General features: G+C 41.3%; 4 protein-coding genes, 4 long non-coding RNA genes and 2 pseudogenes across 18 annotated transcripts in view; 6 read left to right on the forward strand and 4 right to left on the reverse strand.

The window, feature by feature from the left end:
- Positions 1-8,211, reverse strand: part of LOC306648651 — a 74,733-nt gene extending 66,522 nt beyond the window's left edge. The window contains exons 1-2 of one of the 2 annotated variants that reach the window (XR_013760442.1): positions 6,886-8,211; positions 1-49 (exon numbers count right to left, since the gene is read on the reverse strand). The exon at positions 1-49 is cut by the window's left edge and continues 188 nt beyond it. This is a non-coding gene — a long non-coding RNA (uncharacterized lncRNA). The remainder of the gene's footprint in view (positions 50-6,885) is intronic. The other variant, XR_013760441.1, reaches the window with a different exon arrangement.
- The window catches only part of LOC306648647, a 392,598-nt gene extending 374,187 nt beyond the window's left edge, over positions 1-18,411 (forward strand). Inside the window, exon 11 of the long non-coding RNA XR_013760427.1 lies at positions 17,855-18,411. This is a non-coding gene — a long non-coding RNA (uncharacterized lncRNA). The remainder of the gene's footprint in view (positions 1-17,854) is intronic.
- LOC306648653 lies at positions 5,000-5,717 on the forward strand. Its single transcript, XR_013760446.1, has 2 exons — positions 5,000-5,113; positions 5,369-5,717. It is a non-coding gene; the product is annotated as an uncharacterized lncRNA (long non-coding RNA).
- Positions 18,412-42,507: 24,096 nt separating the features above from the next.
- ZNF875 (zinc finger protein 875) lies at positions 42,508-83,967 on the reverse strand. Of its 5 annotated transcripts, none has more exons than XM_079118820.1 (4): positions 83,766-83,899; positions 57,908-58,034; positions 57,422-57,517; positions 42,508-45,143 (listed from the first exon to the last, which is right to left on the reverse strand). In XM_079118820.1, exons 1-4 carry the CDS (start codon positions 83,823-83,825, stop codon positions 43,759-43,761), a joined length of 1,668 nt encoding a protein of 555 aa, XP_078974946.1. In that variant the 5' UTR covers positions 83,826-83,899; the 3' UTR covers positions 42,508-43,758. The 5 variants fall into 5 exon arrangements, with proteins under 5 accessions (XP_078974946.1, XP_078974945.1, XP_078974948.1 ...); XM_079118819.1 differs by having other exon boundaries at positions 42,508-45,146; XM_079118822.1 differs by having other exon boundaries at positions 42,509-45,146; positions 83,823-83,967.
- Positions 49,570-53,873, reverse strand: LOC306648062 (malignant fibrous histiocytoma-amplified sequence 1 homolog; annotated as a pseudogene). Its single transcript has one exon. The product of its transcript is annotated as a malignant fibrous histiocytoma-amplified sequence 1 homolog (transcript).
- On the forward strand, positions 71,554-73,485 carry LOC306647676 (transport and Golgi organization protein 6 homolog; the record flags this gene model as incomplete). Its single annotated transcript, XM_079117193.1, has 1 exon — positions 71,554-73,485. Exon 1 carries the CDS (start codon positions 71,743-71,745, stop codon positions 73,483-73,485), a length of 1,743 nt encoding a protein of 580 aa, XP_078973319.1. The 5' UTR covers positions 71,554-71,742.
- A 158-nt stretch (positions 83,968-84,125) lies between the features above and the next one.
- On the forward strand, positions 84,126-92,898 carry LOC306648654. Its single transcript, XR_013760447.1, has 3 exons — positions 84,126-84,298; positions 90,427-90,582; positions 92,442-92,898. It is a non-coding gene; the product is annotated as an uncharacterized lncRNA (long non-coding RNA).
- A 2,612-nt stretch (positions 92,899-95,510) lies between these two features.
- ZNF383 (zinc finger protein 383) lies at positions 95,511-111,324 on the reverse strand. 2 transcript variants are annotated; one of them, XM_079118831.1, is made up of 5 exons: positions 109,816-111,324; positions 106,247-106,303; positions 100,978-101,104; positions 100,585-100,680; positions 95,511-97,689 (listed from the first exon to the last, which is right to left on the reverse strand). In XM_079118831.1, exons 2-5 carry the CDS (start codon positions 106,253-106,255, stop codon positions 96,494-96,496), a joined length of 1,428 nt encoding a protein of 475 aa, XP_078974957.1. In that variant the 5' UTR covers positions 106,256-106,303; positions 109,816-111,324; the 3' UTR covers positions 95,511-96,493. The 2 variants fall into 2 exon arrangements, with proteins under 2 accessions (XP_078974957.1, XP_078974958.1); XM_079118832.1 differs by lacking the exon at positions 100,978-101,104 and having other exon boundaries at positions 109,816-111,322.
- Positions 111,325-122,113: 10,789 nt separating this feature from the next.
- On the forward strand, positions 122,114-122,967 carry LOC306647948 (D-aminoacyl-tRNA deacylase 1-like; annotated as a pseudogene). Its single transcript has one exon. The product of its transcript is annotated as a D-aminoacyl-tRNA deacylase 1-like (transcript).
- A 5,483-nt stretch (positions 122,968-128,450) lies between these two features.
- The window catches only part of LOC306647614 (uncharacterized protein), a 16,391-nt gene continuing 662 nt past the window's right edge, over positions 128,451-144,179 (forward strand). The window contains exons 1-5 of one of the 3 annotated variants that reach the window (XM_079117112.1): positions 128,451-128,921; positions 132,523-132,785; positions 133,010-133,136; positions 133,454-133,549; positions 143,446-144,179. The exon at positions 143,446-144,179 is cut by the window's right edge and continues 662 nt beyond it. In XM_079117112.1, coding sequence (XP_078973238.1) covers positions 133,019-133,136; positions 133,454-133,549; positions 143,446-144,179 — 948 coding nt within the window. In that variant the 5' untranslated portion in view covers positions 128,451-128,921; positions 132,523-132,785; positions 133,010-133,018. The remainder of the gene's footprint in view (positions 128,922-132,522; positions 132,786-133,009; positions 133,137-133,453; positions 133,550-143,445) is intronic. The other 2 variants (XM_079117111.1, XM_079117113.1) reach the window with 2 other exon arrangements.

The following is a 144,179-nucleotide window of genomic DNA, read 5'->3' on the forward strand; positions in this document are numbered from 1 at the left end:
GCACTCCAGGGAAGTGGTCATCAGGGAACGAGAAAGCTGAGCTGGCAGCCTGAGGGATGGGAGGAAATGTGTTAGGAAGTGTGACTGAAGCCGAGTGCTTTCAGGCTCTCCACACTCCTCGGGCTCAGTCACCACATCCTGTGACCTTCCTGTAACACAAGGCACTAGGATGGCAGCCCAGAGTGTTTCACATCACAGCAGTCCTTTGTGAGGTCACTGAGAGGCTGCAGCAGGCTGCAGTGACTCCCTCCAGATTTATAACATGGAAAAGTTGGGGTTTTTGTGGGCTGTTCATTTTCCTTGTGTTTTGTGTAAGCTACTTTCAGTTAATTCCATCAGTTTGAATGGAAAGAATGCTTCGTGGGCGTGCTCCCTGGCTGCTATTTTCTTGGACAAAGTGTAGGTCCTTCAGCCATGGAACAGCTAACAATCGGCACCTTTTGTTGATATTAATGTCTCTCTGATTTCCTGGCAAGATCTCAGATCTCTTTGAATTCTGTGTCCCACCATACCTCTGACTAAGAGCATCAGAAAGTGTCACATACTGACATGAATACCAACCAATGCTTTAGATGATATGGGGCTGGAGTTGTGGCTCGGTGGTAGAGCGCTTGCCTGGCATGTGTGAGGCCCTGGGTTCGATACTCAGCATCACATATAAATAAGTGAAATAAAAGACAACTAAAAAAAATTTTTTTTAAAGAGGAGCGGATGTGGCTCAGTGGTTAAGCACCTCTGTGTTCAATTCCAATACCCAAAAAAAAAAAATCTTGTTGAAATTTTGTCAAATTTTGCAACTCTATGCATACACATTTGTGATTTTATTTTCCTGATATGTTTACTCTTTTATTACTATGAAATGCCCCTTGTATCTAATAATATTCTTCAACTCAACATCTATTTTGTCTTTTGATTACCATAATCAATTCATCTTTCCCCATTGTATTTCCCATATATGTATTTGTGTATTATATCTTTTTTCATCCTTTTACCTTTCGTCTGTTTGCATCTTTGGTATTTAAAATATTCATTCTGAGTGGAGAAAAAGGAATACTTTTACAATGTTGATGGCACTGGAAATTAGTACAACCAGCAGGGAAATCATAGTCTTTTGAATCTCCAAAAGACTAGGCATGGAACCACCATATGACCCAGCTCTACCACTCCTTAGTATTTATCCTAAAGAGTGAAAGTCACCATACTATAGTGACACATGCACACACCTGTTTATACCAGCAGAGTTCTCACTAGTCAAACTATGGAACCAGTCTGGGTATTTGTCAGTGAATGAATGGATAAAGAAAATTAGTATATACACATAGTGGAGTTTTATTCAGTCATAAGGAAAAATGAAATCATGTCATTTTTTAGGAACATGGATGGAACTAAAGATTATTATGTTAAATGAAATAAGACAAACTCAGAAGGCCAAGCGTTGCATGTTTTCGCTCATGTGGAAGCTAGGGAGGAAAGAGGAAAAGAAAGTGGGGGGCTGGGATCTCAAGAAAATCAAACGGAGATCATTGGAGGAAAGGGATGGCAGGTGGCCGGGAGTGCTGGGGAGTTACATTGGCCAAATTATATTCTTATATTGTGTGCATGTACGAATATACAACAACAAATCCCATCATTGTATGCAACTCTAATGCACCAATAAAAAAGTGTGGAATGAAAAAATATTGGGCTTAACTTTCCTTAACATTGAACTTTGGAAGAAAATTGACTTTGTGTGTGCACACTGTATCAATCGTTAAGGAATTATACATTGATTCCTATTTATTTTCATTATTACTGTTGTATTGTAGAGTTAGTATACAATATTGTCAAATGCCTTTTGAGGACTCAGGAAGTTCATTGTAATGTTTAGTTAAAATATATGTTAATTTTCTCAAATAAAATATTCATCTTGGGCTGGGGGTGTAGCTGCTATATATGAGGCCTGGGTTCAATCCCCAGCACTGCACAAAAGGTAAAAAATAAAAAAATATTTATCCTTTTTCCTCTGACCCCTGGCAACCACTCCAAAATTTTGCCTTTTCTGGAATGTCATATCATTGGAATCATCCAGTAGGTAGCCTTTCCAGATTGGCTTCTTCCACTTAGTAATGTGTATTTAGTTCCTTCTAACCAGCTTTTGATGATCTATTCCTATATCCTGTTGTATTTTGTGTTAACTCCATTGCTAAAATTAATTTTAATTCCTTTATTGACATTTTAGTTATATCTGCATTTTGGCAGGGGTACTATGGATTGAACTCAGGGTCACTCGACCACTGAGCCACATCCCCAGCCCTATTTTGTATTGTATTTAGAGAAAAAGTCTCACTGAGTTGCTTAGGACCTCACTTTTGTTGAGGCTGGCTTTGAACTCTCGATCCTCCTGCCTCAGCCTCCCAAGCTGCTGGGATTACAGGTATGCTACACTGCACCCAGCTTTATCTTCATTTTTAATGGTTACTTGAACATTGAAGTATGCAGTCTTTAACTTACCAAGGTTTACTTAAGGTTAATATTAAGTTATTTAAGATAAAATGCACCAATCTTGCAACATTTTAGTTTTCTTTATGATTCTCCCCCCCCTCCCCCAATCTTTGGTCTAGATGCCATGTATGAGATAAATGAAATTCAAACAGTTTCCTGGTTTTTTTTTTTTAATGTATATCTTTTTAGTTGTCCATGGACCTTTATTTAATTTAGTTATTTATATGTGGTACTGAGAATTGAACCCAGGGCCTCATACATGCCAGTCAAGTGCTCTGTCACTGAGCCACAACCCCAGCCCAGCTTCCTGTTTTTGTAGAGTATGAGCTAAGATTTTTTTAGATTGCTTGTTTTTTGTTTGTTTTGTTTTGTTTGGCTGTACTGGTACTGAACCAAGGCCACACATGATTAGCAAGTACTCTTATCACTGAGCTGCATGCCCAGACCTTAAGAATAGTTTTTATGTTTAAAATGTTTGGAAAAATTCAAAAAACTATTCACACATATGAAAATTCCATAAAATTCTAATTTCAGCATCTATAAGTAAGTTTTACTGAAACAAAAATATTTTCAAAATGGAGTGTGGTGGCACATGCCTGTAATCTCAGCTACTCTGCGGGCTGAAACTGAAGGATTCCAAGTTCAAGGTCAGCCTCAACAACTTAGCAAAACCCTGTCTCAAAATCAAAAAATAAATAAGTAAATAAAAAGGGCTAGGTATATAATTCAGTAGAATGTTCCTGGGTTTAATCCCCAGTACAAGAAAGGAAGGAAGGGAGGGAGGGAGGGAGGGGAGGAAGGAAGGGAGGGAGGGAGGAAGGAAGGAAGGAAGGAAGGAAGGAAGGAAGGAAGGAAGGAAGGAAGGAAGGAAGGAAGGGAGGAAAGGGAAGAAGGAAAGGCAAGAAAGGGAAGAAGGGAAAGAAGGGAAGAAGGGGGATGAGGAGGGAGGGAAAGGAAACACAATATTGTATGTGGCTGTTTTCATGCCAAAATAGTAGAAAAGGGTCACCAAGCACCACTTGAAGCAGTCATGCCAATTCTATCTGTGTTGGATTACTTTGAAATTGACCTCCAGATCTTTGGGATTCTGTTTTCCATATCCCTAATACTACCTCTTGCTTTGTTAACCCTAAGCCCACTTCAATCCAATAAAGCTTCAGTTTTCTTTTGCTTGATTTGTGAGCAGATTGTGGAATACCACCAGTCACAAAAGCAGAAATCTTAAACTATCACTAGGTACACTTCTGATTTTCAAGATTCTTTTGGTTTTGGTTTTGGTTTTCTGTCTGCTTTTTGCTAAGCCCTCTGTGATGTCTCCAACACATCCATCATATAACTGTTAGCCAGGGAATTTAGCAGAGTTTACACTCAGTTATTGAGTCTCATCCTTTCTATAGTTCTCTCACTTTCAGAATTAAGTTTCCACCTCATTCACCAGCCCTGAATTCTGATCTGTCATGATTGGGGAAGTGATGCTTTTCTGCCTGGAGGGCTACAGGGTCTTAGGCATTCTCAAAAAAGTCATAAAATTAATTTCCAGTACTTTGTTTTAGTTGTTTATTACATATTTTGAACAGATTTTATAACTACTGTCTGAGAAAATGTTCCTGAGCAGTTTACTCTTTTATTGCTGGATATTGAAAATCCGACTATGCACCTTAGAACCATTTTCTTCCTGCATAAAACATTCATTTAAAAACAAATTTTTAAGTTGTCAATGGACCTTTGTTTTATGTATTTATATGTGGTGCTGAGAATCGAACACAGTGCCTCAACACATGCAAGGCAAATGCTGTACCACTGAGCCGTAACTCCAGGCCCAAAACATTCATTTAAAAAAAGTTTTTTATTTGTCGATGGACACAATACCTTTATTTTGCTAACTTAGTTTCTCATGTGGTGCTGGGGATCAAACCCAGTGCCTCATGTGAGCTAGGCAAGCACTCTACCACTGCGCCACAACCCCAGCCCAAAACATTCATTGTTAAGGTGAAGAAGTTTACCTTAGTGAAACCTGAGAAATTAGTTCTGCCTTTGTGATATACTTCTATGCTGTACTTGGAACACATTGGAGATTTGTGTTCACAAATACTTTCTTTTTAAAAAAATATTTTGTTAGCGCATTATACTTTAACATAATAGGGTTCATTTTGACATATTCATAAATCCATATGAGTATATGCATTTATAGTTTGTGAAGTTCAGTTACTTTCTTGTCTGAGGCTCTACTTTCTCTTCAGCAGCAACAATGTTTTCTTTGTTTTGGTCTCCTAATAAACCAATACAGGTTTGGGATATAAACCGCCTTCACAGTAATTGTTTTTACAAGGTTTTTACAAGGCATTTAGAAGTTCAGAGGGTTTTGTTTCCCTAGAAGGAAAATCACAAAACAGGAAAAATTACACTCTTTTTAACAAGTTTTCCTGTGAATAACACAAAAAAGCAGGACCGAGTAGGCCTCAATATTTCGTTAATCTGTTGTGATCACAATTTCAATGCAGTACAGGAATCGGTGTCATTCAAAGATGTGACTGTGGACTTCTGTAGGAGGAGTGGCAGCACCTAGATTCTGCTCAGAAGACTCTATACACGGACATGATGTTAGAAAACTATTGCCACCTCATCTCCGTGGGTAGAAAAACTCTTTGAAAATGTTATGAGCATATATTTCACCTCAAAGTACGTAAAGTGTATAATTTTGAATTTCAAGAGAAAGAGGTGATGAATTTGGTTCATTGAAAGGGTGACTGTGTCTCCCTTGCCTGTTGCAAGGTTCTCAGTTTACTGTTACATGAATGAGAACCTTAATTTGCAATATTGAACATACATCTTTATCTATCAAAGGCACTGAAGCCCAACCAACCTAAGTCTTCTTTTCCCTTATCAGGACGTGACATGACCAAACCTGATGTGATCCTCAAATTAGAACGAGGAGAAGAGCCCTGGACCTCATTTGCAGGACATGCCTGCTTAGGTAAGTCATTGTTATAAGCAGATGAAAAGTGGAAAGTAAATTTTAAAGGAATCAGGTGTTGGGTGTACTTTTGGAATGTCTTAGGAGTATCTTTCTAAAGACTCCTAACTTTCAAAATGACCTTTGTGTCCATAAAACTTAAAACCAGATTTCTGAGCTGGGCCCAGCACTGCATTCCTATGATCCCAGCTGTGTGGGAGCCTGAGGCAGGAGAATCACTTGAGCCCAGGAGTTTGAGGCTGGCCCAGGCAACATAGTAAGACTGACCTCAGAAAAAACAATCAACGGGGCTCGGGTTGTGGTTCAGTGATAGCGCACTCTCCGACTTCACGCCTAAGACCCTGGGTTTGATCCTCAGCATCACATAAAAATAAAATAAAGGTATTCTGTCCACCCACAGCTAAGAATATATACATATAAAACCCTGAAGACTACAAATATATTTTTAAGAAAACCAAAGAAACAACCAAAACCAAAAAACAAACTTCTATCATTCTTTCAAAATAGTTTTTTTCTAGTATGTTTGATAATACTCCTTAAAGTGTACTGTGAGTTTTTTCTTTTTGCTTTTTTCATTTCTGTCTCTCCAGCATTTTGTCCTTTCCATTGTGATAGATCTCTTTCAGGCATTCTTAAATCTGTTGTTTAAGAGGGGTATGGTGGTGCACACCTGTAATCCCAGTGAGTTTGGGAGGCTGAGGCAAGAGGATTGCAAGTTCAAGGCCAGCCTCAGAAACTTAGCAAGGCCCCAAGCAACTTAGCAAGACTCTCTTAAAATAAAAAGGGCTGGACATGTGGCTCACTGATTAAGGACCCCTAGGTTCAATCTCCAGTACCTAAATAAATAAGTAAATCTATCCTTTAAGAAGAGAAAATTCTCAGCAAGTAGTCTTACTTGACTGTTGTTTTTTTCCTTCATAATACGTCAGGGTTGTTTCCTGCACTAAGCTTTAGTTCCCATTCTCACTACAAATCTGTTACCTTTAAAACTCACTTGGCTTCTGCTTAGACTTTCCTTACTTACAGTTGTTCTCCATTAAATCTCTGTGGTTCATTTTATGTGGCTGATCATCATTCCTAAAATCAACCCTTGGTTTGGGTAAACAACACTAACTCATTCTTATCCTGATTTCTTGAGTGATTATTTTAGAACTTAGTCTCTTTTCTTCACCAGTATGTCCATACTTCCTAACAGTGCCTAACGCATAAAAGTCACACATGTTTAAAAGAATAAATATATACTGTTTCACTGTACTCTTAGTTTTCATTCTCTAACTTATCTTCAAGGGATCTGCCTTTAAATCATGCCAACTCCTCCATTCTCAGAACTTCAGCTGTTCATTTTCTGTAGCTGGCTCTGGCGTCAGCTACTCAAATGTTCTCCCACCTCCACTCCAGTCCCTCTAAAGTACTGTAGTCTGTCCTCTCACCTGTTTTGTTACAGCATGTCAGAAATGAAAATTATCGACTTCTCAGCTCTGAAATTCTTTTCTATTATTTCTTAGTTATTTTACTCTTGCCATCATATCAGCCTGAGTCTTCTCTCTGTCATTTCTTCTGGATCTGTTCACAATTGTTATCAGCCTGTGAAATACATTAACTTTCTGTTATACTCTTCGTTTCTCACTGATATGCAAAATGAAAATTCATATGTCATCTCTTCATTACTTTCAAGTACAGTTTGCCTTTGTTATAACTTTTGTCCCACTTCAATTTATGTTATTACTTTCCTAACAAGATATGCCATTGCTTATTGAAATAGGAAGTTCTCTTCTTTGACTACCTCAATAAGCCTTCATCTAGTCTTTTCAACTTTTCTCTCATACAGAATTTTTTTTTTTTTTTTTTTTTTTTTTTTTTGGTGGTGCAAGGGATTGAACCCAGGGCCTTGTGCATGCAAGGCAAGCACTCTACCAACTGAGCTATGTCCCCAGCCAGAATTCTTACTCATCTTTATAAAGTGCATGGATAAAAAATCAGTTTCCAGCCAGGCACACTGCTGCTGCCTGTAATCCCAGCAACTCAGGAGGCTGAGGCAGAAGGATTGCAAGTTCAAAGCCAGCCTCAGTAACTTAGTGAGGCCCTAAGCAACTTAGACCCTGCCTCAAAATAAAAAATAAAAAGGGCTGTGGATGTGGCTCAGGGATTGAGTGCCCCTGGGTTCAAACCCTGGCAAAGACACACACGCGCGTGCGGGCGCGCGCACACACACACACACACACACACACACACACAAATGTTTCCATTTGACTTAGGCTCTAAGGTTTTTCCATAAATGGAGAATTTATCATCACATGGGTACTTTTATTGATGTTTTTATTGATGTATTCCCTTCCATATGCTATATTCCTTTTCCATGAACTATTCCTTCATTACTTCACATCAGATCTACCTTCCTCTCATCTGAATTCCTGTGCTGCCTACTCTTTAGAACACACACACACAATTCCTGAATACAATCATATAATTTGAAGTCTGAATGTATATAATTTATGCTTAGGGATTCTTTTCTTCCAAATAAAAGACCTTCTGTTTAATCTTTGCTGAATTATATAACATGTTAGGTGTTCAGTAGTTATTTCATTAATTGCCTATATTAAAGTATAGGTGATCTGTCTCCTGCAAAAATAATCCTCTTAATATTTTTCCTGAATAAATATTTCTACAAATACTTTCTTATCCATTTTGCTTAACGTATAATGCCCTTTATACACTTACTTCATTGTCTGTGAATCTATTTTTCTATCAATCCCTTTTTCCACTATTCTCTCTTTTTCTTGTCACTGAAATTTTCTTTCTGTTCAAAGACTAGAACTCAGCAAAAGTCTTTCAGTTACTTTAACAAGGCCTGCTAAAGAATGTTCTGGATGGAGGGATCAAAGAACTTAGAGACAATGGAGAGGGAACACAGGGTCTTCTAAGCAGGAAGGACCCTGCGTTTCTCAGCTCCTCTTGAACGAGAGAATTTGGAGATTTTTAAAAAGCTTTTATTTATTGAGTGCTTTCCAACTACTGGACATTACTCTAAGCCTTATATGTGCAAGTTTAGATCATATGAAACTTGTAAAGCAAAACACCACAAGTCGACGTAATCTTGTAGAGTCAAACCGAGACATCTCTTCATTTCCTGCAAGTCCGTGAGATAGTTGGTAATGTCCCCATTTTACAGAGAAAAAAACGAAATTTGAAGAGATTGAGTGACTGTGCCTCAGCCATGTAGAGAGAGAGGCAGGAAAGGATTCAGATCCAAGTCTCTCTGGCTTCACAATTTGTGCGTGAAGTTGGCGTGACGTGGTGCTCATACTAAGCAAGTTGATTTTTGACAGGCGCTCAGGATGATTCCTTACACCCAGTGACAGTTATGTAAACAAGGTTATGTGAAAATGACCTAGAAAAGCTCATCATTCCGTCGCTGACTATGCACTCTATCTTGCTCATTTATTCAACATAAATCCTCCGTGTTGGACGACATTTAGGATTTGCCAGCAAGTCTGCCCATGTCCCGCGTCTCCATAGACCACCCAGGGACCCAGAAGCCCTCTGAGCATCCTCCAAAGCTCACAGTCCATGGCTTCCTGTGCAAGGAACTGCCCTCAAGGCTGGTCAGCTCTGGGTCTATGTAAGATGTGGACACCTTCACACTGCAGGACTACAGAAAGGTGAAGACGGAATGTTCCAGGAGAACCCATGGTCCCATGTGCTCTCAGGGCAGAGCCAGCTGGTGGCCTTGGCCCACTCAGAAGGCCCTGGGCCTTGGCTGGTGTGTCGTGAGGTGGGCACTGGTCCTGGGCCACACTGGCGCTGGGCCACCCCCTTTCCTTCCTGCTCTTCCAGCCCAGTTCCTCTCTGGCTCTGAGTTTCCAAGTTGACTGGCTGGGTCACTCACTTGTTCTTTCACGGTGACTCCAGAGGCTTCCCCTTGCAACCAGGGGCCACTGCCCATGTACCACCACCTTGGGGATGCCATCCTGCTGCCAGTGTTGTCTTGTAGCAATGGCACGGCCCAGGTGTATCACGCCATCTCTCTGTATCTGCTTCTACTTTGCTTCACCACCTCATGTCCATTCATACTCTCTGTCTCTTACCAGGGGCCTCAAGATTCTTGCTCCCCACTCTATCCCCATGGCATAGAAAAGCCCCAAAGTAGGAGCTCAGTGCCCGTTTGCTGACAGAAAAGTGCAAAGTGTGCTTGTCCATCTCCCGGAAGATCTGGGAAGGGGTGGAGTGAGCAGAGCCCCTTCCTGAAGCCATGCGATGCCCTTTTGTGAGTCACTGCCTGGGAAGAGGCCCAGAGAGGGCAGAGACGAGGCAGGACCTTAAGTCTCAAACACAGCACAGTTCTGTGGGGATGGCCCGGGAGACACACAGCTCCTCCCAAGCCACCTGTCCCCAGCAGGGGAGCCCACCACCTGGCAGCCTTCTGTCACCATACATCTGGCACACTCTACTGTGCTGCTGGGCACAGGGGACACCCTTGAAACATAGCTAGTGCAGACAGGAACCAAATTTAATTGGTTGAAGTTTAAATTATTTAAATTTAAGTATCCCCATGAGGCTAGGGGCCACCATGTTGGACAGTGTGGCCATGACCAGCCTGTTAAAGCAAATCAGAACCAGGGCACAGTGGTCCAAAACCCAGACCTGAAGCCAGGCCACCGGTCTCCAGTTCCAACTGTGGATCTAAGTGGATTCCCTTGCTGCTCTGTGCCTCAGTTTCCTCATCTGCTGAATGGGGGCATGGCAGTCCTCAGCCAATGGAGTCAGGGAGGACATACCTAGCTGGTATATACAGAGCATGTAGGAGGGCACACTGGACACGGCAGATGTGAGCTCCATTCTGAACTGAGTTGTAGGGATGGTGACGATGGCTCCCCTGTTGACTTTTCATGAAGTTTCCAAACCTGTGAGCCCAGGAGTCTGGGCATGAGGGAGCATCTATGGAGAAGGCCCCAAGGGGTTTGTGACCACAGACCAGCTGCTGATGTGGGATCCATTTACCTGGCAGATCTGTTCCCACTAGCTCCCCAGGGGTCACCTCACCTTGGGCACCTGGAGCAGGAGAGCCTGAGCAGGGCCTGGCTGTGTGTCCACCAGTTCCCGTCCAGGGCTGGCTTGAAGCACAGGTGGGGGGTGGGGGGTACTCCAGCCTCCCCCATCATCAAATGGCTGTAGGTGCTCTGAGGTGCTGTGTTTGATTTTGTAAGCCAGGCCCTGGGGACTTGGAGTCCAAGGGCAGGTGCTTCCTCTCCTTGACACCTCCCCCTGCTGCTCCTCACCTGGTGGCCCTTCTTCCTGGGAGCAGACAAGGGCAGTGAGTAGGAATCAGGTCCCCTGCCTGGCATGGGGCCGCCCTGCATCTGCCTCTAGCCTGGGCCTCCTTCTCTGGAAGGGGCCACTCCTCAGGTGCTGATCCAGCTCCGATGTCAGGGCAGCCCCCAGGGGCTGACTTGCCCTAGGATGCCCTGGTTGTGGTGTCAGAGGTCAGAGGGCACAGCATGGGACTTAAACCTGTTCTAGGCTCTCAGGTCTGCGACATCTGCAGTGTGAGTTAAAAGGCCAGCAGGGCAGTGTCCAGTCACAGATCACATCAGAAGCCCCCCTCCCAACTGCACAGTTCTGAGTTTGTCACTGAAGTGACGTAGTGACTGTGGTTTCTGAGGGTTTCAATGTACCTTCACCATTTTAAATAAAAGCAGCTGGCTTGGGGGAAGGAAAAGAGTTGTTTTACTACCGAAAACCCCAAAGTTCTTGTCCCAGAAAATCAGTGACCCCTGTAGTGGGGCATTTGGGATGCAGGGTCACACTGGGTGGGAAAATGAGATCAGCATCTGTTACCAAGAAAGCCTGGGGGAGGGACACCAATTGGTAGCAACTAGAGGTGGACCAGATAGGTAGGAGCCCGGATCCCCCGGGCGTATGTACATGTCCTCGCTGGAGGCAAGCCTGTCACCCCGCGGCTGGCTATCAGCCACACCCATCATGACCTGGCCCGCAGTCTGGAGGTGTTCCAGCCACAGACAACTCCGCTGACCCTCAGCTGTGAGTGGGTTGGGGAGCGCATGCTTCTTCCAGCTGTCTGGAGCACTGCAAACCCACGGCCTGCGGGGACTAGGGGAGCCCAGGGTGGCCGGCCCTAAGGAGCGCCTTCACCCAAGGGCCAGAGGGGATCCTGGCTCACGGGGCCAGATCTTCTGGGTTTATCAAGAGCAGTGGGCTATCTGGGTTTATGGGGTCATTTCTTCGTAAACACTGTGGGCCACCACAAGCCCGTGGCAGTTGAGGACTCCCAGAAGCAAGATGCCCATGGCTTCTCTCTACTCATGGACCACACCCCTCTCCTCCTGTGAAGGGACGGCCTTGGTGCTGGGCAAATGCAGACCTGGGGTCCCTCACTGGCTGTGAGGTGGGCCCCTGGATTGACGGCCTCGCACCTCACACGGCTCGTGCTCCTGCCCGGAACACCCCATCAAGGCAAGCAGCATGTCAGGTCAGGAGACTCGTTTGCTGGCAAGTGGTGAATGTGTGTTCAAGACGAGTCGCCCCATGTGACCACGGCGTGACCCTCAGTGGCCGATTCCCACAGACCTGGCTCCCCAGCAGGTCCCTCTCAGCAGGAGGGTCCTGGGTTGACTTGCCAGGAGGTACCACCCGTTCATGCTCTGGGTACAGTGTCTATCCAACCCTAAGGGGTGATGACTGTGACCCCAAACCAGTTCTCACCTGGGGTGCTGGTGCAGGCTCACCTGGGGCGGGGGCTCCCTGGGGCGGGGCCTCGAAGCCGGGCCTCTGCTCTTCGCGATGCTCAGTCTTGTGAGACCTGGTCCTTCCAGAAGAGCACTTCCATGAAGCCCCTGACCGGACAGGCCTCTCCCCTCTCACTCTCTCAGCCTGGCTACCACTCATTTCATGCTTAGGCCTGGGAAAAACAGAAGCAAGTTAGAGATGGTCCCTGTGGTCACGACCCCATTCAAGCATTTTCTTGTACAGGGTTTGTCATGGCTGCCTGTCGGAAGATGACCAGGTTGATCAGCACACAGGTCTCCTCAGGAGAAAGCAGCCAGTTGCCCGTTTTTATAACCTGACAGTTTTCTTCTAGAAAGCTTGTAACCTGAAACTTCAGAAGCTGGGAGATGCAGCCCTGGAAGGGTCCACTTGCCCTGGAACAAGTCGCTGAGCTCCCTGGGCAGTCACCTCTGCAGAGCTGGATCGGGCTCCAGAACCAGGCTCAGGGAGTGCTTGGTGAGCAGGTAAGCCTGGTGCCCATTTCCACAGCACAGGCCAAGCCCAGTCCAGATGCAAATCCCAGCCGGTGCTGCCAGAGCCGCCGCAGCTGGGGTCAGACCCAGGGCATCCCTGGGGTTGGGAGCAGTGCCATGATCACCGAGGGGTGACCTACTCTCCGCCCTGAGCCCCTGGGCCAGGGTCACTTTCTAGCAAGTAGATTCCCACCTGCTCAGAAAGCACCCTGGCTTGTGTTTTGCTGTTGATTCTTTGGGTTTCCCAGGTGGTTAAGAGCAGCTGGTGTTTTAAGCCCCGGCTCAGCGAGGCTGACTGTTAACACTCTTAACGGAAGCTGGTGACACTGTGCTCTTCATGGAGGGTGGACCAGCTCCCACCTGCGACATCATCATCTCACTCTCTCACCACCCCAGACTGAACTCTTCTGACGGCATCTCCCATGGAGGGGTCATCTGGACCTGGAACAAGTACAGGCTGCAGAGTCTGGCTCTCCAGTCAGGCAGTCCTTTCAACGGCTCCTGGTGTGACAAGGGCACAGGGAGCAAGATTCCCAGGAACCTGGCCCTCCATGCTGTGTGCTTTTCACAGGACAAACAAATGATTGCTCTAGGTCGGCAGAGACCTCCCTGGTGGGCCTGCCTGCCCCCATGACCAAAGCAGCCCCCTGCAGGGAGCGTGGGCAAGCTGTGTGGCTTAACTCTACCTAATCATTTTTTCTTTTGACATCCTCTTCCTTGAAGTCCCCATTCCTACCTATTAGTAGCCTTTACAGACAGTGGGAAATGGTGACAGAGGGAGCGTCTTTTACCATTTAGTGGGAGGATTCTATAAGGAACATGGAATTCTTTCTTTTTCTCCTTTTCACTGTAGGATTTATTGGTACATATTTGTATATGAACTCAATAGAAGAGTATAATTTGGTCACTTTCATTCCCCAGTATCTCCCTTGCCCTCCCCTCCCGCCTTGCCCTGGTGCCTGTCCTCTCCTCTACTGACTCCCTTTCATTTTCATAAGACCCACCTGGCCGCCTTTTGTTCCCCTATTTTTCTCTTTCGTTTCCACATATAAGAGAAAACTTATGACCCTTGACTTTCTGAGTCTGGCTTGTTTCACTTTGTTCTCCAGTTAGATCCATTTACCAACAAACATTCATTTTTTCTTTATGGCTGAGTAAAATTATATTGTTTTGATTTGCATTTCCTTAATTGCTAAGATGCTGAACACTTTTTCACACATTTTTGACCATTTGTATTTCTTCTTTTGAGAAGTGTCTGTTTAATTCTTTTGCTCGCTTATCGATGGTGTGATTTTTGGATGGTGTTAAATTTTTTGAGTTTTTTAAATATATATTCTAGACATTAATCTTCTCTCAGAAGAGTAGATAGCAAAGATTTTCTCCCATTATATAGGTTTTCTCTTTACATTCTTCATTGTTTCCCTTGCTGTTCAGAAGCTTTGTAATTCAATGCTATCCAATTTATTAATCTTGGCATCATTCCCTGAGTTTTAGGGGTCCTATTGAGAAAGTCATTGCCTGCATCTAAAAGCTGGAGTGTTGACCTACATTTTCTTCTAGGAGTTGCATAGCTTCTGGTCCCATTCCTAGGTCTTTGATCCCTTTTGTGTTGACCTGTCTGCAGGGTGAGAGATAGGGATGTAATGTCATCCTTCTACATATGCATATCCAATTCCCCCGTACCATTTGTTAGAAGGCTGTCGTTTCTACAGGATATGTTTTGGGCAACTTTGTCAAGGATCAGATGATTGTTTCCATGTGGGTTTTTCTGTGTCGTGTATTGGGTTCCATTGGGCTGACTCTGTTTTTATGTCAGTACCATGCAGTTTTTGTTACTTAGTTCTGTAGCACAATTTAAAGTCAGATAAAAGATAAGCATTGTTGTTTTGGCTTAGAATTACTTTGGCTATTCTGGGTCTTTTATTCCTCCAAGCAAATTTTAAGACTATTTTTACCAGTTTTGTGAAAAATGTCATGGGTGTTTTGATGGGCATTGCATCGATTCTGTATGTTGTTTTTGGTAGACTGTCTATTTCAACAATATTAATTCTGCCTATCCATGATCATGGGAGGTCTTTCCATATTCCAGTGTCTTCTTCAATGTCTTTCTTCTGTGCTCTGTAGTTTCCTTTGTAGAGGTCTTTTGCCTCCCGATTAAATTTATTCCTACAAATTTCTTTTTTTTTAATACTTTCCTTCCTCTGTTTTTTAAATTTTTGCCACGTCCCTGTGTGCTGTGGTGAGATGTCAGCTGTCCAGTTCATTCTTTGCACACCAACAGGCAGGGGGGTGAGTCAGAATTCTCCATTTTTAAGAATCAACACCCTCCAGTGCCGCAGAATCACGCACACACCATTCTACCCTCCTCTTCCTGCTCATCACAGGCAGGCATTTTGGACAATTGTGTGGAGGAGGAGGAAGAAGGAGAGGAGAAGTGGAGGATGAGGCAACGGGGACCAAGGCTTCTCAGGGCCCTGTTCCCACTCCCTTCTACTGAGGCCTGGACTGAAGCTCTGGCAAGCACGTGGAGAGTGTTTCCACAGGCCACACTGGAGTCCATGTTTGGGCTCTGTCTGCACCAGAAGTCCCCAGTTCTTATTTACACATGTCACCTCTTGTCCAAATGGGGACCAATTGAGAGTGAAAGGAGACAATAAAAATAATTATTAGATATTTGCTGATGAACAACTGGCCTCGGCCTCACCGTCCAGCCCAGCTGGGATGTGTGGTCCTCCTACAGATACCCAATGGAGGGCGCAGCTGACCTCTACCAATTTTTCACCAAAGGGTAAATGAGAAAAATAAGGAAAATGTAAATATGTTGTCAGATTGTCAGTGGTTCTTCCCTGGGATAGTCAGTCGTCCATCTGATTATGTTCTTCCCTCTGGGTGGGTTAAAATGTTCTTTGAAAAACAAAGAGAGTGGTCATGGGGGTAGAGGATAGGGTTGTGTTGTTTCTGTTTATTTGCTTGTTATTTTTCTAAGTACTTAGTGGACACAATTGAGGTTGACAAGCTTCTGTCGAACCCACTCACCCACCCACCCCTTTTTTAAAGGCCCTGACCCCTGAGTCCCTCAAATCTGGGATTACTTATCTGGACCTTGTCAGTGGACTGGGAAGGGGTCACCTGCCCCTCACTAGAGACCCCACGCTGCTCCCTTCCTTCAGCCCTTCTTCTGGAAGAGTCGCCCCCTCTTCCAGTTGCACTGGATTTTTGTTTGTTAAGCATTAGGGGCAAATGGATGAAATTGGGTTTTCATTCATCTTTAGCTGCACCAGCCTAGACTGAATCTCTGAAAAGTGGCCCCTCCCCCTCAGCCCTTCTGCCCTCCCCCTCCCCAGCAGGGGCAGCTCCTCCAGGGCACAGACACTGGATTTGTCCTGAGCCACCTAGTCTGCGGCCCCAGGGAGCCCCAGGGAGATGCTACCTCAGACCCCTGCGGGTGGTTGCTCCTGGTCACTGCAGGGAGCTCATTTCCAACACCACTGAGCCCCCCTGCCTCTGCTCTGTCTCTGCAGCACCCTTCTGAAGTCAGGGAGCCAGAGTGGTGAGGTGGCGGCGGGGTCAACGTGACAGCACTTTTTCGAGGATCAAAGTCCTTTATGACCCAAAAGATCTAGGGCTCTCAGATTATAATTAGGGTTTAATTAGGGACTTGTCAATCAACATATCCTTGCCTGGGTTTGGGCAGATGGCTCTTGCTTTGGCGCTTTCCCACCTCAGACAGTCTCTTCCTCTCCTCTGGAGGGCCGAGCTGCATTCCGTCTGCTCCAGCAGGGTAAAAGGATGTGCCTTTCCAGGCAGGTGGGGGCAGCGCGATGCACCCAGACCCGGTTCAGCCTTTAGGGTGACCAGTCAGAGGGCAAAGGGCATTTCTGGAGGAAATGCTGCCACACAAAGATCAGGTGGCAGGAATGGCCAGGCTGTGTGCATGGCACCTACGAGACCACAGTGTGCTCCGTGGCGCACAGTACTGGCAGGGGTCACGGTCCCCTCAGTGCAGCTATGTTCCAGAACAGTCTGATTCTCTTTGCATTTGAGTCACGGTCATTTCCTTCCTGTATCTGAATGAGTCGGCATGGGGCAACGAGGCTTCCTTTAGTGTTTTCCACAACTTAGGTGAGGTTGCACTATGGAAAAGAAATGGCCTAACTGCCAGAAGCATTCGGAAATCTTTGTAGCTGTCAATTGTTTTGTTACATTGGTTATGATCACAAAAAAATGTTATATTGGTCATGACAAAAAAATGAAATCATCACCACCACCTCCACCATCCCAACCTTTACTATCACCAGCACCACCACTATCACCACCACCACCATCACCACCACTTCCACTATCACCACTACCATCACCATCAGCATTGCTGCACCATAACAATCAGGAAATCATCTGACTTTCCCAGCATCTCAGGTTAAGGCCTATTATTACTCCAATTTTGCAGACAGGGAAGAAACTGAGGCACAAGAGAGTAAGTTGTCCCAGGTCCCACATCTTGTATACACTAAGTCTTTAACCTAAACTCCATGGCCCATGCCCTTAGCCACAGAAGTTCCTGTACCAGTCTCTGCACATGGGGTGGCTCAATTTGGGCTAGGCCATCACATGCTGTCCATCAGCCCCCAGGATAATGTGGAGAGAGGAGCGGTGATGGGTGTGGAAGTAGGTTGTTGCCCGGGGATTAGAAGCCAGAGTCTCAGTGGCCATGTCGCCCCTCTGCCTGCAATCTGGGAAGAAGAAGAGGAGGTGGATGGTTGTCAGGACACGTTTTGATGTTCAGACAATGACCCTGCCCTGAAGAGTATAACATCTCCTCAGCCCAGCCTTCTTCACAGGGCGTCCACCAGACAGATCAAGTCCCACAATCCCTTGGGAACTATATCTAGAAGGACATGTAGAGAGGACCAGAAAGAACGAGAAGCCAGCCAAGAATGAGGAGCACCAAAGACCTGGAAGCACTTGGTCTGGAATCCGTGTCCCCACCATGTGCCCAGGCCTGAGCTGTGTGCTGGTGGCCGCTGGGAGGAGCGGGGCTGGGAGGTCAGAGGACACTGAGCTTTGCTGGACAGAAGACCTTGAAGATTTGGGAACTCACCTTTCTCTACCTCTTGTAACTTTGCACATTTTTGCTGACATTCAGGAAGGAAGAAGAAGTTGGAACAAATATTCCCTACTTGTCACTTTTCAAGGAAGACAATGAGCAGAGGAAATGTCTAGTCGCTTCCTTTTCCAGAGGGCCATCTCAGCGGCGTGAACCCCTAGATCTTGTCTGATGGCACTGAGGCCAATTTTCAGTAGGTGAATGGAGATAAGCTGGGCCTTCCCATTAAGCCAACCACCCAAACAGGGCATTTAAGGTGGGTTGAAAAAAATTCTTGGAAAAACAAGCAGGCACTTATTATTATTAATTAGAAATAACTGCACTGGCTCTAAAAAACTCCTTCCTGTCTGCAGCCCGGAACTGCAGCCTCTTTATCACGTCTAGAGTCCCCTTCAGTGGGGGCTGTGAACTGCTCCTGTCTACAGTGGGAAACTAAGTCTGCCCCTGCCTACAGTCAGCTGCAGGTTTCCAGTTTCCATTTGCTGGTTGCTAGTCTGGCTACTGGCTGCATCAGGTTCTCAGGTCCTCGCACGTAGTGATGGTGTTGACGGTGATGTCATCCTAGTGATGGTAAAGGTGACAATGATCAGGCTAATGATAGTGGCGATGATGATGACAGGGGTTTTGATGGTGGTTATGGTTGTGTTCATGGTGATGATGGTGGTGATGGTCATAACAGTCATGGTGGTGATGTGGATGGTGATGGTTATGGTGATGGTGATGATGGTGATGATGGCTAATGAATGAAATTCACCATGTGCCATGTGAGCCCTGGTTCATGTCCTTTGCATATATTAATTAATTTAACTCTCATAATTATCCTGTGAGAATCATCATTATCTCCATCTTATAGATGAGGAAACTGAAGCCCAAAGAGTTGAACTCCTCTGTTCAATCTCAAGAGCAACCATTTGGAAATACTCATTCTGGGATCTGTGGCTCAGAAGATTTGGAGATAAAAGGTTTTGTTTCCTCGGCAGCAGCAACCATAACTATAAAAACTTGTTTTTCACTCATTTGAATCTAAAGGTCAGCAAGGTCTCTGTGCTTGTCTGTCCTTTCTTTCTTCCTTCACTATGTATTTATTTTTAAACATTCAGACCTCCATTTCACTTATGATCTGTGAAAAATGTTTGTCCCCTTTGAGGCGCTTGCTCACCCTGGAAACCTGGTGGCCATCCAGAGCCCGTGCGCTGGGGTGTCTGTGTGAACCAGGATCCACACCCTCAAAACGGCCGCGTTGGGTGTCGCCGACTCAAAACCCTTAAGCCCTCACAGCTTCTTGGTTGCTTTTTCCTTGTTTGTGGCACAGACACAAAGTGAAAAGCAGAGCCGCCAGGCGGAGAGTGTCCTGGACTTTCTGCAGGTGCTCAGTGATATCTGATGGATGCAGTGACTTGGCTCCCAGCGCAGAAGCACTGCGCACCATGGAGTTGGGTGGATCAGGCAGGCGCCATCCCGGGCCCCAGCCAGGACCCACAGGGCCAGGCTTTCCCCAGGCCTCAGGTCCTTCAAGGAAGGCACTGTGCCCGATGGCAAGGGTCACAGGGAGGGAACTGGAGTCCATGGAGTAGGGAAGCTTGGGGGGAGCAGAAAGGTCACAGGCAGCTGCGGGGTCACTCAGAACATACTAGGACGGGTTCAGCAAGGCCATGCAGATTTGTGTCCACTCTCCTGCGCATATGAGAGGGGTCATGCCTCCCTCACTGCTCAGGTATGGCCAGGCGAGGGCTTCCAGACACCAGGTCACAGCAGTGTGGCTCCACTTTGGGTGGCCAGCAGGTAGGAGCGGGACAGGCTCTCCACTCTACCCTTCCTGGTGAGCATGGAGCTCCAGTCCCTGGTGAGTGTGTGCAACAGGGACCCAAAGACTCTGAACGTGCCATGTGGCTCAGAAGTGGACCCTGGTGCAGAGCCGCGAGGTGTCAGGAGTGAATGGCAGCATGGCCTCCCAGTCCCATCTGTCCACAGGGGCAGAGTCACAGGGCTGCTGGGCGCCCACCGAGGGTTGGGGGAAGAGGACCGCCAGCAGGCTTCCCTGGGGTCCAGGAGGTCACCTGAGTCCTGTGGATAGGCCAGGTGGCAAGCAGAGGAAGGGTGCTGGGCGGGGACAGCTGTGTGCATGCTGAGGGAGGGCGGCCTGCTGGGAGACAGGCGCCCGCGAGGGAGACAGCACTGCCATGCAGGTGTGGCTGGGCCTGGAATGCCGAGCTGAGAGGACTGGACTCTATGAAGCAGCCAGGGAAGGTCACTGAGCCAGGCAGGGGCTGCGTGGTCACCTGGCATGTTAGAGAATTACAATGTTAAGGTTTGGAAGTGAGGTGTCCCCCAGACACTGCCAACACAGGAATGTTCAGTGTGGAATGTTCAGTGTAGAATGTTGGCTTATGGAGCTGGACCTGATCAGCCCATTCTGGTGTGACTGAACTGGCTGGGTGGTCACTGTAGGCAGATGGGGTGAGGCTGGGGAGGTGGGGAGTGACTGGGAAGGTGGAGGGAGGCTGGGGAATTTGGGGGAGGCTGCGGAGGTGGGGCAAAGCTAGGGAGGTGGGGGGAGGAGGCTGGGGAGGTGGGAGGCTGGGGAGGTGAGGTGAGGCTGGGGAGGTGAGGAATGGCTGGGGAGGTGGGAGGCTGGGGAGGTGGGGAGTGGCTGGGGAGGTGGGAGGCTGGAGAGGTGGGGCAAGGCTGGGAGGTGGGGGGAGGAGGCTGGGGAGGTGGGAGGCTGTGGAGGTGGGGCAAGGCTAGGGAGGTTGGGGGAGGAGGCTGGGGAGGTGGGAGGCTGGGGAGGTGAGGTGAGGCTGGGGAGGTGGGGAGTGGCTGGGGAGGTGGGAGGCTGGGGAGGTGGGGAGTGGCTGGGGAGGTGGGAGGCTGGAGAGGTGGGGCAAGGCTGGGAGGTGGGGGGAGGAGGCTGGGGAGGTGGGAGGCTGTGGAGGTGGGGCAAGGCTAGGGAGGTGGGGGGAGGAGGCTGGGGAGGTGGGAGGCTGTGGAGGTGGGGCAAGGCTAGGAAGGTGGGGGGAGGAGGCTGGGGAGGTGGGAGGCTGGGGAGGTGGGGAGTGGCTGGGGAGGTGGGAGGCTTGGGAGATGGGGAGTGGCTGGGGAGGTGGGAGGCTGGAGAGGTGGGGAGAGGCTGAGAGGTGGGGCGGGGTCTAGAAAGGTGCATCTGCCCTGCAGCTCCCTCCCCTTCTCTCTGCTTCCTGGCAGCCGAGAGCTGAGCAGTTGTCCTCTGCTGGGCCGCTCCCCCTGATGTACCACCTCATCTTAGGTCCAGAGCACTGGAGTCAGCCTTCTATGGATGGAGGCCTCTGAGTCCCTGAGCCCCCAATAAACTTTCCCTCTCTCTGTTGCGCTTGTTAGGTCGTCTGGTCACAACGATGAAAAAGTCCCTAAAACGCTTTGGTTCCAGAGTGGCCTGGAGCCCTGATGGCAGGGACGTTTCCTTTCTCCTCCATCCACACTGTCCAGCTGGGTGGACTGAGGACCGGATACATGCCAGGCTCTGCTCCGGGCAGGGAGGCACCCATGTGCAGGTTGGGGCTCACGTGTGCACAGCCACATGGAGAACACGGCTGGGGCAGGAACAGGGGTGTCGGTCTTGCTCTCTGCAGACATGAGATGTCTAGCAACCTGGGAAACACTCTGAGTACCATGTTCCACAGAGAAGCCTGGACCTATGTCCAAGGGTGTGTCCCTGAGGAGGTGGGACACAATGCCTGCACTCACATCCCGGGCAGCATGGCCCTGGGACACCAGTGAGTGGAGGAAGGTGCACCCTGCCCAGGGGCAGGGCCACTCCAGGTGTGCACAGGTGAACTGTGTAGGGTTTCAGTTGTTTTGTATTTTAAGAGAAACATCATAGAACCCACACGGAGGCGCTGGGCTGTCCAGGTGTGGGGCAAGAGTACCAGCTGTGCGACCACTGCAAGTTACCACTCTCTCTGAGCCCAGTTTCATCATTAAATGTAGGGATGGCCACCATGGTAACAGACTTGGAAGACTTGGCCATGGAACCCACTGTTAACTGAGTAACCACCCAAAGACATCCACAACCCATCCCTAGATCTGAGAACCACTCACAGCACAGGGGGACTTCAGAGGGGACTGAGCTAAGGATCTTGAGGGGACACTCACCCAGGATCAGTCCTTGTGTCCCCTGTAGCCTTCAGGGTCTGGTTAGGGGGTGGGAGGACAGAGTCAGAGGAGGTGAATGTTGGTGCAGAGGGAGTACTCTACCTGAGGGTGGGCAGCAGGGTCACTGTCAAGCCATGTGGGCAGCCACTGGGCGAGGAAACAGGAGACCATGGGCCTGGAGCCTCCAGGAGGGACTGGCCGCCCACACCTGGATCCAGTCCAGCAAGACTACGTCGGCCTTCTGACATCCAAGCTGTAATGCCTAGGCTGCCCAGCTGTGTCCTGTGTCCCTGCAGCTGCCATCACTGCCACCAGCTGTGAGCCCACCCTGGCCTCAGGTGCCCTGTGTCTATCCCTGTTCACACACTCCATTCCTCCCTGCCTACCTCCCTCCATCCTTCCCTCCCTCCTTCTCCCTCTCTGCCTCCCTCACCCTTCCTCTCACTTCTTCTCTCACCATCCATTCTTCCTTCTTCCCCTCCTGCCCCTCCTGCCCACAGTCCCCTTTCTCCCTCCTGAGGACACAGAGTCTGCTTGTGGTGCTTCTCCAGGAGCTGGTGTCCCAGGTGCTCCCTGCTCTTGCCCCTGCCCCAGATCTGCTCCCAAGCCAACAACGAGACTCGTCCTCCCGAGCGGGCCGGGCTGCCTCCTCTGTTCACGCAGCAGCAGCCTCTGCCCATCCTCTGCACCGGGCTCTGGCGCTGGAGCTTGCCCCTCAGTTGGCCCTGACGTGGCCGCTCTGCCATGGCCTTGCCTCTGCCCAGGGCTTTGCACCTGCCCTGGGCCTCGATGGGCTCGTCCTGGCAGCTGCACCACCTGTCTCCTCCTCCCCTCTTCAGCCATCTTCTCAGCGAGACCCTCTCTGCCCCTGTCCCCTCTCTTGTGTTGTCCCCTGCACTGTGTTCTGACACCCGCCTCTCATACTTCGAAACACGTGCTCCTGGCCACCTCCACTGCTGGAGAACAGTAGCTTCCAAGAGGCAGGGCTTTCATGGTTTTTTCTTGTATCCTCACTGCCTGGCATACAGTAGGTGCTCAATGAGGAACCATGGTGTCACCAGGTCATAGCAGGCTCTCCAGAGCTGGCAGCTCTCAGCGCTGCGCCTGCAGCTGTTCTTAGCTGGGCCCTGCTCCACTCACGCTGGCCATAGGCACTTCCAAACCCACGCCTTAAGGCCCTGGGGCCTGTGACCGCCTTTGACCCCAGCACTGGCTTCCCAGTCTCCCCTGGCTCTCATCCTAGATCCGTCTGTCTGCCCCCCATGTTCTGAAGTACCTGTGCTTCCTTCTAGTGTGGCACATACTGTGTTGTTCACAGAGTGCTGGCCCTTTTCACCCAGGGCGCTTTACCGTGAGCCACATCCCCAGCCCCTTCTAACTTTATTTTAAGACGGGGTCTCCCTATATTGCTCAGGGTCTTGCTACACTGCCCAGCTGGCCTCAAACTTGAGACCCTGCTGCCTCAGCCTCCCAGGCGCTGGGAACACAGGCCTGCGCCTGTCCCCAGACTTTTAATTTTCTACTGAGTCTTCCATGGCCAGCTGTTTAGGCATCGCTTACTTTAATTTTCCTGCACCATCTAGTGATTCCGGCACATAGAGGATGGTCAGGAACAGGGAGGGAGGGAATGAACCAGTATCCAAGGGGACCTCACGTTACTGGCTCTGTTGCTGAGCCCAGTGTGGCTGGCAGGCAGTGGTCAAAGAAGACCTGGTCTCCGAGACATGGTTCGGCTCTGCCTGTCCTCATTCCTGCCCCTGGCACTCAGGCAGCTCAGTGCACCCTCGGCAAGTGCACTGTGGGGACCACTTCCCCTGCCACCCACTCTCTGAGGCCTCCGAGGTCAGGAGGGGAGGTGGCTCCAGGTCAGGCTCCAGGCAGGGGAGGTCCCCTCCCTGGCCTCAGAAGGGCACGTGTCTGTGTGAGTCCAGCAGGCTCCACACAGGGAGAGGTGCCCACAGGGAGAGACACCCACAGGGAGAGGCGCCCACAGGGGGAGGTGCCCACAGGACCCCTGCCAGCGCCTCCTGCTTTTCCCAGAGTGGTGGCTCTGGAGGCCTTCAGCTGGCCCAGGCCTTTGGCTGGTCAGATCTGCTTTGCACTGCATCCTGTAGCCTGGGAAGGGTTTGGTGAATTGAGGGTTTGTGGGCCCCTCTTGGTGAGGTTCTAGGTAACAATGGGCCCCAGAGGAAGGAAGATAAGCAGTGAACACTGAGTTGTGAGCTGTTCTTAGCCACAATGAGTTTCAAACTTTTTACAACTTCCTTCCTTAGTTGAAATTTTAACCTGCAGGGCTGGGTTATGGCTCAGTGATAGAGCACTTGCCTAGCATGGGTGAGGCACTGGTTTGATACTCAGCACCATATTAAAAAATAAAGAACAAAAAAGTATTCTGTTTGAAAAAAAGATATAGGGGAAATCTACTGGGTGTACCATTTTGTATAGTTTTGTCCGTAGAAATATGTTTTACATACTGTAAAATAGATACATGAAATTAATATATATATATGTATGTGCGTGTGTGTATATATATAAATATAAGAATATATATATATGTTAAATATATATACACATACTTTTTCTTGATATCAGAGATTGAACTCAGGGACATTTAACAACTGAGCCACATCCCCAGGAATTTTTATTTTTTTTATTTTGACATGGTCTTGGTAAGTTGTTTAGGGCCTTTACTAACTTGCTGGGACTGGCTTTCACCTTGAGATTCTCAGCCTCAGCCTCCTGAGTCACTGGGATTAAGCTTGTGCCACCACACCTGGCTTAACAAGTGTACTGATTTTCTATTGCAATGTAACAATTTATCACAAATCACTTACTATTTCATAGTTTCTCTGGGCAATCTTTTTGTTTGTGCTTTTCATATCCCATCCTAACATTAAGAGTCAGAAGGCCTCTGGAGTTCTATAAATGCCTCAGGAGCATGTTTTCACTGGGCCACTGCAAGCAAAATGTAACAAGAAAAAGTCAGAGTTCAGCCAAAAATGAGCCAGAATTACATTTGGAAGGCTTTGGGCGATATTCTCACAGAAATCTCTCAAAGTCCTCATCATTACACCATTCCCACTCTGAAAACTTCTTCTGTCCCGTCCTAGGAAATATTATTTCCTGGTCTGAAGAACTAGCTCAGTTAAGCCAGAAATTACAAGAAGGGAGAAGTTCCTCCTTCTACCTCAGTCAGCATCTCCAGGACCTCCGCACCCAGGAAGACTGACAGTCACCAGGGACAGGGCCTCGGAGAGCAACTGGCTGAGGGCTGCAGGCTGGGAGAACACCTTGTCCACAGGCTCATTGCTGGCGAGGTGGCCATAGGCCTGAGCTGCTCCAAGGTCACCTGTTCACAGGATACTCCACATCTCCACTAGGAACATTTCACCAGTTGTCCTGGATTCCACGTCCCACTCAGGCCATGGCAGGATGAGTAGAGCCTGGATGGGAAGAGAAAGGAGAACTGTGCTGTCCTGGAGGTCACAGTATTCCACCTGTCTCTGTCCTCCCTGGTGCTGGGCAGGCTCTAGGGTAAGAGGCAGCATCCATCAGTGCCAAGGACAGGAGGCAGATTCTTAGGGTGCAGAGAGCCTGCTCTCTGGGGACAGTTTGCTGCGTCCTTTCCCCACGGTCTTACAAAGTGAAGGTGTTAGCCATTCTCATGGAGGAAAGGATTTGCTTCCAGCGTTCAGGTGGTTGGCATTAAATAATTTCTTTGTGGCTATAGAATTCATGGCAGTTTGTTTCTTGAATGTTTCAAGGCATTGAACAGAGTAACAGAGGGAGGATCTTTGTTGCTTTGAGCCTCTCACTTTGCTGCTTGGAGTCATCTTCGTCAACTTTGCTATGAATCAACATAAAAACAAGAGTGATACTCCACAACTTTTGCCATATTCCATTCGTTAGAGGCAGTCCACGGGTCTCACTTACCCTCAAGGGGATGGCATTACCCAGTGTGTAGTTGTGGCAGGATAGCTCAGTCACAGGTAAGGGCATGGAGTCAAGAACCCAGACTCCGGGAATTGGGTGGAAGCAGCTTGTGGAGAACAAACTCGTTTGTTTTGAGAACAGATATACATTTTATAGGCTTCCTGCCCAATCACAATGTGCCAAGGGGGATCAGACCACCACGCTCTTATAAAGGTTCCCTTGGTAACACTAGGTCCATTTGGGGCAGTTGCCTACTTTCCCAGGTGGCCAGAGTGGAATGCGCCTCTCCACAGGTTTTCCTGACTGGCAGGAATGTGGTAAGGTTTTCCTACACACTTGAGATGTTCACTGCTGCCAGCCAGGAAGAGGTTTTCTCCCAACATGGAGGAAGTCACTGCAGCCTGTCACAGACTCTCAGTGACCTCACAAAGGACTGCTGTGATGTGAAACACTCTGGGCTGCCATCCTAGTGCCTTGTGTTACAGGAAGGTCACAGGATGTGGTGACTGAGCCCGAGGCATGTGGAGAGCCTGAAAGCACTCGGCTTCAGTCATACTTCCTAACACATTTCCTCCCATCCTCAGGCTGCCAGCTCAGCTTCTCGTTCCCTGATAACCAGTTCCCTGGAGTGCCCTTTTGTACCTTTTCCATCGAAAATGCCTCCTCAGATTTCATCCCTCACATGTGTGTGTGCTTCAGCACTTGCTGATGCTCGGGAATGTGGCCGTGGATTCCTCTTGGGAGTGGGAGAGCCTGGACCGGGGACAGAGGGATTCGTACAGCCCTGGTGCTGGAGAGCTAGAGCCACCTCATCTCCCTGGGTGAGCGTCACAATTTGAACCTAGAAATTCCTGATTTTTGTTCCTTTCAATTTTTGGATTGTCTTTAAATATCTAGAGGTATTGCTTTTTTAAATATCTTTGAGTGCACATATAATTTTCTTTATTTATTTTTATGTGGTGCAGAGGATGGAACTCAATGCCTCACATGTACTAGGCTAGTGCTCTGCCCCTGAGCCACAAGCCCAGCCCTGGTTTGTGTTTTACTGGCAGCCCACATCATCCTCGGTGACCCAACTTCTCCATCCTTCAGGAATCTTGGGTGCCTTTTTCTTGCCCTGTCACGGTTTCACTTCCTTAACAACCAAGGTTCCAGACTGAAATTTTATTCATGTGATCATGTTTTAATATTTTGACTTCTGGGCAGGGCTGTGCATTTATCAGCCAGATGTGCTCTTATTAGAAAAAGGCCAAGAGCCCCTGGATGGTTTTGAAGGATGAAGTAAGAGGACCTTACCCAGGTGAGCATGGGCTGAAGAGGCACCAGCCAGCCATCGTCACACATGATAGCTCGGCTGCTTGGTGAGGCAGCAGCACCCCTGGAATATCCAGCTGGAATATCACTTCACTGGCCAAAAGTCTCTACTGAAGGCCTGCAAAACACACACACAGCCTTTTGCAAGAGAACTTTCTCTTCATTCCAGACGACTCTCCATTTCTATGCTCTCATTATCCCCTTGTGTTACAAAATGGAAAATGCCCTTCTATTTTTCTAGTGGTACTTATTTTATGGATGGTGTGGGTAAGCTCCTTTCTCTACCTTTTTCATGTATGTATTTGTTAATTTCTTCATTCTCTAAAATGAATTGTGCTTTTGCTTTTTATTTTACCTCTACCTCTTGAGGTCTTCCTTATTACCTACTTTTTCCTTGCTGTGTTTTTCCTGCACTCATTAATTCATGCTTTCATCTGACATTCTTTTATCTGATTTTTAAATTTTGTTTTGGTTTAGAAGAGTTAACAAAGAGTGTAAGATGTATTAAAAAACCTTTTATGCTTTCCTATGACAAGAACATGGCCACAAATCTGCATAATCGATTCTATAGTAAGAAAAGACCCCATAGCCTGTGGTTTGAAATCAGGATAAAACAGTGAACACAGTTCTGACCAGTAAGGAGGAAGGGACACAAGCGAGGTTAAAGCTGATGGAGGACAACCAGGGGAACACAGTGCAGAAGAGACAGCTGGTTTGTCCAGGTCCCAGGTCCCTGGATTCTCCATTTACTCCTCTAATGATGATGATGATTTCTTACTAGTTGTGGAGGACTTATTTTGTGCCGGGTGCTTCCTGGAAATAGTGTATGATTCCCTATTCCCTCAAAAGAAACTCTGAGAAGAGATATTTTATCCTCAATCATCATATAGAATATATGAAGAAAAGCGCTGCCAAGCTCACTGATTCTCCCAACACCAAAAGATGGTATCAGTAAAATAAAATAATCTGAAACCATGGTCTGTTTTCTTTCTGCTGTGGTTCACTGCTCATACCTTGTGACTGAACTGCTTTTGAACTCGGTTGCTTGTTGCTTGAGTCCATGCTCAGCTCCTAAGAAATTCTGTCCCAAGATAAACTCCCAAGTTCAGAAGAAAAATTGATAGCACAAATGCCATTTTTACTGAATCCTAGTTATATATGAAAAATTAGTCTCTAAAGAGTTAAGACTTTTACTTTATTTCTAGCTCGTGCCAGATTCATGTTGCTTCAACAGAATTCTCAAATTATTTTCCTGTCTGAAATATCACCCATAACTAACTCCATGACTGTAAATAGAACATACCCATGTCGTGGAGTTCCTCGTATAGTGGTGATTCTGGACTACATTGCTTTCCATGTATCAGACTGATGCTCTGTTGTTTCCAACCTTCCTGTATTTTAGCTTAGAATTATATAAGATGTTCATCATAGTGTCTTACACGTTACTTGCAGATTTGTAGATATTTTATGAAATACTTTCCTTGGCCTTGTCTAGAAGGGAAAAAGAAGATGTGGGGAGGGCTTTGAGAGCATACAACAGCCACATTTTCTATCAAATGGATGAGCAATACTATGATTTAAAGAATAAATAAAGCACTCTGGGTGGGATTATATGACAAAAAGTGGTTTGGCTACACAAGTGGAAGAAATGAGCAAGGTTCAGTATTTACATGTAGAATGACAAAAGGAGAATGAGAAGGCCTGATCACATTCCTTCACATTTATCCGTGACTACTTATGGCCTGGGTATGCCTTTGTCTCCTGTTTACACAAGGCTTGGGGAAGCACCATGTGTAACAGTTTCCATAGAGATGGAAGGGGTGAAATGGTGAGACAGGTCACATGATGAGACTACTCCATTGGTGGACTTGGTCCCTAGTTTTGTAATGGCATCCTCTACTCCATCCTGTGTACCATTCACACTCCTTTTTTCTTGTAATGTGTTTATTCTATAATTATATTCTAATGACTCACATGTGCTAAATATTCATGAGCATAGTATGTGAAACACAGCCTTAGGTCTTTAGTTTCTTATGCTGTTTTTGAAGGGATATGCTGACAATCATTTTTGATCAAACTCCTCAGATGAAGATGACCAAAATAAAAGATATTTCTCTCATTATCTGCTTGAATTTTTAATACCACTTCTTTCTGGCCCATTTGTTCAAACTGCAGAGAATTTGTGAATTTCAAAACTCATTTCCTTCCTGTGAATCTTAGGATATACTTTCTACCATTTTCTATCTGCTACAAAACCAGTTTCCAAATTGCACATGGGCTTTAAAATTATGACCTTGGAGTGAAGGGCACAAGTGAGATTTGGGAGTGTTATGGCTTAGATGTTAGTTGTCCCCCAAAAGCTCATATGAGACAATGCAAGAAGGTTGAGAGGTGAAATGATTGGGTTCTGAGGGTCTTAACCCGATCAGTGAATTAACACCCTGGTAGGGATGAATGAATGGGAGTTTAGGCCAGGTAGGGTGTGGCTGGAGGAGGAAGGTCATTAGGGTAGACTTTGGGGTGTCTATTTTGTGAATTGAGCCCAGCCTCCCTGCCTCCTGATCGTCATGTCCTGGGGCACTTTTCTCCACCACGCACATCTGCCATGATGTTCTCCCTCCTCTCAGTCCCAAAGAATGGAGCTGATGGTCAATAGCCTGACACCTCTTGTGTTTCATAAGCCCACAAATAAAATGTTCCTCCTCTGATTGTTCTTGTCAGGTCTTTTGGTCACATTGGCAAAAGAGCTGAATCAAACAGGGAAAATTATGTATTATCAAGAGATAACTCCCAATAATAGTTGAGAATTCATTTGATCCTATTTGTGGAACGTTTCTACTCGCATCACTTCACCTCTGTCAGCCCTGCTGTGCCCTACACCCAGGAAGCCCCTGGGCAGAGAGTGAACCTGGGTTGAAGCAATGCTTAAATCAACAGGAGGCTTTCATGTAATCGGTGTGAAGCTGCTGCTGGAGGCCGCCTTCCACTTGCTCCTCATTCCTGCTCCTGGGAGCACACATGCTCTTGTACTGAGCACAGGCCCTAAGGTTCCCTTAGGACAAATAGGAAACTGTTGCTGCAAGAAAGCGAAATTCCTTAGGGTCACATGGAAATTCATGTTTGTAATTAGCCTTGGAACCACTGTACAACTTCCAATTAATTTTCCCTTCAACAAGCAGTTGCCAAATTGCAAATAGGTGTAAAATCTGAGACAGTGGCCTAAAGGTCAATAGAGTTATGCAAAGATCATTGTTTATCAAGATGTGTCTCCCAAATATAGGATCATGAATTCAGGTTGATTCTGCATTTGCAATCTTGCTACTGGTACATTTTGTCTGTGTTCTTCTAGTTTTGATATCAGACCACTTGTACACCTACTAAGTTTCTAGATAGAAGGAGAACCTGGGGTTGACAGAAGAGTAAACTCAGATCCCTTGGTGAATTAAATTGGAAACTGCCTCTGGGAGAGGCTGCCATTTGTATTCCACTACTTCTCACATAAGCCTTCTTTAAACTTAATTTTTAAATCTGTTTGTTCCTCTTAGATATACATGACAGTAGGGAACTTGAGACCCCTAAATCTTCCTTACCTCCTACAGAGGCAGGCTTGATCTGTCTTTGGTAATATTATTACCCACCCTAAGTGCCAGAAATAAAGGGATCTCTATTAAACAGAGAGGTTATGCCAATAAAAAGGTATTTTACAAAATTCAGGTGGCATTAGATATCTTAACTACATCTTAAGGGAGCATCTATGACATTATACAAACTAAATGCTGTGATTACATTCCTGAAAACTCTGGCAATGTAACTAATATCCTTAAAGATTTACATTCCCATTAGAGACAATGTCCTCACAGGCCTTGTCATGGTAACAACTTCTTAGCTCTTGGTCATCCGGCATGTCCTGGTGAAAACTATGCTGGTCTCTACCATCACCATCATCATCATCATCATCACCATCATCATCATCATCATCATCATCATCATTGTGATGTTCCCTGACATGTTCAGATGCTGGGACATTTATTGTTGTATTAACCTCATTCCAGAACTCATGTTTTCTTTTTTCTCTTGTACAGCACCTTCCTCCCAGGTGACTTAACCTGTTTTCTCGAAACTAGACTCACCCCTCAGACTCATCAACACACCCACAACATTTCTAAAAGGAAACCAAAGTGCTTGTCCCATGTCACCGCATCTCACCCTGAAGCAGCCAGAGCAGTACTTGCCCATTTCACCTTTCAGCACTAAGGGCACCCTTACTCAGAGGGGGAATGAGACAGGAATAAAAGAGAGTAAATGATTAGGTGGGAAAGACGAGGAGAGTTATAAAAGAATAAGACATGGGCCGCTCCAGTTGCAATTCCCACTGACCCACTTGCTCACACCTCCCAGATCTGCACTTTCCAACACAAATGATCACACCCTGGGCTGCTCCTTCCTGACATCATCCTGTACACAGGGAAGAAAAGGAAGGCAGGGAGGGAGAGGAAACCTGGGATCTATAAAAATGTGAGACACACCACCTCCATGGGCACCCAACTGTGGTCTCCTATTTCCCTCTGGATACGTCTGCCACCTCTGTTCTCTTTAATTAAAAAAATAAATAAATAAATAAAAAGTTGTTTTCTATGCTTGTGTTGTGGTTTGGAAATGCGGTATTCCCCAAAAGCATGTGTGAGACAATAAAAGAAGGTTCACAGCAGATGTAATGGGGTGATAAGAAACTTAATCCAAGTAGCGAATCCCTGGCTGAGAGCTAACTGAGAGTGGGCAGGGTCTGATGGAGGAGGGGGGTCATTAGAGGTGTGCCATGGGTATATATTTGGTATCTGGAGAAAGGAGCGTCTGCTTCCTGGTCATCAATGTGAGCTGCTTCCTTCTGCCATACTCTTGTGCCATGATGATCTGCCTCACCTGCAGCCCTGGGACATGGAAGCAGCTGTCTATAGAGACTAGACCTCTGAACCTGGGAGCCCCTAAATAAATGTTTCCTCCTCTAAAATTGTTCTTATAGGAACTTTTAATCACAGCAGGGAAAAAGGTGACTACAACAGCTTACCTCACCATTACACAGGTATTAATCTTCAAACAAGTGGAACGAGGAACCCATCCTGATTTCCAAGGTGGTGTCAGAGCTTTATCCCTTCTCTGAAGCTCTTACTGTATTTACATTGTGAACACTGCTCACCAGGCCTACAGGAAGATCCAACATTACTTTCTATCCCCATATTTCCTAATTAATTACTTATTTAATTAATAGAATTAACAGACTAACTGAGAAATCTGGACTTTTTTCTTACAAAATACTTGATGATTGAAATTTCCTTGCATAATAATTCTCTAGGCCAGCTGGCAAACCTTTGAGCTCTTCCAATGGTCCCTCCAAAACCACCCTCAGCTTCTTCTCCACACTCCCTCTGTGTTGTATTTCTGTCCCAATGGCTGTAGGGATGCACCACATTCTATCACATTTGTCTCTCTTCTCTTTTCTCCTCTGGGAAGTTCTTATTACTTCACAGGTTTGGAAATCCAAGCACAGTACAAACTCAGCTTCCTTCATGACACCTTGGATGTGTTCCCAGCTAAAGGTAATTCTCCTTTCCTCTACCCTTCAAATGGAGAAAATTCATAGATGAGACATGGAAAAAGGTTGACCCTCCATTCCAAATCCATTTCAGGATCATGTTAACGTTAGAGGTAATTTAGGATTCAATAAAGCAAACAAATGAGGGTAAAGAAAATAAATATTTATTGGCTCATGTGTTCTCTTTAATGTTTTTAACCCTTTTTAAGAATAAAAATCAAATATAAATTAAAACAATCTAATAAAACTATCAACTAAGTATAATGAGAAAAAAAATTTTTTACAACAATACATGTATTTATATTTTAAACTAATGGTTATTTTAACAGAATCAAAATGACAAAAACCTTTCAAAGTAAATATGCTATAGTAACCTGGAGTTATGTTATTAATAAAAGGAGATATTTTTAAAGTAAAAGAATTAGCTCTTGTAACTGAAAAGTCAATATTTGAGCTCTTGAACATAGTGCTAGGGTAACTGTCCTCAAGGATCTCTGTTCCATTTGATGTCTGCTCTCATGTCCTCTGTGTTCATCTCATTCCAAAGAAACCCTCCACACAGTATGGTGGAAAAGCAGTTCTCTGGAACCCCAGAATTTCACTGTGTGATTAGTCGTTGACTTAGAGAGAGACAAATTGTCATTTGTAGCAGTCAGCCAGTTGGATAATGTCCATAGGGAGCATGTCTCCACCTTGAGACCGGTGTTCCCTTGCAGAAGTCTGAGTTATTTGCATGGCCAGTCTAAATGGCAAGGTCACTCCTAAGGCACAGGAAGTGGGGCCACCTAAAGAGAAGGGGAAAAAAAAAAAAAAAAAACTCATTTAGAGTCAGAAAGACACTTCCAGGAACAGTACATTTGGTTCCTTGTCAGGTCTGTTGGGTGCTTTCATCTTACCCTCACTCAGAGTTAGCCACTCATGTGTGTCTCATGCTTAAGTCTAAGCTGTTGAGGGCAAGCAGCAACAGAGGTTCAACCAGTCGGAGCCTAAGAACAACAGTTAGCTGTGTGAAGAACCTTCATGGACAGGATGAGTGAAACAGAAACCAAGGTCAGCATGTAGTTAATGTTCTTTCAGGCCTTTCTTAACTCCATGAATGAAACTTGATATTTTTCAACAATTTAGGGAAATGGAACATCCCTTAAATGAAGGGACAGTGTTACTGCTTAAAATGCAATCAGGAAAGGAAGGGACAAGGGCAGGCTTTAAGATGCAACCAACTAATATGAAATTTCTGACCCCAAATGAAGCTAGGATCCAACTAACATTAAGAACAAGAAGTTAAAAAATTTTCCTCATCAAAATTGTGGTATTTGGAAAGAAAACTTTGTTTTAATGTTTTGGCATTGCTAAGTGCGAACAGGACTTAAAGCTTGCATTTTTAAAATTGATCCCAATTTGGAAATGAATTTCCCTTTAAGGTCTTAAGAAATATGCCCCCTGCCAAGAGTTTTAAATGTTCAAAATGTATTACTAAAGAATATTTTCTTTTAAAATTTTCTTTCCTGAGTAATTTTCAATAATCTGTGAAAATATTCCTGCTTTGCATTTTTTCCTCTCAATAGATTGATTTATGGGGGCTGGGGAGATAGCTCAGTTGGTAGAGTGCTTGCCTCACAAGCACAAGGCCCTGAGTTCAATCCCCAGCACTGCAAAAAAAAAAAAAAAAAAAAAAAAAAAAAGATTGATTTATTACAACTAGTTATTTTATGGTCACAGTACTATAATACAGTTGGCTCATGGGATCACCACATGGATGGTACCTAATTGGTGATGTTTCCTATAATGGACTCTTAGTAAAGCAGGTTGTAAGCTTCTGTTCACCAAGTCCATGTTGTAGAGTCTGTTTAGTATACAGGTTCATCATTATGGAATTGAATGAGATTTACAATCCTATGCAATCACCTCTGCTTATCACTGGGGGTCTTGGAAAAGGAATTCAGCCTCCATTCAGCTCATTTTACAAACCTAAAATGGGGCTCATAATATGGGGTTCAGAGAATTGTGAAACTTGCAGAAAATGATGTGATGATTTGCACAGAGCATGAGACACACTATAAAGGCTAAAGGAATACAAGGACTCTTGACAAAAGAGTGATTTTTATGCTAAAACTGGTATTCATTCTCTTGAGAAAGGAAAACTGGATATTCCTGTTGGAAGAATAGTCGATCAGTCATAGTTGAGTATTCCTGTGTAAAATGAAAAGTGTCGCTGTGTGGATGTAAATGACAGAACAGGGCAGGGCCCTTATTTCCCGGATGCTGCAATGCTCTGCTCACGTGTGATGGGCTGAAGCGTCTGCTGCTTACCTCCCTAAGGGCACCTGGTATGTTTCCTGACAAATATCCCCACATGGGGTCCATAGGCCACACCCAGTGTGACTTCTCATCTCCACCATGATACAAATATCTTACTCCAATTCAGACTCAATGTCATCTTTTTGAGCAAAGCAAAGCTGCTCTGCTTCAGGCCTCTGAAATTAAAGAATGTGAAGACAAACAAGGCATAGTGTACAGGGTATCTCAGTGGGCACCTCAGGGATCTCACCAGGCCACACCTCATGGCACTGTGTCATGGTCAAAGTCAGGGTGCTATCAGACTCTTGAGGACTTACATAACTTCACTGCTGCCTGGACAATATTGATTGAGTGCCTCTTCATGAGAATTATTTTGAGTTGCTAGGATGAGTCACCAACTTTTCACATTTTGTCACATATCCATTATCATTGTCTCTTTCCCTAATTCCATTTTTCTGAACATTTTGAGAAGAATATTTGTGTTTCATACCCCTGAACCCTTTAATGCCTCTACTGTGCTGTGGCTTGTCCAGGAAACACATTGTCTATTCTAACTCTGGAACATTTCTAAATTCAGGAAACTAACATAGATACCTTTCTCCAATGTCTAGCCCAGGTTTGTTAGTTGTCCTAAGAAAATCCTGGAAAATATTTTGCATCCTCCATACCTGGTTTAAGTCCAGGGTCACCAAATTCCTACACTTGTCACATCTCTTTAGTCTCTTGATAGTCTTAGAAAATTTTCAAATTTGCATAATTCTGAAATATAGAGTCAAAGACTGTGGCATTCCTGTGTGTGTGTCTGTGTGTATGTGTCTGTGTGTATACATGATGCTACCTTGGTGATTCTACATCCAGCTATTTTGTCTAAAGCCCAGATTGGCAAAGCTCATTTCAGCTCCAAAGTCACGCTGGGAGCAAACGGAACATCAAACATGTGCCACCAGGCCTGCGATCTAGAACTAGCTGTCAACGTGTGTGCTATGTTTACCAAATGGAGTGAGTATGAGAGCTTGGCAGGCAGGAGGTGACTAGAAGAGGACCACCCACAAAGGAGGGGTGGTATCCATGGGTTCTTGGCTGGAGGCCTTGAGGCTGAAGGGGCAGAGGCCCTGTGTGCCAGGGTGGAGGCCAGTGAATGGTTGACAAGTGGCAGCACGAGAAGCCTGGGGGTGTTGGCAGAGGCTCTGTTCTGCTGAGGGTTCCTGGATACAGGCTGAGGGGTGGGCTGTAGGACAACAGCAGGGTAGAGATTGGAGTTGGGGTGGGTGACCTGAGGCACCAGGGGTCCAGTGGAGACAGCTGTGTGAGCTGGCTGCCTGTTCTTCCTCCGGCCATGGCCCTTGGGGTGAGGGCAGGAGCTGCCCCAGGAAGCAGGAGAAGATGGAAAAATCACTGCCATCAATGGGGGGTGGGGTGTCAATCTCAATGTCCTCAGGCTGCACAGTGACATGGCCAGCAAGTGGAGCCGATGATTTGGCTATGCTGGTGGCAGAGATGCTGGTAGCAGGTCCATTGTGGCCCTGGCAATGGAGGTTGCAGGTGCAAGGGAGGAGAGTAGGGCTTGGGAAGGAATGGGGAGGAGGAGGAAGAGGAGTAGCGGGAGGAGCAGGAGGAGCAGCCCAAGGAGAAGGGGCATTAGGAGGAGGAAGAGCAGGAGGTGGAGGATAAGGAAGAGGAGGCAGAGGAGGATGAAGAGGAGGAGGAGTGAGAGGAGGAGGAGGAATAGGAGCAGCAGGAGGAGCAGGAGGAGCAGGAGGAGCAGCCCAAGGAGAAGGGGGATTAGGAGGAGGAAAAGTAGGAGAAGCAGGAAAAAGAAGAGAAGGGAGAGGAGGAGGAGGGAGGAGGACAGAGAGGAATAAAAGGAGGAGGAGCAAGAGCAGCCAAATGAGAAGTGCAATTAGGAGGAGGAAGAGTACGAGGAGGAGGATAATGAAGAGAAGGAAGAAGTGGATGAAAAGGAGGAGGAGGAGGGAGAAGAGTAGGAGGAGGAGGTGGAGGTGGAGGAGGAGGAGGGGGAGGAGAAGCAGGAGGAGGAGGAGGAGTAGGTGGAGGAGAATAAATACACATGGGGATGGGGGAGATGGATCTGCCGCGGGTAGGAGGAGGAAAGGCACAAGGAGGAGTAGGATAAAGAAGAGAAAGAACAGGTGGTTGAAATGGAGGAGGGGGAGGAGAAGGGGGAAGAGGAGGAGGAAGAGGACGAGGAGGAAGAGGATGGGGAGGAGGAGTGGGAGGAGGAGAATCAATACACATGGGGATGGGGGAGATGGATCTGCAGCGGGTCGGGTTGGAGGGGAAAGGGACCTGGATAAGAGGTGTGGGGAGGTGGGAATTGGGAGGTGCCACAGGTCTTGGCAGGTGTGTAGGTGGGTGACAGTCATTGGGGTTAACTCCCACATTGCTTCCCACTTTGCTCCAAGCAGGAGGAGTGTGAGTGGGAAGAGGCAGAGGAATTGAACTGGGGCTTTCCCCCTCATCTTTCTTTGGCACGGGGGAAGGTAGAGGGACAGATGGGTTCAGGGGTTCAGCAAGCTGGAATTGGATCTGGTGGCTGGAAAGAATATGGGGCATCTGGGAAGGGTGACTGGGTGGGCTGATGAGTGTGCCTTGTGGGCAGGGGCTGCAGGTCGGAAGAAAGAGTGGAGTGACTGACTGGTGTGGGGGAGCCCCCCTTCTACCTGCCAAGGCCTGTGCATCCTCCCCCTTTTTCCTCCTTGCAGCCTGAACCTCCCTCCTCAGGCTGCCTGAGTCCTCCTGGAAGCACAGATGTGGCCGCTTGGCAGGTGGGGGCAGCTCTTCCTCAGGCCAGGGCACCAAGAGTGACAGGGCTGTCACCATGGGCAATTTTCTCTTCCTGAGCCTCCAGGTAGCAGCCTCTTGGAGGGAAAGCATTGAGGTGGAGCCCAGGAAGATGTTTTGCTCAGAAGCCCCTTGATGGAGGCCCGAGGGCCTGGAGAGATTGTCCGATGGTGTTCATCTCGCCTCCCCTTGCTCCCTTCCTCTGGCAGTGAGCAGCAGCCCTGGTGTGGCTCGGGCCGCACTGCTGCCTGTGCCTTGGCTGTAACCAGGACACCCTCAGCAGGGCGCTGGGAGCAGCAGGTGGCAGGGCTCAAACCAGAGGAGTGCTATGGAGACACCTGGGCCCTGTCTGGATTGCTGTTGGTCTCCAGGGGCCCAGGGCTGGGTTCCAGGGCACTGGGATTTCCCTGAGCCTCCACAGACTTTGCTGCTGTTGCTGCCCCTTGGCTCAGGCCTCCCTCGTGGCTCACCACTCTCTATCTTTGCCTTCTCCTCCTCCTCCTCCTCCTTGTTTAAAGACCTAACAAAGCCTAATAAGTCTGGAGAGGATAAGGCCTCACTTGTAAATCTTTAACACTGTTGGAATTATCAGGAATGTAAGCACAACATTTAGTTAATTTACTTAATGTCACCTTATTTTTGTAAAATATCTTTTTACTGGCATAATCTTTTTGTTTAGTAGAGATCCCTTTATTTTTATTACTTAGGCTTAGAGAATCGTACTAGCAAACATTGATTAAGTCTACCTGTACCGGAGGGTAGATGATCTGTAGGCCTTAAACTGACTAAAAACTTATAACTCTGGCAGTTTCTCTTGATAGTTATCAGGCATTTTTGTCTAAGAATCTTTTTTGCTACCTCTAGTCTTCCTTATTGGGGGGGGGGGGGCTACCACAAGTGTACATCTCAAGTTACATTAAAATAACTATTATTTAGTTTTTAAAATGTCCAGGAATGACTGTTTTTATTTTAACTGTTTTAAGATCAAGCTGGTCAAATTGACCTTGTTCCTAGCTGCTGTTAAGAGTCAGCTGAGTTTCCACAGGGGTCACTCTTGGGGAACTTGTGAGCAGTTTCTTAGCTCCTTTAGTGCCATTCATCTGGTAGTGTCTCCTTGGTGAGGTGGCCTCCTTTGGAAGCATTAGGGATGGCTCCCTTTCCCAAGGACCCTCCTCTGCAGCAGGCGCACTGATTGGCTTTTCATCCTTTGGTCAAATCAGTCTCCCTGATCAGAAGGTTGTGTGGCCCAGAGTTGCAAATCTTGTTCCCTGGGTTTAGGCTGACTCTGAGGGCAGAGTCAAATTCTCTTGACCCCTTTATTTTAATCTCAATCTTTAGGTTTTGATCTTAAACATCCAGCAAGTCAGTTTCACCAGTCATACAATAAAAGTACTGGGTTTTAACTTTAATGTCTATGACTTTATAGTCCTTTACCCACTTTTATTAAACTGGGGTCTATATTATCTGTCCTATAGGTGATGGCTTATTATCACAAATTAATTTAGATTGTTCCTGAAGCAGTACCTCTGTAAAACATCAGTCAACAGTTACAGAATTTACAAGGAAAATACAAAATGGAATTAACAACAGTAAAAACATATTTAGTTGTGTAATAGCTATCTTACATTTTGGCTGAGCTATATATTATATTCCCTGTTTGAAATCACAGTAATTTTATAACAAAAAATCAATCTTTAGAGTGTAACTTATGAGCTGAAGTCTGTCTTATTTTGGAGCCATTGTAACGTAGTAAGGTAGGAAGCAGAGCCTTATCTCAGGTAAGGCGGGGCTCTTCATAAATCTTAGGTAAAGCAGTCTAGTTCTGAAGTTGATCATTATCTTTTTTTTAAATATCATTTTATAAAGTTTACATATATTACTTCCTAAATCTATATGAATGTTAGTTAACACAGTATGATATTATACCTAAAACATGAATCAAAGAAAGCTGAGAGAGCTTTTAACTTTCCTTTTGTTTAGTAAAGTGGCAAAATGTATTTCCTGTTTTATGATATTAACTTTTAAACAGATCAGGTTCTCATTATCTTTTAGAAATACATTTACAGATTTATCCCAGTGCAGAAGGTAACATAAGGTTCATGTCCAGTTACAGAACACTAAAATGATATAAATAAATCCCCAATAAAATTTCTTATTCTGATAAGTTTAAAATTACCATTAGAACTGTAGATTGGAGAATACCAGCTGGATAAAATGTTCTTTTAAACCTTTTAAAGACTTGTACACCTGGAAGATATGAACACATTTAATATATAAAAAGAGTAACAGAATCATCATTGCATTGATGTTTTTATATTAACCATGTTTAACTTTTAACAGATTAAAACATTACAAGGTTTTAGATATAAAAATATATTTAATAAAAATTTTTCTAGATAAAAAAGTCTATGTGCTAAAATAAGGCTGTAATACATCTAAGTAAACAAGAGTGTCTAAGTGATTAAAAATGTTAATTAAGAGCAAATTTTAAAAGGTTTACGTGTATATGTAAGTAACACAACAGTTAAAACTATTCAAGTCTTTTCCTAAGGTCAAATATTAATGTACTGATATAAACAAAAGTTCAGTCTATATGCTGAAATGACTAATAATTCTTAAAACATTAATTTACTCTTAACATTGTATCTGTTAAGTTTTATTCTCTAGAACAGCTAATCTTAAAAATTGGGGGTTGTACAATTCTGGTTAAAAAAACTGTTATTTTAGAGTATTGTACTACATTACAAAGTCTAAATTTTCTTTCTTTGGACCCTTTATATAGAATAATACCTGTTAAGACTTTTAGTAATCGTGTTTTTAGTGATAATATAAAGTAAATTTAAACCCTTTTTTTATTTACCAATTTATGAAAACACCAAAAATGTTTTTTAAGTCTCTAACAAACACATCTATGATCAATCGCATATATGTTAAATCTAGTTATTTTTTTAAAAGCCAAGTTATCAGAGAATTGTATTGAGCCATATCAGTCATTTCTTTCCTGATGAAGAAAAACCTAGAAACAATGGATATTAGACTTTTATAAAATTAACATTTTATTTATTTTTTTAACCACCTGGAAACAAAACTGTTAGTAACTTGAAAGCCATATTTTTGTTTACCCAATTTGAAAACCTTTTAAATCATGTGAATCAAAAATATTTGGATCCATTTTTTAAAAATTTTAATTAATGAGCTCATATGTCAATTTTGGTACCAAATATATGTAAACATGACAATACACTGATGTACATATACATAAAATAAACAGATGGACAAAGACCTTATAGCTTATTTTTTAAAACCCATTAGACTGAGAATTAACCCTTGTTAACTGGCCTCTGAATGAAACAGAGCATTAAGAAAACTTTATAATTGGATAAAATACGTCTGATCAAAAATTAACCTAGGCACACCAGATCGAAATTATGAACTAAAAAAAATAGAATTTTAAAGTCTTTTTGGCCTCCATGCTGATGTGGTCCCTCTCATCAGAGATGAAAAGGAATTAAGAGAATATAGACAAAGGTTATGCCTTATCCCTCCCTGAAGGAGTTTCCCAAAGAGACAACAAGGGAGCTGCTTCCATTGGTCTCCTTGGGAGAGCCTCCTTAGGTTGGCATCTTGTTTTAAACCAATTTTCCTGGTCTCTTGGATAGCAGCCATCAAAATTTTAGCCCGGCATTTTGGTGGACCAACTCCAATAGTTGGAAGTTCCTATTGGCAGCAGTTTACATTTTAATGTAAGCTTCAACAAACACGGCTAAAAACATTTTTAACCATTTTTTTACACAAATTTGACTATAAAACATTTAATCAGGATGTTTAGGTTACCCAAAGACAATTTGGTGGTCCCCTGAGGGGGCCATATGACCTCGAAAGTTGGTCATTCTCTCTCACAGAATTTAGAGAGAGAACAGTCATCGAAGCGGGTTCTGTAGTCACTGGCTCTCTTCTGGAATTCCTGGAAATTAGTTAACATGCTCTGGAGGGGAGTACATGACTGACATGAGGGACACTGACCCATGCTTACACTTAAAGGCAACAAAAAACCAGAAAAGGACAAACACAGAACAGATAAAACACCAAAGACACAGACAAGTGGCCACTCCAGATTCCAGACCAGAGGAACTGAGCAACGTCTTGCCAGTCCCGGACTCAGGAAGTAATGCTGCGTCCAGCCTTCCTCAGAGTCCCCAGATGTGGATCCGCCAGAAACAGACTTACCTGTCCCCCAGGGGTGTAGAAACAGGTGACTCTCGGAGAATTTAGTTCAGTCCTGGGGTGGGGCTCCACAGACCATGCAGCCTGGGGCTGAGGAACGTCTCTCAGAGGCCCTCCCCTAGGAGCAACGTTGTGGCCTCTCCCCTCCGCAGGAGTTTCCAGGTCAGTGGTGAGCAGTGACTGCTCACCAGGCAGCGAGGATCTCGCTGGGGCCTCCAAATGTTATGGGGCGCAACTTAAGAACAGACCTATCACCACTGAGAAGTCCAAATTTGAGAGTCTTAATTATTAAGGTGGCCAGCTGACTGTCTCACACGATGACCCAAAAAATGGCTATTGAGAACAGCCCTGACCACAGGATTGTAGGGGTTCTTATACCAAAATAACATTAATCATAAATGTCTGTTGCTATGATTCGAAATTATATATTAACATCATGAGATCATCAACAGAGGGGGAAGTGGGTCAAAATGACCCTTACCTAGGTACAAACTAAAGAATGGTTACTAACATCCACACAATCACTGTTCACATGGTGCATTGTTTAGGAGCAATAGGAATCAAAAGAGAGCAATTCTTTTACTACATAGGAGTTGCCATTGTATATTATTAAACATGTCACACCAAGTAACATGATGGACACAGAGGCAGGGTGTTCCCATGGGAGAAGCTTATTTCTTACATAACATGGAGTCTCAGAGCAAAATGGAGTCTGTTTAGTCATTTCCCTTAGAGTCTGGCCTATAACATTTTCATGGAACCAATCTGTCAGTCCATCACATAATGTATCAAAATCCTCATCAATCCATGCACACTCTGTCCCCAAGAATTCACCATACCCCAAACTCTCCCTAAGGCTACTCTGCTGAGGAACCAACATTAAATCAGCCATGCTGTCAGCCAAGTCTCTTATTCTCAGGTCACACAGACTTCAAAAGCAGGCTCTAGCTCTGTCATCTTTGTAACATCGAGCGTATGAGGGAAGGAGTGTTCAAGTGTCCTTGGAAAATAACACTGAAATAGTCTCCATTCCCTATGTTTTTAAAATGTTTTTTTAGTTGTAAGGGAACACAGTACCTTTATTTTACTGACTTATTTTTTCATGTAGTGCTGATGATCCAACCCAGTACTTCACATGTGGTAGGGGAGCACTCTACCACTAAGCTACAATCCCAGCCCTCCATTCCCTATTTTAAAGTGCTCCACAACATACCATCCTCACCAGAGAAGCCAGAGCTCCTGAAAATGGGCCAGCAACTCTCCTTTAGATGAATGGAGATGCTACTCTCACCAATACAGAGGAGTGCATACTATTGTAAAAAGGAAGATGTCTCCTCTGTGGTGTTGAGCAGTGGCTTATTTCTAAGCCATAGTTCTCTGCATGTCCTCTGATGTCTGATAATTGTGACTCCTTGCAAGACTTCATTACACTGCTTGTACACACAAGGGTTCTATCCTGAGTGTACGTTCTGATGTCAGATGAGATTTGACTTCCAACTAAAACCTTGCCCACTCTTCCTACAAACATAAGGTTCTTCTCCTGAATGTGTCCTCTGATGTCTAATGAGGTGTGACTGCTGGCTAAAGCCCTGCCCACACTCCCTATACACATGAGGCTTGCCCTCTGAGTGTGCCCTCTGGTGTTTAATGAAAGTTAATTTATCACAAAATCCTTGCCCACATTCCCTGCAAAGGAACTCGAGTGTACCCTCTTATGCCTAAATAGGTTTGGTTTCTGCCTAAACCTTCTGCCACAATCTCTGCACATGAAGGGCTTTTCCCCTGAGTGTGTCCTCTGATGTGAAATCAGGGTTGACTTATCATTAAAGCCTCGCCCACACTCCCTGCATACAAATGGCTTCTCCCCTGAGTGTGTCCTCTGGTGTGTAATGAGGGTTGCTTTCCTGGCAAAGCCTCGCCCACACTCTGTGCACACAAAAGGCTTCTCCCCTGTGTGTGATGTCTGGTGTTTGTTGAGGTTTGACTTCAGGCTAAAGCATCGCCCGCACTCCAGGCATACATAAGGTTTAACTCCTGAGTGAGTCCTCTGGTGTGTCTTGAGGTTTGATTTGCAGCTAAAGTGACGCCCACATTCTGTGCATATGTAAGGTTTCTCTCCTGTATGTGTCCTTAAATGTCTGATGAGATGGGACTTCTGACTAAAACTTTGCTCACACTCTATGCAAACATAAGGCTTTTCACCCGAATGTGTCCTCTTATGTCTGATGAGGTGTGAATGCTGACGAAAGTCACGCCCACATTCCCTGCAAACATAAGGCTTCTCCCCAGTGTGTGCCCTCTGGTGTGTGATGAGGTGTGCCCTTAGGCTAAAACTCTGCCCACATTCCTTGCACACATAAGGTTTCTCCCCTGAGTGTGTCCTCTGGTGTGTGATGAGGTTGGACTTCCAGGTAAATCCTCTCCCACATTCCCTACACACATAAGGCTTTTCTCCAGGGTGAGTCCTTGGGTTTTTGACAAGGACTGACATACTGCTGTAGTTTGGTCCCCACTCTGTGTACATGTATGATGTCTCCCCTGTGTGTGTCTTCTGGAGACTAAGTAGGTTTGACTCCTCAATAAAGTCTGGCTGGAACTCTTCAAATTTGATTGCTCTAAATCCTGGGACTTCCAAACCATGCAATACTTTGTCCCCTTCCTCAAAGTCTGCCTTCTGTTTTAGGCTGGGCCTTATATCCACTATTATGTTGTCTTCCTTGAACTTCACTGGATGTTCTTCACGTGGGTTGGAGGACAGCTTTGAAGTGTCACTTTTACTTGGGCTGCCAAACAGTGGCTTGGAGTCTTGTTCTCTTTCTTGAATTTTTGCTCTGTCAGTCAAGCAGAATTGATCAAAGACTTGCTCCTGCTGTCGTTCCTGATACTCTGTGCAGTGTTTCCCTGGGTGGAGATGATTTCCTGTATATAAACTTGAGAATAGCTGAGGCAGATGACTGAGCCACACATGTTGGCTAAGGACTTGCTGACTGCAGAATACTAGAGGGCAGGAAGGACAAGGTTCACTTTCTGACTTTGATCCTGCTGAATAAAGAACATTTTCAGAGAAGTCATAAGTAGGGCTGTCTAGATCATTTTGCCTTGCCTACTAATCAGTCATAATACATTCATATTACAAGCTATCTCCCACACAGAAATCCTTCACGAGTCCTGTTTTTCATTTCTCTTTATGCATTACATTTTCTGTTGCAGGAGTTAGCAAACTCATCCAACAGGCCAAGTTCAGCTTGTAACCTATTTATGTAAGACCTACCAGCTTTTAAAAAAAAAATTATCTTGAGGAAGGAAAGAAGACAATCTGACAAGACTGTATGTGGTCTTATAAGCTTAACATACGTACTACATAGCACTTTAGAGGAGTATGTTGACCTCCATATTGTTGTAGACAACTCATACCTAGAGCTTTTCACATTATCACATTACTCGGGTACTGTTCGGCAGTACAAAAAATCAACCAAAAACAAAAATAGATCAATAAGTGTTTATTCATGAAAAACACTGAACTTCAGAGAACGAGTTTGCAACATTATTGCTGTAGTTGTCTTGACCTCTCCCTCCATCCTAGCTTAGTTGTTAATGTGGTAGCTTATAGTAAGACAGGCCATCAGAGGCTACTAGAGGGGCTAACTTGATTTGAAATGGAAGATGAGAAACCAACACCCACTGCAACTATCCATAAAAGTAAAGGTCTAGGGCTGGGTTGTAGCTCAGGCAGAGGCATTGGATTTGATCCTCGGTACCACATAAAAATAGATAAATTAAAAAAAGGTACTGTGTCCATCTACAACTAAAAATATTTTTCAAAAAGGAAAGGTCTAGGTAGTAAATGAACAGGGAAGACAAGCAACTGCTATCTGAGGATTATGGTCTTGAAGAAAAAAAAATTGATTGACGGTCCAGAATTTAACAGGGACACACTGAAAATGAGACTATCAGAGAGAGGCTTGACAAACTCTCCAAACATCCCTGGCTGTGGACTGAGTGGTCTTGGGCTCTCCACATATCCCTGTCTGACAAGAAGGTGACAAACAGGGCAGTTATTGAACTGGTTTATATTGCACCCATTTAGTCCCATTGTCCCAGATGTGGAACACCTATAAAAACTTAAATATAGTACATAATACATAATATAATTATATGACAGTTAAAATAATATTATCTAATATGAATATTAGATTGCAAGAGAGAAGCTCTTTTTTCTAATACTTTTTTTTTTTTTTAGATGTTAATAGACCTTTATTTTATTCATTTATTTTTACGTGGTGCTGAGGATCGAATCCAGGGCCTCACACTTGCTAGGCAAGCGCTGTACCACTGAGCCACCACCCCAGGCCTGAGAGGTGCTCTTTTAATGCACCTTTAGTCAATTTTGTTAAAATATCTGCCAAATAGCCAGGAGTGGTGGCATATGCCTGTAATCCAAGCAACTCCGGAGGCTGAGGCAGGAGGATCACAAGATTGATGCAAGCCTCAGCAATTTAGCAAGATTCTCACAGCAACTTAGCAAGACCCTTTCTCAAAATAAAAAATAGAAAAAAGGATTGGGAATGTAACTCAGTGGTAAAGTACCCCTGGGTTCAATCACCGGCACCAAAAAAAGAAAGGAGAGAGAGTAAGAGAGGGAAGGAAGGAAGGAAGTGAGGAAGGAAGGAAGGAAGGAAGGAAGGAAGGAAGGAAGGGAGGGAGGGAGGGAAAAGAAAAATTTGTCAAATTGAGAGCTTGGACTTAATAGGTTAAGGAAAGCTAAATAGACAAGACATGTAAATGCACTAACTGACCCTGGGCGGGATGATGTTCTGGCAGGAAAAAAAAAAAAACAAAAACCATATTCTTGTGTCTATTAACAAAATTGTGATATAAAATATATCAAAGTTTACTGAGATTAATAAACATAATGCAGTTATATGAGAGAATACAGAAAATCCATAGAAAAATTCCTAACATTTACTGTATGAACATACACATACATACACATACATAAAAATATATACATATATATTGAGAAAGGGAAGGAAGGGAGCAAGAAAGTACATGAAAAATAATAAAGTAAATTGGGTAAAGTATTAATAGGTGATTTTATAATACCATATATTTACACATAATAAAGGTATTCTGTTTATTATTATTATTATTATTATTATTATTATTATTATTTTGGTACCAGGGATTAAACTCAGGGACACTCAACCATTGAGCCGTAGCCCCAGCCCCATTTTGTATTTTATTTAGAGACAGGGTCTCACTGAGTTTCTTAGTGCCTCACTGTTGCTGAGGCTGGTTTTGAACTCATGATCCCCCTACCTCAGACTCCACAGTCACTGGGATTATCGGTGTGCTGCATGGAGTACAACCTGTGAATCTGCTGCATTTTCAACTGAGTATATTCTACCACTGTAAGCAGCTCAGAGGGCAGGAAGTAAAGCTGAAGACTTATGGATTTGAATATCAGAAAGCCAAAGGCCAGAAGAGTAGTTGAGAATTACTGAATCCTTAAACACAAAGAAACCACTAAAAGTGGATCCCTAAAAGCTGCATGTGGCGCATGCCTGTGGTCCCAGTGGCTTGGGAGGCTGAGACAGGAGGATCTTGAGTTCAAAGCTAGCCTCAGCAATGGCAAGGCCCTAAGCAACTCAGTGAGACCCTGTCTCTAAATAAAATACAAAATAGGGATTGGGATAGGGCTCAGTGGCTGAGTGCCCCTAGGTTCAATCCTCAGTACCAATAAAAAAAACAAAACTTCAGGTGGCCTCTGCACAAAGATGACAGGCAAATTATGCAGACATGTGGGAGACTGCCAGAAGGCCAGCTAAAATAGAAGCTATTTAAAGCAACAGGAACAGGGCAGGAATACAAGCTGTCACACATCCCTGAGGAGACTGAAGTTTACAGTTGAATTCAGATGAGAAACAGGAAAGGAAAACAAGGTGGGCAAGGGAGAGGGTCCAGTTGTTAAATTTAGCAGACAAAGATTTCAAAGAAGCTATTGTGAATATTTTCAACTAACTAAAAGAAATGATGTTCAAAGAAAAAAGGAAAATATGGTATTGATGTGAGAAAAGATGTAGAATTTTAACAAAGAAATGGATGCATTTTTTAAAAAAGGAAATTAGACAACTGAAACAAACAATAATTTAAGAATTTACTTGAAAGGTTCAATAGCAGACTGAAAATGGAAGATGAAAATTAGTACATCTGAAGATGATTAAATAGAAATGACCTACTCACTCAAAGCCAGCCTGAGCAAAAGCGAGGTGCTAAACAACTCAGCGAGACCCCATCTCTAAATAAAATACAAAATAGGGCTGGGGATGTGGCTCAGTGGTTGAGTGCCCCTGAGTTTAATCCCTGGAACCCACAAAAAAATAAATAAAATAAAATAAAATAAAATAAAGGCATTCTGTCCATCTAAAACTTTCAAAAAACATTTTTTATAAAAATTATGACAGCCAGAAAACATTGCAGCCCTGAAAGAAAATGTTTTAACCAACAATTCTTTATCTATATTATAAAGGGGGAAATAATATTTTCAGATTAAACTGAAAAATTCAATGCCAGTTGACTGTATTAAATTCTAAAGGAAGTCTTCCATATAAAGAAAAATGACACCAGATAACAGTTTGTCATATAAAAGTGTGACAGATACCAGAAATATGGGTAGATATCACACACACTCCCCCCCACACCATGCTCACACATCTTCTATATGCATACTTCTTCTAGTTTCTTTAAAAGTAGATGACTGTGTTATATGACTGCTTAAAAACTGTAACATGGGCCACGGATATAAATCACTGGTAAAGTGTTTACCTGGATTCAATCCCCAATACTGCAAAATTAAATAGAATATTAAAAAATATTTTAACACTATAGTTTTGGGTTTAGGATTATACAGGCATAATGTACATAACAGTGCTAAAGATGAGGAGAATGTAAACACACTCTTGCAAGATTCTTACACTATCTGAAGCAATTAAATAATTAAATTGGTATAAGACACATTGTAATCCCTGGAAAAGCCACACCCACAAATTCACATAAGCAACCAAAAAGTATTTGGTTTAAAAAAAAAATGTAGGCTGAAGAAGATACAGAGAAGGGAAATCCAGATGAGATAGAGAAAATAAAAATCTGACAAAAATAAAATTTCCAGTCATGTACAACTAATTAGAACAAATAAAAAAACAAATAAAATTTCTATATCTATAGCAACACTGGGTGCAAATGGACTAAAAACTGCAATCAAAATGTAGAGATCATCAAACTGAATAAAAAAGAACCAATGGGCTGTGGATGTAGCTCAGGTGGTAGAGTGCTTGCCTGGCATGCACAAAGCCCTTGGTTGAATCCCCAGTACCACAAAAAAAAAAAAAAAAGGAATCAACAATACAAAGACAAATAAATAGACTGAAATGAAAACAAGGGACAAAAGTATACCAGGCAGAAAATAATCATAAAAAGCTGGAACTGTTATTTAATATCAGACAATAAACTCTAAAACAAAGAATATTAATAAAAACACAAAAAACTGCAAAGTGATAAAAATCAATACAGTAACCAGTTATAATCATTATTAATGTACATGTGCCTCATAGCAAAATTTCAAAGTAGGGCTGTGGGTTTAGCTCAGTGGTAGAGCACTTGCCTAGCATGTATAAGGCCCTGGGTTCAATCACCAGCACAGGAAAAAAAATCTTTGTTTTCAAACTATATGAATCAAAATTTGAGAGATCATTACAGAGAGATAATCAGATAAATCTAAAATGATAAAGAATATTCTTTGAAATAATGGCCAAAAACTCATAATCAACAATGTAAATTATCTCAATATTAACAACATGACCTAACTAGCATTTATAGAACACTACCCCAACAACTGCAGAATGTACATACTGGGGTTTTTTTAGTGGATTTTTTTTATAACTATTTTATTTAGTGTTGAATGTGGTGCTAAAGATTGAACCCACTGCCTCACATGCTAGGCAAGCCCTCTACCACTAAGCCACAATTGCAGCCCAGAATATACTGTTTTTTTTTTCTTATAAAACCTTTGAAATTTAATTGCCTTTGAGATGTAACCATTGTCAAAAGTCATTCAAATGAAATAAAAAAGCAAACAGAACTTCTTCTATTAGTTAAGCTTTTTCAAAAGCAAGTGCTGCTTTTGAAAAAGGTCAAAAATGACTAGACATCAACAATTTCATATAGTTCTAGAACATAATTAAACACAAAAACTAAGATGGACAATCTGGATACTCACTTACTAGCAATGTTCCATTTACCAAAATCATTCATATACAGGATATAATCACAAGGCATAAGCCACATTAATGTGAAAAGATATGTCTCAGGATATCTAAGGAAATTATTTTAATCAGAACTTGTTTTTACATTAATTTCAATGAGTTATAATTCACATGTAATAAAATTCAGTAATTTCAAGTGTAGAATTTGATGAGTTTTGACAAATGCATCCAATCTTATATCTGCCGCCACAATCAGGACACAGAACAATTTCATCACCCCAAAAACGTTCCCCTGTGGCCCTTTGCACTCAATTCCCGCCCCAAACCACCAGCCCCTAACCTGCTTTCTGTCATGACAGCAGTTTTGCCTTTTCTAGAACTCCACATAAATGAACTCACAATGGTATGTATTCCTTTGAGTCTGGCTTCTTTCGCTTAGCGTAATGCTTCTAAGAGTCATACAGGATGCTTTCTCAGAAGTTCATTTCTTTCACTGGGAAAGCATGTGGATTGGGTGACCCTCTCTTAAGGCACTTAGAACAGAGGATGTGCACCGTATAGTGCAGTCCAGGCCATTCCTGAAGTAGGACATTCAGTTCTTCTACCAAGGGGGTGATGGCTTGCCATGCAGTCCATATATTTGGTAATGATGCATTGCTGGCAATGGACAGGGTATCTGGCTGCAGGATCCCTTGGCAGTTCTGTAACTCACCACCCACAGGAACTTTTCCTCTATATGCAAAGATCTGAAATTTACCATCTGATCTGTGCACCACATGACTGTTGATCTGGACACTGCAGCGTGCAAACAACCCAGGTGGAAAGGTAAAGGGAAAACTATATTTGATCTGTAGCTGCTCAGCCACAAAAGACTGCCCTGCAAGGTTGATCCCATTAATCCATGCCTCTGCATGGGGCACCTCATTCTGCATATAGCATGGGAACTTGTACCAAGCCGTGGACCCATTCAAAGGCTTGCCCTTGGGTTTATTGAGGCAGTAACAGAGTCCCATCTTCTCCAGCAGCTCCAGCAGCAGCTGCAAGTCCTGCTGAGCCTGGATATGAGGCTTAAGCAGCAATCGAATGACATGGGCTGACAGGAGCCCATGCGGCAGAAAGCACTCCACATAGTGATGGAGCTGGATGGCCTGGAGCAGGTCCTGGCTCTGGGTGGGCAACGACATCACTGGGGAGCTTTTCCCCTCACCCTCGCTCTCTCCACTGGTCCCCAGTAGCAGTTTATGCAGCAGCAAGGAAGCATTGCTCTGGAAAAGACATTGAGGATGTCAATGAGGCGGGGGAGGTTGTGGAAGACGTGCTCCTTGAAGGCCGGGCTATCCTCAAAGTAGAGCAACTTGCCACTCTCGTGCAAGCAGGAAAGGGCACTCTGCAGTTGGTCCTCGGTCAGCCCTGCCTACAGGCCCAGGCGCACAGAATCCCACCAGCTGAGCCAAAGTCGTTGTGCCTGTGGTGGTTGGAAATGCAGTTCCTCCAGCACCTGCCAGGATAGAGGCAGGACTCTATGTAAGTTGGGGAAGATTTCTTGGTGCTCAGCTACAGAAAGCAGCTTGTCCCGAAGGCACTACAATTGAGGGGGGTCCCTGCAACTAACAGGCAATATTCGAAAGAGGATCTGCAGCCGGTGGTTGAGCAGGTTTTAAAAACGGGCCTGGCATCGCCGAAGGTTCTTGTCAGAAACACCATAGTAGGCTGTGTGGGGGCAGGCAGAACAAAGCTCAAAGTCCGGGCCAAGGCCTCATCTACCACCTGGGCTAGATGGCTCAGGCCCTCAGCATCGTGCTTCTCCTGCAGGGCAATCTGGCAGTGAATATCCAGACACTTCTCCTCCAGCTCCTGCTCCTTGCGAAGGTCTGCATGTGTGCCCACAATGCACACCACAGCATAAGGAACCCGTGCCCCCACGGGCAAGAAGGAGCCCATAGTACTGGGAAATCAGTGTGGTTCATAGGTGGCCAAGTTGACTACCAGCACATACAGGGCTCCTGGGGAAAGGAAGAAGGGCTGGATCACCTCACTGCTTTCATCATCAGCTAAATCATACATGATGAACCAAAGACCCCTGGAGGCATCGGCTGTCCAGCTGGTCACCTCAATGCCCTTGCTACTGGTGGGAGGGGAAGGTGGGTAGCTCTTCTCTTTGTCCCCTCCTCCATGGCTTCCCTCCACTCTCTCCTCAGTGAGGCAGTGCCGGAGCAAGGTCTTTCCTGCAGGCTTATGCCCCATCAGGAGCAGCTAGAGGCAGGGCTGCACTGCTGGCTGGGAATGAGCTAGCTCCTTCTGGTAGGCCACTATGTAGGGGATCCGCTTCATGCAGACCTCGTAAGGGGGCTGTATCAGTGGGTTGTCCTTGATCTTCCACAGTCACACACGGGAGAGCTGGCCAAAGTTGTCAGGCAGCACTGCGATCTGGTTCCCTTGCAGCACCAGCTCCTCCAGGCCTGTCAGTTCCACACTGGAGTGGGGCAGGTATCAAATGCGGTTATTATTCAGCCACAAAGTGAGAAGCCATCCCAGCCCCAAGATAAGGGATGGCACTGATGTGAGCTGGTTGCAACTAAGGCAAAGCTCCTCCAGATCAGCCAGGGGCACCAGAGCAGCAGGGAACTCCTCAAAGAGGTTGCAAGAGAGATTGAGCACTTTGAGTCTTTGGAGCTGGCTGAACTGGGTGGGCAGAGCCTGCAGCCCATTGTTGTCGAGCATGAGGCTCTCCAAACTGGAAAACTTGCAGAAGCCGTTGGGCAGAGTGTCAAGCTCAGCCCCACTCAGCCAGAGGATCTTGAGGGCACACAGGGCACTGATATCCTCAGGTAGGCCTCTCAGCCGGTTGCTGGACACGTGCAGTTCCTCCAGGGCTGCCAGTTGCAGCAGCTGCTGGGAAAAGGCAGTGAGCTGGTTGTGGTTCACATCAAGGGTACGCAGGCAGCGGAGGCAGGAAAGGGAGTCAGGCAGGTGCGCCAGCCGGTTGAAACTAACATCCAGCAACTCCAGGTGGGCAAGGACGCCCAGCTGGGAGGGCAGGGCAGGCAGCTGGTTATGGGTGAGGTTTAGCTTGGCAGCTCCCTTAGGGCACTCACCACCTCGGCTGTCAGCCAATTGTGGCTCACGTCCAGTGCAGCAAGATGGTGGCCGGGCTCTGCCACCGCAGGGGACAGCTGGGCAAAGCAGTTCCTGCGCAGGACCAGGACGCGTAGGCTGCCAAGGGCCGACCCCAGCCCTTCAGGCACCTCCTCCAGGCCACTGTTCCCCAGGTTCAGCACCTCAATGTCCCCGATGTTGGCCGGCAGCACTAGCTGGAGAGCATCGGGGTACTACAGTGGATCGGCTCCAGCTCCGGCCCCAGGGCAGCCCCCAGTCGAGCTAAGCGCGTTGGCTGGCGCAGGTTGCTCCGCAGCTTCCCGACGCTAAGGGCGACCTCCCGCCACAGCCTCACCGTCTTCAGGGTGTCACTGTCCTTCCCAGACATGGCGGGCCCGGGACTGACACCCTCAAGCTGGCGCGGGAGACCACAGCTGCATGCCGTGCTGCACCCGGCCGGTGCCAACTCAGGCCCTCTTGCTCCCACTCTTTGCTAGCCTCCACCCAGGCCAGCGGCTGTGGGTCCTAGCACAGCGAGCGGCCTGTCACCCGCAGCTGAGGGGCCGCGGTGACAGGAGCAGCTCTGGGGGGCGCCGAGCACACGGCAAGGGGGGGGAGGTGGAGGCCCACGCTGAGTGCAGCTCGCATTCTTCGTCCTCCCAGGTCGTGGGCACGCCGGGCAGCAGGGCCACCGCCCGCCGCGCTGTGGAGGATGCCTGCTCCTCCTCCCCCTCCGCCCGCCTTGCAGCTCCTGGGTGCCCAACTCTATTCCCACTACCCTCGCAGCCGCGGCCCCGTGGCCGGCCTATACTCTTTATTTTTAAGTGCTCTTAGGATGTCCACCAAAACAGACAAGTGCTGTGTCATAAAATTACTCTCAACAGATTTTGAAAACTGAAAACAAGTATATGTTCTCTTAACAATGCAATTAAATTAAAAACCAATGATAATAAAACATCTAGAAAATTCCAGATATCTAGAAATCAAGCAACTCACTTCTAAACAACCTGTAGGTTAAAGAAGAAAATAAATGAGATGATTCTCTGAACTAAATGATAATGAAAACATATCAAAGGTTGTAGGAGTCAGCTAGGCAAGGCTTAGAAAGAAATGGATAGCTATCCATTATTGAACCAGAAAAGAAGGTCTACACTAATATCTTAAGCTTTTACATTAAGAAATTAGGATAAAAAGAGCAATGAAGCCCAAAGAGGGTAGAAGGGGACAAAAAGATAAAAATGAAAATTTTTGAAACAATAAGAGGGCTCACTTCAGCCGCACTCATACTAAAATTGGAATAATCCAGAGAAGATGCGCATGGCCCCTGTGCAAGGATGGCATGCACATTGTGAAGTGTTCCATATTTTAAGAAAAGAAAATCAATTTGAAGCTGTTGAGTATGGTATTGTATTCCTGATCCCAGCTAATGGGAAGGCTGAGGCAGGTGGGTCAAGTTCCAGGTCAGTGCAAACAATTTATCAAGGCCCTGTTTCACAATAAAACAGTTCAGTGGTAGATTGCTTACCTAGCACGTATAAGGTCCTGGGTTCAATCCGTAGAACCACCAAAAACATCAATTAAGTCAAAAGTTGGTTCTTTGCAAAGATACACAAATTTAATAAATCTCTAGCTAAAATACATTAAGTGGATAAAATGACTGAAATATACAAGCACCCCTGAGCTCATTCCCTGGTACCCACCCCCTCAAAATTTTTAAGTTGATATAAAAAGAAACAGAATGAAAATAATCACATATTTTTAAGTAAATAGAATCTGAAATTTAAAAGCTTCCCTCAAGGAAAACCTCACTAGTAAATTCTCTCAATCTCAAACATTAAGGAAAGAATACCAATTCTAATAAACTTTTTAAATATATATATATATATATATATATATATATATATATATTTAGTTGTAGGTGGACACAATACCTTTATTTTATTTTTGTGTGATGTTGAGGATCAAACCCAGGGCCCCACGTGTGCTAGGTGAGCACTGTATCACTGAGCCACAACCCCAGCCCCTCTAACAAACTTTCAATAAAACAGAGAAGAGATAACTCTCAACTCATTTTATGAAGTTACTATTACTCTCATATCAAAACCAGTCTAAGATTTAAAGAAAGTACCAATCAAAATCCCTCATGAACACCGATAAAAATTCTTAGCAAAACATTAGCAAATCAAACTCAACAATATATTAAAAAATATATAATATGATGAAATAAAGTTTACTTCAAAAATGAAAGGCTTATTCAACTTTCAAAAATCAATCAATACAATTCATCATATTAACAAACTAAAGAAGAAATGCTGTAATATCTCCTAAACCAAGGGTCTGAAATTTTTTTCTTAAAAAGTCAAACAAATTATGTTATAGGCTTCTGGACCACACAATCTGTTTTAAGTATTCAGCTCTACTGATAATATAAAAGCATCAAGAGAAAATATGTAAATTAAGTGGGTATGGCTGTTTTCTAATAAAACTTTATTTACATGAATTCTATTTACAAAGAAAAACCTTGACCACCCAAGGTGTCATTTTGTGACTTCTTTTTTTTTAAATTTTTAAAAAAATTTTGTAGTTGTTGATGAACCTTTATTTTATTCATTTATTTATATGTGGTGCTGAGAATTGAACCCAGTGCCTCACACATGCTAGGCAAGTGCTCTACCACTGAGCCACAACCCCAGTCCTAATTTTGTGACGTCTGATCTAAATAAAAACATGATATTCATGTGACAAAATTCAACTCATCTATGATAAAAACTCAACAAAATAGGAACAGAAGGGAAATTGGTCACCTGATAAAAGTAACATGATACCATATGATGAAAAAGTGAACACTTCCCACCCAATGCAAGGAACAGGGAAAGAATGTTCACTTTCACAACATCTATTCAACATTGTACCAATGGTCCTAGCACTTGCAATAAGACAAAAAGAAGAAGAAAAGAGACAAAGAAGAAAGAGGGAAAGATGGAAGAATGAAAGAAAGGGAGGAAGGGATGGAGGGAGGAAGGATCAAAAGCCTTCTGTTTAAAAAGGAAGAGTAAAACTGTCTTTACTCATAGATGACATGACCTACACATGGAAAATTCTAAGAATCTACAAAAAAAAAGCTATAATTGATCAATGAATTAAGCACAGTGACAGGAAACAAGGGTAATACACAAATAGTACTCTCACTATACTAGCAGGCAACAACTGAAGGTAAAAATTTAAAATACAATTCCATTTTGAATAGCATATAAAAAAATGACAACATAAATATAAATACTACAGATATATGTACCAAAACATATACAAGATATTTTTATCTTGTTTTATATTCTTTTACGAGATACTCGGTCAGGTATGACCAAAATAAAATACAGAAGAGGGTCAGGAAAAAAAAAAAAAAAAAGCTTATTATATTCACGAGTTCCAGAGACATAATTGGGCATTATAAATTCCTAATATTGAAATACAGTTCTCTTTGGGCAGGACAGTGGGGAGGTATGTGATACAACTGATTAGGTAATGTTTTATTTCTAACACCAGAGTGCTGGCACATGAGTATGTATTTTATTATTATTCACAGCTTGCTATAATCTTGAGAAGTGGAGATAATCAGTTATTCTTATCATAAGAGAAAACAGCATCCAAAAGATTTAATGCCAATGTGGTATTTAAGTATTTAAGATCTGGAGGAAAGAAAAAAGACTAGGAACATGGAAAGCATTATAGAAAAGACAAAGACCAGTAAGGGAGTCTTTCAGGAGGAGGGAAGAGATTCTCCATGAGAAAAGTCCCTCCCTCAACTGAAGATTATATTCTGCAAGGAAGGCAATGCCAGAAAGCCTTACCAGTGGCCTATGAGGCCTGCAGAGGAGCTTCTTCCCAGCATCTGAGAAATGCCTCTTCCTGCCCTATCTGCCAAGCGGTATGCTGTCCCATCTATCCCATGCTCACACTCACCTGGACAGAGGTCTGGCAAATGTTTTCTCTCCTCTCTCCAGGGCTCTTCCCCTCGCTCCAGCTGAGTAATGAGTTTTGGTTTGGAAAGTGGAATTTCTGTTTATAGGAAAGAAAACAAAGTGAACTCACAAGGTTACCAAAGACTCATGAATAGTGAATTCTCCAGAGAAGAAGGTTGAGTAAGGAAAGGGAACCCCAGTCAGAAATGAATCATATTTGGGGGATGAAAATCTCCTGTGTCTAGAGAAAGAGAAGGTAAAATGAGAGCCCCAGCCTCTCTTTTCCAGGGAAAGAGACCTGGAAATGCAGTGTCATACATAACATGAGTAAATCAAGCTATCTGCTTCAACTCTGTTAAATCCAGATTTACTAAAAGGAAAAAGATTAATTACTGTTTTAAGCCCAACCCAAAGGTATAACCTTTCTCATGACAAGTGGAAAATATTCTGTGGGGCAAATTGTAGTGCTAAGGGATGCCATACTTACCTAATGATACCAGGTGGCTATAGGTCTCCAGCATCACTTCCCTGTGTAGGATCCTCTGAGCAGGGCTTAACAACCTCCACTCCTCTTGGGTGAAGTCCACAGCCACGTCCCTGAACACCACGAAAGCCTTCAACACAAAATACATCCCTGCTTATCCAGAAGTCCACCTTGCCTGCAGCTTAGAATGAGAGGGCAAAAGGCTCCTGAAACAGAGTTTCTCAGCTAGAGAAATACTCAGTCACCCAAAGTAAAATTCTAGCAATAAACTGTGTTCAAACGGCAGTCATCACTCTCCTCTCCCCAGGTCTCAATTTCCTTATAAGACGGATATTACAATAATATTTATCTTACAGGGTCATCATCCAAATTAAATGAAATTGCTACTGGCAAACATCCTATAACTCTGAGGGGAACTAGCCTAGATGAGACGTGGTGAGAGAAAAAAGTGGAAACGTCAAAGAACACCAGTCCCTGGTAAGCTGATGGAACAATAGGACCAACCTTAAGGTGTGCCCTCTCTTTGTGGAGTTCCCTTTAAATGATCTAAGTTATTATTTTTCAGCCTAAGTGGGGTTTCCTACTGCTTACAGTCAAAAGCATCCTACTGGTTGACTGTTGGCAGTGAAGACCTCCAGTGAATCATGCCTATTTCTACCCTTTATGCATTTTCCTCCTTCACTAACCCTGGGCTTGACCACATGATTTGCTTTATGAAATGGAACATTAGCAAATATGATGCAAGCATTACTTTAGGGTGTTTGGTTTGGGGACTGGTTTTCACTCCTGTGCAGGGCACCTTGAGGCCATCATATCACTAACATGAGCTTGTTCAGTGAAAAGGCCACATAGAAAAGAAGAACTGAAGCAACCCGACCAACCACAAGACACATGAAGTTGCTCAGCTCCAGCTCAGCAGCCAGCTGACTAGCCACATGAATATACAGGACAATCAGCCCAACTGTGCTAGGCCTAATTGTGTTATAGCTTTTGCTTAATACAGTGGTCCTCTTTTCTGCCCAAGAGTTGTAAACTTATAATAAATGATTTCATTTTAAGCCACTAAATTCTTTAATCCACTAGACTGGTGAAAAAATAGTGAGAACACTGCTACAGGAGGCTGAAAAAAGATTATGTTATACATTTAGCAAAACGCTGCTGTGTGAACTTGAAACAAAGAAAATGTAACTGATGACCTCTCAGTCCAGCTAAGGACATCTCCAGACAGTCAGTTGAAAGTTTCAGTTGTGGGCTGGGGATATGGCTCAGTGGCAGAGCACCTGCCTCACAAGCACAAGGCCCTAGGTTCAATTCCCAGCCAAACATACATACACATATGCACACACACACACACATACACACACATACGCAGAGTTCCAGCTGCATGTTTCTAGCTACATAAAATAATGTGTAGAAATAGAAGCAATAAGAAAATTATTATGGAATTAGTAATCATATTTTAGAGGAAAATACAGACATGACAGGACTTGCTAGGTGCATGGTCCAGTTTCACATTATTATAATAAACTACATAAGGCAATTAACTTATAAAAAGGCTTATTTAGCTCACAATTCTGGCATCCAGACCCAGATCAGGTGGCACCATTTTGAGGCCCCCGATGAGGCCTCACCTTATCATGGTGAAAGTGCATGAAGGAGCAAAATGTTCATACCATGAGACAGAAAGCAGAGATAGAAAAAAGACCAGGGTCCCACAATCCTCTTAGAGAGAATACCCCCAATGGCCTAAGGGTTTCCCACATTTCCCACGTCCTTAAAGAGCCACTACTTCCCACAGTGTCACCCTGGGAATCAAGCTTTTATATATGGACTTTTGGGGGACATTAACTGAACTACAGCACCAGGTGAGAAACTGAACCTGTTTTATACCACAGGGCTCTCTAGCTACAAGAGTCTCAAATTTTTAAAATGGCCTCAGAGTAAAGGTCATATCAAATGTTTGAAAGACCCAAAATTTAAGACCTTTGAAAATAAAGGTGACACCTAGTAGATTCTCCAAGCAAGACCAAAGGACTTCTGAGATTCTTTGGATATTGTCCCACAGCACCAATATCCTGCCCAAAGATACACAGAATTTGTGTTATAGCTTTTGCTTAACACAGTGGTCCATATTGGATAAAGCAGAAACTCACACAGCTTTCAAGAAGGATATATCTGCCTCGACTAAAAGAACCAGGGACAATTCAAAATGGTGTCCTATATGCCTGCTTCTTCTCATTTTTTTCAAAACTAGGGATTGAATTGAAGGTCTCCTACATGCTAGGTAAGTACTCTTCAACTAAGCTACATCCCCAGTCCTCTCTCTATCTTTTTTTAAAAATAGGAGTGAATGTTACAGTTTCCTTGTTTATATCAAATCACAGTATGTTAGGTAAGTAATTGGAGGTGGTGGGAAATAACAGACTCTTCTTTCAGTATACAGATATCTGACTCCAAAGGAATCTACTGAATAAGACTTAGCCTCCTTGAGTTCAATCCCCAGTACCAAAAATAAATAAATTAAAATAAAATAAAAAACCTACACTAAGGAACATGTTGGTTACATGACTTAGGTCTTACTGAAAGTGAAAGATGTGACGGGAAATATCAGTTGACACAAACTTATGACTTTTCCTAGCACATCAGGCTACTTCCTTATTAACATTATGAGTGGTTAAGATAACACATATATAAAAGATTCAATATTACCTTGGAAAATGTCCTTAGTGGGATTTCTTATGCATTCTTGGTGTTAACACTTTCAATGAAATATTTTACAAACAAGAAACATTCAGTGTTGCTCTGAAAACATCCAGGACCATATAAATCCCCACCAAAGGAGTTCCAGATTAAACTAAATACAAATCTTTTTCTAGCTAAATTCTACTCTCATGGGTCGATAAGCATAGTCAAAGCAAATCTGACATAACCAAATTAGCCCATATCAAAAATGACAGTGAGTCATTCTGGTAACTGTATTCATACTCAATAAATGTTCATCTAATTAACCCAAGGGTATCCAGGTCACCATTCTCAAGAACTAGAAAGCAGAAAATTCCTATAGTCTCTCAACCACTATTTTCCCACACACCAGTGATTTTCTGATGCTCAGACCCTTCTTAATATCCTTAAAAAGCCAGCTTACTCAAAGACAAAGTCTGAGTTTCCCAGCCTGGCACATGGAATTGTTTGATCTGTCTCCACTAAGCTCAAAGGTGGAAGAAATATATCTCTCAGGGACTATGGACGTTATAAAATGAGAGAGGAGGGCAAAAAATGTTAGCTTGAGAATGATTTTAACACAGTATGAAGAAGACTGTAGGAAGTGCAGCAAACAGAACTTCCAGGCTCTGTCCTAATGGTGAAGACACTGTCTGCTAAAACTGCCCGACACCAAAGAACAGTGCAGGTTTAGGGCAGATTTATTTTTAGAGAAGCAGGAACTTGAGACTTTTTTGTGAAAATCTCCCAATTGCTCATGCTGAAAGTGCTCTCAAATGTAAAATTCAGTTCATAGCAGATCAAATTCCTCCCTGCCCCATGTGTGAATAGTCTGTCTTCTCCTGTACATTATTTTTTAATTAACCTTTACTAGGTCAATTGGCTACTACATTCCTTCCACACTGTGGCAATGGTAGTATGCCCAGAGGCCCAGTCTGTGAAACAAACTGTTTCCTGCCCTTTTCCCACTCTTCCCCACAACTGTCCAACTTACCAAACCCTTCAGCTACAACTCAGACAGTTCTCCTTCTCCTGGGAGTCCTCCTCAACCACTCAGGCCACAGGTCCTCTGCTTGTCCCTGTTTTTTTAATCCACATTACTGGACAACTGAGCATGGATATCCCTGTGTTATTACTGAAACTGCTCTGTGTGTTGTTGTGAGGAATGGATGGAAAAGATGGGTACGCTAAGGAAGGGCTCCTGGACGACAAGGAATGATATTTGTCAGTAAGGCAGCCTCCTGGGCAGTAAAGGTAAGGGGCGGGGTGGTAGGAATCCTATTGACAGCCAAGATGTAATTAAGGTAATTCTCACCTCCCTTTTGGCTCTCAGGATGCCCGTGGCCATTTTCCCAGCCTCCACAACGTTCTCCCTACAGAGTGTCCAGGTGGATCCTCCCTCCCAATGTGTCGAAAGTGCCACAGTTAGAGGTCGGGGATGCCACAGAAATCCACAGCACAGCCCAGTTCCAACCCAGAAATAGGGAAAGGGGATCCAGGATGCCCCAGCAGCCTCATGCTCGGTTCCAAATCTGACCACAGAGTGAAGCCCTTGTTCCCATCAGTGGAGTGAGTTTGTCTCTAACGGACTTCAAAGAAGGAAAAACGGAAAGGTGGTGCCTGCAGAAGAGCGCCAAGTCCGGAGGCAGCTCTGCCTCTCCCAGTCCGTAACCCCGTGACTAAAATGGGGAAAGGAGGAGAGTCGTGGTGACTAGAAGGCACTCACAAAACGCAGGGTACTTGTTGCAGATCCCGAGGCCCAGCCCACTGGCCGGAAGTGCTCCTGTCTGTAAGGACTATGCCCGGAGGAACGGCAGTGAGGGAGGACGGAAGTGACCGCAGAGGCCTCTGGGAAGTGTAGTTTCGGAGCAGCGGAGGGCATGTTGGCATAGACCTGAGTACCCGGAAGCCCTAGACCCACTTGCACAGCTCGTACAATCAAGTTCAGAATCCCCTTCTTAAAATTCACAGGCCGCCAGGTTCACAAATGTCTTCTCTGAAATGCAATTAGATCCGGTATTTTCGGGATTGGCTAGGTCCCAACTCCAAGAATGGGGTTGGGAGAGATTGGTGTGTTCCCAGGATTTTTGGAGGTGGAAGAGGCCGCGCGTGGGGCAAAAAACAGAAGATCCCATGATGACAGTGGCAGTGAGGTTCCAAAACTTGACACAGAAATCCCCGAGATTTCTTATTGGAGGCTAGAATACACACGCAACTTTGAGGAAACTTACCGTCCAGTGATTGAGGCGTTTGGTGCAGGGGAGTGGTTGAATGGGGGCCTAACTCTGAATTCTGCTTAACATGGACTTTACTATTTTGATTTTAAAGATATTACATTAAATTACTTATCCTCATTACTGCGGTGTTTTTTTTCTTGCCCCCGTAAATTTTTTATCCACAGTCCCAGCCCCGATGAAAGGTATGAATAGATTTGACCTTTATACATGAACCTCATTGACACCACTGACCTGTAGCCTTGGTAGGAGGTGAGGGCCTAGCTTATGAAAGGAATCCCTTAGGACCTTTCCACGAATTGTTTACTATCAAGTGAGTTTATCTTTCCTTTCCTCAATATCCATAATTTCCTGGCAATCATTCCTCCCAAAGATCCATCTCCAAGGTGTCTTCAAGACCTTATCATAAGGCAAATATTCAAAGGATTTTTTTTTTCTTTTAATACAGGAGATTGAACTCAGGGCTTCCTGATGCTATAGGCAAGTGCTGTACCACTGAACTACATCCCAGATCTTTTTCTTTTAATTTGGGACAGGGTCTCACTAAGTTGCCCAGGCTAGCCCTGAACTTGCAGGCCACTTGCCACAGCTTCCAAAGTTACTGGGATTACTTGCACACATCATGTTGCCAGGCTCAAAGACTGTTCTCAAATCTTTGCAATCCTCTCAATCTCTTTCAACAACCCTCTGGAGAAGTAAAAACCAAGGTTTGCATGTTAAATATCAGCCTCTCCCAGTGGGTGGGTGTTTAGAAAGGAGGATCAGCTTAGATCCCTATCCAGCCTAGGTCAGTGGCCTTATCAAGGATTTAATAACTACCAATATGGAATGCTTATAACAGAACTCAGTGGGGACCAAAGTGAGGTCTGGGTCTGGGCAGTGAGGGACACAAATGAAGGGACTAGAAAATTTCAGAAGGAGATGGACATGGGGAGGAGTGAGGATGTGGGATCCTGAGATAAACTAAATCCTGTGTAGACAAGTTTGTACACAAGCAGTAGAGACAGATCCAGGCTGACAGAGTATTTGTAATAAATTAAGTATAATACAAGAACAGATCAGATAATAATGGGACTCTAGAAAAACAGGACAAGCAAGGGAGGGGGCAGTATCTCAAATTCCACAGGAATGAATACACATCAACAAAACACCTAAGAAAACATTTATAGCTGCATTCATTTAAATCAAAGGTGATATTTACTGACCACTGTGTACCAGGTACAATGAAATACCCTAGACCTGAGTCTGCCTTCTAAGTCTCAGAGCCACGTGTTAAAGGTTTGAAGAATCTTATTTCCTGTACTCTTATCTGAGTTGAGATGTGACAATTTATCTATAATTATAAACACAGTGCTGGAGGGGGGATCTAGGAATGTCCATCTAGGCCACATGTCAGGTTAAAATTAACCAGAGCAGGTCGGGCATGGTGATGTACACCTGTAATCCAGCAGATCTCAAAGCTGAGAGAGGAGGATCATAACTCAGTGAGACCCTGTCTCCACATAAAATATAAAAAAAGGGCTGGGTCCGGAAGGCAGTGGCACATACCTGTAATCCCAGCAGCTCAGGAGGCTGAGGCAGGAGGATTGCAAGTTCAAAGCCAGTCTCAGTAAAAGTGAGGTACTAAGCAACTCAGTGAGACCCTGTCTCTAAAAATATAAAGTAGGGCTGGGGATGTGGCTTAGTGGTCCATTGTATCTGAGTTCAATCCCTGGTACCCAGGGGAAAAAGAAAAAGGGTAAAGAAAAAAAAGGGCTAAGGATGTGGCTCAGTGGTTAAACGCCCCTGGGTTCAATCCCCCATACCCCAGTACCAAAAAAATAAAATAACATTAGATTTGAAAAATCAGTAAAAAGGAGGGGTGGGAGGGGTGGGATGGGTGGGAAGGGTGGAGGGAAAGGAAAAAAATAACAGAATGAATCAAACAACACTACCCTATGTAAATTTATGATTACACAAATGGTATGCCTTGACTCCATGTACAGAGAAACAACATGTATCCCATTTGTTTACAATAATAAAAAAAGATCAGTAAAAAGGAAGAAAATTGAAAAACAAAACTTTTCAAATTAAAAGCCATATGAACCACTATGTCACTGATAAGTCAAAGAAACTGACCTTTGAACTATTCATTGAAAAAACAATAGTGAATATACTTCAGATTGAAAGCTGCAGAATAAAGCCCAGATATAACACCTTAAAAATTAGTGCCAAAAGAAAAGCAAAAAGTTATTAAATTCTATATACGTCTAAAGAAGGAATTTCCAGTTTGAATAAATAAAAGTTTAAATAAAAAATGATCACAAAAAGGGAAGAACAAAACTTCTGAATCTCAGGAACTCTGGAGGAGGGAAGTTAAACTAAATTACCAATAAATCAAAGTAATCATTAAAAATTAAAATTAACTTATTTCCAATTACTGAAACTGAACCAAGATTTATAGAATAAGGCCAAAATGGTGGCTAGAGAGAAACTTTTAGCCTGAGGCATTCGTGATTGGAAATGCAGCCCAGCATGGCAGCACACACCTATAATCCCAGTGACTCAGGCAACTTCATGAGATGGGGATATAGCTCAATATCCCTGAGTTCAATCCCCAGTACAAAAGAAAGAAAGAAAGAAGGAGGGGAGAAAGAAATAACTAGATGAGGTTGGTGATGGTGGGCTTATGGGATTGAGGAGTTTGGCATAAAGTCACTCTAGAGACAGTCCTTGGGGAGGTGGGTGCATAAGGATCAGGCCGGATGTTAGGAAGAAGGTGGCAGACAGTCCTGGAGTTGACAGTGGATAAGAAACACAAGAACATCAAGTGAGGAGCCTTTCCTGTACTCTACACAGCAAGAGTACAGCACAGATAGCATTCGCACATGATGAATGCAAGTGGATAAGTGGGGAGACAACAACACAGGCAAACGGCCCTGGAGAGGGAGGTAAGGAAAATGAACACAGGGTTTAAATCCAAGCATGTGGGACCTCTAGGCTTCAAGGGAGACCGGGAATCAATAAAGAAATGGCCACCCACATCCTTGCTTCCATCAGCCACAGCCACAGGCTGGTACCATTAGCCAGACCTGGCCAGAATGAGTGTAAAGCAGGGAAGAAGAGAAAGATCCAGAAGCCAGAGCCTCCCAGAAGGTCCTGAAACCTACTGGTTCCGCAAAGAAGCCCCAGTAGGTAGAAGGCTCCAAAATGAGAGGAAAAACAAAACAAAACAACCCACAATATTTATCTATTAAAAAAAAATATTTAATATATGTTCAGATAAGAGGTACAATGACAGAAAGTAAAGTATAATAAGCTAGACACCACAGATATGAAAGGATGAACAAATAAATGGTACATGTCTGGGGGAAATATCCAGACATGCAGACTTTACATGTTCACATAAATATTTACAAAAAATGCATCACCCAGAAGAGATGTTTATACAAACTACATTTGAAGTCTATAAGGAGATAAAGTAAAAAACAGCTATGGAGAGGGTCCCTTTCACCATTTTGTAGGAAGCACTTCAGAACATGAGCACAGCTTCTTCTTTGCCTTCTGAATACCACCTGTAGTCTGTAGCAGCAGATAGCAAATTATACTATGGGCCTCTCCTCCTGGAATGTCACAAACATAGACACATACCACAGAACTCGCCAGATACCAAAGCCAGTTGTAGTTCCAGGACTCTGAAAATGAACTTGCATGGGATTTGGGGATTCCAAGAGGATCCAGGTGCCTATGCAAGGACCAGGCAATGAGCACATGTATCAGTTTTGTTAGCATGAACTCAAAAATTGTCTAAAGCAGTGCATGTCCAATTTTGGTGTGAATGCATCAGACCCATCTGGAGAACTTGTTAAATACTGTTGAGTCTCACCCCCCCAAATTTCTGATTCAGTACTCTGGGTCTATAGATTTCTAATACTTTCTACATAGTGCTTGATGATTACACTGGCTCAACGACCACACTATGGACTAATGGAATACCAAGTTAGGGGAAAGTACTAAAGAGTAACGCAGCAGCAGAAGGGACTTAACTCTACGGGGGACTCTTTATAAAATCCTCAAATATAAAACCCCTCAAGACACTAAAACAGCATTTATAGCATCATGTCTACAAATATAAGGTACCAGTCACAGAGTGCTCTGTCAGGTAGACCAACGGACCTGACAAGTGTCCCCATGTAAACGTTCCTGAAAACCTGTGACCCTAGCTCTCTGGAACTCCAATTTTTCACCCTCTTCTCACTGTAATTCCATCATCCTTTTTCTTTATAATTCTCCATTACAGCACAGGAAGGAACACATCACTATGTCCATTTTTATGGACCTTTCCCAGGTAAAAATAAATTTTAATTTTTCACATAAAACAACACAAAATTTTACAACAGTTTGGTGGAAACATTAAAATAAAATAAATCAAATAATTATTTAGAACATTCAATAAAGCAAAGCAATACTTACATCCTAAAATACATTTAATTAAATATATTAGTTTAATACGTCACAGGGCTGAGCACACAGCTCATGGTAGATTGTGTGCTAATATCTAAGGCCCAGGGTTCAATCCCCAGCAATGCAAAAAAATAAAGCATAATAAAAACGAATAAAAATAATGAGGCATGCCCAAGATCTTGGATTGATTCTCCAATACTTGGGGGAAAAAAGGGGTGAGTAATGAAAGAGGACAGGAACAGATTGAAATATGAAGAAGCTTCTCTGCAAACTGAGGACAGTAAATGCCAGGGATACCCTTCCATGTGTTTATAGCAGCATTTCTTCAATTAATAGGACAAAGGTTTAGAGATGTAAGCACTAGGCACTTCCCTGGGTCACTGATGTGTGACTTGGCATCATTCACACTATGTGTTGATAAATCAAAAGTAGAGAGAAGTTCACTGATAGGTTCAAGGTCAGATGCTTAATGAAATCTGGATTTGAAATCCCAGTAGAAGTTCTTGGCTCCAAGACCTTTGTCTGATGCTCAGTGCTTTTTTTCTTTTTTTTTTTTTTTTTTTTTTTTTTTCTTTTTTGGTACCAGGGATTGAACCCAGGAGTGCCTAACCACCAAACCACATCCCCAGCCCTTTTTAATATCTTATTTAGAGACAGGGTCTCAATGAGTTGCTTAGGGCCTCACTGCTGAGGCTGGCTTTGAACTCATGATCCTCCTGCCTCTGTCTCCCAATCCACTGGGATTACAGGTGTGTGCCACTGTGCCCAGGTCTCAGTGCTTCTTTATAGGCAAAAAGAAACCCTCCACATACCTCAAATTATCCTTTCTAATTGGGATTTGTTCTGTGAGCTAGATTCAACAAAGAAAAAGAAGGAAATAAAACTTGGGAAAGCAAATGCTTCTAAACATAGATGAAAGGTGAAAGAAGGAAGTACATTATCCTTGTGAATCCATGTAAATCAATGAGAACATCCAAAGAAGGAAATGTAATATATATGAGGATGAAAAGACCACTTGGTGAAACTTCCAAGTAAGTCCTAAGTCTGGCCTTACAATTTCCTTCAAATGCATCTGAGAAAAACAGGACTAGAAAAGAAGTTTCTAGGGGGATCCAAGATGGCGGACTAGAGGGAGGCTGCATTCCTTGTCGCTCCGTAACGCCGGATTCAAGCAGAGGCTATCTGTTTCTCGGTGAGGCAGTTTTTGCTGCTTATCGATCCCCTGCTCTTTACCCCATTTGTCTGCTGTGATCACCTGCAATCTGCCAGCATATCGATGCCTTTTTTGAGAGCAGGTTGCTCACTGTCAGGCGTCTATCATCCGCCATTTGCCTGCCTCTCGCCTGTCCATCGCCTGCCTCACCCCTATCCATCACCCAACGCTCGAGGTTCACCTCCCGATTGTCCAACAGCTGCCAGCAGACTGACCACAGACCGCCAGTGGAGAACCAGCTGCCTGCTGTCACCTGGAAGTTCACTGTTACAGTACCTACAGGTTTGATTACACGTGGCTGCCGCCATTTTGAGACAACAGCCAGGCCCTGTAGGACCCCTGGCCGGACTGACTGAGCCCCGTCTCCAGGATCCCTCAGCCCGACCGATCACTCCCTACCACTGGGGCCCTCACATCAACTGACTGCTCCCTGCCGCCAGGACCCCCAGACCAACTGACTGCGCCATATCACTGGGAACCCAGACAGACTGATTGCACCTGGCCTCCTGGATCCCACAACCACACCAAACACACCCAATCTCCAGGACCCCTGCCGGACCAACTGCATCCTGTCTCCAGGACCTCCAGCTCATCACGTCCAACCCTGAGCTGCAGCTCCCCATTTGCCAACACATTTGGAAGCCAGAGCAGCCATCTTGGATAATCCTGGAAGCCGTAGCTCCGATCTTCGGGTGGGGCAAATTCCATCCTGAGACGTCTGCTGGAGGCTTGAAGCTCATTGTCAGGTACCTCTTATACATCAAGCTACTGTGAACACTGGGAGGTTTCATTAGTATATGAATGTTATACAGTACATTTTCTTTTTTCTCCTTTTTTTTTTTAAATTAAGTTTTTATTTCTTTACATTTCTTGCTTTCTTTTCCTTCTGTTTACCTGTTCCCTCAGAGTCGCTTTCTCCCTTATTTACATGCTAACATCCGATTTCTTTTGATTACACTCTCACCCTTTCTATTTTCTAGAACTTCTGTATATTCTTTTATTATCCCATTAACAGCCATATTCTTCATGCCTCTGCATCCTCTTTGTCCTCCATTAGAAACTGCAGACATTATTGTAAACCTGTTTGTTTTACCGAAGATAACATTTGAGCACATTTTGTTTATTATGACAATTTTGTTATTGTCCCCATAGGGGCTATTTGGTCTAGGATTGCATAGTGTCTGATTTGGGCACTGCTAATATTGATCTCCCCTTAAAGAAAGGGCCACTATAAGCCTATAGTGGGAAATCTGCAATACCCCAGATCTGCACTGCTAGAGGGGAAGATACATGAACAACATGAGAAGAAAATGATTCAAACAAATCTAGATTCTATAGTAATAGAACCCAATGACACTATGTTAGAAGAAATGTCAGAAAAGGACTTCAGATTATACATGATTAAGATGATTCGCGAAGCAAAGGATGAGATAAGAAAGCAAATGCAGGCAATGAATGATAATACCAATAAGCCGAAAGAGCACCTGCAGGAAGCAAAAGATCATTTCAACAAAGAGATAGAGATTCTCAAAAAAAAAAAAAAAAACAAATGGAAATCTGTGAAATGAAGGAGACAATAAATCAAATAAAAAACTCAATAGAAAGCATCACCAACAGACTAAACCACTTGGAAGACAGAACCTCAGACAATGAAGACAAAATATTTAATCTTGAAAATAAAGTTGCCCAAACAGAGAAGATGGTAAGAAATCATGAACAGAATCTCCAAGAACTAAGGGACATCATGAAAAGACCAAATTTAAGAAGTATTGGGATTGAGGAAGGCACAGAGATACAAACCAAAGGGATGAACAACCGATTCAATGAAATAATATCAGAAAATTTCCCAAACCTGAAAAATGAAATGGAAAATCAAATACAAGAGGCTTACAGAACACCAAATGCACAGAATCTCAACAGATCCACACCAAGGCACATTATAATGAAAATGCCTAACATTCAAAATAAAGATAGGATTTTGAAGGCCGCGAGAGAAAAGCATCAGATTACATATAGGGGGAGACCAATACGGACAGCAGCCGACTTCTCAACCCAGACTCTAAAAGCTAGAAGGGCCTGGACCAACATATTTCAAGCTCTGAAAGAACATGGTTGCCAACCAAGAATCCTATACCCAGCAAAACTAACCTTCAGATTTGAAGATGAAATAAAATCCTTCCATGATAAACAAAACTTAAAAGAATTTACAAATAGAAAGCCTGCACTACAGAATGTTCTCAACAAAATATTCCATGAGGAGGAAATGAAAAACAACAATGGAGGTCAGCAAAGGGAGGAACTACCTTAGAGAAAAAGCAAAGGAGAAACCCAGCCAACTTAAAAACCAAAAATAAGCCAAATGACTGGGAATACAAATCATTTCTCAACAATACCCCTGAACGTTAATGGCCTAAACTCCTCAATCAAAAGACATAGACTGGCAGAATGGATTAAAAAGAAAGACCTAACAATATGCTGCCTGCAAGAGACTCATCTCATAGAAAAAGACATCCACAGACTAAGGTGAAAGGATGGGGAAAAACCTACCACGCACATGGACGTAGTAAAAAGTGGGGGTTTACATCCTTATATCAGATAAAGTGGACTTCAAGCCAAAGTTAGTCAGAAGGGATAAAGAAGGACATTTCATACTGCTTAAGGGAGCCATAAATCAGGAAGACATAACGATAGTAAATATTTATGCCCCAAACAATGGTGCATCCCTGTACATCAAACAAATCCTTCTCAATTTCAAGAATCACATAGACCACAACATAATAATTCTGGGTGACTTTAATACACCGCTGTCACCACTAGATAGATCTTCCAAACAAAATCCAACCAAAATCCAAAATCCATAGAACTCAATAACACAATCAATAACCTAGACTTAATAGAAATATATAGAATATTCCATCCATCAACAAGCGGATACACTTTCTTCTCAGCAGCACATGGAACCTTCTCGAAAACAGACCATCTGTTATGCCACAAAGCAGCTCTTAGGAAATGCAAAAAAATAGAGATTCTGGCCACTCCAGTCATGGCGGCCCCGGGACCAGCGGTGGGCAGCGGGGCTGTGGAGACATGCGGTCTGGAGCAGATTCTGGAAGCGTTGAAACTGCTGTTGAGCCCGGGAGTCCTGCACAGATGTGAAGACACAGCTTAGATGTCGGGCCCCAGCTTGGCTTCAGCGTCTGTGTGGACAACTGCTCTCAGAAAGGTTAATGAGACCCAGTGGTGTTCAGGCAGTGGTCCGGGGCATTTTGGAAGGAGCAGGCGCCGGGGCAGCTGGCGGAAGTGATGCGGAGGCAACAGCTGCTGACTGGAAGAAATGCAACTTGATTGCAAAGATTCTGGCTTCATGTCCCCAGCAGTCTCTTTCACCAGAGAGTTACTACAGGGACATCTGTCCCCAGATTTTGGATTTATTTCATTTTCAAGATAAATTGACAGCACGGCAATTTCAAAGAGTTGCCACCACTGCCTTTGTAACTATGTCAAGAGAACAGCCACAACTGGCAGCGAAGTATTTGCTTCAGCCAGTGTTAGCTCCTCTTCATCAATGTTTGAATACAGCAGAGGTTCCAGAGAGTGATATGGTACCAGGAACCATTTTGGTATCAGAAGAAGAACTTAGTAGATGTATTGAAGATATATTTAAGGTGTATGTGGTTGGGAATGAGCCTCTAACAGTGTTGCTGGATTCCCTGCTTCCAGTCCTGGGGGTGCTCTTTTCTCTCTACTGTTATACCAAGGAGAGTGTGTCTCATATAAGTGATGAAGATGAAGTCCTGTACCAGAAGCTGTCCTCAGAGCAGAGCCAGGTGGAGCATCTTGGGGACTTGCTGTCCCATTGCCAGGAGTGTGGTTTGGCAGGAGACTTCTTCATCTTCTGCTTGAAGGGGTTGACTCATCTGGCTGTGGAAAGTGAAGCAGGGTTAAAACCTAAACCTTCCTCCAGCAAAAGCCTTTTGGAATTAGAGCAACACCACGCAATTCTTGTGGAAGGCCAGGAGCGGAAGCTGCTGGTCCTGCAGCTACTGGCTCTCCTGTGTGAGAGAACGTCTGAGCAGATATTCACAAACATCACTCAGGTAGTAGACTTTGTAGCAGCGACACTGCAGAGAGCATGTGCAAGCCTGGTTCACGAGGCAGAGAGCACTGTGGAGTCACAGTCACTGAGCATGTCCATGGGGCTGGTGGCAGTCATGCTAGGAGGAGCTGTTCAGTTTAAATCAAGTGATTTTGCAGTCCTGAAGCAGTTGCTGCCTCTGTTGGAGAAGGTCTCCAACACATACCCTGAGCCTGTCATCCAAGAACTTGCTGCTGACCTTCGTATCACCATCTCCACCCACGGAGCCTTTGCCACTGAGGCTGTCACTGTGGCCGCCCAAAGTACCCTGAACAAAAAAGATCCAGAAGGGAATACAGAGGAGGATCAACAAACTAGTTGTAACAGATACACAGAGGTAGCTCAGAGCCACGTTGAACAACAGCAAAACCAGAAGTCACCCCATATAGCCCAGGAGTCTAATGCTCCATTCATTCCTAAGAGGATAAACGAGCCCAGTGCTACTGCAAACCAGAAATCTGGAAGCATAACCACAGAACGGTTCCAAGAGGTTCTTTTATCAGCTTATAATCCTCAGATCCCAACACGGGCTGCTGCTCTGTGTACTCTTTCCTGCTGGATAGAGCAGAGAGAAGCAAAAGCCCTTGAGAGGCAAGAGCAGCTTCTCAAGATATTTTTGGAGAACTTGGAGCATGAAGATACTTTTGTATATCTGTCTGCCATTCAGGGGGTTGCCCTGCTCTCAGATGTGTACCCTGAGAAAATTTTGGTTGACCTGCTGGCTCAGTATGACACTGGTAAAGATAAGCACACACCAGAGACCAGAATGAAATTCGGGGAAGTCCTGATGCGAATTGTCAGAGCATTAGTGCTGAGGATTGAACCCTTGTGCTGATGAGGCAGTCACTCTACCAACTGAGCTATATCCCCAGCCCTTGTTCTTTTTTTTAAATATATATATATATTTTAGTATATATATATATATATATATATATATATATAGATTATATATATATTTAGATGGACACAATGCTTTTATTTTATTCATTTTTATGTGGTGCTGAGGATCGAACCCAGTGCCTCACACGTGCTAGGCAAGTGCTCTACCACTGACCCCAAATCTCAGCCCTATCTTTGTTCTTTAAACTTAGTCTTTTAAACAGTTTAGACTGTTTGTTTAATGTAATTTTTGATACATTTGAGTTTAGTATATCTTCATGCTATTTGTTTTCTGTTTCTTGTTTCCCTTTCTTTTCCTTCTTTCTTTTGGGTTGACCAAATATTTTATGTATATGTGCATGTACATATGCATGCATGTATGTGTGTGTTTTCATGCTGGAGAATGAACCCAGGGTCTAGTGCATGCTAAACACATGCTTTATGAGTGACCTCCTCCCCAGTCTATCTTACTGTTCTTAGTCTCCTCTCTTGGTATATTAACTCTACCTCTTTAAGAGTCCTCATTCTGGGACTATAATTACAAATGATAGAATTTTTTTGGTATTGTCTTACAGGTCCCTCAGACTCTTGTTTATTTTTTTCCAATCCACTTTTTTTAAACAACTGACCCATATCTCCTACCCCTTACACCCCCTTTCAATCTTCTCTGTGTCTCTTTCTTTGTCATCTTGTTCAAATTGGATAGTATAAAGTTAATCTGTCTTCAGGTTCATAGACGTCTCTCTATTGTCTTCATTCTGCTAATTAGCTCAAGGAGTTGATTTTTCAATTTTAGATATATTTTTCGTTCTAGAATTTCCATTTGGTTCTTTTTATATTTTTTGTTTTTCTGTTGAAATTTCTTAACTTTTCCTTGATTAGAAGTATATATTTTTCTTCCAGGTGCAGTGGTGCATGCCTATAATCCCAGCAACTCAGGAGGCTGAGGCAGGAGAATCTCAAATTCAAGGCTAGGCTCTACAATCTAATGAAACTGTCAGCAACTTAGCAATACTCTGTCTCAAAATAAAAAATAAAAAGGGCTGGGGATCCAGCTTAGTGGTTAAGTGCCCTTGGGTTCAATCCCCTGTGCCAAAGAAAAGAAAAAAAATCACAGAAGAAGTAGTATGTTTTCCTTTATGTCATTGAGCATAGTTACAATAGCTACTTTAAACTTTTATCTGATAAGTAAAATATCTGTCATTTCAGTGTTGAGCTCTGTTGATTTCCTTTTTCCTTGAGAATGGAGTTATAGGTTTATATAATGAATAATTTTAGATTATGTTCTGGACATTATGAATATTATGTTTCTGAGATGATGGATTCTATTATAGCCCTCTGAACAGTGTAAAATTTTTGTTTAAGCAGGTAATTGACTTAGACTCAAATGACAAACTTCGTCTTGCCTGCAGTGGGCACCAGTTCAAATCTTAGTTCATTTCTTTTAGCCTTAACTGCAAACTGCTTTGATTCTACTCTGTACATGTTAAATTTTAGCACATTTCCTAAGATCCAAGATAGGCAATGATACGGGGAGCTTTATACACCCACCTGACTCTATTTTTTTTTTCTTTTTTTTTTTTTTTTTTTGCAGTGGACGAGATTGAACCCAGGGCCTTGTGCTTGACAAGCAAGCACTCTACAAACTAAGCTATATCCCCAGCCCCTGAATCTTAAATATATATATATATTTTTTTAAGTTGTTGATGGACCTTTATTTTATCATTTATTTATATGTGGTGCTGAGAATTGAACCCAGTACTTCACACATGCTAGGCAAGTGCTCTACCACCGAGCCACAACCCCAGCCCACCCACCTGAATCTTCATCTTATTCATAATCTTTGTACTGATTGTCTTCTGCTTTGGGAATAGATAAAATTAAAAGAGAAGAAATTATCATTCTCATCCATCATTAAACTCAGACCAGGTTCTACAACCTGACTTAGCTCAAGGAGCCAGGATCATGAAAAGCCACATGTGTTGTGTTAAGGGATTTGGATTTTATGTTAACTTTAATTGGGAACCACTAAAAACCTTTAAGGAGGAAAGAATTCATTGTAATTACATTTTAGCAAAATCACGTTGATTACTCTCTGAGGGATGACTTAGAATGGGACAAGACTTGAAGCAGAGAGACATATAAGAATATTATTGGAACAGTCTGGACAAGAGATGACAGTGGATCTTAAATGAGGGGTTACATATGAGAAAGGAATTTAAAAAGATGTCCCTAGATAAGAGAGAAAGCATGAAAACAGAGCAGAAGTGGGATGCACATGGTCTCCCCATAGCAGATCATGTTGGATACCTGGGGAGGTAAGGCTAGATAGAACTTGAAAGTAATGGGCCTTTGGGAACCAGTGTCTATCCTTAAAAGAAGCAACATGATGAAAGACCTGAGGGGTGGTTGGTAGGGTCATGAAAGATAACTGAAGGAGAGCCTGGAGCCAGAGAGGAAGCTGGAAGGCTGCTGTAGTATTTCAAGAATTTAATTAGTGATATGTCTGTAAGAATAGTGAGAAAAGGTAGATATCATAAGTAAATCAGAGGAAGAAATGAGACACTGTCATTTTTTCTTTTTAACATTTAGTAGATATGGAGTTATAATCCATCCAACAACTATTTTTCTCATAGAATTGTTGAAGTCCAAGTGAATAATATGTATGAATCACCTACAAATTCATGAGTGTCATTACAGAGATATAGTTACCACTGAATTAACTCCTGTAGCAGGGTGGCAGATACCAAAATAGAGAGGGCAGAGCATCTACAGGCGCAGCCGTTGCACAGATAAATACAAATTTGACCTATGGACTTTACCCTGGCCATGCTTTTACCTTTCTCTATTAGGATTGTGCACTGTGACCCTGAAGTCATAACTCCTTGAGTTTTGATCTTCACCTGAACAGGGTAGACCCTCTCCATTCCTTGTATATAAAATGGGGATAATCATAGCAACTACCTGACAGGGTGGTTATGAAACTAAATAAGATGAGATATGTGCTCGCTTCGGCAGCACATATACTAAAATAAGATGAGATATGTAAGGCATTCAGAACCATGGTCGGGGTAAAGAAATATTAGTTGATATTATTTTCTTATTATTTTTAATGAGTGTATCTTATTCCTTCATTCTCCCAAGGCAAAAGCCAAGCCTAGTAAGTAGTCCATCAATCCACTATTAGATGTTGATCACCCTGTCCTACTCTTGGATAAAAATATCAAAGTCAAGTACTTATTACATGGCAAATGCCCGGCTAATCCACTTTATAAGCACAGTCTCACAAAATCTTTGTAGTGGTCCTACAAGTTAATTCCTATTAATACTATTTCTAAAATTGCCAGGTTATAGGAAAGATAACAAGTTCAAAGAAGTTAGTGACTTCTCCAGGATCACTGTGCTAGCTGGTGCTGGATCAGGGACAAAGAGCCAGATCTTTCTGATTAGAAAGATCATACTCTTAACTACACTATAATAAATCCATAGTTGTTTATTTGCTTTAATAAAAAATTATTTAATTGGTAATGACATTGTAAAAATCAAATTATGCTTTAGAATTAGAAAACCAGATGCCTGATATTGGCATGTACTCTTAGGGGTTGAATGTACATTGTTGACTTCAGTAGCAACCGGGGATTAATTTCTGTAACAAAAGCCCAAGGGGTTTTTAATGTGTGGAAATTCCAGGTTTCAGCAAACTGTGGCCCAAGGATCAAATCTACCTTGCTACCTGTTTTTGTATAGCCTATAAGCTAAGAATGGTTTTCACATTTTTAAATGGTTGGGGTAGGGAGAAGCAAAAGAAGAATAATCTTGTGAAAATGTCATAATTATGTGAAAGCAAACTTCAGCATCCATAAAGTTTTAATGCAACTGTCAAAAAAAAAATAGAGATTCTGCCTTGTGTTCTATCAGATCATAATGGACTGAGAGTAGAAATCAATGACAAAATAAAAAAAGGAAATTACTCCAACACTTGGAGACTAATTAATATGCTATTGAATGAAACATGGATAACAAAAAACATCAGGGAGGAGATTAAAAAATTCTTAGAGGTCAATGAGAACGATGATACAACATATCAAAATCTCTGGGACACTATGAAAGCAGTACTAAGAAGAAAATTCATTGCATGGAGCGCGTTCCAGAAAAGAATGAAAAATCAGCAATTAAATGACCTAACATTACAGCTCAAAGCCCTAGAAAAAGAAGAACAGAATAACAGCAAAAGTAGTAGAAGACAGGAAATAATTAAAATCAGAGCTGAAATCAATGAAATTGAAACAAAAGAAACTATTCAAAAAATTCACAAAACAAAAAGTTGGTTCTTTGAGAAAGTAAACAAAATAGATAAACCCTTAGCCACACTAACAAAGAGAAGGAGAGAGAAGACTCAAATTACTAAAATACATGATGCAAAAGGAAATATCACGACAGACACCACTGAGATACAGAACATAATGAGAAGCTACTTTGAAAATCTGTATTCCAACAAAATAGAAAGTACCGAAGACACTGACAAATTTCTAGAGACATATGCTCCTCCCAAACTGAACCAGGAGGACATACATGATTTAAACAGATCAATATCAAGCAATGAAATAGAAGAAGCCATTAAAAATCTACCACCCAAGAAAAGCCCAGGACCAGACAGATTCTCAGCCGAGTTTTACAAGACCTTCAAAGAAGAACTCATTCCAATACTTCTCAAAGTATTCCAGGAAATAGAAAAGGAGGGTACCCTACCAAACTCATTCTATGAAGCTAATATCACCCTCATACCCAAACCAGGAAAAGACACATCAAGGAAAGAAAATTTTAGACCAATATCCTTGATGAATATAGATGCAAAGATCCTTAACAAAATATTGGCAAACCGTATCCAAAAACACATTAAGAAAATTGTGTACCACGATCAAGTGGGGTTCATTCCTGGAATGCAAGGATGGTTCAACATTCGTAAATCAATAAACGTAATCCATCATGTCAACAGACTTAAGGATAAGAATCATATGGTTGTTTCAACTGACGCAGAAAAAGCATTTGACAAAATACAACACCGCTTCATGCTCAAAACACTAGAAAAAATAGGGATAGTAGGAACATACCTGAACATTCTAAAGGCTATTTATGCTAAGCCCATGGCCAACATCATTCTTAATGGAGAAAAACTGAAACCATTCCCTTTAAAAATGGGAACAAGACAGGGATGTCCTCTTTCACCACTTCTATTCAACATTGTCCTTGAAACTCTAGCCAGAGCAATTAGGCAGACTAAAGAAATTAAAGGGATACGAATAAGAAAAGAGGAACTTAAGATGTCACTATTTGCGGATGACATGATTCTATATTTAGAGGATCCAAAAACTTCCTCCAGAAAACTTCTAGACCTCATCAATGAATTCAGCAAAACAGCAGGCTATAAAATCAACACACATAAATCTACAGCATTTTTATATGCAAGCGATGAAACAGCTGAAAGGGAAATGAGGAAAACAACTACATTTGCAATAGCCTCAAAAAAAATAAAATACTTGAGTATCAATCTAACCAAAGAGGTAAAAGATCTCTACAATGAAAACTACAAAACATTGAAGAAAGAAATTAAGGAAGACCTTAGAAGATGGAAAGATCTCCCATGTTCTTGGATAGGCAGAATTAATATTGTCAAAATGGCCATATAACCAAAAGTGCTATACAGATTCAATGCAATTCCAATTAAAATCCCAATGACATACCTCACAGAAATAGAGCAAGCAATCATGAAATTCATCTGGAAGAATAAGAAACCCAGAATAGCTAAAGCAATCCTTAGCAGGAAGAGTGAAACAGGGGGTATCGCAATACCAGATCTTCAACTATATTACAAAGCAATAGTAACAAAAATGGCATGGTATTGGCACCAAAACAGACAGGTAGATCAATGGTACAGAATAGAGGACATGAACACCAACCCAAATAAATACAATTTTCTAATACTAGACAAAGGTGCCAAAAATATGCAATGGAGAAAAGATAACCTCTTCAACAAATGGTGCTGGGAAAACTGGAAATCCATATGCAACAGAATGAAACTAAACCCCTATCTCTCACCCTGCACAAAAATCAACTCACAATGGATCAAGGACCTTGAAATCAGACCAGAGACCCTGCATCTTATAGAAGAAAAAGTAGGTCCAAATCTTCACCTTGTTGGCTTAGGATCAGACTTCCTTAACAGGACTCCCATTGCACAAGAAATAAAAGCAAGAATCAATAACTAGGATAGATTCAAACTAAATAGCTTTCTCTCAGAAAAGGAAACTATCAGCAATGTGAAGAGAGAGCCTACAGAGTGGGAGAAAATCTTTGCCACTCATACTTCAGATAGAGCACTAATTTCCAGAATATATAAAGAACTCAAAACACTCTACACCAAGAATACAAATAATCCAATCAACAAATGGGCTAAGGAAATGAACAGACACTTCACAGAAGATCTACAAGCAATCAACAGATATATGAAAAAATGTTCAACATCTTTAGTAATAAGAGAAATGCAAATCAAAACTACACTAAGATTCCATCTCACCCCAATTAGAATGGCGATTATCAAGAATACAAGCAACAATAGGTGTTGGCAAGGATGTGGGGAAAAAAGTACACTCATACATTACTGGTGGGACTGCAAATTAGTGCAGCCACTCTGGAAAGCAGTGTGGAGATTCCTTAGAAAACTTGGAATGGACCTACCATTTGACCCAGCTATCTCCTCGGCCTATACACAAAGGACTTAAAATCAGCATACTACAGAGATACAGCCACATCAATGTTCATAGCTGCTCAATTCACAATAGCCAGACTATGGAACCAACCTAGATGCCCTTCAATTGATGAATGGATACAGAAACTGTGATATATATATATATATATATATATATATATATATATATATATATATATATATATATACACACACACACACACACACACACACAATGGAATATTACTCAGCTATAAAGAATAATAAAATTATGGCATTTACAGGCAAATGGATGAAATTGGAGAATATCATGTTAAGTGAGATAAGCCAATCTCAAAAATCCAAAAGAGGAATGATCTCACTGATAAGCAGATGATGACACTTAATGGGGGGTGGGAGGGGGACAAGAATGGAGGAAGGAGGGACTGTATAGAGGGAAAAGAGAGGTGGGGGGGATGGAAAAAATAACAGAATGAATCAAACATCATTACTCTATGTAAATATATGAATATGCAAATGGTATGCTGTTACTCCATGTACAAACTGAAACAACATGTATCCCATTTGTTTACGATAAAAATAAATTTTTAAAAAAATTTAAAAAAAAAAATCCACTGACGTGGACAGCAGGCTCTGCTCTGCTCTGAGTTCTCCAAGTGTACAGAACGGTAGTTCTCAGGCTGTGCCTGACCCTTTGTAAAAAAAAAAGAAGTTTCTAATCTCTACTGCAGTTAGAAAACTATCAGCACATAAAGAAAGAAATTAAGAAGAAAAAATCATAAACCAATCTGTAAACATGGCTGGGGCCAAGACAAATGACAAAGTCCTATCTTGATCAATAAACAAAGGCAGAAAAAGTGTATTTCAAGTCTTGTAAGGGGGCTTGAGCCTGTTTTATGTCCTGGATTCTTGTGACATGGTAAAGTCCTTGACTCCTTTTCAGAATGATGCTATAAAATACAAGAAATAAAACTCAGGAGATTTCAAAGGGGATCAATTACATAGAAATGAAACTATCACAATATTTTTTTTTAATTCTCATGTTAATAGGCATGTCACTCAGCAGTTTAAAACAAACAGAGAAAAAAAGAAAAAGAAAAAAGGATGCACATAGCTTACCACTTTTCTCATTGAGAGATAGGGGTCAAGTTCTATTCCATTGATTCTGGGTGGATTTGTTGCTTATAACCAACAGAGTAAAGTGATTCTATGTAATTTATAAGACTGAGTCATAAAAGAACACTCATCTTCTGCCTTGATCTCTGCAACACTTGTCTTTGGAGCTGTAAAGAGTCTGACTACTCTGAGATTATCACATTGTAAGGAAGCCAGGGCTAAGTAGAAGGACATTTCCAGTCAAGCATAATCTTCTAAACATCCCAGCCCACACCATACAACAGATATGGGAGGATCCAGCCTCCAAATAGTTCCAGCCCCTAGCTGTTAAGTCTTTCCTGCTCAAGGCAGACACTGTGAAACAGAGACATGCTGGTCACACTTCTGACCGTCTGAATTCCTGACAAAAATCCATGAACATAATAAAATGGTTGTTTTGAGCCACTAAATTATGCAGTATCTCATGTAGCAATAGTACCTGCAACAGCCACTTTAACACAGTAAGTAACCATATTAAGTAACAGGTCATCACTAGAAACTGTCATTGGGAAATAGTGATCATCATAAAGGTTATTTGTATACACTGTAATGTAAAAACTGCTATGATCTCTACTGCTAGCAAAGCCCCCCCTACCGGAGGGTATACTGCTTATGTTCAGGATGGAAGACAACACTATATTTCAATTAGAGAAAGGTGAAATTTTAGATAGGACTTTCTCATGGACCCCTAAACTTGGCCCAAGGCACTGAGAGTAACAAATGCTGAGTTAAGGGAGCCAAAGGCATTATGGCATCAAAGTTGGTCATGAAGGAGCTGGGGGTCATTAAACTTAAGTTTTAAAAAGTGGGAGGAGAAAAAATAACGATAGTTCAGAAAGGAGGTCAGAGAGGTATCTAGTCATGGTTTCCAGACTTTTAGGCAAAGGGATATCCATCTGAGTAACAGACTAAAGATACAAAGATGTAAAGAAGGGCTGGGGTTCTAGCTCAGTGGTGGAGCACTTGCCTTGCACGTGTTAGGCACTGAGCTCAATCCTCAGCACCACATAAAAATAAATTGATAAAAAATAAAGGTATTTTTAAAAAAGATGTAAAGAAATATCAATGGGAAGTGGACTGAGACAGACATCATTACCCTATGTACGTGTATGATTACATGAACGGTATGAATCTATGTTGTGTACAATCACAGAAATGAAAAGTTGTGCCCCATTTGTGCACAATGAATCAAAAGGCAGTCTGTAAAAACAAAACAAAAAGAACCTAAAAAAAAAAAAAAAAAAGCTGTTAAAAAAAAATGAATATCAATGGGAAACATCAGTGGTAAATGTTGGGTATTTCCACAGCTCTCACTTAATCACAAAAATTTAGTTTAATTTTAGGTACAATATCAGAAGAGGAGTGCTGAGATTAAGGACAAGACATATGAAGAATGTGGGGGCTGCTTTATAAACCCCAAGTCTTCACACTTCATGAAGATAAGAGAATTGGAGCCCATAAGAGGTCTCAAAGTGACACTTATAAGTTCTATGAAAGAGATCCATGAAGCATTATTTTAAAGGAGTTGAGAAGTCAGTGTCATTATCATTATTAAAAGAATCAAATCCAGTATATTTTGTAAACAAAATCACAAAACCTCCTTACTGGGTAGTACTTTCACTAAAACCACTATTTACAAGTGCCAAAAATAAATAAGAAAGTGAGGAATTACTACTATTAAAGACACCTAAACCAGGAACTTTTTTTTTTTTAAGAAGAAAAGAATCTCAAAGTAACTTGCTGTGCTTTTCACAGAAATTTCTCAAATTAAGTAAGATTTTACAGAGCTGGGGATTGTAGCTCAGAGGCAGAGCGCTTGCCTAGCATTTGAGGCACTGGGGTTCGCTCCTTAGCACCACATAAAAATAAACAAAATAATGGCATTATGTCCATCTATAACTACAAAAAAATTTTTTTTAAATTTTATAAAGCCTGAGAAGTTGCTGCTGTTGTTAGGGCAATCAAAACTGACTAGTTCAATTAGCAACAACAACAAATCCCAAACCCACTGTAAATGGTTGCCCTTATCACAGGCATTCCTCTAATACAAGTGGAAAAGAATGGGACTTTTTTTTTTTTTTTTTTTTTTTTTTACAAAAAAGTTGGGGCGCGATAATATTGTAAACACAAGATAAAAAGGAATTTAATAAACCTGGACCCGCCGGTCAACCCCTTCCTCGGGGAGTTCTGCAAAAGAACACCTGCCGAAAAATAAAAGGGTGTTTTTCGCCCCCCGGGTGAGCAGGAGGGAAAAAAAAAAAAAAAAATCCCCGTTTTGTTTTGTTTTTTCCTTTTCAATCTCGAGAACCTATGGGTCGGAGGTCAGGAAATTACACGGATCTGCGCAGAGTCCGACGAACTGAGGATGGGGCTGGCGGCAGCCTGAGGTTTACCATTCGGGTTCTGAGCCCAAATCAGAGCTCGCGCGGTGGTGGAGGACCGACTTCCGAGCTGTGCAAGGTGAAGTCGACGAGTCTCCGCCGCGCTGTCCCCCAAGGTCCCACGTCGCGAGGCCTCTTGCCCGAACGTCCCAAAACTGCGCAACCATAATGAGCCTTCTCCGCTCTGACCGCGTCTGGCTACCTAGCGCCCGCCGGCGACTTAACGGGAGGGCGGGCCCCGGACTGCGGTCAATAGGAAACGTGATCAGGTGATAATAGGCAGGAAGTTCGTTTCCAGGTAACGCAAAGGCGGAAGTGACGATCCAATTATCTCAGAAAGAACTATTAGCCAATGGGCGCGCCGCAAGAGAGGAAACGTTCTTCTCCATTGGCTATAGGAATCGCTCGTGGCCGACTAGCCTACAAACAAGAAACAAAGGCTGTCCCGCGGGTCTCAGGGTTAATTCGCTCTCCTCAGGGCAGCACAGGTAAATTGCAGTTACCCTTGGCGCTGTTGGCTGTCTTAGAGATTTTCACCCAACGCTGGAGACCCTCCGGCATGGTCCAAAAGCAACGACCTCGTGAACCTTGAGACCCGACCTGGCACACCGCCAGTCTGGTTATCAATGGGATAATCAGTAATAAACAATAAAATTAATAGATAGGAGAGACATTAATGCATGAAATAAATACTTTCGGAAGAACCCTTTTGCAAAACTGAACCCAGGAGCAATTTGCACATTTCTAACCAGTAATACCGGAATACCGGGCGGGGAGACAGCAAATGAACTTGCATTTCTTTTAATTAAGTTGTCAGTGAAGTTGGTTTGCAGACTTTTTAAATTCTATACAGTCTACCTCAGTTCCATTAGCACTGTTGCTCTTAGAGTCACCTGCGACCAGCCTAACTTAACCAAACGCCGCCCTCCCCTACAGCTGCAGGGAAATGGCTTGTTTTCTTCCCCTTTTTTGGGCTGTCCTTTCTGTCTAGAATTTCTATGAAATGAGAATACACTGGACCTTCAGAATCCACCTTACCCTCCATCTGTTTCATGCTTGTCATTTGCACGGCATCCTAACGAACTCCTTATATCTCCCTTCTAGTTCAACATATTCATTGTAAGCTGTAGTTAATAGTCCATCTAGCCCACTAACTACACCATTTTTATTTCAGTGATTTCATTTTTAATTCCCATGTCTCTCGGTGAAGAAAAATTAGATTCATTCTGATATTTTGCCCCTTTCGCTTTATTAGCCCTATTTCCTTTTTTAAAATTTTTTTTCAGATGTTGATAGACCTTTATTTTATCCATTTATTTACATGTGGTGCTGAGAATCAAACCCAGTGCCTCACACTGCTAGGCAAGCGCTCTACCACTGAGCCACAGCCCCAGCCCCGAGCCCTCTTTCTTGGTCTTTTAAGTGCTCAACTTTTTACTACGAACTACCCTGGATGCTGCAAAAGTAGTCCAGAGAATTTCTTTTTTCATTTTTTACCTTTTTTTTTTTTTTTTTTCTTCAGTACTGGGAATTGAACCCATGACCTGACACATACTAATCCATCACCCTACCACTGAGCTACATGCCCAATGTTAGCCTAAAGAATTTGTTTTAACATCTTCCCCAAAATGTTAACATCTTACATAACCATAGCATTATCAAGAAAAATTAACATTCATGCAATACTAGGAGACTTTCTTTTATTAGGATTTTAGGACTCATATTTATTTACTTATCTAATTAAACTGTTCTACCTTCATGGTCAAGGATCCTATTTATTTTTTCTTTCCTACCTTTTGTTCCACTCATTTATTTTTCTTCCCATCTAATGGGATAGATTTTGAATCCATTTTTGCTTTATATATATTAAATGTCTGATATTAATATTTCTATCCCTGAATCTTCATTAACATTTTCTTGCAATATCTTTTATTTAAAAGCCCTTGTATTTTCAAACTGTATGAGTCTTTCTCTTTCCACCCATTCAACACATTGTTCTATTGAAATAAGTGTAACACTTTTTAAAACTTTTTTAAAGTTGTAGGTGGGCACAATACCTTTATTTTATTTATTTTTTAAATAAAATTGAACCCAGCACCTCACACATGCTAGGCAAGGGCTCTATCACTGAGCCGCAACCCCAGACCAACACTTTTTTTTTAAATAGCCTTTTGAATAATTATTCTGTACCAAGTCTATGTATAATATTTTACATCGATTATACCATTTTTTTGGGGGGTGCTGGGGATCGAACCCAGAGCCTTGTGCTTACAAGGCAAGCACTCTACCAACTGAGCTATCTCCCTAGCCCCCCATTTCATCTTTTAAAAAGAATTGCTCATTTTAAAACATAGAAACTAAATCAGAAAAAAGCTGGAAGATTTCGCCCAATATAACAAAGCAATTGAAGAGCAAGGATTTACACACACAAAGGCTTGCTCTAGAATCCACAAGTTTAGTCTGTATGATATATTGCTACCTTTGGACATATTTATTTTTAAATTTAATTATTTGTTTTCTTTTCTCTTTCCCCTTTCAGATTTTAATGCTCCATCTATTTAATTATGTAGATTTGCCTTCAAGTTCTCAGCTTTAATGAAAATTATACGTACAGACACTGAGTGAATAATAAGGAATTTTATCATTGCTGAACACCATAGAGTGTATTTACACAAACTAATACAGATATGAGTAGGCAGTGAATTTTATGTTGTCTGAATTTTACTTCAAAAATTTTTTATTCTTCAAAAAAATTTGTAAGTGTGTGTTTTGTTTTTGTACTGGGGATTGAACCCAGGGACTCAACCGCTGAGCCACATCTTCAGCCTTTTTTATACTTTATTTAGAGAAAGGGTCTTGCTACATTGCTTAGGGCCTGCCTCACTAAGTTGCTGAGGCTGACTTTGAACTCGCAATCCTCCTGCCTCAGCCTCCAGAGTCTCTGGAATTATAGGTGTGCCACCACACCGAGCTATGTTTTGAAGATATATAGTAAATTAGAATATTTAAAGGTTAAATGCTATGCTAACCTAGGATTTGCTTTAAAATATTTCAGGAGCCAGGAGTGGTGCTGCACACCTGTAATCTGAGCAACTTCGGAGATTGAGGCAGGAGGCTTGAAAGTTCAAGGCCAGCCTTGGCAACTTGGTGACGCTTGTCTCAAAAAAATAAAAAGGGCAGGGGATGTAGCTCAATGGTAAAGTACCCCTGGGTACTAATCCCTAGTACAAAAAAAAATTCATGTTTCAGAGAGATTTAGATGATGCATGTCTTGGTATAAAACCAGCAGAAAGGGCTGGGGTTGTGGCTCAGTGGTAGAGTGCTTGCCTCACACGTGTGAGGCACTGTGTTCAATTCTCAGCACCACATATAAATGAATAAAATAAAGGTCCATCAACAGTTGGGTGCAGTGGCATACACTCGTGACCCCAGCAGCTGGGGAGACTGAGACAGAAGGACCTTGAGTTCAAAGCCAGCCTCAGCAACAGTGAGGTGTCAAGCAACTCAGTGAGACCCTATCTCTAAATAAAATACAAAATAGGGCTGGGGGTGTGGCTCAGTGGGCGAGTGCCCCTAAGTTCAATCCCTTGTACCCCAAAATAAATAAGTAAATAAATAAATAAAATAAAGATCCATCAACAACTAAAAATATATATTAAAAAAAAAAAAAAACAGGCAGAAAACCAAAGTATTTCAGCAACTTTCATTCCCTGAGGCCTCCATGGCAGAGACCACAAGGTGATCTGAAATTTTAACTATCCTTCACCCTCTTGACACCCTAAGCCTAACCCTAACCCTGACTTAAAATACCTCTCATCACACATCTCTTTCCAACTCCCACCACCTCCTAGAGCTTCTCTGGAATAAACTCCAGAGCTCTTAGGCTGACTTACATAAACGTTCCATGGCCCATATCACCTAATCATGGATTCCTTCTCTGCACTGTTCTGGCGTCTTCTCCACATGAAGGGATGTTGCTGTCTTCTCCCAGGACTCTGATTCCATCATGGTGAGGTAGGGAAAAGCAGGAATCTCATTGGAAATATGGAATATTTTCATGAGAACCTCCCAAGCCCTTCAGCAAATTCATGATGCTTATTTTGGCTCCCCCTCATGCCAGTCTAAACCATGTATTTTTTGGCACTTTGTATTTAGTTTCATATAACAGATGATATTAGGCAAAAAAGAAAAATAATACCTTCTTTGATATTCTTTCCTTTTCTCTAAATTAAGGATATCCCAATACTACCCATTTTTTGAAAGAGGAATGGGGTTTTTATTTAATATTTGTTTACATATTTTTTTCTAATTTAGGTACTTTTGAGGGGCAGGCACCGGGGCACTTAACTACTGAGCCATATCCTTAGCCCTTTTTTATATTTTATATAGAGACAGAGTCTTGCTGAGTTGCTCAGGTCCTTGCCAAGACTGGCCTTAAGGTCACAATCCTCCTGCCTCAACCTACCAAGCCACTGGGATTACAGGCATGCACCACCACAGCCAGCTTAATTTAGGTACTATTTACACATAGTGAAATACATGAATCTTGAGTATACCAATTGGTGACTTTGGCAAAGGTACCTCCCCAGGTAACTCACAGAATAATCATGATATATAGATTATTTCTATCATCCCAGAAAGTTTCCTCATGCTGTTCCCAGTTGAGCCCTGCCCCTGTTGTCTTTTCTCAATAACCCACTGATTTGCTGTCACTATGGATAATTTAATTAGTTCTAAAATTTCACAATAAACATAACTACATATGAGGCACTCTATTATGGCTGGTTTATTTTACTCAGCATAATGATTGGAATTCATTCATGTTGTCATATATATTAGTAGTTTGTTTCTTTTTTTTTAAATTGCTGAATAGTTCTCCATTATATGGTTATATCACATTTTGCTTACCCATTCACTAGCTAACTGATAATTGTGGCTATTATTAATAAAACTGCTATGGACAGTCACATACAGATTTTTGTATGAACATATTTTATTTCTTCTGGGTAGATACCTAACAGCAGGATTTCTGGGTCAATAAGTGTGTGCTTAATTTTATAAGGAACTATGAAATTGCTTTCCAACGTAATTGCACCAATTTACACTTCTAATAGCAATGCTCAGGCAGCTACTTCGAGGATTAAAAAGAGAAACTGAAATAACATGTCTTGATCAGGGCCAGCATCCATATCTGCTGTGTTGATCTCCTTCCCCCAGTTCACAAAATGAGGAATGTAGGGTGATATTTCCAGAGAACAAGTGGACTCCAGCTTACCCCTAATTTGGGCAATTCCTCCTGTTCCTGAGGAAGTGCAGGGTCCTTGAAAGGCAGTGTGGGGGAGAAAAAAAAGAAGCAATAAGAACTTGCCTGTCTCACCAAGGCTTCCAGGTATTCTAGGTGGATGATGGAAGAGGGTGCATCATATTCAGCTGGTGACACTTATTTAAGTTTATCATTAGCTGACATGCCCTAACCTGGTATGCCTTTTTCTTTCTCTCCGCTTTTACAGATGCCCTCAAACTCGGAGTTTTCCTCCCTCCAAAATTTACTAAACACCTACTATGTGCTATAACAATTTAACTCTCACCTTTCTCGTCACACTTTGGGGCCACTCGTTTCTATATGTTCCCACAACTTGCCTTCCCTGTTAGGAAGGGGATGCTCTCAGGCCCAGTGGTTCTACTGAGGGCTTTCTGTTCAGCCTTTCCAAATGCCACTAGGAGCATCTGGAGGGAATTTCTAGAGGTTTTTGTCTCCACTGGAGCTGGAATTCCCATGTGGGGCCTTCTGCAGCCTTCATGCCCAAGTAGCTGCTTTGTTCCTACAGGCGGGAAAGGAGATGCCCCGGCACTCCAGATTATAGCCTGGGCCTTGATCTCTCTACATCTAAGCAAAAGTCCTATCTACAAGTGAACATTTAACATGATAAACATTTATTAAGCACCTACTGTGTATAAGGCAGGGGGATAACCAGTTCTGACTTCCTCCCTGCGACTATAGCTTCATAGGTGGATCAAGTCACAGGGCAGCAAATGCTGCCTCCTCTATGAATCTTTCCTGGACACATCCCACCTTGGTGTATAAATCCACAATGACTCTCAATCTCATCTTTTCTCTTCTCTTCTCTTTTCTTCTCTCTCTCTCTCTCTCTCTCTCTTACCTTTACATTAATAAATATTTGAAAATATTTTAAAATCTGAAAACCTAGCACCAGCAAGGTTATGGGAAAGCAAATGGTCTCATGTGCTGTTAAAACACAAGTGGGTGTCTGGATGCAGTGATACACGCAACCTGGAGCAACTTGGGAGACTGAGGCAGGAGGTTTGCAAGTTGGAGGACAGCCTCAGCAACTTAGTGAGACCCTAGCAATTTAGCAAGAACTTGTCTCAAGATATAAAATAAAAAGTTGGGGATGTAGCTCAAGGAGTAAAGCACCCCTGGGTTCAATCCCTGATATCAAAAAAAAAAAGTATATAATAGTAAAGCAGGTTTATATATACTAACAAAGATGATTTTTAATATAATTAAAATTATAGTCAGTTTTAATCAGGCTTGAAAAAACATAATCACAAAAACAACTGTGGTGAAGGAAGAAGACATTTGTTATACTCACAGATCCCAAAGGCAAGCGATACAGCAAGTCCTCAAGGACCATCCAGAGAAGCACCAGCATCAGGAGAGAACAACAGCATCCGGTGCGGAGAGAATGAGGGGGAGAAATTGGTGAGAGACTTCTCTGAAGTTTACACAGGACCAAATGAGTGAGGTGGGGTAAGCAGAATTAGGATTGGCTAGTTCAAATAATTTCAGTGGACTCAAAGGCATAGGGCTGTTCTTAGTTGTCTGGTACCTGGTCTTGGACTGGTTAGGGCAGGGGGATTGTGACCCAGGATGAGAGCCCTGCAAAGTTAGGGTTATAGACTGGATGGGTTGGTTTGCATATGAAATGTATGCTTGAGGTGAGTTATTTACTGTCTCTACCAATGGCCAGTCCAGGGAGGGGCAGTTCCTTCAGTATCAGACCCAGGCAAATCACTGTGATTGATTGCCCTAGATGAATACTTGGTTAGATAGGAAACCCTCCAGAAAGGATAAATTTTGGGATAAAGCTGGTTAGTTAATTCAATGCAGGCATGTTTTGATAACACACTCATTCCTCGGTAACCAAGGGGGATTGATTCAAGAACCCTCCTTGGATATGAAAATCCACAAATGCTCAAGTGCCTTCTACAAAATAGTGTGGTATTTGTATATCACCTACGTGCATCCACCCATAGCCCATATACTTTATCTCTAGATTCCTTATAATCCCTAATACAATGTAAATGCTATGTAATGTAATACTATATTATTTAAGGAATAATGACAAGAAAAAAATCTGTACATGTTCGGTACAGGTGCAGTGTTGGGAGCAGTGACCAAATGATGGGTTTTGAAACTGTCTTGTGACAGGTGCTATGCCCCTCTGGGAATATTCTCAGTGTGAGGGTGCCAGTTACGATGACCCAGTTGCATGGCGATGCCCTGTTCTAAAGTAGGTTCTGTGCTAATCACAGAGTCATTCAGTTCTTGACCTAGATTTCAGACACCAGTTCCCAGGAATAGAGGATTCTGAGCATCGCAAGATAACTACAATATTTCACCAGTGCTATAACCTTCAAGCTTGCCCGCTTAGTAGAGACTTTGAACAATGGGTTTCCTGACTGCTGCAGGAAGCTCCAAGCATTTCAATAGTGAAATAGCTACAAAAATTTCTAGCCCTGTAACTTTCTAATGCACCAAGAACAATGCCTCTGTAGTTCTTTACTTCTTGACCTTATATAAATAAACTTACTGGGCCAGCACTTCAGTCAGTTTCTCCATCAGAGTGCAGTGTTCTACCTGATCCCAGCTTTTCCTCAATATCTGGGTAGGTGTATTTCTTAATCCCCCATCACCCCTCACTAATTTCTCAGGTTCAGCTGCAGGTTGTGGCAGTGCAATTTTATTTTTCCAAATACTTTTCTGACTTACACTCAATATTATCAGAGTCAATGTGGCAGGATCTTGGTCCTTCATATTTTCAATCTCTTTTCATTCAAAGTCACCTCTTTGGTAGAAAGGATGTCTTTGGAAAAGTAAATTAGTTAACCATTAACAGATGAGGTACATTCCTGATGGTATCCATGGTAGGGACTAGACATGGAAAACAGTTAAGTGTGTCCATAAGATCACAAAATATCCCTAGGAACTTTGCAGAATTTGCAGTGTTTTGTGGCAAAGAGAGAAATTAGATCTTGATTGTGTCTATTTTCTGTTTAGGATATATGTCAGTTTTCCATTGCTATGACAACTTAAAAGGAGGAAAGATTTATTTTTGTTCATGATTTCAGTTCATAGTTGGTTGGCTCCATTGTTTTGGGGACTGTGGCAAGGCATGGTGGGGGCACATGGTAGAGCAACCACTTCACCTCATCTGAGTTTCTAGAAGAGCTATGCCTATTTCCAGAAAGAAAAATGAATACTCCGCACCTTTATTAGTCCCTCTCTCTCCTGCAGTCATTCTTTTCTTTTTCTTTTTTTGGTACCGGGGATTAACTCACGACCGCTGAGCCACATCCCCAACCCTATTTTTTGTATTTTATTTATAGACAGGGTCTTACCGAGTTGTTTAACTCCTCACTTTTGCTGAAGCTGACTTTGAACTCGTGATCCTCCTGCCTCAGCCTCCCCAGCTGCTGGGATTACAGGCGTGCACCGCCGGGCTGCCTTCCTGTATCATTCTTATCCTGTACCTGTAATACCTCAACCCTGTGGAATTAAGAAGCTGACTTGTGAGCCCAGATTTCTCCAATCTTTGGCTACTGAATAAAGCCTTCCCTTACCCTCAACACTCATTTCTGACATTGGTTTTTCTGTGGGATATTTTTAAACCTAGGTTCAATAACACATCTGGAAGGGTTCAGTAACATCTGGAAGCTATTGAGTTTAATAATATGCTTTCATTTATAGTGCTTTAGTTACTTGAACTCTAGAAATTTCATGAGCATTATCTTCTATTGTATTCCAAGAGTACTTTACTAACCAAATCTATTTGGTTCCTGAGTTCAGATACTAAACAATATCATTATTGAAGGATATGGACAATAGGCCCCAAAAAGAACTAGAATTCCTGTTCCCTTACCTGCCCTCCTGCTACTCACTAAATGATCTTGCCACCAAAACTCCTCCCATGACCTGGTCCTACTCCCTGCCCATCAAAAGGGCCCACCAAAGTCACTAACTCCTCCCATAACCTGGTTCTGCTATAAAACCAAGACCCTCCTGGTGCCCCTCTGGACATCTCTGGTCCATGAGGTCTGCCTCCATTTTTTTCCTTTTTGTATTTCCTTCTATGCTCTAAGTTATCTAAATCAATGTGATTTCCAACTTTCAGAAAGCAAGGAGCAAGTTTGTATAAGGATTTATTAGAATCTTCCTTAAAAAATCTTTTTCTTTTGAAAATTCAAATTATGACAGGTATTTATTTTGCTAATGGATTACTAGATTTGATTTGCTAGTTTTATAATAGCATATTTGTTTTTTCTTTTGTAAATTTTTAAATTTTCTTTTTAGATATGGCAGTAGAGTGTATTTTGACATATCATTCATACATGGTATACAACTTCCCATTCTTTTGATTGTACATATGAAGTTTCACTGGTTGTGTATTCATATGTGAACATAGGAAAGCTATGTCTGATTCATTCTACTGTCTTTCCTATTCCCATCCCTCCCTTCCCTTCATTCCCCTTTGTCTAATTCAATGAACTTCTATCCCCTCCCACCCCCACCTTATTGTGTGTTAGCATCCACGTATCACAGAGAACATTCAGTCTTTGGTTTTTGGAGGCATTGGCTTATTTCACTTTGCATGATAGTCTCTAATTCCATCTATTTACCAGCAAATGCCATAATTTCATTTTTTTTATGGCTGAGTAATATTCTATTGTGTATATATACATTTTGTTTATCTGCTCATCTGCTGAAGGGCACCTCATTTGGTTCCACAGCTTAGCTATTGTGAACTGAGTTGCTATAAACATTGATGTGACTGCATGCATCACTGTAGTATGCTGATTTTAAGTCCTCTAGTTATATGCCAGGAAGTGGAAATAACTGGTTCAAATTGTGGTTCCATTCCAAGTTTTCTGAGGAATCTTCTTACTGCTTTCCACAGTGACTGCACCAATTTGCAGTCTCACCAGCAATGTATAACAGCATATTTTCGTACTAGATTCTGGGTGTATTATCCCTCATGGTCTAACAATTTTTTTTTTTTTTTTTTTGAGGTGCTGAGGATTGAATCTAGGGCTTCACAGCACTTGCTAGGCAAGCATCCTACCACTGAGCTATACTCCAGCCCTCTAAAAAGTTTTAATGTAAGAATTATAACAAATTCATAATAATTTGATATTTCAGTCTATTATGTTAGTTCCTAAAATATTTTATAGATTTCAACTATAAAAATATCTAGTTTGTACAATTTTAACATAGCTATTTGGCTTTTAAAATATTTTTTAAATTCTTTGCTCTAATTTAAAAGTGTTCCTGGGTTGGGGAGATAGCTCAGTCAGCCTTGCAAGCACAAGGCCCTGGGTTCGATCCCCAGCACCGCAAAAAATAAAAAATAAAAAAATAGAAGTGTTCCTTTTGGAGGCAAGTCTTTACTTCTCCAATCAATTCTGATGTAAAGTCAATTTCTTTATTAAAATCACAGGCTTTGTTCAGATTTTCAGGTATTTTACAAATACACTAAATTTTAAGTTTTTTATTTAACCAGATACAAAATATACACCATAATATTCACCCTTTTTCAAATATTTAGTGGTTTTCAGCATATTCACAACTTTGTGCCATTTAGGCCACTAAATCCACATTTTCATCACCCAAAAAGATAAGGGTCATCATTTCAGTTTTTCATTCTCAATGTCATTTATTTGTCATCTTTATTTCATTACTGAAATCATTAAAATTTTTTTTTCTCTTTTCCATAACTTTTTTGCATTAGATAATTCTTATTTCTTTTTTATAATTAATAATACCTTCCTCCTCCCAAAATACACTTGCTTATTTTAGATTCTTGAATTCTATATTAATTTTATTTGTTAATACTCTTTATAGCATTTTAATATATGCGTGCATATTAGGTTAAAAAACCTTCAATAGAGCTTTTATTGCCACAGGTTTTTCAAGTGTGTTGTCAGTTTCATTTGCATTTAAATAGTGTGTGTTTGCATTTAAATAAAGGGATATATTTCCTTAGCCCATGTTAATCAAGAGGGCATCCTGAATTAATACTAAGATATTTGATAGCTATCTATTGTTACTGTTTTCCCTATTCTGCACAAAGAACATGATCTGTACGCTCTCTGCTTTTTTGGAACCAATTAGGGAAATAGCTTCATCTCTTCCTGCTGTTGTGACAGCTGTGCTTTCAACTGTCCATTGTTACAGCCAAGGCATTCTTCATATGGCATGAAGTATGAAGTCTGAATAAAGACTACCCCTTTTAAAATTCCACACTTGACTAATGAGTAGTAGGAGAAAGGCCTTCTTTCCCATAGTCATTAAAATTATATTTCTTCTTCCTTTATGAATTCTTTGATTTTTGACAACATGGTTAAAGTTGCTTCCATAAATCATAATGAAGATAATTATAAGAACAAGTAGATCAATGATAATAGAGAAAAAAATGTTTATTAAACATATACTAGTTGGTAGGAATAGATCTAAGTTCCTTATATCAATTCACTGAGTCCTCATAGCAAACCAATACATACACATGATTGTATATATTTATACATAAAAAATAAAAAACAGCTAACATATATAAGAAAAATTTTGTTAAGAATCTGGAGGAATAAACATTTTTGTAATTGTGATTACTTTTCCAGTATGGCATTAGGATTTGGATTAATGAAAAGGAACGAAATAGTTTACAAAAAGAAAATATGATTAATTTCAGCAATTAAGTGTTTTAAAAGAAAAAAACATGCATCTAAAAAGTGTGCAAAATTATAAAAATGTATAGGCAACCCTAACTTGAATAATAGTGATTTTAAAAAGTTATATGTCATTAAAAATAATAAAAACCTATATTTACCAAAATGGCAATTATGTATTTGGCTTGAAGATATGGCATACATGCCATGACTACGCTTCTTTAAAATATGAAGTCTAGAGAATTTGCTCTACCAAATTGAGAATTGTCATCCATATGGCATAATTACTGTTAATTTTGGCATTTTTACCTTCTGTCTTTTTATGTTTTCTGATTATTTGTTTTACAATAAAAATATAAAACTTGTGAAATAAAAAAAAGGTTAACAAAAACAAAGTTATAATTCCACAAGGAATTTCAAATTATGAAAGGCCACAATTTAAACAGTGTGATACTAATGCAAGAACAAATATCAGGAAAAAAAAAAAGAATGCTAAAACACAAGCAAATATAAACAAGACTATAACATAGCACCAAACAATTCGGAAACTGGCATTGGTACAATATGGAGGAGATGTCAATTTAGGCTCTGAATTCATATCCTACAGTGAAATGCATTTGGACTGAAAATTTACATATGAATAAAACATAGTGAAAGACGGTAACTACCAAATATGAATTTTTGTCTAAAATATTAAGGTGACAAGAGCCATATTTTTGTTATTGGTTAGTATGAATTCCCTGATGACGAATAAGATCTGAGCCACTACTAAAGGCCTTCCCACATTCCTTACAGTTATAGGGCTTCTCACCACTGTGAATTCTCAAATGGCGAGTAAGGTTTGAACATTTATTGAAAGCCTTCCCACATTCATTACACTCATATGGTTTTTCATCTGTATGGATTCTCTGATGCTGGAAAAGTTGTGAGTTCTGAGTGAAAGCCTTCCCACATTCGACACATTCAAAGGGCTTCTCACCAGCATGAATTCTCTGATGTTGGCGAAGTTGTGAGCTCTGAGTAAAAGCCTTCCCACATTCCTTGCAATCATAGGGTTTCTCCCCAGTGTGGATTCTCTGATGGTTAGTAAGTGCTGAGCCACTGCTGAAGGCTTTGCCACATTCCTTGCACTCATAGGGTTTCTCACCAGTGTGGATTCTCTGATGCTGAACAAGCTTTGAGCTCTGAGTAAAGGCTTTGCCACACTGCTTACATTCATAGGGTTTCTCACCTGTATGAATCCGCACATGCTGAAATAGTTGTGAGCTCTTAGTAAAGGCTTTCCCACATACTTTACATTTGTAGGGTTTTTCGCCAGTGTGAATTCGCTGGTGATCAATGAGATTTGAGCAATAACTAAAGGCTTTCCCACATTCCTTACATTCATAGGGTTTCTTACCAGTATGAATTCTCTGATGTTGAGAAAGGTATGAGCTACAGCTGAAAGCCTTTCCACATTCTTTACATTCAAAGGGTTTTTCACCAGTATGAATTTTCAGATGTCGAGTAACATGTGAGCCACAACTAAAGAATTTCCCACACTCCTTACATTCATAAGATTTTTCACCAATATGAATTCTCTGATGTTGAATAAATTGTGAGTTCTGACTAAAGGTCTTTCCACATTTCTTACATTCATAGGGTTTTTCTTCATTATTAATTATTTGACGTAGAGTAATGAAAGACTGTTGAATAAATGTGGGTACGTATTCATGAGAGAATACTTCTTGACTTAGATGCCCATTTTGATATCCCAGTTGTCTGGCAAAGTGGCTTTTATATTCTAACACATTTCTAAAGCTGGAGTACTCAAGGCCAGGTTTTGTAAGTCCCATTATCTCCCTCTGGCATGACTCTATTTCATAAACTTCTTTCTTTAGAGACAATAACTTGCTTTCACACATTGATTCCAGGTCTGAAAGAAAAGAAAGGGCTTAATATTCTTTTCCTCTCCTATTTGTGAAAAGTTAAATTTTATGATAGAAATGGAAAAAATTAAAATAAAAATATTCTCTCAGGCTGGGATTGTAGCTCAGTGTTAGAACACCTGCCTAGCACATGTGAGGCACTGGGTTCAATCCTCAGCACCACACATAAATAAATAAAGGTATTGTGTTCATCTACAACTAAAAATATTTTTAAAAATACTATCAAGTAGGTAAATGACATAAAATTCTCATAGACGCTGTTTAATCTAAAAAAAAAAAAAACGGACAAGGAATGGACAAAATTTAACGATATAATTCAGGAAGCAGAGTGAGGAGACGATGGAAATAAGTTACTACAATGATTCTCAAATACAGATGTGGGTCAGTATCATCTGGAAAGGTTAGTAAAAATACAATGCTTGCGCCATATACTAAAACATGAGTAGTCACATATACACATCTACATAACTGCATGTATGTAAGAAAGAGTATATCATCATACTATCTGTGTAACAAAACATGAATACTTTTTTGGCTTTCACTGGAGGCCAAAAGAAATAAATATGCATGGAGAAGATTCTTGGGTATCCCATGGCATAATAAAAAGAAAATTTAGCCCTTTTCTCTGTTTTTTGACACAGGACTTCAAAATTCCTTGGAATTTTATGATTTTTAGCAGTGTTTTGTTATGCCTGTGGTGAAAGAGGGCAGGTTCTTAGCTTTTAGAGACTGGTCACCAGATTGGCTGCCTGATCTCTACAAAGAGGAGAGAGAGTAAAGACTGAGCTACCAATGGTTTAATCAATCATGCTAGTAAGAAAGAACTCTGGCTACCATAGTTCAGTGGAACTTTCCAGCTGGTGAATTCATTAATGTGCTGGGAATGTGACACACTTGATTCCACAAGAGGGCATGGAACTTCTATCCAGAGGCCTTCACAATCTTGCCCTAGTATGTATTCTTTATACTAAAAGTGTAATCTTAAATACAGAACTTTCCTGAGTTCTATAAATCCTTCTATCAAATTATTGAAGCTGAGGTAGCCTTGGAAACAGATTTCCAAATTCTATCAAAGGAATCCAAAAACAGGAGCTTCTGAGCAAGAATTTTCCAAATTCTATCAAAGGAATCCAAAAACAGGAGCTTCTGAGCAAGAATGATCCTTTAAAAACACGATCAAGCTGGGTGCAATGGCAAGGACCTGTAGTCCGTACTACTCTGGAGGCTGAGGCAGGACAACTACAAGTTCAAGGATATACTCAGCAACTCAGCAAGACCCTGTCTCAAAATAAATGATTAAAATCTAGGACATAGCTCAGTAATAAAGCACCTCTGTGTTCAATCTCCAGGACAAAAACAAACAAAAAACCCTATAATCATGTCACTCTGCTCAAATCATACAATGGATGTACATTTATTTCAGAATAAAATTCAACCCATATCAAGGCACACAAGACACTAAATCACCTGCAAATACACCCCACCTGGGCTGGGGTTGTGGCTCAGTGGAAGTGGAAATATTATATATTTACATATATTTTTTATTTATGACATTTGCTTATACTCTGCTATGATTTTGATGTGTCTTCTCCAAAATTCAGGTGCCACCAATGTTACAATATTAAGAGGTAGAGCTCTTCCCTAATGAATGGATAAGGTGCCCTGATAAAGGCATTTGAGGAAGGGAATTGGTTCCCTATTGCCCTTTTCCCATGTGAGGACACAGGAAGAAAGCCCTCACTAAAGATGTTAGCACCTTGATCTTGGATTCCCAGCCTCTAGAACTGTGAGAAAATAATTTTTTATTCTTTATAAATGATCACATCTGAGGCTTTCTGTTATAGCAGCATAAAATGGTCTAAAACATTTTCTCTCCTACCCTCTAGAATATAGGTTCCAGAAGTACAGAGCTTTAAATGTTTTTTTCAATAGTATAATCCTAATAACTGGACCAATGTTTATATATATACGTATACAGTAGTGCTTTTCCAGTTCTCCTACCTCATCCCAAATTTCTCCTTCTCTGCCCTTTTCAACATAGGCACAGATTTATTTTTGCTCTGAAAATGTTTCCATACACAGAGCCTGCAATCACTTCCAAGGCTCTAACTACAATTTAAATATGGATTAAATCCACTCCCATGTATTCAGTCCATGACTTTCTGCTAAGCTCTCTAACTGGTTTTTCTTTTACTGTTTTATTCTTTTTGGAAGTTATTTATGTATACATTTTAGCTTCTGTTTTAGACTCCGTGTGTGTGTGTGTGTGTGTGTGTGTGTGTTTTGGTACTGGAGATGGAACCCAGGGTTGCTTTAACACTGGGTTAGATCCCTAGTCCTTTTTATTTTGAGACAGGATCTTGCTAAGTTGCCAAGGTTGGCTTTGAACTTGTGAGTCAGCCTGTGAGTCTCTGGGATTGCAGATAGGGGCCACCTCACCAGACTAGACTGCATTCTTCTTGTTTTTTGATTTTCTCTTTCCACATTTTTTAAAATTGGTGAAGACTTTGCATTCTTTAAGGTGACATAATAGTAAACTGCAGTACCTGGGAAACTCGCTTACACAAATTAAGAAATAAAAGATGATAAAAGGAGAAAAAATCCAAGACAAACTAGTAAAACAAAGCACTGACAGGCAGCTATAATGAAGACCAGTACTTGGGTGCTTGAAATTAAGAGGAGTGTTTGAGAAGAATGTTGAAAGAAGTGAGGGAAGGATTGAAACATGTCACTTGTAAACTCATGTTGAAAGAACTTAGTTTCCTCCACAGGCCTACGTTTTTGAAGAGAGCTTCCAGGATGACATCTTGAAGGTGCTCTTTCCTCACTGACCAGCTGAGTCAGTACCTGTAATCACTGGGGTTTAGTTGTTTCTCACTTACCTGAACACAGGCCTCTTGTAAGCTCTCTGCCCACCATCCAGGGCTCTTTCCCTTGTTCCAGTAAAGAGATCACTTGAGGCTTAGGAATGTAAAGTCCTGCTCATGAGAAAAGATATGGCACACGGTTATGCTGTGGGGAAATGAGATCCAGTCCCTTGCTGACCAAGGAACAGATGGCACTACAGGAACAGCCAAAGAAGACAGAGATGAAGCTTCAGCCATAGCCCTTGGAGCTGCCCATTTCCCATGCTTCCTTTTCATTCCAGCTGAAACCATTTATTTGGGAATAAGAAGCAGAAATTCAGCTGATTACTTGAAAAGCTGCTGAGAAATTCACTGTAGTAGAAGCAGACATTCCAGAGAAGTCTGAATTATTGGTAGAGATGCCCTTACCCATCGAAACCAGATTGCTATAGTTTTCCAACATCACTTCTCTGTACAAGTCCCTCTGAGCAGAGTTCAGGCACTCCCACTCCTCCTGAGAGAAGTCTATGGACACATCATTGAATACCACTGATCCCTGAAACAATAAACACATGTACTAGATTTGTAATAAACACTTCAGCCAGTGCAGTTGCACTTACCTGTAATCCTAGTGACTTGGGAGCCTAAGGCAGGAGGATCTCAAATTTGAAGCTAGCTCTGGCAACTTAGTGAGACCCTGTCTCAAGATAAAAAAAAAAAAAAAGGGCTGGCTGGGCACATGCCTATAATCCCAGCAGCTCAGGAGGCTGAAGCAGGAGGATTGAAGGTCTGATGCCACCCTCAGCAATTCGGTGAGACTGTAAGTAACCTGGTCAGATCCTGTCTCAAAATTTAAAAGGTGGGGGATGGCTGAATGTGTGGCTCAGTGGTGGAGTACCCCTAGCCTCAACCCCAAATACTGCCCCCCCCCCAAAAAAAAGAAAACAGAAAGAAAAGGAACAACTTCAGAGACTATTCTGTTCATATTGTGTGCAAAAGCAAATGAGTAATTATGTTGGTGTTGCAGAGAAGTAGTATGTGATTTTTTTTTTTTTTTTTTGGTGGCGGGGGGAGGCGAGATTTCTGTGGTGCTGGGGATTAAAACCAGGGTCTTGCATATGCTGGATAAAAGGTCTCCCAGTCCTTTTTCTCTTTAAAATTTTGAGACCGGTCTGACTAAGTTGTCCAGGCTGGCCTAAAACTTGGAATCCTCCTGCCTCAGCCCTCCAAGTAGCTGGGATTATAGTCATACACCACTATGTCCGGCTTGAAAACCAGTATCTTTGAATCAAAAGCAGATGTAAGAATAATGACTTTACTGTCATTAAACATATGAACAAACAAATCCTGTCTCTGTCCATTGAAATGTCCTAGAAACAATCACTGACCCGGTAGTATGGAACACTCCAAGTCTTGGATTATCATTTTCTAGGTACCATTTTCAAGAGCTAATTTTCAGAATTATAACAGAAATGCTCAGGATGAGTACAAACATCTTGTTACACCAAAAAGCAAGAAATCTACCATAAACTATTAGGACATACTGAAAAGACTCAGGAGCCAATATGAAGAAGTTTCCCTTGACCCAAAATGGTACAGCTCATGTATTAAATTATAAGGATAATTACTAAAATGGACTGACCATGTTAAAAACGTCAAATCTATGAGGTTACAATAATACTGAAAAAACTATTGGTAATTTTTGGAGAATTATAAGAAGCCAATGCATTATTTTGAAAACTGGTGAATAAATCAAAGACCTAAATACTCTTTCCCACATGTAGTACTCTTCCTGGTAAGCTCAGTTGATGAGGAAAAGTTTTGCTTTACAGATAGAAGTATTCACCTAATCCATGAAAAAAGAATGCCAACCTTAAAATACAGGTTTACAGCCCCTAATGAATTTAACAATTTGTCAATGGTTGTTACATTACAAAAAGAAAGAAAACCATATATAATGTGACTCCTAATAGAATTACCCTTGATCTGTGAAATATTCTTCTTTTAAAATTTATTTTTGGTTGTAGGTGGACACAATACCTTTGTTTTTTGTTTATTTAATTGTATGTGGTGCTGAGGATTGAACCCAGTGCCTCATGCATGCTAGGCAAGTGCTCTACCAGTGAGCCACAACCTCAGTTCACTGTGAAATACTCTTGACCAAAGTATCCTAACTAAAATCTTAACTACTAATTTTCGGGAAACACTTAAATGGGACTGTGGAGCACCATCTATATGGCTAGCAAATAAAACTAGGCTTGTTAGAGCTATTAGACATGGAAATCTGGCTCTTGGGAACTGACAGTCAGGAGCAATTGTTCCAGATCGCCTAGAGCATGTGGTTTCCGTACAGGGGCTTGCCGCTGGAATTTGCATGCCCTAGATGTGCCAATGACCTGCTGGAGCAAAATGGCTTGCTTAATTCCACCCCATCCCATTTCTCATGGAAGAAGCTCCTACTGGTCCCCTTTGACCTGTACTGCTATAACAAAACCAAGTCCAGCCTCCTCCATTTTGTTAGAGCCAGACCCTTTAGCATGGTTCAATTCCTCACGCCCCCTAATTCAAACAATAATTGTCTCCTGTGGTTTTTTCCCTACTAAATAAATTTCTTAGCAATTAATTTACAGCCAGCCCATCCCTCCGACAGGAACCCTTTCCCTCACCCGACACAGAATGTGTGGCAAGATGGGACCACAGATATGCAATAAGTAAAATTCAGACAGTGGAAAAACGAAGTTTATTTACTTATATTCCAGTAAAAAGACTGCACAGAAAGAAGAAATGAGTAGAGTACCTACAAAATTAGAGACTCAATAGACATATCAATCATTTGCAATAAACTCTTCTTATCTGAATTCTAATTAAAATAAATACTTTTAAAATAAGAAAATGGTGGTGCACGCCTGTAATCCCAATGGCTCAGGAGGCTGAGGCAGGAGGATGAGAGTTCAAAGCCAGCCTCAGCAATAGTGATGTGCTAGGCAACTCAGCAAGACCCTGTCTCTAATTAAAATACAAAATAGGGTTGGGGATGCGGGTCAGTGGTCGAGTACCCCAGAGTTCAACCCCACTACCCCTCAAAAATAAAAATAAGACAATTACAAAAATATGAACATGAGTATATATCAATGGCCATAATGGTAATATTTCAAGAAAAATAATCCTTGTGATTCAGAGATACATATAAATTTCTCTTTGCTTCAAAACAATCTGTGTGGAGGAGTAAAGGCAGGAGAGTAAACACAAAGAAGAATAAATGAAATAAGATTAATTGTAAGTGGACAGCTATTGAAGCTGGGGATTATGTGGTAGTTCTTAAGACTACTTTTCTTTCTTTCTTTTTTTTTTTTTTTTTTTTTTTTTGCGGTGCTGGGGATCGAACCCAGGGCAAGCACTTCACCAACTGAGCTACCTCCCCAGCCCCTTAAGGCTACTTTTCTATGTCTGAAAAATTTCTGTAATAAAGTTTTGTTTTTAAGGTAGGTGATAGAGAATAGTTACAATGGAATATCTGCAAAATCCTAATCACATTTACAGCATTGATTTAAATAAAATTGTGGTAGAACTCTCTCGTGGGGAAAGGACATAGACAGTGTGACATAGCAAATCTAAATCTGCACATACCTTGAAAAGAAACAACTAGAAAATGTCTAAAATTGACTGATCAAGAAATAGTAATATAGGAACATTAATTTAAAAGAAATGTGGGAGTCTGCCTTTAGACAGGATGAAGTGGTGATGAGGGTCCTATTCTTTAAACACTTCTTATATTATTTTTGTTTTTTAAACCTCATTTGCTTTTTTAAATTCTTCTTCTTCTTTTTCTTTTTATAGATAGACAGCATGTCTTTATTTTTTTGTTTATTTTTATGTGGTGATAAGGATCAAACCAAGTGCCTTATCTGTGCTAGGCAAGTGCTCTGCCACTGAGATACAGTCCCAGCCCCACTTCTTAGATTTTTAACATGTAAAATTTGACAAATATGGCAGGGTGCACCTGTAATCCCAGTGGCTCTAGAGACTGAAGCAAGAGGATCACAAAGTTCAAGGCCAGTCTTAGTAACTTAGTGAGGACCTAAGCAACTCAGTGAGACCCTGTCTCAAAGTAAAAAATAAAAAGGTTGGGATGTAGCTCAGTGGTTAAGTACCCCTGGGTCAAATCCCCAGTACCAAAAAAAAAACCAAAAAAAGATAAATACATAAACTATACTTCACTCCTATAACTTATTGGCATAAAAAAATTATTTCCTATTAATATAAACTATTTTGATTGTGGCAAAATTTTTAAAAATATATACTACTGGAAAAGAATTATAAGATCCTTCTGAGCTCTGATTATATGATCTCAACAACTTAGCGGCATTGGTCAAACTCATTATAATCATCCACCAATCTCTATCCTTATTTCTGAGATAAAAGAAAACTAAAGATTCATAGAGAAATTCATCATGTCTCATATTTCCTGTTAACTTCAAGTTGGACTTGTTTCATGGATACTGGTATAGTATAGATCTTAAATAGCTCCCAGAGGCCTGTGTATTAAGGCTTAGTTCTCAGCTGGGAACTATTGGAAAACATGAAGAGGGGGCCTATGAAGAAGTCTTCTGGACACTGGGGAGTGTATCCTTGAAGGGGATATTGGAACTCTAGCCTTTTCCTCCTCTGTTTTTCTTCCCTCTGATGAGGTGAACAGTTTTACTTTACCACATGATCCCTGCCTCACCATAGGCCCCAAAGGAACAGAGTCATCTGACCATGGAATGAAACTTCTGAAACTGAGACAAAATAAAAACGTTTTTGCTTTATGAGTTGATTATCTCAGGTATTTTTTGTTATAGTAACAGAAAACTATCACAGATATCCTAACAAAGTCTTGGAGATCCACATCAGTCACTGATCCCACGATTTCCAAAGACTCATAAACCAGAAGATCTTCAAAATGTCTAACATTTGGAGCTACCAATACCACCTTTCATCCTACCTTATCGAAAAGTACAGTATGTAGACATAATCTTGGCTTTTCTATGCTTGTTCCCAGCTAAGCTTTACTTTATCAAATCACAGTCCAGAAAATACAAATTCATTTTACAAATCTACTCTTGTTTCTCTAACTAGATACACTTCCTCTCCATCACAGTTCCCAGGAAAGGGCTGAGAAAAAAGATGCTCTGTTATTTACTAATAGAAATAGTAATGTTGGGGGCTGGGGCTGTAGCTCAGTGGTAGAGCGCTTACCTAGCATGTGTGAGGCACTGGGTTCAATCCTCAGCACCACACACAAAAAAATAAAGATATTGTGTCCATCTACAACTAAAAAATATTAAAAAAAAAAAAAAAGAAAAGAAATAGTAATGCAGATTGAAAAAAAGGACATCGAGGAATGGTATAAGATTATCTAGCTAGTATGAGAAGAAATGGGGACCAGGATCCTGAGGAAGGACAGTTATACACAAATGTCAGGATGAAGAAAGGAATATACCATCTTTTTTACACACATCTATTTTTTTCTTTGATGGGGGACTAAGTTGCCCAAGCTGGCCTCAAACTTGCAATACTCCTGCCTCAGCCTCCCAAGGATCTGGGATTACAGGTATGTGCCATTGTGCCCAGCTCACATTTTCTTTCTTCTTCTTCTTCTTCTTTTTTTTTTTTTAATAAGTGAATGTCAGCAAAGAGAAAAAAAGCATTGACTCACCTCAGCCATGGCTTTCAGTATTGCAGGAGACGATCAGTCCTCCTCAAGGCTGTTCTCCTGAGAAAAGACACTGTTCTGAGAAGGCAAGATTATGGAAACAAAGAAATACTCTAGATACTGCCCTGACCTTATAGCTGTCAGGATGGTCAAATAAAAAAACTACCTCTACTTCCCTTGATCTTTTGATACAACTCTACTTTGTGGGAGCATGGGACAAATACTTCTTTTTCAATTCTAGAAACTCCAGGTTTTAGCTGCAGCAAAATAAATAAATGCCAGGAAACTTTTGACTTACATATCCATATGAACTTGGATCAGTTTTAAAAAACTACAGAGGTACAGAGGTATTTTTTTTTTTTTTTTTTTTTTGAGACAGCACAGAAAGAAAAGCTTAGGAGATTTGAGGTGTAGTTCAGTGGTAGAGTGCCCACTTAGTATGTGTGAGGTCCTGTATTTAATCCCCAGGATATAAGAGAGGTGGGGAAAAAGGGGAATAGATTAACTTCAGGAGTTCTAATATCTTTATGATTTCAAGTCTTGCTTTCCTTGAACACAGAATACCTGTCTATGTATTTAAGTCAATGTCTGGTGTCCTTCAGGAACATGAAAAAAATTACTTTCATATGGCTCATGTACATTTCTTATTCATTTTTTTTGTTTTTGTTTTTGGTACTGGGGATAAAATCCAGGATTGATTAACCACTGAGCCACATTCACAAACCTGTGGATTTTTATTTTCAGACAGGGTCTTGCTGAGTTTAGGGCCTAGCTAAGTTGCTGAAGCTGGTCTTGCGATCTTCCTACCTCAGCCTCCCGAGTGGCTGACATTACAGGCATGCACCACTGGGCCGAGTTCAAAACATCTTATGCTATTTTTTGAGGCCATTATTACATCAGTCTTTTTCCAATGTTTATGCCATCTATCATGAAAACATGTTAAGTTGTATTGCTTTTTTGAATAATGGGTTTGTAGTTTCTTGAATTTTTATTGCTTTTGTTAGTTTTCAGTCTATAACAGTATGTTAAAATATATGTCTCTCATTATCAGTTTAGTAGATGTCCCAGAGAAGAGCAATATAAGAGGGGCCATGACGCCTGGCATTCCAGTGTGAACTTCAGCTATCTTCTGTAGGAGTTGTAAAGGAGTGAGCTCCAGAGTGATTCTGTGCCCTTGGTTTAATTCAACAACCATCCCAGAGATATTTCAGGGATTGGAGAGTCTCTAAGAGAATGCTATCTTTGAGGGAAAGGTATATTCCTGGAAAGCAATGTTTTCCCACCTCATAAATAAAAGAGGGGAACCCAGTGCAAGCAGGGTTCCAAGTAGAATGTGGTGAGAGTTCTTAGAAAACTTCCACTTTGCTGGGAATCGCGGCACACACCTGTAATCCCAGCAACATGGCAGGTTGAGGCAGGAGGATTGCAAGTTCAATGCCAGAATGAGCAATTTAGCAAGACCCTGCCTCAAAATGGAAAAAAAGATCTGGAATGTAACTCAGTGGTAAAGCACCCCTGGGTTCAAGCTCCAGCATTGTAAAAAAAAAACAAAAAAGGAAAAGAAAACTTTCCCTGTGTCCCCAGAGTTTAGGAAGCCCAAAGACTGGGACTAGATATGGACTCCACAACAGGCAAAGTCTTGAATCTGGGTTTGTTCCAAGTCTACCAAAAAGATTTACAGTAGGGGACCAGGCCCTCCAGGGAAGGGGAAAAGGACGGATGCTCAAAGGCAGAATGCAGGAGTGCAGGCAGGCGGTGCAGCAGAGCTCCTGCCTCCTCCTCAGAGAGCAGATTTGAACCTGTCCCAAGGGAAGAGAGAACCAGTGTCATTTTACAATTAATTTTCTGGATTTATTCTGTCTTTCCTTCTCTGTTCCCAACTTCAAAGTCAAGAAAATCTATGGAAAAAGAGGAGAAATTCAAGGAAAGGAAATGGAGAAGCAGACATCACAACCTTTCACTATAGGCTCAAGGAGACAGAAGTTTTATACTTTAAAAAAGTTCATGGTTTTAATTAGAACAGTGAAATGGGGCTGGGGATATGGCTCAGTTGGTAGAGTGCCTGCCTTGCAAGCACAAGGTCCTGGGTTCAATCCCCAGCACCACAAAAAAAAAAACACACATTAGAACAGTGAAATGGACACCATAATCATTAAAAATAAAACTGATTTTGTAACTGAAAGAAATGAGAAGACTTTTTATTACTCATTCAGGGCAGATAATCAGCTGGCCCTCAAGGAAATTTGAGAAAAGCTAGGGGAAATAAAGCAATTGTTTTCTAGCTTCCCATGCAGTACTATTTTCCTGGTAGCTTTAGGGGAAAAAAAGTTTAATAAAATATGTTGATAGTGCCTCTCCCTGATTTTTTTTTAAATATTTTTTTAGTTGTAGGTGGATACCTTTACTTTTATTTATTTATTTTTATGTGGTCCTGAGGATCGAACCCAGTGCCTCACATGTGCTAGGCGAGAGCTCTACTACTGAGCCATAACCCCAGCCCCAGAATGATTTTAGTATTTCACCATTAGATGTTAGAGTTTGTTTATTTTTATGGTTGGAGATTGAACCCAGGGGCACCCTACTGCTGCTGAGCTTCTAACCCAACTACTATGTATATATAATGCTTTATCATAGTTGGGTTCATCTCAACAAATTTGTTCATTCATGGAATTCTATTTCAGTTTGTGTCCCCCTTCCTCTTCCTCTCCCCTCTCCATTCTCCTTTCTCTACTGATCTACCTTTAGCTCATCTTCCTCCCTCCCTCCCTTCTTTCCTTTCTTCCTTCCTTCCTTGGTACCAGGGATTAAACCCAGGGCTGCTTAACCACTGAGCCACATCCCCAGCCCTTTTTATTTTATTTTTTTATTTTGAGACGGGGTTTTGCTAAGTTGTTTAGGGCCTGGTTTTATTGCAGAGGTTAGCCTGGAAATTGTGGTCCTCCTGCCTCAGCCTTGCAAGTTGCTGGGATTACAGGCCTGCACCACATCACCTGGCTTATTTATTTTTTATTGGTTCTTTCTACTTATACGTAAGGTAAAACTCCCTGTGGTATACTTATACATGCACATAGCATGATTTTTAAAAAATTCATTCCACATTTCTTCCCCTTTCCCATTACTTCTCTCTCCCTCTTGAACTCTTTCTTCTATTCTACTGATCTTCCTGTACCTTCTTATTTTGAGACAGTGTCTCCCTAAGTTAACCTAACTCTTAAGGTTTCACTAAATTGTTGAGGCTGGTCTGGGACTTGTAGTCCTCCTGCCTCAGTCTCCCAAGTCGCTGGGATTACAAGGCTGCACCACCATGCATTGCTTTAATACCTTTTTAACATAGAAATTTCCAAACATACACAAAAGTAGAGTTTAAAAAGTATAAAGAACTCTCATGAATCAACTAAACAGATTTAACAATTATTGTTGTAGCCAATATTATTTTACCTAGACTCCTACCCACTAATTTTAGGTTACTTTTATTTTGTTAAGAGCTTTCAGATATACTTTACATACCATAAGTAAAGGTCACTTTAAGTTACCCACCTGAAGTACAAGTCAATGTTTTTTAATATACTCACCACAATGTAATTTTAGGACATTGTCCTCTCCTAAAACAAAACAAAATACTCATTAGCAGTCAGTCCCCATTTACCCTTCCTCCCCATCACTAAGTAACCACTAATTTACTTTCTGCCTCTACAAACTTGCCTAGAGGTTTTCCATTCATATAAGTCATCATATGTATACTTTGTGACTAGATTCTTACATTTAACATACTTTCAAGGCACATCAATGTTGTAGCATGTATCAGAGCTTCATTCCTTTTTAGTGCCAAATAATATTCCACTGTATAAATATGTCACATTCTGTTTATCCATTTATCAATCGATGGTCATTTGGGAAATTTCCACTTTTGGGCTATTTTGAAAAATGCTGCATGAACATTCAGGTACAAGTTTTTATGTGAATATGTTTTCAATTCTCTTGGACATATAACTAGGAGTAGAACTCTTGGGTTGAATGGTAATTATTTAACTTTTTGAAACACTGTTTTCTAAAGTGGAATTTCTCCAAATGCTCACTAACACTATTACCTGTCTTTTTTGTTTGCTTGTTTAAATTGTCATCCTGGTAGGTGTACAGTGGTTATCTCACTTTGGTTTTGATTTGCATTTTCATAATGAGTAATGAAGTTGAGCTATGTTACCTTTTAAAAGAAGAACCCAACTCTTCAGCATCCTTTCTAATGTAATTGGCCTTATAATCCATTCCTTTCTCAAAGGCTTCCCTATTCATGTTGAAATAGGAGACAACTCTATTTTCTGTTAAGAGGAGGAAAATGACAGTAAGGTGAACACTTTGAGTGGCTAACGGGAAAGGACACAATGCATCTTTGCATGGTTTTAAAAAAGGAGCATGAGTTGGAAAAAGAAAATTAAGATAGAAAGGGGCTAGGTCCAGAAAGCCTATGTATATCCTAATTTTCTCTTGTAGTAAATTCCAGGCTTTCATTTATTTCTATCTGTCCCATTCAAATTACATAAATTCAGAGTAGAGTGCTCAAAACACCAACTTCTTATCTTTAAATTCTCTTCTTTCATGTCTGCTAATTTCAGGTGAGAGAGTTATAGGAAAATTAATAGTCTCATGAAGTCAAAGAGCTACTACTGGCTGGGAGCAGTGCCACACACTGGTAATCTCATTTACTCAAGAGGATGACATAGGCAGATTGCCACATTTGAGGCCAGCCTAAGCAACTTAGACCTCAAAATCAGAATAAAAAGGGCTAAAAAAAGAAAATAAAAAAATAAAATGGGCTGGAGCTCAGTGATAGAGTGTCCCTGGGGTTAATCCCCCAAATAAAACAAAACAAACAAGCAAACAACATAAAAGTCATTGCTGATCCGGTTATCCCACTCCTCAGTATATACCCAAAGGACTTAAAATCAGCATACTACAGTGATGCAGCCACATCAATGTTCATAGCAGCTTAATTCACAATAGCTAAGCTATGGAACCAACCTAGGTGGCCTTCAACAGATTAATGCATAAAGAAAATGTGACATATATATATATCACATATATCATACATATATATCATATGCGTGTCTATATATATGTCTATATATATACAAAATGGAATATTAGTCATAAAGAAGAATGAAATTATGGCATTTGTTGATAAACGGATGGAACTGGAGACTATCATGCAAAGTGAAATATAAGTCAATCCCAAAAAACCAAAGGCTGACTGTTTTCTCTAATATTTGGATGCTAACACACATTAAGGAGAAGAGAAGAACAGAAGTTCATTGAATTAGACAAAGGGGAATGAAGGGAGGGGAGGAGGATGGGAATAGGAAAGACAGTAGAAAGAACTCTCCTATGTTCATATATGAATACACGACCAGTGAAACTCCACCTCATGTATAATCACAAGAATGTGATCCTAATTAGAATTCATACTCCATGTACAAATAATATGTCAAAATACACTCTACTGTCATGTATATCTAAAAAGAACAATTTTTTTAAAAAGTGAATATACATAAATAAAAGTCACACTCATGTTCAATGATTGCATAATGAAGTTAGTACTTAATAGCTATAGATATCTGCTACCCCCACAACCCATCTCTCCTAAAGGACACATCTACCTATGAATGTAAAATTTCTTGTAAATTCAGTTTTAATATTTTAAAAAAGCAAAACACTTTTAAATTCCATAATATATTTATGGTAGAAATGTCTCAGATTTAATCACTTCAATTAATTGCTAATCCCTTGCCTCCAATAATCTGTTAAAGTATGAGAAATTTATTAAGAGTGAAAAAATCACTTACCATAGGAAAGTTAGATAAAAATCAATGTAAACACAACTCTTAAAATGAAAGTTTTTTTTAACTGTGGCACTATTTAAAGTAGCCCAATTTTGCTGAACATTAACTCTTAGGTATAACTGGAGTCTTCCATGTTTGATTTTTATTTAATTCCAGGAAGGAAAGAAAAGAAGAAAAAGGAAGACAAGAAAAGACAAAACAAGCTGCGTGCGGTGGTGCACACCTGTAATCCCAGTGGCTCGAGAGGTTAAAATAGGAGGATCACAAGTTCAAAGCCAGCCTCAGCAACTTAGTGAGACCCTGTATCTAATAATATAAAAAGGGACTAGGGATATAGCTCAATGGCTAAGCGACCCCAGGTTCAATCCCCAGTACCAAAAAAAAAAAAAAAAAAAATACTGGATAGCAGTTGATTCCATGTCTCAAGACAAAAACAAGAGAAAAGGGCAAGGATGTTTTAAAAAAATAGCATGGGCTATGCAGAAAGAACTCTTTTTAAAAGCATTTCCTAACATGGCTTCCATTGACCAAGTAACAAAACTTTACCCAACAACATATTAGGAATTCTTCTGCTGCTCCTTGCACTATGATGGAATAAAACTAAGAGAACCATCTGTCAATTCAGTTTGCAAAGTGCTCTATGTCCATAATAACACCAGTGAGAAATCAGTGCTGCAACAGCAGACACCAGCAGAGTGTCCTCCAATCCAACGTGGTTTTGACATTATCTAACTGGGGATAATGTCAGATCCCACAGGTTGAGTCCCTAAGACTGCTCCCACCCCCTGCCACTTTAGATGCCAGTCTCAAGCACCTAGTTGTCTAACCAGTACTTCTGACAAAAGCATTGACTGTCAATCTGGGTTCCCACATATGCCTCATCAGGTTTGATTAATTTGTCTGAGCAATTCAAAGACCTAGGGAAACACTTTTGCCAGTTTATCATAAAGGATGTTACAGAGGATGTGATGAAGAGATGCACAGGACAGGTACAGGGGAAGAAGCATACAGCTTCTATGCCCTCGCTGGGAGAATCGTCCTCTAGGACACAGCCTATGGTCCCATCATATGCTTATACATTAGGAAATCATGTATATGTATACCATGGTACTTCTAAGAATGTTTTCAGAGCATAAAAGTCAAATGTTTTCCTTTCATAGTCAAAAGCTAGAAACAACTAAAATCCAAACTACACCTATCTGTAAAAACAGAGTTGGACAAATATGAGAGTGGTCAAGAAAAGAAAGACCCAAAACAGCATCACACAGTACAATTCCATTTATATGAAATTTAAAAGGTCACTTAAAAGGCCACACTAAAGTATATTGTTTAGGAATAAGTAGATAGTTTAAAAAAAATTTTTCCCCAAGTCAACAAAATATGATATGTCAAGGTATGACAACAATGAGCCCCAAAGTCACGATTCAGGTGACCTAAAAAGGTGAAGAGATTGGGTTTATTCTGGGCGAAGAACTAATAGGAGCTTCTGGAGTCACAATACAAGTTTTTCTTTCTTTCTTCTTCTTTTTTTAATGTAGTGGTTTTCTTTATAATTGCCCCTATATTTTAAGTTTTCTTCTCTATGTATCTATGTTACAATTAAAAAAAAGAAGACCAAACTTTCAGTGGAAATATAAGAGAGGAAATGGTAAATAGCACAGATTTCTATCTTAAAAATTATGTATACTGGACTGGGGTTGTAGCTCAGTGGTAGAGTGCTTGCCCAGCATGTGTGAGGCACTGGGTTTTATGCTCAGTACCACATAAAAATAAATTGTGTCACTCTACAACTAAAAAATATATTTTTAAAAAATGATGTATACTATGGGTACATGGGAAATTTATAAGAAGGAAACAGATCAAAATATTGACAGTGGTTATTTTTGGGTGGCAGGAATTATCTTTTGCCCTTTGTAACTTCCTATTTTCCAAATTCTTTAAAATAATCGTGCTTCCAATGTGAGTATATGTTTAAAAAGAACTCAGTACACAGGAAAAACCTTATCTATTTTCTAAATTAATAAGTGGACTTTATGGAGAAGGAAGTCAGGGAGAATAATGGAATCTGCTGTACACCCCAGGGTTTCCCATCATTTTCTTGGGTGGAAAAACTTGAGAACCAGGTCACTTAATGAGTTTGTGTTAAGTAAGACCAACTGAAAGAAGAAAAGCAAAAAAGAAACCCCTGTGCACCTTATAATTTGGCTTGGTCAACAGCCATGTCTCTTTCTTCCTCTGGATACCTCTGGAAGGGCAGAGCTGAGGAAGAAGAAAAGAATTATGAGATGCCAGGCATTTTTTGTGACCTACACTGACCTGATCAGATGTCATTCTGAACCTGCAATTACCACCATGGAAATAAGAAAAATGGAGGGAGGTCAGAGGAGTCTGGGCTGTCCTGAGCATTCTGGTTTGAGAGGAGAGGTGAAGTTTATGTTGTCCAAGACCAGAATTTGTCCTGATCTCACGGGCATCTCTTAGGATAGAGAGCTGGAGTCACAAGGGCAGTCACAGACACTTCACACCTATCCATCTAATGCTGCAGTCACTTATCCACTAAGGTGAACCCCATGTGCCCTCTCAGGCACACATCACCCAAATAATACCAGTATATGTGCTCACACATAGTCCACTCTGGGGATACACAATCACATCCACACATTAACAGACCACTCCAACACAAGACCACACAAAATCATAACATGCTAGAGTCGCTAACACAGTCACTAGATAGAACCACACAGTCACAATTCCCTCCAGTTCCCTACTGAGCACTACATACAATCACACTTTCAAAATAATACAATGGCCACTAGGACATGTATCTATTACCCTGGCACAATTATATGCACCTTTCAACTGCACACACAGTGCCACATAAAGTTACATAATCGCGTTCACACATCCTCATATAGTCACAGTATACCGAATGGTCCTAACATTCACACAACTACACACAAACCTCTCCGAGTAATAGTCAAGATGCATAAGCAGATTCTCCACCACCACCCCCAAATACACACCATGTCACACAAAGTGAATATGGTCACATACAATCGGTCCAACCACGGGGACACAGTCATATACAGACATCCGCACACTGTTAACAAAACTACAGGAATGTGCAGTCGCACATGCACACACAGCTCTGCGCATGGTCACGGTCACAACGACACACCCACCAGAGGAACATAAAATCACACCCGTACACACACTGCGCCCCACAGTCACGGAAGGTCACAGCCACACCCAGAAGCCCACACCTCGCGATCGCTCCCCCTGCCCGAGCCAGTCCCAGGTGCCTGACACCCCGGACCTGCCTGGTACGTTTCTTCAGACGCCCAGGGACGCACCTGCACAGCCTAGTGGAGCCCCGAGTGCCTAGGCCGCTCGCCGCGCACTTTCCCTTCCCTGGAGGCCGAGAATTCCGCAGGCAAACGAAGCGGCCGCTCGGTCTTCGCGGGGGTCTCTGGGAAATGTAGTCCGCAAGCGGCCCTCGCCGGGAAGATGGCGCCCATCCTCCCAACTCCTCCCCTTGCACCGCCTGGCCCTGGCCCACAGCCCTGCCCCGCACTCGGAACTGCTGTCCTGAGTCTCCGCGGTTGTGATGAAGTCTCCGGGGGAAACGCCCACACAGAGCCGGACAGACACCCTGCAGACAAGCGTCCTCAAAGGCACAGGCCAACCTCAGGTAGTTCCCTAATAAGGTTGCCAGGTTCGGCTGGAAATGAGTGGAGCCGCAAGAACTTCTGGGATATGTAGTCAAGAGCCGGAAAATATAAGGCACCGGGACAAGAGGAGAAAAAGTTGCTTTTAAGGATTTTCTCAGCTGAGCCTGCTGGCGGCGAAGACATTACTTGAGTCCTGAACTTTTCTAGGAGTTGTAACCCACTCTGAATTCTCGGGCTGATTGACAGAATCGCCAATTTTGCATTCCTCAATGATGAGCTGAGCCATAGTATAGGATATACGATTCCATTTATATGGAATTATCCAGAATAGGCAAATAAAGACACGGAGTATATTAGATATTAAGGACTGCAGAGCTAGGGGTAATTGTGATTGCTACTAGATAGGGGGCTCCTTTTGGGGAGTGATGAAAATATTCTTGAATTAGATAATAATGATGTTTGCTCACCTCTGTGAAATACCAAAAGCGATCAAATTGTACATCTTAAAAGAGCTTATTCTGGTAGGGCGCGGTGGCACGCGCCTGTAATCCCAGCGGCTGGGGAGGCTGAGGCAGGAGGATGGGAGTTCAAAACCAGCCTCAGCGAATGCGAGTCGCTAAAAGATTCTGTCTCTACATAAAATACAAAATAGGGCTGGGGATGCGGCTCAGTGGTCGAGTGTCCCTGAGTTCAATTCCAGTACCAAAGAGGGAGGGGAGCTCATTTTATGACTTGCGAATTACTTCTGTGTGCATGTGTTTGTGAAACAGGGGTCAGATCTCCTTGTGGAAAGCTCCATTCTTGTCCCCAATGCTAATCCAATAAAGAGGACAAGGTTTTGAGAAAAAGGAAAAAGTTTTATCGCTTTGCTCGCAAAGGAGAAACACATGGGACTCCTGTCTGCTAGGCTGTGATTCTGACAGGTCTTTTAAAGAAATGATTGAAAGGCTACATTCTAGCTGTGCCCTGTCAGAGACATAATTCATTTTGCAGGCTTGAGAGCTAGTTGATTCTTAGATCTTCTGGAGCCATCCCCCAAGTCTGAATTATTTCATTCTTGTGGTTTGTGCGTTCAAGGACAGGTAACTCAGCCTAGGATAGGAAGAAGGTTAGTCTTGTTTTCCCCAAGCTTAGGGTGGAAGAGAAAGACGAGAGAAAGGAGGGGAAAGGGTCAGTTTAAAGATAAGCTGCAGTGGTAGAGCAGCAAAATTTATGTTCAAAACATGAAACAGACCCTTGTTTCACTGTGTTGCCATGGCTAGTCTTGAACTCCTGGTCTCAAAAGTGATTTTCCCATCATTACCTCCAGTCTACAGTCTGTGTCACCATGCCATAAAGTGTTTTTGCTACCGGCAGCCCAGCAAGGGAACCTGCCTGGATCCAGGCTAGTCACATTCAGTCAACTGCCTTCATAAGAAATAGACAATCAAGGGAAAAATGGAAAAATGAATTTTATGCAGTTTGGTCAAACTGGGGAGAAGCAACTGGATTGCTTCTCTGCTGGTTCTGCAGAAGCTGCTCCAATTTCTAGGAAAAAAATGTCAGTTGATAATGCATACTGTCCTCAGCATGAGGAAGTTCAGAAGCTAAAAAGTTTGGAGCTTTTTATTTCAAAAGGAGGTCTGTTTCATTTTTTAAAAAATCAACTTTACCGCTGGGTGTGGTGACACATACCTGTAAACCCTGTGACTTGAAAGGCAGAAAAATCGCAAGTTGGAGGCCTCAGCCTCAAGGTATTAGTGAGATCCTCAGCAATTTACCAAGACCATGTCTCAAAACTAAAAAAATTAAAGGGAAATAAAAAATAAAAAGGGCTGGGAGTATCCCTTAGGGGTAGAATGACTTATGGTAGTAGGTTCTATCCCCAGTACCATAAAAACAAATTTTGTTGAGTTTAACTTAAATATAATAAAATGCACATTTTTGTGTGTGTGTTGCTGGGGATTGAACCCAGGGCCTTGTGCATGCAAGTCAGGCTCTCTACCAACTGAGCTATATCCCCAGATCAAATGCACATATTTTGTGTGTGTGTGTGTGGTGCTGGGGATTTGAACCCAGGGCCTTGTGCTTCCGAGGCAAGCATTCTACCAACTGAGCTATATCCCCAGCCCACCAAATGCACATATTTTTAAGTGAACTTTTGATGAGGTTTGATGAGGTTTAACAAATGTATGTACATCTGTGGCATCACCACTATAATCAGGCTATAGACCATTTTTATCCAATTCACCCCCAATATTCCTATGACTTTGTTCACTCATTCCCTACTTCCCCACTCCCCTGGTGAAGTATCCACTAATTTATATTCTGTCACTATTCTAACTGATATTCTGTCTTACCTATGAGTTTTGTTTATCTAGAGTTCCATATAAATGAAACTGAGACAGCTAAGTTAGTCCTTGGTCTTATGGGGTTAACAGATATACCAGTAAATGGGGACTTAAAAAGTAGACCAATCTTGCCTGGTGCAGTGGCGCATGGCACATCCCAGCGGCTCAGGAGGCTTAGGCAGGAGGATCAAAAGTTTAAAGCTAGCCTCAGCACCTTAGCCAGGCCCTAAACAACTCAGACCCTGTTTCAAAATAAATGAAAAGGGTACCCGGGGTTCAATCCCACCAAAAAATATACAGCTTTGTCCTTTGACTCAGTCTGGAATTTCTGTCCCCTATGTGCTGCCTCTCTTTGTGCTCAAGCATGAGAATAAAACTTCTTTTTCTAATAGCACAAGAGCCTGTGGAGTCATTAACAGAATCACACAGTAAATGCACTTTTTTGATCTGGCTTCTGTCTCTCAGCATGATGTTTTTGAAAAGTTTCATCTATGCTCTTTTCTATAGCAATATCTCCTTTTACTGCTGAATAGTATTCTATTTTATGAATATATGTGTTTGCACATCCATTCACGTGTTGATGCATATTTGGGTTGTTTCCAGATTCGCTGATGTGAATAAAGTTGATATAAGCATTTGTATTCAAGTCTTTGTGTACAAGTATGCCTTCAATTATGTTAGGAAATATGTAGTAGAGAGATTGGTGGGTCATATAAGTGCATATCTAATTTTGCAAGAAACTGCCAGATGGCTTTGCAAAGTGTTTATACCATTTATATTCTCACCAGCAGTATATGAAACTTCCAGGATTGAACCCGGGTACTCTGCCACTGAGTCACATCCCCAGCCCTTTTTAATATTTTACTTAGAGATAGAGCTTGATGAGTTGCTTAGGCCTTCACTAAGTTGCTGAGGCTGGCTTTAAACTTGCAGATCCTCCTGTCTCAGCCTCCCAAGCCACTGGAATTACAAGTGTGGACCATACCCAGTCCCTTCAGTACTTTCCACTGTTAATCTTTGGAGTTTTAGTTATCTAGAGCGTGAACAGTGGTATCAAATTGTGGTTTTATTCTGCATTTCCTGATGACTATGGATTTCAAGCGTATTCTCGTACCCTTATCATTTTTTAAGATGTCTGTTAATTTTATTTTCTATTTTAAAATTGATTGCTTGTCTTACCATTGGGTAGTGTTTTACTTATTTTGAATAAATAATATACATGTTACAGATATTTTTCTCTCTGCCTGCAGCTTATTTATTGATTTTTTTGACTATGGTGGGGATTGAACCCAGGGTCTTGCACGTGCTCGGCTCTACCACTGAGTCACATTCCTAGCCCTTTTTAAAATTTCATTTTGAGACAGAACCTCCCTAAGTTACTGAAGCTGGCTTTGAACTTGTAATCTTCCTGAGCCAGGGGAATGTAAGACTGCCTCTGGCTTCTGTTTCTTTTCTTTTAATTTATTTTTTATCTTTTTAGTTGTAGATGGACACAGTACTTTTATTTTTATGCAGTGCTAAGGATTGAACCCAGTACCTAGCCAAGTGCTCTGCCACTGAGCTATAGTCGCAGCCCCTCCTCTGTTTCTTGATGTTTTTCAAAAACAGTTTTAACTTTTGATGAAATCCAATGTATCACCTTCATTTGTGATTTCATATTTTGCATTGTATCTAAGAAATGTATGCCCACCTCAGTGTTGTGAAGAATTAGTCTATTGTTTAATTCTAAAGGTCTTAAAGTTTTAATGTGGTCCATGATCCACTCTGAGGTGTTTGTGTGTGGTGTGGAGTAATGATCAAAACTCCACTAATACTGGTTTTGAACTTGAGATCCTCCTGCCTCAGTCTCCTGAGCAGCTGGGAATACAGTCATACACCACCAAGCCTGGCTAAATTATTTTCTTCAGTGTGGAAATCCAAGTATAACACCATTTGTTGATGAAACTATCACTTTCCTCCTGGATTATCTCAACAACTGGGGTAATCAGGATAATAGTCTGCTCAAAATGCCTACATCGTAACTCCTAGGGGATGTGAATATGTTATTTAAAATGGTAGGAGAAATTAAGTTAGAGGATGGAATTGAAGTTGCTAATCAGCTGACCTTAAAATAGGGAGATCATGCCTGTGGGTCTGAGGCAATCACATGGGTACTTAAATGAGGAAAGGGAAGACTGTAGTGGGTATGATAGTGGCATGAAGTGTGAAAGACATGACAGGCCATTTTTTATTTGAAGATGAAGGTTATGAAATTTTTGAACTTGTAAAAGGGAAGAAATATATTCTCTAGGGCCTTGTGGAAAGAATGCAGTCATACCAACTCTTGATTTTAGAATAAGAAGACTCATTTCAGACTTTTGACTTACAGAACTGTAAGGTAACTTTTTGTTGTGAGCCATTGAGTTTGTGGTAATTTGTTAACAGCAACTATAGCACCTTTATAAAAAATCAATTGCTTTTTAATTTTATTGATATGATGTACTACATTAATTGATTTTCAGATGTTACACCAACCTTAACATAGGTCATGGTGTGTCAACCTTTTTTATCTGTTGCTGAGTTCAGTATGCTAGTAATTCCTGAGAATTTTTGCATTAAAATTCATAAGGTATTGGTCTAGTTTTCTTATGATGTTTTCATTTGACCATGGGGTCAGTGTCATTCTGGTCATAAAATGAGTTGGGAAGTGTTCTTTCTCTTCTATTCTGCTTTTGAGAGATTTCGTCAAGAATTGATATTACTTCTATAAATATTGGGTAGAATCAGCAAAGAAGTTATCCGAGTCAGAACTTTCCTTTGCAGGTAGTTTTATAAATGATAATTTAATCACTTCTTATTAGGGCATGTCTGTCTGAGTCACTTTTGGAAATTTCTGTCTTGTGGGAATTTATTTCATCTCATTTGTCCAATTAACTGGCATCTGATATATAATAATCCTTTAAAATCATGTAACATCTGTAGAAATGTCTCCATTTCATTTCAGATTCTACTAACTTGAGTCTTCTGTCTTCTCTCCTTGACCAATCTTGCTATAGATTTGTCAATTTTGTTCATCTTTTCAATCAAACAGCTTTTGGTTTCATTTATTTTCTCTCATTTTCCTATTCTCTATTTCATCAATTTCTGTTCAAATCTCCATTTTTTCCCTCTTCTGGTTTGTTTAGATTGTTCTCTTTTCTAGTATCTTAGGTGGACGGCTAAGTTATTGATTTCAGATTTCTTCTATCATTTTTTTTTTTTTTTTCTTTTGGTACCAGGGAATGAACCCAGTGCTTAACCACTTAGCCACATCCCCATTTTTTTTTCTTTTTTTTTTTTTCTTTTTTTTTTTTTTTTTTTTTTTTTTGTTGTTGTTGTTGTTGTAGATAGATACTATACCTTTATTTGTTTTTATGTAGTGCTGAGGAGCGAGCCCAGTGCCTCACATGCTAGGCAAGAACTCTGCCACTGAGTTACAGCCCCAGCCTCCTAGCTCTCTTTTGATTCTGGGACAGGGTCTCACTAGGTTGCTTAGGGCCTCACCAAGTTGTTGAGGCTGGCTTTGAACTTAGATCCTCCTGCCTTAGCCTCCTCTTTCTTAAAACAGGCATCTTAGAGCTATAAATTTTCCTCTAAGCACTGCTTTAGGGATTTTCATTTACTTCAAAGTACGTTTTAAATCCACTTGTAATTTCTTCTTTATTCCATTGGTTAAGAATATGCAGTTCAGGAGGTAGCCCAGCACATTCTGGTGAGTGGGTAGTGCTGTCCCCTGTGCCTACTGCCCAGGGCCAGAGGGTGCATGGGAACTGGGCGACAGGGGCTTCAGCCCTGCGGGAAATGGAGAGCTGCTGTGGAGGTCCGCACCACGGAGGCGCTTCGGGGCTGCAGGGCGCTGGGACCTGGACCTGCATTCCTTCCTCGCGGGCATTTTTTGAAAACTTCGCGCCTCGGTATAGACGCGGTCACCCACAGAGGGCGCTGGCCGCAGAGTTGCCTTTTGAGTCAGGAGGCCAGACGGAGCGCGGTGCGGCCCCACTCGCCCCAGCCACCGCCATGAAGGCTGTGGTGTAGCGTGTCACCCAGGCCAGCGTCACAGTTGGAGAGGAGCAGATAAGTGCATTGGACGTGGCATTTGTGTGTTGCTGGGTATTTCACTGGAAGATAAACAGAAGGAAATGGAGCACATGGTTCAAAAGATTTTGAACCTGCATGTGTTTGAGAATGAAAGTGGTAAGCACTGGTCAGAGTGTGGTGGATAAACAATACAAGGTGCTGTGTGTCAGCCAGTTTACCATCCAGTGGATCCTCAAGGGGAACACGCCTGACTTCTACTTGGCGATGCCCACAGAACAGGCAGAGGGCTTCTACAACAGATTCCTGAGACCTACAGCTTTGAAAGACCTACAGACCAGAGCTCATCAAAGATGGCAAATTTGGTGCCTATATGCAGGCACACATTCAGAATGATGGGCCTGTGACCATAGAACTGGAATTCTCTGCTCCTGGTGCTGCTACCTTGGACCCAAAGCAGCTGTCAAAGCTTGAGAAACAGCAGCAGAAGAAAGAGAAGACCAGATCCAAAGACCCTTCTGAATCAAGCAAAGAGTGAAATGTCTCCTGAAAAGAAGACAGCAGTGCCAGCAGAAGGTATGTGTCCTCTGAGCAGGAGCCATAGCCCCTGAAGGCAGAGGACTTAGTGCATTACCATTGAGCAGATCTGGATCCTGAAAAATTCAAGATGCTAAGCACCTACACTGCCTTAAGAATTTGGAACTGAGGAATGAAGAAGGAGATATACATAAGAAATTGGGAATCTAAATAGCCCTGTAAAAAAACAGAACAAAAACAAAGAACAGAAACAAACCCCAAGCACCATTATGTTTCCTGTAGTTGCTGTGATGTGAAGGCAGTGGTGCCTGGCAGAGCACCACCCATGCCTCCCCACAGAAAGGCTTCACTGGTTTCCACCATGTCTTGGCTTGCTTTTTAGAACAGGCTGGCCCAACGTCATTGGTCATCAAGTCCACTGTGGTGAATTCTGCTTGTCCATGCTGGATCTCCAGCACATCTGTGCTGTCTGTGTTCTTTCCAACACTAGTTCATAAGACAGGGCCCATGTTATGGTATAAGGAGAACAACCATCAATGATAATGTCTTGTGTGAAACCCTTGCATCTTGTAAATCTTTTCTTTTTTCTAAAAATAAATATTAACTCTAAAGAAAAAAATTGATTCTATGTAGACACTGTAGATGTTTCCTATATTTTGCCTCTACAATGCCAAATGAATATGAAACAAACTATATATATTTCCTACTTGTACCAGTGAATGTATGGTTTTGATTTTGAGAACAAGCATCAATAGGATGTAAATTTTCTTGCTCTTTCAATTTGAGAAGACCTAGAAGCAGTGACTTAGTAGCAATAAGCATAACTCATACCTAGATCTTGGTTCCTAATGCTGTTTTCCTATAAAAGGAACCAGGCCTTCTTGGAGAAATGGCTGCTTCTAGGACTAGGGCAGAAGACACAAAATAAAAGACAAACCTGGAACATCTTGTAATGCCAAAACATTGGGAATACCAAAGAAAACTGTTAAGAACACTGAAAGAACTCCCAAAGAAGTATACTGGGAAAAGTTGTACAAGAAAATAAAGTAGTGGAAGAAAGATAGTAGACTAAGACAGACATTATTACCGTGTGTACATGTATGATTACATGAATTATATAAATCTATACCGTGTACAACCATAGAAATGAAAAGTAGTACCCCGTTTGTGTATAGTGAATCAAAATGCAGTCTGTAAAAATTAAAATTATAAAATAAAGTACTATTAAATTATAACCCAAGTATAAAGTATTATTCATGAGTTCATACTGACAAAAATAAGTGGTCAACTAAACAGAGAAAATTATATAAATCTCTTGTTCAGAACAATTCCAAATGTTTTATGTACCTATTCATTTCTCAAGGAGGTGTGCTCCTAACTCCCTAAGTGTAGGTTATTCTGTGTAACTTCTTTCTCAATAGTACAGTATGGAAAATTGGGAAAAGAATAACTTGACATAGGAGAAACCTAACACCACTTCAATCATGTGATCAAATTTAGCATTGATGTTTATAAATCATATTGATAGCATGATGTAATGAGAATGGTACTTCCCCTCTGTGGTCTTCCTCCCCCAAAACCATAACCCCAGACTAATTATGGAAAACCAGGAGAAAAATCCCAACTGAAGGGCTTTCTACAAAAAACTTGAGTGGTACTCCTCAAAGCTGTCAAGGTCATCAAAAACAAGGAAGTCAGATAGACTATTATAACCAAGAGTAACCTTAGAAGATGTGATTATTATAACATAATATGGTAAAATGGATAGGGCCCAAAATCAGAAATAGTGTATTCAGTAAGAACTAAGGAAATTTAAATAATGAATGAACTTCAGTAAATAATAATGCATTAGTATTTGTTCATTAATTATAAAAATGTACCATACTGTTGTAAAATCTTAATAGTAAAAAATGGGTATGTGCAATAGGAGATCTCTGGTACAATTCAAAAATTTTCTGTAAATCTACAAAGTTCTAAAATAAAAACTTATTTAAGGAAAGAAAAAAAAAGAATATGCAGTTCAAAAATAAAAAATAAAAAAAGGATTTTGCAGTTCAATTTCCACATTTTGTGAATTTTCCATTTCCCTTCAGTTATTGATTTCTAATTTTATTTCATTATGCTTAGACATCCTTTTCTTATTTTTATCCTTTTAAATTCATTGAGGTTTATGTTTTAGTATAGAATTTTCCATGTGCACTTGATAAATGTATTTTCTGTGCTGTGTGCAGTGTTCCATAACTGTCTGTTAGCTAGCTAATTGTACTGCCCAAGTCTATTTCCTCGCTGATTTCCTGCTTAGCTCTACTGGGTATTCAACGTGGGGCACTGAAGTCTCCAACTCTTACTGTAGAATTGTTTATATCTTTGTCATTTTTTGCTTCATGCATATTGGTGCTCTGGTAGATGGGGATTAGCTCAGTGGTAGAGCACATGTTTAGCATGTCCAAGCCCTGCATCCAGTTCCTAGCACTGTCCCCATATGTGTGTGCACATGCATTCATGTGCTGTTATTAGATACAAATATAACTTCTGTTTTCCTGGTGGACTCACTGTAAAATGTCCCTGTTTACAGGTGGCACACACCTGTAATCTCAGTGGCTCAGGAGTCTGAGGCAGGAGGATCCAGAGTTCAAAGTCAGCCTCAGCAACTTGGCGAGGTTGTTAGCAACCTAGTGAGACCCTGCCTCAAAATAAAAATAAATAAATAAGGCTGGAGGAAACTAAACTCAAAATGGATTAAGGACCTCAGAATCAGACCAGAGACCCTGCAAATTATAGAAGGAAAAGTAGGTCCAGATCTTCAACATGTCAGCTTAGAACCAGACTTCCTCAACAGGACCTCCCATAGCACAAGAAATAAAAGCAAGAATCAATAACTGGGATAGATTCAAACTAAAAAGCTTTCTCTCAGCAAAGGAAACTATCAGCAATGCAAAGAAAGAGCCTACAGAGTGGGAGAAAATCTTTGCCAATCATACTTCAGATAGAGCATTAATCTCCAGAATCTATAAAGAACTCAAAAAACTCTACACCAAGAATACAAATAATCCAATCAACAAATGGGCTAAGGAAATGAACAGACACTTCACAGAAGATCTACAAGCAATTAACAAACATATCAAAAAATGTTCAACATCTCTAGTAATAAGAGAAATGCAAATCAAAACCACCCTAAGATTCCATCTCACCCCAATTAGAATGGTGATTATCAAGAATACAAGCAACAATAGGTGTTGGAGAGGATGTGGGGAAAAAGGTACACTCATACATTGCTGGTGGGGCTGCAAATTAGTGCAGCCACTCTGGAAAGCAGTGTGGAGATTCCTTAGAAAACTTGGAATGGAACCACCATTTGACCCAGCTATCCCACTCCTTGGCCTGTACCCAAAGGACTTAAAATCAGCATACTACAGAGATACAGCCACATCAATGTTCATAGCTGCTCAATTCACAACAGCCAGATTGTGGAACCAACCTAGATGCCCTTCAATTGATGAATGGATAAAGAAACTGTGGTGTATATATATATATATATATATATACACAATGGAATATTACTCAGCCATAAAGAATAATAAAATTATGGCATTTGCAGGCAAATGGATGAAACTGGAGAATATCATGCTAAGTGAAATAAGCCAATCTCAAAAAACCAAAGGACTAATGATCTCGCTGATAAGTGGATGAGGACACATAATGGGGGGTGGGAGGGGTTAGTGTTAGGGTTAGAGTTAGAGTTAGGGTTAGGGAGGGGGGCAAGAATGGAGGAAGGAGGGACTGTATAGAGGGAAAAGAGGGGTGGGAGGGGTGGTCGGTGGGGGGAAGGGAAAAATAACAGAATGAATCAAACAACATTACCCTATGTAAATTTATGGTTACACAAATGGTATGCCTTTACTCCATGTACAAACAGAGAAACAACATGTATCCCATTTGTTTACAATAAAAATAAATAAATAAATAAATAAGGCTGGGCATGTGGACGAGTTGGTTAAATGCCCTTGGAGTCAATCCCTCATTAAAACAAAAAAAAAAAAAAAAAAAATACCAAACAACAACAACAAAAAAAAATCCATTTATAGAATCTCTGTGAAATCTTTAGTGGGGGGCAAATCTGACAGTTTTCTCTATTTCTTCTTTGTACAATGATATATTTAGACTTTCTATCTTGACTGGAATCAACTTTGCAAATTACATTTTCCCACAAAATTATCCATTCAACTAAATTTTTATATTTATTTGTACAAAACTGTGCAACACAGTCTCTTAGGACTTAAAAATGTTCTCTTTAATGATTTTCTGTTGTTTCTCAGTTTGTATATTTGTCTTTTTTTCTGTGGTTTTTCTATTTTATTGTTAAACATCTTCCCAATCTAACACACACAACCAGTCTGTATACTTTTTTTTGGTAAGTTGTTTTCTATTTATTTATTTTTGTTCAGTGCTGGGAATAGAGCCCAAAGCTTCATATGTTAAGTTTTGTTTTATAATTCATTAATTTTAGTATCAGAATAAAGCTGGCCTCATTAAATGAGTTAGGAAATGTTCCCTACTATTGTAATCTGAGTTTGCAATAACTGGAATTCTTTCTTTTGGGAAGAGGGAAGGGGGCTACTGGGATACTGGGAATTGATCACAGGAGTGAGTAACCACTGAACTACATTCTCTGCCTCCCGCCTTTTTTTTTTTTTAGACACGTTGTTACTAAATTGCTGAGGCTGGCTTTGAACTTGTTATCCTCTTGTCTCAGCCTCCAGTTACTTGGATTACAGGCACGTGCCACTACTCAGGTTGGAATAATTTCTTAAATGTTTGCTGAAATTCATCATTGAAACCATTTGTCTAATATATCAGTCAGCAAACTACTACTCCCAAGATTGTTTAGTCCCTTTTTAAAAATTAATCTCTCTGATCCAGATTTTTAAAACCAGGGGAACTGAGACCTGGAACCCATGGAAATTAATTTACCAATCCTGGGTTTCCTAAATCAGATGACACTTGAACTCAACTGTGAGGTTATTAGTTCAGTGGTTCTCCAAATCACCAGTGAAACCCGCAACCAATGAATAGATAGGAATGGGGAGGGGTGCATTTGGACAAAGACAAGCATGGGGTTATAAAAAATTCCTTTGTGCTGGTTGTGGTGGCACAGGCTTATAATCCCAACACCTTGGAATGCTGAGGCGGGAGGATCACCAAATTCAAAGCCAGCCTCAACAATTTAGAGAGGCCCTAAGCAACTTAGGTAGACCCTGTCTCAAATAAATAATAAGAAATGTGCTGGAGGACGTGATTCAGTGGTAAAGCAACTTCGGGTTCAATCCCTGATGCCAAAAAAAAATCCTTTTAAGTAATCCTTAAAAATGTATGGATTGGGTATTTTATCACTTCACGAATATTTTTTAAATAAAAAACCATGGCTTAAAATATGTATTAAATGTTAAAATTGTTGAGTTGTTTTCACTACAAATGAAGTTAAAATCGATAATCCCGGAATATGCACTCAGTACCATCATTTTACAGAGAAAGATTCGGAGGTTATTGTCTCACGTACAACCTGGTCAGTTGAAGAACATTCAGATAATCACTAACAGATATAGAGCAATCATTCGGCAACCTCGAAGAAATGACCGTCCCCATTTTAGGGCCTCACACCAGCAGGCGCTCCTCTGCCCTATCCTTTCTCCTCTTCCCACAGACTGCCCCTGGCCATTCCACGTCCATCTGAGGCTGCTCAACTCCTCTGCTTCGGTATTCCTGGCGCGGCCCAGGTCTTAGCCAAGCGCGGATCTCAGGTCCCGGTGAAACTGGCGACCCCCTTCTGCCCAAATCAAACTCAGCTTCACTGAAAAGGACTGAACCCGGTGGCCCAGCCTCGGTACGATCCAACCTCCCTTCCTCCAGATTCTGGGCCCCAAGAAGGCCCTGAGATTTCCCGTATGAGGTTCTCGCATGAAATTCCAAGTCCTTTTTTTTTTTTTTTTTTTTTTTTTTTTTTTGGTTCCTGGTGCAGAAAAAGGTCAGCCTTTACGTGCCCGGCCTGCCCCAAATCCCTGAAACCTCGGTGCCATCCTGTTCGCTCTGGACTACATTTCCCAGAGGTCCCAGCGGCTCGACTCCACTTTCCGCGAGATCTCGGTCTTCTTTTCCCACGGTGGCAGAACTTCAATTCCACGCAGAGAGCCGCTCAGGACTTTGATAGGATCGTTTCTGCAAGAACGGTTGGGAGCCATCCCAGGAGTGATGTGAGGTGAGGAGACTGGAGCCCAGGCGGGAGCGGGACGGGTCCGCAGCGTCAGGCCTTTGTGGTGGGGCGGTCTGAGTAGAGGTCGTGGTCGTGCGTGTCGGTGGGTGTGAATGAACGACTGAACAAGGAACGGGCGACGCTGTGTGCGTGAGTATGGGACACTTAGGACTTGGACGACCGCGGTGTTCGTGCGGTGGGTAGGTGATTGTAACGTTGCATGGTTCTGCAAGTGTAGATATGGAAAGCCCGTGACTCTGTGTGCTCCCTGGGATTGTACTCTGTGACCGAGTATCTATCACTAGTGCAGTTTGGGTCTTAGAAGCACATTGTGTTTATAATGTTCATTCCTGTGCAGGTGCGATTGGGACCATGTGACTGTGGCACTGTGTGTACTTTGATGAAATGTCTTTGCCATCAAGACTCCTTAACGCTGTGCCCCGGGAGACCCCCGTATGTCAGGACAGATGCTGGCCGTGAATAGTCCCTTCCTGCCACAGTCTTCTTATCTCCCTCCCCTTTTGATGATTAAGGGTGGGAGTGTGACCGTGTTTAGGCAGGGTTTGTCAGGGAATTGTAACGGACACCTTAGGTTGAGCCACCTAGTCTGTCTCAGTCACAACTACATGTTTTTCTTTGTGTTAGGGATTGAACCCAGGGCCTTCTGCCTAAAGCAAGCTCTGTACTACTGAGCTGCAACCCCAGCCCTAATTATTCCTCTAGAACAGAAGTAATGAAAACATGAAGTAGGTTTTTATTGTGCTTGCAAGATATGATCTTTGTATTCAAGTTATCCAGAGCATTCATCTTTAAGTTTAGGGAAGTTTGCAAGCGGCAACAGTCCTTCAAATGGTAAACACAAATGTTATAGTTCTTCCCCCGCGCCCCGCCCCCGTAGTTTCATGAGAATCACAATGACTCACACCAAAATAATACTTACGTTAGGCAAGCCCACTACCACTGTGCTACATTCCCAGTTCAGTAATATTTAAAAAGTTAAAGCAGAAGTCTAAAAACACAGATGACTTTAAGATGATACCCCAAAACAACAGTGGGAAATATTTAAGCAAATCATGCATGTAATAGAATTGTTTTTACAACAAATACGTATGATTTTCATTTAGTTTACTGAACAGTGAAAATGCTTGCGGTCTAGTGTTAAGCTGTAACAAAAAGTATTCAAGCAATAGTTAAATCACAATTAAAACCATTTTACTAAAAGAAACATTTATAAAATTTTGTGAAGGGTTGGTTGAAAAATTACTTACATTGGTAGTTAAGAGAAGAAGGGGAGAGGGGCTGGGGTTATGGCCCAGTGGTAGAATGCTTGCCTAGCACGTGTGAGGCACTGGGTTCAATCCACAGCACTACATAAAAATAAATAAAATAAAGGTCTGTCACCAACTAAAAAAATAAAAGAAGAAAGAAAAGAAAAGAGAAAATGCCCTCCTCCTTGTTAAAAAAAAAAAAAAAGAAGAAGAAGGGAAGGGAGAGAGAAACCTGCATTTTATTAAGCACTACCATGTTTTTTGCTTTTGTTATACTAGAAGTTCTACTGGCCTGAATTCACCAGAAATATCGTTATAGTAAAGTTATCTCAGTGTTTCAGGGAGATTTTTTAAAAAATAAAATAAGTATTTCAATTAAAACATTAGTTATTTGCTTCAGCTACATTAATTTTCTTGATGATTCCCATTCATGTCACAGTCATGTGTTTTCAATATATTCATTCATAATTTTCTTCTTTTTTAAAAAATAATTTTTTCATTGTTGATAGACCTTTTTATTTTTATTTATTCATATGCAGTATTGAGAGTCGAACCCAGTGCCTCACACATGCTAGGTGAGTGCTCTACCTCTGAGCCACAACCCCAGCCCAGTAATTTTCTTAACATTTAGGATGCCCCTACCTTATCACTGCCCATTTATTTTTCACAAAATGAAAATAGTTTTAAGGTTGGTTTTTCTGAGGAAAGTATTGCAGACTTAATGAAACAAAGCTTAAGATTATGAAGAATTGGATTTAAATTATCTATAGTTCTATATAGTAATCATTGGTTTGAAAGATGTATTTCCATTTATTACATTAATACATAGTTAATTAAGTAAGATAACATCTACTATTGTTACTTGTTTGCTCCTCTCAATAATGCAGAGTCCAGGGACTGGGGAGATAGCTCAGTTGGTAGAGTGCCTGCCTCGCAAGCACAAGGCCCTGGGTTCAATCCCCAGCACCGCAAAAAAAAAAAAAATAATAATAATAATAATAATGCAGAGTACAGATCTTTTCCTCTTTATGAATAGGCATCATCTTTACTATTAATCATGTATTGAACTGTCACTTAATTGTATCATAATTTATCTAATTAAATAGTTGAAGGTTGTATTATTTCAGGTTGAATTTTGTAAATTTTCCCTATGCGGCATTCTTTTAAATACAGTTGTGTGCTTTTTATATTTCTATACAACCATCCTGAGGAAATATAATCAGCAATTACCTCAGGATGGTTGCATAGAAATTAAAACACTGCCCTAATACTTCTTCTCATCAAAGTTCTTTTCTCTGCCAAGCAGGGTGGTATATTCCTCTAATCCCAGTAACTTGGGAGGCTGAGGCAGGTTACAAGTTCAAAACCAGCCTGGGCAACTTAAACACTGCCCCAAAATTTTAAAAATGTTAAAGACAGGGTATGTAGTTCAGTGGTAAAGTGTCCCTGGGTTCAATGCCTAATACCACCCCCATCTCCCCACCCCCAAAATTCTGTCTACCCAAACCCTAGATCACATTCCCTTATCACACATAGTTTTTCTAAACCTCCATCAGCTTCATAAGCAGTACATTCTCTGGCCTCCCAAAGAATGTTCTTCATTTCTTCTCTTATTTTTTGTAGTTCTGGGGATTGAAGGCAGGGCCCCACACATGCTAGGCAAGCACTCTACCACTGAGCTACATCCCTATCCTTTCTCTAATATCCTTAATATCCCATGATTAGTTTTTTCACTTGTGAGATAACATTCAAACTCTTCAGGAGATTACTCTTCAGGACCATACTCTGATCATCACCTCTGTTCTAATCTCATTACTCATTTCCAAGTCACTCTTCCACTCTTTTATCTGGTAATGGTAAATCCCCGGCTCTTTACCAGCATCCTCTTGCCTCCTTTTAAGCATGTTAGTACCTCTGCAGGACATAATTTGATTTACAGAATTGATTGCTTTTCCCTCTCCCTTTCTCTCATTTTTAAATTCTTAGTGAAATGTGGGAAAAACAGCAAGTAAACATGGCATTTTCTCTAACAAGGTATAAATCAGGGTCTGAGGGTAATGAGTTACATTATGTTCTACAATCCCTCACACCTGCCTTGTGTTTATGTTGCAAGCAAGCATGAGGAAGGAGGGTAGGACTAGGAGGAGAAGAAAAGAAGATAGTTCTTTTTAACTCTATTATTGCAAAGAATAACGTAGATTCAGAAAACTGCACAGTACAGACATAGCTTAATGAATTATTTTAAGGCAATACTCTCAAATTGATAATAATCATATTTAACCTGAGTCTGAGATCAATTGGGACATCTGATTTCTCATTACACTTTTTTCCTTCCCTAGCTTTGTCTTCTCTGAATTCAGCCTGTCTCCAAGAAAAGGGAAAAGGGAGAGTACCGCTGAAGATAGAAGAATCTGAATAGTGAAGATAGAAGGAACTGAATAGTGGTTGTAATTATAAGTCATGACGGAGGTTATTGTTATTTTCTCTGTCCTTCAAGATTATAGTCATTTTTCTCCAAGGCCATAAATATTAGGTTGCCTTACCCTGAAATGTTCTTCCTGAGTCCCATCCAGGAGCCTGGACCAAGCTGCTTCTTTCTAGTGTGAGTCCCACAGGAGAGATGTGGTTCAGGGCCTCCCTGCTCTTCTGTTACACCAGTGTTCACATGTCCATTAATAAACCAATCAGCATCTCCTGTGTGCTCAGTCTTATAGTGGGAGTACTTTCTTCAAAGAACTGTGATGTCACCCCTCATTAGATTTGGGGTTTAGTGAAATAGAAATATACAATGCTTTTCCTAAGTAGTACATGGCTTTGTCCTTTCAGGGAGTGCTGATGTTCAGGGATGTGGCCATAGACTTCTCTCAAGAGGAGTGGGAATATCTGAATCTGAAACAGAAGAACTTGTACAGAAATGTGATGTTGGAGAATTATAGCAACTTGATCTCATTGGGTAAGGATATTTTCCCCGAGAAATTAAGAATCTGCTACCCTGAATGTTTCTGTCCTTGGCTATAAATATTCTCAATTCCTGACTGATTTTCCATTTCTGGTTATGAGCAGAGAAGCTTGAATTTTGTAGAGTTAGAAATGAGCAGCTCTTTTGCATTGCTGAAGTTTCATTGTACCCATCTTTTAGAAAATCTTGTCCCATTTCTCTGAGATTTGTTTTGTTTTGTTTTGTTTTACTTTTTTCTCTAAGGAATTGATACTCAATTTTGGACATCTTTGGCATAACTAAGTCCTGTTTCTTTTTTGTTTTGTCAACAGGACTGTCTCTTCCTAAGCCAGCTTTGATCTCCTTTTTGGAACAAGATAATGAGACCTGGATTGTTGAGAATGAAACACCAAAAGACCTGTATCCAGGTGGGTGAGGGAAATTCAGAGGGGATTAAGCTGTTTCGTGAACAGACCACCTGCTCAGTGAGATGGTAACTTGTAGGTGAAACTGTTCAGAATGTTCTTCAAAGAAGGAGATATCCTTATTTTTACCCCCTATGATAGTAATTAAGATATAATTCTTTCCCTGTTCCTTTGCTTTTAGACTTGAGTAGTTTCTCCATGTCTTAATGTATGTATTCTTTTCTCCTGAACATTATTCTTATTTCAGTAACTTTCTGATCATCTGTTCCCATTTCTCCTCCTCCTCCTCCTCCTCCTCCTCCACAGGGATTGAACCCAGGGGTGCTCAACCACTGAACCACATCCCTAGCCCTATCTTATTTTTTATTTTGAGGCAGGGTCTTGCTAAGTCCTTAGGGCCTTCCTAGGTTGCTGAGGTTGGCCTTGGACTTGAACTCCTCCTGCATCAAGCTCCTGAGTTGCCGGGATTACAGATGTGTGCCACCATGCCTAGCTGTTCACATTTCTTTACTAATTTCTAACATGAAATTCATTTATTCTTTAAAAAAGTTTGTCAAATCATTGAGTATGTTGATTTTTGATTATGGAAAAAAACACACACAATTTCCCTCCTTAGCCTTTTTTTTTTTTTTTTTGGTACCAGGAATATTAAACTCAGGTCTCTTTACCACTGAGCCACATTCCCAGCCCTTTTTATTTTTATTTTGAGACAGGGTCTCACTAAGTTGCTTAGGGCCTTGCTAAGTTGCTGAGGCTGGCTTTAAACTTGCGATCCTCCTTCCTGCATCATCCTCCTGAGTTGCTGGGATTACAGGTATGTGCCACCATGCCCAGCCCACCTTAGCTGTTTTAAGGGTGTTAATATTAACTGCGTGCACATTGCTGTTTAAAAGGTCTCCAGAACGCTCTTATTTTACAAAATCGAACTCTATACCCACTGAAAACTTTCCTTTTCTCCCTCCCCATCTGTTAGCAACCACCTTTCTACCTTCTGTTTCTAAGAGTTTGACTCTTAGTTACCTTATATACATAGAATCATGCAGTATTTGTCTTTTTGCAATTGGCTTACTCAGTCTAATGCCTTTGGTATTCATCCATGTAATATATGACAGATTACCTTATTTTTTAAGCCGTCATTCTAGAGAAGCAATGCTTTCTTTTTTAACCTTTATGTTTTATTTCTTTACGTGTGGTGCTGAGAATCAAACCCAGAGCCTCACACGTGCTAGGCAAGTGCTCTGCCACTGAGCTACATCCCCAACCCCAGATTTCCTTCTTTTAAGGCTCAATATTCCAGTGTGTTGTGAAAGAGAGAGAAAGAAAGGCTTATATCTGCAGGTTTGGCCTCACAAATTCAACCAATTACAGATTTAAAATTTTTTTCAGCTTATTTTTTTATTAAAATATTTTTTATTTTTACAGACACATTTTGATTCATTGTACACAAATGGGGTACAACTTTTCATTTCTGTGGTTGTACACAATGCATATTCATGCCATTCATGTAATCATACATATATATAGGGTAATACTGTCTGTTTCATTCTACTGTTTTTCCATCCCCACCCCCTCCCACCCCTTTTTCCTCTACACCATCCAAAGTTCCTTCATTCTTCTCTTTCCCCACCCCGCCACCCCCCATCCTTATATATTGTCATGCACTTAACAGAGAAAACATTTGCCCTTTGGTTTTTTGAGCTTGGCCTATTTCCTTAGCATGATATTTTCCAGCTTCATCCATTTACCAGCAAATACCATAATTTTATTATTCTTTATGGCTGAGTAATATTCCATTGTGCGTATATACCACAGTTTCTTTATCCATTTGTCAACTGAAGGGCATCTAGGTTGGTTCCACAATCTAGCTATTGTGAATTGAGCTGCTGTGAACATTGATGTGGCTACATCACTGTAGTATGCTGATTTTAAGTCCTTTAGGTATAAACTGAGGAGTGGGATAGCTAGGTCAAATGGTGGTTCCATTCCAAGTTTTCTAAGGAATCTCCACACTGCTTTCCAGAGTGGCTGTACCAATTTGCAACTCCAACAGCAATGTATGAGTGTGCCTTTTTCCCCACATCTACGCCAACACTTATTATTGCTTGTGTTCTTGATAACAGCCATTCTAATTGGAGTTAGATGAAATCTTAGGGTGGTTTTAATTTCTCTAATTACTAGGGATGATGAGCACTTTTTCATATATATGTTGATCACCTGTATAACTTCTTTTGTGAAGTGTCTGCCCATTTCCTTAGCCCAATTATTGATTGGGTTCTTTGTATTTTGGGTGTAAGGTTTTTTAAGTTCTTTATAAACTTTGGAGATGAGTGCTTTGTCTGAAGTGTGTGTGGAAAAGATTTTCTCCAACTCTGTAGGCTCTCTTTTCACATTGTTGATTGTTTCCTGTGCTGAGAAAAACCTTTTTAGTTTTAATCTCTCCCATTTATTGATTCTTACTTTTAAAAATTGCATCAGTACTGCATGAACATGTACAGACATAGTTTTTCTTGTAATTATTTTCTAAACAATGGAACAACTGTTTACATAGCATTTGCATTGTACTTGGTAGTATAGATAATATAGACATGGTTTAAGTATACAGGAAGATGTGTATAGGCTATATGCAAATACTATGTCATTTTATATAAGGGACTTGAGCATCCCCAGATTTTGGTATCTGGGGGTTGGAGGAGTTCCTGCAGCCAGTTCTTTGGGGAATACTAAGGGATGAACGTGCACATATCCCACATTTTATTCATCCATTCATCCATTGATGGATATTAGGTTGATTGTACCACTTAGTTATTGTGAATAATGCTGCAATAATTGATCCCATTTTCAGTTCTTTTGGATATATATGCAGAAATGAGATTACTGGATCATATGGTAATTTTAATTTTTTAGGAAATTCTGTACTGTTTTATATTTGTACCAATAGTGCACAAGGGTTCTAATTACTCTACATACAAATGCCAACATCTGTTATTTTCTGTTTTTTGATAGTAGTCATCTTAATGATCTAAGGTATTATTTTATTGTGGTTTTGACTTATATTTCCCTGATGATTAGAGATGTTGAGATCTTTCCATATATTTTTGTATATCTGTGTATAGACATTTTGGAGAAATGTCTATTCAAATGCTTTCCTTATTTTCTATTTTTTAATTTATTTTTATTGTAAACAAATGGGTTACATGTTGTTTCTCTGTTCGTACATGGAATAAAGGCATACCATTTGTGTAACCATAAATTTACATAGGGTAATGGTGTTTGATTCATTCTGTTATTTTTTCCTTCCCCCCACCCCTCCCACCCCTCTTTTCCCTCTACACAGTCCCTCCTTACTCCATTCTTGCCTCCTCCCACACCCATTATGTGTCATCATTTGCTTATCAGTGGGATCATTCATCCTTTGGTTTTTTGAGATTGGCTTATCTCACTTAGCATGATATTCTCCAATTTCATCCATTTGCCTGTAAATGCCATAATTTTATTATTCTTTATGGCTGAGTAATATTCCATTGTGTATATATACCACAGTTGCTTTATCCATTCATCAATTGAAGGGCATCTAGGTTGGTTCCACAATCTGGCTATAGTGAATTGAGCTGCTGTGAACATTGATGTGGCTGCATCTCTGTAGTATGCTGATTTTAAGTCCTTTGGGTATAGGCCAAGGAGTGGGATAGCTGGGTCAAATGGTGGTTCCATTCCAAGTTTTCTAAGGAATCTCCACACTGCTTTCCAGAGTGACTGCACTAATTTGCAGCCCCACCAGCGATGTATGAGTGTACCTTTTTCCCCACATCCTCTCCAACACCTATTGTTGCTTGTATTCTTGATAATCGCCATTCTAATTGGGGTGAGATGGAATCTTAGGGTGGTTTTGATTTGCATTTCTCTTATTACTAGAGATGTTGAACATTTTTTCATATATCTGTTGATTGCTTGTAGATCTTCTGTGAAGTGTCTGTTCATTTCCTTAGCCCATTTGTTGATTGGATTATTTGTATTCTTGGTGTAGAGTTTTTTGAGTTCTTTATATATTCTGGAAATTAGTGCTCTATCTGAAGTATGATTGGCAAAGATTTTCTCCCACTCTGTAGGCTCTTTCTTTGCATTGCTGATAGTTTCCTTTGCTGAGAGAAAGCTTTTTAGTTTGAATCTGTCCCAGTTATTGATTCTTGCTTTTATTTCTTATGCTATGGGAGTCCTGTTAAGGAAGTCTGATCCTAAGCCAACAAGTTGAAGATTTGGACCTACTTTTCCTTCTATAATCTGCAGGGTCTCTGGTCTGATTCCAAAGTCCTTGATCCATTGTGAGTTGATTTTTGTGCAGGGTGAGAGATAGGGGTTTAGTTTCATTCTGTTGCATATGGATTTCCAGTTTTCCCAGCACCATTTGTTGAAGAGGCTATCTTTTCTCCATTGCATATTTTTTGGCACCTTTGTCTAGTATGAGAAAATGGTTATGCTTTCTATGGAGTTTTTAACTTGGTTTATTGTTTCCGTCATTTCAAGGATTTCTGTTTGTTTGTTTGTTTGTTTGTTTGTTTGTTTTTCAGTATCTCTCTTTATTGAAATGATCTTTTGCTTCCCGTATTTGCTCTTTTAACTGTTGATTGGTGTGATCTTTCACACCATTGCATTTGCTCTTTCATCTTTTCCTTTAATGCCTGCATTTGCTCTTTTATCTCCTCATTTGCTTCCCTGATTGTTTTAATTATGTACATTCTGAACTCTCTTTCTGACATTTCTTCTGCCATGCTGTCATCGAGTTTTATTGATATAGCATCTAGGTTTGTTTGGTACATTTTCTTCCCTTGTTTTTTCATATTGGTCAGATATCAGTGGGACTCTGAGATATTGCAGATTTCCTCTGTTGGCTTATAGTGTCCCTGTAGATTTCCAGTATATCACCTCCTAGCCTTCAGTAGCCTGAAGTCTTGGAGGAACTTGATAATGCAGTGCTCCTGAAGAAAGCTACTCCTAGGTCCGGGGCTGGGGCCTGGCTGTACATGGAAAGCCTCTCACTGAGCGGGCCTGCTCTGAGCAGCTGCCTGTGGACCAGGCCTGCCACCGTATGGAGCCTGGCTGTTATTTTCTTAATTGAGTTTTTAAATTTGTTTTATCATGGGAGTTCTTTATACATTCTGAATATTAATCCTTTATTAGATATATGGTTGCCAATTATTTTTCCCACATGTAGGTTACTATTTCACTCTGTTCATTCCTTTATTGTATAGAAATTTTTTTGTGTGTACGTGTGTAGCTATTTCTAGGTTTTTATTACACATAGTGCTGCAGTAAACTTTTTTCAGGGTGATACCAGGGACTGAACTCAGGGGCACTCAACCATTGAACCATACCCCCAATGCTATTTTGTATTTTATTTAGAGACAAGGTCTCATTAAGTTGCTTAGCTCCTCGCTTTTGCTGAGGCTGGCTATGAACTCACAATCCTCCTGCCTCAGCCTCCTAAACCACTGGGATTACAGGCACGTGCCACTGTGCCTAGCTGCAATATACATTTTTGTACATGAATACCTGCCTGCCTTTTAGATTCTTTCTCTAGGATTGATACTTAACTCTGATATCATTGGTTCATAACGTATGAATATTTTAATCCCAAACTAGAAGTATTCCTGCCTCTCAACTTTTATTTCAGAACTTGTTCCACTTTACCAAATTATTAATCTCCTTTGTCAAAATCCATATGAAGAAAAAAAATGTGGGAGGTTTCTTTCCCTGGTCTGGCACTATCTTCAGTAGCACAGAGTTGAAGCCATTGTGATTTTAAGCTTGATGTGTCCCTTATTTTGCTTTTTGTTGCCTGAGCTTCTGTTGTTATGTCCAAGAAATTAATGCCAAATCCACATGTGATGAAAATTTTGCTCTGTTTTCTTCTAGGAGTTTTATAGTTCCGGGTCTTATGCTTAGAACCTTAATCTGTTTTGAGTTAATTTTTGTACCTTGATTAGGTAAAGATGCAATTTCATGGGCTGGGGCTGTAGCTCAGTGGTAGAGTGCTTGCCTCACATGTGTGAGGTACTTACTGGGTTTAATCCTCAGCACCACATAAAAATAAATAAATAAAGGTCCATTGACAATTTAAAAAAAAATTAAAAAAAAAAGATACTGTGTCCATCTACAACTAAAAAAATTTTTAAAAAAAGATGCCAGTTCATTCTTTTGCATGTTAGATAGCATTCCCTCATTGTGTAGTCTTGGCACCCTTGTTGAAGATATTTTGATATATATGTAAATCATTGATTCATTTTTGCAAACCTAGTTAGTTTTGAAATTAAAGTACCAAAAGTTTGTCAAATTCAGAGAAAGCAGCCCACATAGTTTGATAGAGAAGTTGGAGGGTGTCCCATTGATCTACTCCTTAACCATATCCCTTACACAACCCTCCTTTTTATCAGTGTTTACTGGTCTGCTTCTTTAGTTAAGTACATAATACTTAACTGAACAATTTAAAAAATACAAGTTACTAAGTAATTTACTATCAAATAGGGGATCCACAAATTCCAAAAAGCAGAATCCCTAAATATAGACTGAAAGATCAAAATTCAGGCTCAAAGGTTTAGCTGTGGAATTTTTCTGCATGCAGTTGGTAAATGGAGCTTGGGAGTGATGGGACTGGGTTTGGAAATAAAGGTGCAATGTGTGTGCTGCGGAAAATGTGGAGTGGGGAAAAGAGATGTGAAGGCTGAGGCTTGGGAGAATGCAGGGTCAGGAAAACAAGGCATTTCTGAGATCTCAGATTTTTAAAAGCATAATGTATTGTGATGTCAAACAAGGTATATTTGTTTAAAGAGGACATTGAACAGCCATTCTATAACCTTTATGCATGTAAGAAAAGAAGCAAATACTTCTTCCATTTCCTTCCATAAGGAAAATCCAGTTGGGCGTGGTGGCCATGCGGATGATCCCACCTGAAGCAGGAGGATTCTAAGGTTGAGGCCAGCCTGTCTCAAAATAAATATAAAAGGACTGGGATGTAACTTAGTGGTAGAGTTCCTGGGTTCAATCCCCAGTACTGGAAAAAAAATCCACAAGCATTTATTATGAGGAAGGAGAGATTTCAACTTAAATACTGCTAAATACAATAATTAATCACAATTATATACTTTATAGAGATTAAGATTTACTTTCAGGGCTGGGGAGATAGCTCAGCTGGTAGAGTGCTTGCCTTGCAAGCACAAGGCCCTGAGTTCGATCCCCAGTACCGCAAAAAAAAAAAAAGAAAAGAAAAAAAAATTTACTTTCTCAGGATATGGTCAGGATTTGAAGTTGGTTGTCTTCATAAGACCCCCTGGTTAGAAATAAATACCTGTAAAAATCATTTGCAAGTCAGTGTTATGATGAAAATTTCCCAAGTTCTTTTCTCTACAGCTATAATAAAAGAGGGAGCATTTGCCCCTTATCTTACCAGGAGTCCATTCACCACTTTCATCATTTTTGTAGTTATTTTTGTCTTTATAATAGTTACCACTGAATTAAGCTTTAAGGTTAGTTTTCTTTATAACAATTATGACTTATTAAACACATCTTTTCAACTTAACTCAAAATATTTTCATACCTTTAGTATAAAAATTTCAAACTAATAAAAATTTCAAACTATTTACAGAAGCAGAGAGAATAATGCAGTTTAAGTGCATTTATCACCCAGTTTCAACAGTTGCCAATATTTTGCAAATCTTGTCCTAAATTATTCTTTCATTTTGTGATACTGGGATCAAATCTAGGGATGCTGTACCACTAAGCTACATACCCAGCCCCTATTTTTATTTTTTGTTTTGATATAGGGTCTCTCTGAGTGGCTGGTGCTGGCCTTGAACTTGTGTCCCTTCTGCTTCAGCCTTCCAAGTAGCTAGGATTACATGTGTGGGCCACCTTGCTCATCCTAAATTATCCTTGTTTTTTTTTTTTTTTTTTGTGGTGCTGGGGATTGAACCCAGGGCCTTGTGCATGGGAGGCAAGCCAAGCACTCTACCAACTGAGCTATATCCCCAGCCCTGTCTCTAAATTATTCTTAATTCTAGCAATGAACTTTATGTTAATGGGATATCATAATTAGTTTACAGATGAAGAAATGGGAACTTGAAAATCAAGTAATTCTTCCAAGGATACAAACCACACAATTAGCAGAGTTGAGACTGGAAATCAGGTTTCTGTGATTTAGTTCTTTTGATCTACCCACTATACCACTTTACATTTTATTCTCTCATGCCACCTGGATGTTTCTTTTGCTTCAGGCTGCCAATGACTATAGTCTTTGGTGAATCTACTTATTTCAAGCAAACAATATTTTATCGTTTCTACTCCAGACATTAAAGTTCCTTCCATATCATCTGCTCATATGAGACTCCTTCAACCCTCTAAACTTTCCCTAGGATATTCCCCACTTTGGATTGCCATATTTTTGTTGCTCTCAGAGAATATGCATCATTCATTTTGTTACGAGTATTTCTGGCTCACTAGCCACCTGAGACACCCTTTGCCCCATTTCAGGGCACCATAATCTCCCCACACCCACAAATTTATACACTCAAAGTTACATGAACTTTAGTTATATAATTTTGCCATAATAATGAACATCTTTAAAACTAATGATGATTTTGATACTTAACTAGTTTCCCTATTTTTTTTTTTGTACTAAAGATTGAACCCAGGGAAGCCTAACCACTGAGCCACATCCCCAGCCATTTTTTATATTTCATTAGATATAGGGTCTTGCTGAGTTGCTTAGGGCCTCACTGAGTTGCTGAGACTGGTTTTGAACCTGTGATCCTCTTGCCTCAGCCTTCCGAGTTGCTGGGTTTACAAGCATGCACCACCTCACCTGGCTTAGTTCCCCTTTTTTAAAACTCCATGATATTTTCCTCTATTCCTGTCCTAATTCCTTTTCTGAACCATTTACTATTCAGTAGTAAAATATTGAACACTTGTTTTATGACAGACACATTAGAAGCCGATTAAAACAATAGAAAACTTTCAGGCTAGTACAGAGTATGGTAAAATAAATAGGTAAGGGGGAAAAAAATAAAAGTAATGATTAGCCATCTGGGCACTAGAATAAGAGTGCATGTTATACTGTTTAAAAGTAGGAACTTTTTAAGGCACCTTTTGTATTGTATTACAAATTATATTACTGAGACTGGAATGGATCAGAAAGGGCCAGCCATCCACAGATAGACAATATGTGATAGAATGGCAATGGTAATCATCACCCCCCCCCCTTTTTTTTTTTTTTTTCGGTACTAGGGATTGAACTCAGTGGCACTGAGCCACATACCCAACCCTATTTTATATTTTATTTAGAGATAAGGTCTCACCTTGCTTTTACTGAGGCTGACTTTGAACTTGTGATCCTCCTGCCTCAGTCTTCCAAGCCACTGGGATTACAGGCATGCACCACCACACCTGGTGGTAATCACTCTTAGGTAGAGAAGCATGTTGTCTACCCTTGGAATGGAATTAATTGAACTAGTGGAGAGCATGGTTCAGTAATATAATAGCTATGACCACTCAAAAGTTATCCTCAGTGCAAAGGCCAACCTAACTTTAGACAGCATCAGAGTCACTGGAGATTTTTCTTATAGTCAAGGTCCACTCATGTATTTTTACTCATTTGATCTGAAGTGATAACTGTTATTCAAAGTACCATCTTTACTTTTAAGGATTTTTCCATTAACTCTGATCTATAGCAACAATTTAGAAGCACCAAGTTCACTACCTTACTTTCTGTGTACACTCTCACCTTTTATGGTTGTATTAGAGAGCTTTCCAAACCATTCACTTATCATAAGCATTGTGTTCATATTCCTATTTTAGAAATTTCATTTTCCAGGAACTGGAAAAAATGTGTTTGCATTCCCCTTATTTTTCAGATATGAAGCCCCAGTGTAAGGAGTTCTCATCAAAGGATGACACTCATAAAAAAAAGTTATCTCAGTGGAAAATAATGGAAAGATTTGCAAGTCATAGCTTTGACCATTCTATTTTCCAAGAAGATTGGAAGTATAATCACCATTTGCAGACTGAACAGGGAAATCAGAAAGAATATTTCAACCCTCTAACAGTCATCCGTGAAAATACGCAGAGTCTTAATCAACAGACATCATATACTCCACATCAAATAAATCATAGTAGGCAAAAACCCCATGAATGCACAGACTGTGGAAGAGCCTTCAGTTACCTCTCATTGCTTACTGACCATGGGAGAAGTCACATGGAAGAAAAACACTATGAATGTAAGGATTGTGGAAAGGCTTTTAGCTGTCGCTCAAAGCTAACTGGACATCAAAGAATTCATAATAGAGAAAAACTCTATCAATGTAACGAGTGTAGGAAGGCTTTCCAGCACCCCTCAAACCTTATCAGACATCAGAGAATTCATACTGGTGAAAAACCCTATGTATGTAAGGAATGTGGAAAGGCCTTCAGTCGTGGCTCACACCTTACTTTACATCAGAGAATTCATACTGGAGAAAAGCCCTATGAATGCAAAGAATGTAGAAAAACTTTCAGTTACCACTCATCACTTCTTCGACATGAGAAAACACATACTAAAGAAAAACACTATGAGTGTAAGGAATGTGGAAAGGCTTTTAGCAACAGCTCA

The sequence above is a fragment of the Sciurus vulgaris genome (genome assembly GCF_902686455.1).
Source record: "Sciurus vulgaris genome assembly, chromosome: 17".
Classification (NCBI taxonomy): Eukaryota; Metazoa; Chordata; class Mammalia; order Rodentia; family Sciuridae; genus Sciurus; species Sciurus vulgaris.

Bases quoted from the DNA above. Each gene is read 5' to 3' on its own strand.
- ZNF875 (XM_079118819.1), bottom strand. From the start codon at position 83,825: ATGGTAAACCTCAGGCTGCCGCCAGCCCCATCCTCAGTTCGTCGGACT. The intron at 58,035-83,765 runs GTGTAATTTCCT...TTTGTGTTGAAG, and splicing joins GTCGGACTCTGCGCAGATCC to GCTTTCGTGGTGTTCAGGGA. The intron at 57,518-57,907 runs GTAAGTATGGCA...TCCTATAAACAG, and splicing joins TAGCCACCTGGTATCATTAG to AAATTCCACTTTCCAAACCA.
- ZNF383 (XM_079118831.1), bottom strand. The intron at 100,681-100,977 runs GTAAGGGCATCT...TCTCATGAGCAG, and splicing joins TAGCAATCTGGTTTCGATGG to GACTTTACATTCCTAAGCCT. The intron at 97,690-100,584 runs GTAAGTGAGAAA...CTTTTCTTTCAG, and splicing joins TACAAGAGGCCTGTGTTCAG to ACCTGGAATCAATGTGTGAA.